This window comes from Dipteris shenzhenensis, chromosome 31, assembly GCF_047967505.1.
Source record: "Dipteris shenzhenensis isolate YYH24624 ecotype China chromosome 31, Dip_SZ_1.0, whole genome shotgun sequence".
In the NCBI taxonomy this organism is placed as follows: domain Eukaryota; kingdom Viridiplantae; phylum Streptophyta; class Polypodiopsida; order Gleicheniales; family Dipteridaceae; genus Dipteris; species Dipteris shenzhenensis.
The window spans coordinates 9,765,826-9,910,004 of NC_141626.1; the positions used below are offsets into that span (position 1 = coordinate 9,765,826).

Here is a 144,179-nt window from a genome sequence, read left to right on the forward strand (position 1 = left end):
CTTTCACATGGAAAGACACAAATAAAATGGACTTAGTAACCAAAAAGCATATCAAGTTTAGACAAATCTTGTTTAATTCTGATGTAAAACAAGTGCATAAATCCAACAAAAAAGTGTAGCTTGTAGCGGGTAGCAATTGTGTCCAAGTGATGAAGTTTCCTTCACTGAGGTCCACCATGATGATGTCAAGCAACCATGAATCTATGATGAAGTTTTCTTCAAAAGGTTTACCATGATGATGGTGATGAATGTTGGCCTACATACCAAAATTCAGCATTTCAAAGCTTGTGTCCATAGGAGGAACTTTTACTTTACAAAATCTTGTTTACTCATCAAAGATTAGGGATATTTTTGCAATGTTTTGGGACCATCGAACACATACGCCTATGGTTTAAGCATCGCGAGGTAGAATTTTTGGACCTTATGCAATGTGCATGCTCAAAAATGAGAAAAATATGCATGTCCCACCATAAAAACAGTTTCCAAATCTTATGAAATTTTGCATGTATGCATTCATGATCGGACACATAGAGGTATGGTACTTAAGCATACCCATGCATAGTTTTTGACAATAATGTGTCATCCATGGTCAAAAATAAGGAAATGTGCATGTACTATGATACAAATAACGCGCTATCCTTATGGAAATTTGGGGGGGATAAGGGAATTAATAATTTAAAGCAATTTTGAAAGTTTTGTGGCCATACCATATGTACATGTATGATATAAACATGTCGATTCACAATTTCTCAACAATTGTGTATAAAGTGTGCTCAAAAATGAAAAAATGTACATTTTCCATCATTAAAATATTCTCTATCATTACAAATATTTTTAAATATCAGGGAATAACTCATTCAAGGGGAATTGAAAATTTTTGTGACCATTAGCAACATACACCTATACACCATGCATGCTCAAAAATGAGAAAATGTGCATGTCTCACTATACAGACTTTGTAATCTTATGAAACTTTGTAAACATCAATTACATACTCATTGAAAGTTATTTTTAAATTTTCATGACCATTAGACACATAGAGGTATGGTACAAGCATATTGATGCGCAATGTTTTGAGAGCAATGCACCATCCATCATTTAAAATGAGGATATGAGCATGTCCCTCATACAAATGAAATACTACCCTTATCTAAGTTTGAAGGTGTAAGGAAATAATTCATTGAAAAGTATCTAATAAGTTTCATGATGATGATACCATACCTGTATTGCATAACCATGCCATTTCATGGTTTTTTACAATTGTGTAGAAGGCATGCTGAAAAAGGAGAAAATGTGCATGTGCTACCATATAAATAATGTTTGATTATTATTAATCTTTGTGAGTATAAGGGAATCGGTTATTCAAGTTATCTTTTTAGAGTTTCATGACCATCATATACATAGAGGTATGGTATAAGGATACCAATGCACTCTTTCTTGACATTAATTCATCTCCATGGTAAACATTAAAAAATGTGCATGTGCCACCATGTAAATGATGTACAATTGTTATGAATCTTTTACATGTATAAAGGAATTACTCATGAAGAGGTCTTTGAAAAGTTTCATGATCATTTTTGGCAACATACACCTATGGCAGAAGCATAACATGCAAAAAAAATTAGCTCTTTTTTAGCAAGCATTGTGCATGCTAAAAAATGAGACAATGTACATGTCCCACCATAAAATGATGTCTAAATCTTCAGAAATTTTGAAGTTATAAGTTTTTACATCATTGGACACTTAGAGGTATGGTATAAACACAATGAAACATAGCTTTTGATAGTATTGCATCACGCATCAAAAAAGATTGAGAAAACGTGTGTCCTACCACATAAATGATGTAATATCCTTATAAAACTTTTTAAGTATAAGTTACTTACTCATTAAAAGGTATTTTCAAATTTTTATGATGGTACCATACATATATGTATGGTACAAGCATGCTAACTCACAATTTTCTAACAATTACTCTAAATGCATCTTCAAATATGAGAAAATGTGGATATCCTACTATACAAATGATTTAAAACATTATGAACGGTTGTGATTCTAAGGACTTACTCATTCAAATGTCTTTGAAAAGTTTAATGGCCATCAAATACCTAAAGGTATAGTATCAAACTAACAATGCACACCTTTTTTATAATAATGCACCATCCATCAATGAAAATGAGGGAATGTGTGCATGTCTCCCATAAAAGTGATGTACAATCCTTATCAAATTTGTAAAAATAATATTCTTATTCCTCAAAATCACTCTACAAAGTTTCATACATATAAGTATGATATGGGCATGCAAGATTCATAGATTCTTGACAATCATGTATAATGATACCATACATGTATGGCATAACCTGTATGGGCATGCAAGATTCATAGATTGTTGACAATCATGTATGGCTGAAAATGAGAACATCTGTGTCCTAGCATAGAAATGAGATGTGAACATATTAATATTTGCAAACATAAGGGCATTAATCATTTGAAAGTATTTGCAGATCCTGCCACATAAATGATGTTTGAATCTTATCAAACCATTCATTAAAATGTCCCTAAAAAGTTTTGTGACCATTCGATACATACAAGTATGGTATAAGCATATCAAAGCACAATTTTTTGATAGTAATGCATCATCCATTGTTGAAAATGGGGAAATTTGAATGTCCCAACATAAAAATGATGTACAATTACAAAGAAACTTTGTGAATACAAGGGACTTACTCATTGAAATTTATCTAAAAACTTTCATGACCATACCATTAAAAAATACATGTTGAATGAGGAAAAGAGAGAGACACAAGGGAGGAGTTAGAGCAGTAAGTAGTATTGATAGTTCATAGGTATATATATATATATATAGTGATGAGAGCTACTATGAGTTAAGAAGAGCTATATATATATATATAGGGAAAGAGAGAGACACAAGGGATGAGTTAGAGTGGTGAGTAGTATTGATAGAAAATAGGTGTTTCTGTGTGTGTGTGTGTGAGAGAGAGAGAGAGAGAGTTAAGATGAGCTATAAATATCATTTGATCCTTCTTGGTAGAGCAATAAAACCACCCCTCTTTACTTATGAATTGATGGAATTTGTTCTAAAGTTGAATTTTAAAATCATTCCTATTATTGTAATCCGGTTAAATTTGGTACATAAAATTATGTGAATTGAGTGCCCCCCAAAGACATAGTGATGATGGAATTATCATAACCATCATACTCCAAATCCATATATAGAGGTCAACTTCAGAAATATGGTAGGATTTGTGGTAAGCTTTGTGCTCAAATCCACAAATAAATATTAGATTCATATATATTTGTACATATGTGAGTAGTGCCCAATGTTGTTGAAGTAGTCAGATACACAACTATCTTCCTTCAGTGTGGTACAATCCAAACCACTACAAGTTGTGCTTATATGTTACTCAGTGTTATTGAGGCATCCCAATTTTGCATCATCCATGATAGAATATATTTCATACTAAAATATAAATAAATACTAAGCTCAAGCATATCATAGATGCCTCACCTCATCCATGGCATAATAACAACGGGAAAGCATACTATAGATGCCTCACCTCATCTAGTATAGAATAACATATCATTGTTTTTAGGCATGGATTCCTTGTCCCAACCATGGCAAAATATCAAATATAGAGCATACCATAGATATGCCTCACCCCAATCAAGACAAAATAAAAAAGATCAAGCATACCATTGTCATTACTGATGGATGCCTCACCCCAATCATGGTGGAATAACATAGATAAATCATACCATAGATGCCTCACCTCATCCATGATGGAATAACAAAGATAAATCATAGCATAAATTCCTCGCCCCATCTAGTGCTTCATAACAAAGATCAAGCATATCATTGCTATGAAGCATGGGTGCATCACATCGATCACTCGTGGAATAACAAATGTAAGTATACCATTGTTGGGCATGGATGCCTCATCCCTATTATGGTAGAATATCAAAAATCAAGCATACTATTACCATTAAACATTAATTCCTTTCCCCAATCATGGTGGAATAACAAAGAACAAGCATACCATTGCTATTGGGAATCAATGCCTTGTAGCAATAACCATGGCATGCCTTCCTTTGATGCCCCCTTTCCCTCTCTCTCCCTCACTTCACATTTCATTGGCCAAGCCACTGGAACCTGTGTGTCTAAGATTCACCCCAATCATCATCAAGCTCTATGTCTTCTCCCAAAGTTTGACTTGAGGAGGCTAGTTCCACACTGCGCATGAAATTCATGCAAAGATTGGCAGAGGGGGTCACAAGGAAGCACATAGAGAAGGCAAACAAGGATATAAGGGGCTACATGTTGTGCCGACGTTAAAGGATGAGATGGGCACTATAGTTCAACATGTTCTATCCAGCACTAGCAAGGCAGGCAGTATGTTCAAGGTTGTGGTTCAAGATTTTCTCTAGAGATCTTACGCTATTTTGGCAATTTTTGTTGGAGCTCTTAAGCTGTTTTGGTGAAGGGGTGAGCATGATTGAAGACAAGCATATTCATATGGCAATGGAGAGGAGAGTGGGAGTGGAGCCAGGTTGTAAATGTCCAAGATACTAAGGAGGCCTGATCAACATCGATGGTCTAGATCAGCCCCTAACTCTTGGCTATGTATATACATGGACACCAAAACCCATACAAGCAGCTACACATAGAGACATACATACATGCAGATAAATAAACCTGCCACAGCCAACATGTACCCTCACTTGTATATAAGGACACCACAGCCAACATGTACCCTCATAGTGATATAAAAATGGAGATGAATGAAGCCATCATAGCCATATCTATGTCACTTTCAATCTATGATATTTAAGTAGATATGGTATCCAAGCATGGTAAGCCAATCTGTGGTATCCAAGCATGGTAAGCCATATCTATGTCATTTTCAATCTATGATATCTAAGTAGCTATGGTATCCAAGCATGGCAAGCCAATCTATGGATCTTCAATCCATTCTATGTTACTCAACTGTCAATCTATGATATTTAAGTAGCTGTGGTATCCAAGCATGGTAAGCCAATCTGTGGATCTTCAATCCATTCTATGTTACTCAACTATCAATCTATTCTGTGTTACTCACTTGAATAGAAACAACTAAGGCTACCCTCATTTCTCACATGCTCTTTGAGGTCATGGTAGGCCAATCTATGGATCTTATATATTACCCAACTGAATAGAAATGATTGTTAAGGATGCCATAGCTCGATTCTCACATGTTCTTTGAAGAAATACCTTGAATGGATGGTACTTGCAAGTAGTAGTAGTTGTTGTTGTTAGTGTGTGATTGATGGTGATATGTGCTCTGTCTTTTCATCCCTACAAACATGAAGAAAATTCAGCTTTGGACTATCTTTGCAAAATGTAATACCAAGTTGGGTTGTGCATTTCTCCTTGTGAAGGTGCATCATTAGCCCCTTCTTCCCCATCCTCCCCCCTCCCCGCTCTCTCTCTCTCTCTCTCTCTCTCTCTCTCTCTCTCTCTCTCTTTTCTCCCCCTCCCCTCCCCTCCTCTCCCCTGGCCCATGGCCATAGCTGTCCCCCCCCTTCCCTCCTCTCCCCTCTTCCTCCACCTCCTCACCTCCCCCTTCCCCTCTCCTTCCCCCCTCCCCTCTCCTTCCTCCCCTCCCCCTCTTGTCCCCTTCCTCCTTCCTCACCCTCCCCTTCCCTTCTCTTCCCCCTTCCTTCACTTCTCCCTTCCCCTCCCCTTCTTTTCCCCCTTCCTTCTCTTCCTAGTTTCTTCTCTTCTGCCTCCCCTCCCCTTCTTTTCCCCCTTCCTTCCCCCCCCTCTCTCTCTCTCCATTCCCTTCCCTTCCCCCTTCCTTCCCTTCCCCTTCCCTTCCCTTGCCCCTTCCTTTTGCTCTCTCTCTTGCCCCCTTCCTTTCTCTCTCTTTCCCCCTCCCTTCTCTCTGTTAATAGCCACTGTAGCATGAATCCCACACCAACCCAGATGACCTAAAATCCCTACCGGCATGTCCATACCACATGGGCAATATAGTGCACCCCATCCTATCATATGTACCAATGGCCTCCCATCAATGAACCAAGAGCACGTTTGTGCTGTACGTGCATGTGTAGCATCGTGTGATGCCATATTTATCAAATTTTAGAGTTTTGAAACTCTCAAAAGGTGTTTATTAATACAGTATGATATCTTGGAGATTTTAGAGGACTCTTATGGTAAATTAATGTCATGCATGGGCCATACATATGCAACATATACTTATACATACACGTTCACATACACATACACATACACATACATATACATATACATATACATATACATATGCATATACTTATATTTATATTTATATTTATACTTATCTTTATTATATATTTATATTTATACTTATATATACACTTGATTCCACTAGACAAAGAGCTCAAATCGAAAATGGAGATGCAAAATTTGGGGGTGATGAATATGAAATTACACCTCCCAATAATCCATTTGGTTCATAGTGAGATACTAGCTTTCATTAGGATCATAACTTTGGAATACTTCACGGATTGATTTTTTTATTGATAATGTTTTATTGTTTTTACATGTATTTTGAGTTTTCTATGGTACTTTCATACTTATAACATTTTTAGTCATTATGTATTTTGAATGTATGTTTCAATATAGCTCTTTGCCATGCCATTACTACATGGATGCTACATGACAAAAATGGTAATATTTATCCAATAGGAGACATGATGGGAGAACGTTAGAGAGTCCACATGGTCATAGGTTTTTTGTCAATGATTAATGTCAAGAGAAGCAAAACGATTGAAAACATGAATGGCTTGTAGGAGGAAGACGTGTATTTTTTTCAATTGAATTCAAAACAATTATTTATTGCAAACATGGCATGTGCCATTATTTTGGTTGCACATATTGTTATGGACATTCCAACTTCTTCATAAATGTGACTTTTGAATCACAAGTTTAGTAGTTAGTTTTTGAATTATTTGGAATGTACTTTCATGTCTAGTTTTTTCTAGGAAAACGAATGCATATAATTTACTTTAGAAAATATTTTATAACTTTTTACTCCTCACTTTTATACTTTTCTACTTCAAGTGTTTCTTTGTTACTTGATATATTCTATTTTCACTCAATAGAGGCCTAAGATTTGATTGATTGTTCACTGAGAGGGGTAGTTCCATCCATTTGACAAATTTTCAACTATAAATGGGATTACCTATGGTAACCAAGATCATTCTTTGCTCACTTTTTGCTACTCGCTTTTTGGTCATCCTCTAGGAGCTAAATGTGGCTTTCATGTGATCATATGGCATAAGGCTACAAGTTATAAGAGGTTTTCACATAAGACTCTCTAGAAGAAGTTTTCTCGGTTTCCCTAAATATGAAAAATGAGCTAGAAGTCAATATCTTGCATTTTGACAAGCACTCCCAATAGCAATGGCCAAAACCTTTGCATTGCATACAAGTCCTAACTTTGAAAAATGATATCTCTTCTTTCTTTCTTTCTTTTACTTTCATTCCTTTTATTCACTCAAATTCCTCTTTAAGGCCTTACCTCTTTTACCATTTCACCCATTTGTCATGTCTAGGGTCTATGAAGTGGAGGTGGTTCAAAATCTAGCTACTGGGACCATTTCATCTATGCCCATTTCTTTCAATACATGTAAGATTCATCCAAAAATACATGTGGGCTAATGTTTAGAGTCTTAAATTTAATAATAGGATTTTGGGGCCTAGGGATTTATATCTAAGTGGGAACTATTGGAAGACACGTAAAAAGTAAGTGGAAGCCTAACACATGATTGCCCACTTGGGTGGTGGGACCGATGGCCATCGGTGTAATAGATTAGGTGGTTGCAGTGTGATTACCAGTAGCCCTAGGTAATGCTAGCCAGCCATATAGTTAGTCATTCACCATTATTTAGTGTGGAGAGGAGCCATTGTTTGTAGGTTGTTTGCATAGTGGAGCTTTTTTTTATATAGAGGAGCCTTTATTGAGTAGCTACAGTGTGGCCAAGGAGTTGTGAATGAATAACTCCTTTCTTGTGTGTGTTCTTGTGGAATTGGAGATTCAAGCTCCATCCTTTTCTGCTATATTACTATTGCTTTCATGGTATCAGAGCCTACACGGCCAGAGATGTAGTAGAAGTGAATGTTGCACATTTTCTTAATCAAGAGCTTGACATTTGATCCACACTTATTGTGGATATTGCTATTATATCCATTGTTAGTCCATTGTCAATATGAAGGATGACATCTCATCCACAATCAGTGTGTGGAGTGTTAAAAGCTCGGATCTATAGACACTACAAAATTGTAGAAAGCCCAAATCCGCAGAGAGTGCAGTGTTGAAATGTTGCAAGCAATTGTATTCCCTCTCATTAGAAATTTGGGTTGCATTTTCGAGGCTAGAAATTTGGGTTGCAAGAAATTGTATTCCCTCTTTAAAAATTTGGGTTGCATTTTTAGAAAAGGCTCTCTACTGCATTTTGAAGTTTGAAGACCACTATATCAAAAGGTGAAAGAAAGATACATCCTCCAGAGACCTGCAAGGAGCATGGTAAAATATCTAAAGGTACATGATAGACCTTGGAATAGTTATTGAAGTAAAGTTGTAGAGGAGATTGGAAGCTACATTTTTGTTTTAAATCACCTCAATTTGTAGTCAGGAGCAAAATTTAGAGTCTCTGAAAGAGGTGCTAGAAAAATAACTATAACATGATTTGAGGTAAAGGCCCATATTCATGTGTTGATTCTAGCTCCTTATTCATTTTTACTACCTCATATACACTATTATTTCTAGATATGCACTTTGTATTCTCAAAAGGGTAACATTTGAGAAGAACACAAGGAAATCACTACATTGCAAAGAGGGCTATCAGAACCTGTCCAAATGCCCCAGATTGCATTGTATTAATCTCAACTTAGTTTTGTTGGATTTTCATTATTATGCCTTTTTAGAGAAATTTCATACAGATACAAAGGCATTTGCTATGAACAATGAGATTGTGCTCCTTTTTTTTAAATGCTTGCTGCCCAAAGTTTTTGGTTAAGCAAATGGGTGAGACAATTGAGTCCACTAAGAAGTTGACTAAGACCAAATATTACCCATGGATGTTCAGAATGTGCAACTACTTGATCGGCAAAGTCTTTAGGGTTATGTAAGTGAAGATATAGAGCAACCCATGCTCCCCAAAGGGGATCTTTCTACAAATCATCTCAAGGCCTGAGAAGAATGACAAAATATGAAGAGGGGAGAGGAGAAGAGTGGAGATGACGAGAGAGGGCACAGCTAGAGAGCACACCACAAATGACTAACTGTATACTAGATTTAGTTGAAAATGTAGAATATATACAAACCCATTTAGGGTTAGGGTTATGGCATCTAACCCTTTCCAACACCTTTCCTCAAGATCAACATCATGAAGTAGGCCTTCCCTCAAGATGATGATTCTATGGAATCGAAGAAGGATTGAGCATTACATTCCATCACACCCCTTTAATGGGAATGTCCTTCCTCGAAGTCAAACCAAGAGCTTGTTAGTGTTTCTCAAAAAGCTCTTTACCGAGTGGTTTGGTAAAGATGTCAGCAACATTCTCTTTGCTCTCACAATGATGAAGTGTGATGCGACCAAGTAACACTCTTTCTCTGATGAAGTGCTCTCTGACATCAATGTGCTTTGTCCTGGAGTGATATAGTGGATTCTATGCTTGAGCCGATTGATTATCATAGTATATTGTTGTTGGCTTTGATTCATCAAAGTAATTTATTTCTAACAATAGTCTTATGAGCCATATAGCCTCACATGCACTTGTGAGTGCTCTATATTCTGCTTTAGTCGAAGATAAAGAAACAGTTGGCTGTTTGTTTGACAACCATGATATAGTATCTTGACCAAGGAAAAATGCATATCCGTGTGTCGATCGCTTGGTCTCATGATCTTTGGCATAGTCATTGTCATAGTATCCATGCAACCTTGGATGACTTCCTTTGTATTATATCCCAAACTATCTTATACCTCTAATGTATCTCAAGACTCTTTTTGCTGCATTCCAATGAGACTGTTTTGTATTTGCCATAAACTGTGCAAGTGAGCTTACTGCATAACAAATATATGGCCGTGTGATAGTCAAATATATAAGAGATCGAATGAGTTTCCTATAGTACCTGCCATTGATTGTAGGCTTTTCTAAATCTTTAGTAAGTTTCAAACTCTATTCCATGGGAGTAGCTACAATCTTGCAATCTACCATATGAAACTTTTTCAGGAGACTGTCAACATATTTGAGCTAACTCATAAAGGTGCTATTTGAATCTATCCAGAACTAAATTCCAAGACAATAGTGCATAAGTCCAAGATCTTTCATGTTGAACTCTGTAGAGATAAGTCTTGTTTTAGCTTTTTGATGAAGCTATCCTTGCTTTCGGTCACAATCAGATAATCTACGTACAAAAGTGCAATAGTAATGTCTTCCCCTTGAAATTTGTAGTAGAGAGTATGATCTACATTGGATTTCATGTATCCAAGATCAGCAAAATACTTGTTGATTTTGCTGTACCAACTTTTGGGTGCTTGCTTTAAACCGTAGAGACTTTTCTTGAGATGGAAAATTTGATTCTCCTTTCCTAGTTCAACATAACTTGATAGTTGTTGCATTTAGACTTCCTCGTCTATGTAACCATTGAGAAATGCATTCTTGACATCGAGCTAGTACACATTTCATCTGCTGAGTGTTGGTAGTGATATTAAGAACTATATATGGAATTCATCTTTGCTATTGGAGCATAAGTCTCATCATAATCATGACCATATTACTGTGCACATTCTTTTGCAACTAGTTTGGCTTTGTATCTTTGAATGCTTCCATATAGATTGTGTACTTCACTTTGTATACCCATTTGTTTGCTATGGCCTTCTTTCCTGGTGGAAGGTCACATAATTCCCAAGTATTATTCTTGTACAAAGTATCCATTTCTTCATTCATAGTAGTTTGCCATTCTAGCTTGTCTATTGCATCTTCAAAGTATGCTGGCTCTTTTGTAGCCATGATGGTAGTCATAAGAGCATACTTGGTGGATTCAACCTGAATTGCTTTGCCTTTTTTAGGATATGTCAATCTAGCTAGAGGTCTGCTTTCCCTAGTAGATCGTCTAAGTTGCTGTGGGTCTACTTGGGGTGCTTATGGAAATTCTTGCTCTTCTTCATCAACCATTTCTGTAGATGATTGTGAAATCGGTGCGTCTATCTCCTGTATATTTGAGGTTTTCCATTCTGGTTCCTCATCGAAGATTACATATCTGGAGATAATGACCTTCCAGTTGATGGGATCATACAACTTGTATGCTTTGCTTTCTTCATTGTAGCCAACCATGATGCACTTGCGTGACTTCACATCCATTTTTTTGCCATGGTCCTCATGTATGTGGGCATATGCTATGCAACCAAATATGTGGAGATGCCCAATGTGTGGCTTGTGTCCAGTCAATGATTCATAAGGTGTCATACCCTGAATCGGTTTAGTCAAAAGCCAATTAAGCAAATAGTTTGCAATGGCTATTGCTTCTGGCCAATACTGATTCGGAAGATTCTTCTCACTAAGCATTGCTCTAGCACTACTTGTTAAAGTACCATTCTTCCATTCAGCTCTTGCATTCTACTAAGGAGTATTTGCACAAGTGAATTGTCTTCGAATGCCATGACTTCTGCAGAAGTTAATGAATGCTAAAAACATGTATTCACCTCCTCTATCTGATCTCATGACTTTGATCTTTCTCCCTGTCTAGTTTTCTACCACGGCTTTGGATTCTTGAAATCTGGAAAACACTTCAGATTTCTCTTTCAAAAAATAGACCCAACAATATCTACTGTAGTCATCGATGAAAGTCAAGTAGTAAAGTGAACCATTGATGATGCGGGTCTAGGCATGGGTCTGGGCATAACCCCATACATTTGTATGTATCAAATCAAGAATACCTCGTACTCGAGAGGTGCTTCTGCCAAAGTTGGTTCGTTTTTGTTTGCCAAAGTAGCATGCTTCGCAAACTTTTCCAATAAACTGTAGCTTAGGAATCCCAATTGCCATATTCTGATTCTTGAGATCTATGAAGCTCTTGAAATTGACATGACCATATCTCTTATGTCATTTTGCGGACAGTGGCATCTATTGCGGTTGAGCTGACATGGCATGCAAATCTGGTACTGTAGCTATCATTCTGAACAAGCGTCCTTCCTTGACTCCTTTTCCCACTAGCTAAAATCCTTTGATGGTGTGGAACATAAGTAAGAAGGTACATGCTTTTTATGTGAATAGAGGGCTAACATGTTTTTGATTGCAAGCATGAAAATAAGAAATATGCCTTTGAAAAGATTACTGCTCAACTATACAAAATACAAGATTTCCAAGGCTCACAGAACTAGCTAGATGAACCACATAGGTCTATTTCCCAAAGTGGTGCCTCTTTTTCTCATACAAACAATATCACATCTTCATTCTATACTTTTGTGGCAAATAAAGAAATCCACCGACCAACATGTTCATCCATAAACAAAAACTTAGCCAGAAGATTCCAACCTCTCCTTAATACAAAAGCATAAATAAGATTATCTTGTAACCTCCTCGGGAATGAGCTTTAGAGCTATTAACTATTAACACTCGCATCCATCTAAAGCATCCACAATACACTTGACAAACTATTGCTAGCTTGTTTTACAAAAATCTGGAACCTGTTCAAGTCACTTGGTCTATATATTGCAACATGGCATTTCAAGGGTGCAATCTACTCCCCTAGCAGGCCACACACTCAATCCATCCCATCCAACATGCTCTCGCTATATTCTCAAAGTGCAGGTGAAGGGAAAGTCTCACTTGTATACTAGTCATGTATGGCTATGGACCGCTCCTTTAGCCTCTATTCCAACCATGTTTCCAACCTGCTGCTGACGTAGCTTTGTATGTACTCCCCTCAACCCATATCATCCTTCTCTATTGACCCTTATCTTTCATGTGACCTCCGCTTCCAAGTTCTTTGATACACAGCCAAATTCACATACTATGCTCACCTAGAACTTATTTTTTCTCTTGTAGTGTGTGCTCTTTATTGCTATCAATGCCCCTACTACTGTCGATAATCCTCCAAGGTCTCACCTTGATCTATTTTTGCCCTCTCAAAATACATGCCCTATCTACTTCTACTAGTGTGTAAATCAGTGGCAAAGCCACAGGACTAAATTCTCAGGCATCTACAAATTGTTGTATGATGAATCCACGTTGGTAACCGCCCTCTTCATTGCATCCTAATCCCACTCCCCACTTAAGCTTGATTCACCAAGATGTCCTTTACACTTAGGAAAAAGAAGACCTACACTCTTTGTTCTATAGGTGTGCTCTCTATGTCTCCTAAGTTCTAACCCTCTCCCAAAACAATCGCTTGCTGCAACTCCAAAAAACATGAATCGTTGAAATACATACCATCATTGAAAGCGAAGTAAGCTATTTTGTTGACAGAACCATGTTAAAAGATTTTATTGGAAACATCTTGAATAGGCATGGCTTCAATCCTGATTTGCTTATATCTTTCCTTCTTTAATAGAGACCCTTTCACCTCTTTATTTGAATATCCTCCCTATGCGATGCTTTCCTGAGCTATCTTCCACTTCAACTTTCCAGCCAGTTTTTCCTTAGCAAGTTTAAAGAGATTTAATGTAGGATGCGATGGGCCTTCGAGAGCAATCAAGTCTTCAGACGTTAATGTAGATGGGGATCAAAAAAATGTGGACATCTGCTGTTAAGATAGCCTTCGAAAGATCTCATGAAAATCCACAATTGCGAGAGATTGGATTTGATGAGCACCTCGATGGAAGGGTCTCATACATTGATGATAGCTTTTACACCATATTAGTTATCCCCTTCAATGTAGGAAATGGCATGCTGCAGATCATAGAGACGCTGAAGCTAGAAGCACCGGTCCCATTCCACATCATATTGTTGAGAATGGCACGTTTTGCTGTTGCGATGACAAAATGTAGTGATTGAACTGCTACCATGGCGGGGATTGGGAGAAAGATCAAGCTCAAAATAAGGAGGAATTGGGGAGGGGTGTCAAACTTGGGAGCATCGCCCAACCTCTCCTCCATTGCATAACACGTGACGCTTCTACCTTCTTTTTGCATGCCACATGACACACTCTTCCATAGGATGCATGGCACACTCTTGCATCCCACTCTCCTTAATATATTGTAAGACATGTGGCCTGCCCGAGATGGTGCACGAAAAAGGCAGCGAATTGCAAGCGGAGAGAGAGAGAGAGAGAGGGGGGGGTGGGGGGTGGGCGGGGGAGGGAGGGAGGGAGGGAGAGAGCAGAAGAAGAAGAAGAAGAAGAGGAGGAGGAGGAGAGAGAGAGAGAGAGAGAGAGAGAGAGAGAGAGAGAGAGAGAGAGAGAAAGATGGAGAATTTCATGGGATAGAAATAGAGTACTAACATGCTACTCCAATCAGTTCCACTTTTCCTTGTGCCACTACTGCCCATTTGAGAGCACATTCCCCTTAGCGGTCTTCGTTCATCTATCATCCACCCCATATGCCAGAACCAAGGTCCCTAGATCGACATCGGAGCTCCGATGGTCATCCAATCATCAATCTCCTATTCTCTCATTTGAATTGCGATACCCTTGGCCATCTCTAGCTCCTTTTTCTATCTTAGAAAAGTAGACCAACGTAAAGATCAAATGCACATGTGGAACTCCTCGTGACTTTGAGATGCTTTCTCCCTCTAGATTAAATTTGTAGTCCCAAGTCATTTGCTAGCCCAATGTGACCTCATCTTCATGGCTTTTGCAACCTCCAAATTTTGATAAAAGTAGTACCATAGAGAAGTATGAGAGAGTGTGTGAGAACACGATGTATGAGTCAACTCAACTCGAACTCGATATCAAACTTAGGCTGGATTCACACCACCTCGCCCGCCATCCTCCAAAAAGTGATGTGAAGGGTTGCTATCCTGGGTGGCCCAATAGGAGGGAGAGGCTTGGAGACTGACACGAAGCCTATGAAATCCGGCCACTCCATATTCCGTCTCCTCCAACTGCTACACCAATCACAACATAAAATGAGCAGCCTATGACTGCCTTACCACCACACTCAATGGGTGGACGGGCCAAAACCCAATGTGAAGGTGCCTTATTGGTACGGAGTCCTAAAATGTCATGGGATTGGGATGCTGTTTGGGTTGTTGACATGGGTTCACGCCACCCCAACTGTCGCGCGCATGTTGGCTGGCTTCTGCCGATGCCTCGGAATCTCCCACCCCCTATCACACTTTTGATCTAGATCTTTCCAATGGACGAATCAGCAGCACGGTGTGAAGGAGGAGACCAACGTCGCTGTATTTCATATCTAAGCGTTCAAGTAGTCGAGTGACTGAGGGGAGTATTTAGAGGTGGAGAAGAGATCTGTAGGGTGGGGTTGACGACAGAGAAAGAAAGAGAGGGGGAAGGTAGCTACAGACCAAAGTCACAGTACTTACTACTTGGTATCTAGGTGTTCGAGCAATTGGGGATGGCTGTGTGTGTGTGTGTGTGTGTGTGTGTGTGAGAGAGAGAGAGAGAGAGAGAGAGAGAGAGCAGAATCGGTTATCTAGTTGTGTATGTATGCACAACAGCAGCTGAGTTTGCGAGAGAGAGAAAGACAAGGAGAGAAAGAGAGAGAGAGAGAGAGAGAGAGAGAGAGAGTCGTGTGCCGGCCCTTGACGCCTCATTTTCTGGAGCAGCAGCTAGTTCTCTTTCGGTATATCGCAAATGGACGAGAACAGTCCTTGCTTAACCTTTCTTCATCATGAAGCTGCTTATAACTCTCGCCTGTCAAAGAACAGAAAGAAGCATCTATCTGCGAGAGATCTTTTGAATGCCTGTGTTAGGCTTGTGGATGATTACAACTGCGAAGCTCTTCCAGACATTGCGCCTGATGATCATGCTAAGGTACTCATGCCGAGCTTAAACGTCACGCATCTCCAAGATCAGATCTTCTTGACCCAGGCAAGTGTTACATCATCAAATCGGTTAGTAGCCGGACCACTCTAGTAGTTGGAACTCTCTTGATTAGTGAACCAACATCTCCTTCGACGTGGTGAACCTAATCTGCATCATGCTGCAGGTTTTGTATGGATGCTGCAGGTACAAGAAACTCCTAGAGATCCTTACTGCGAAACTTTTTTCACGCAAATTACCCAACGTTCAATGCGTGGACGAAACTCTGTATACTGTTCTTGGATATCTCGCTCTCATCCGCCTAGAAGAGCTCACTTTTAATAATTTCAGGTTTGAGATTGAACTTGCAGCCCTTGAAGTGAGATACATTTCTGTTTCGGGTAACAGAATCTTAAACTCTTTTTCCTCACCAGCCAATGCTTAGTCCTCTCTCTCTCTCTCTCTCTCTTTCACACACACGCACACACACACATTTTTGGGTGAAATCCCACACACATTTTTGGGTGAAATCCAGTTGTCATTATATTACAAAACATAAACACAAGGCACATGTGCGTGTGCATGCACACCCCCTATGTGCTTATATTGTTGGATGTTCCTACTTCTTGTGGTTTGCATCTAAGGCGATGTGTGACAACACTTTCACTTTCAAGGTGCAAATACAAAAACTCATGGAAAATCAGAATCTATGGTCGCAGGAAATTTGTCCTAAGCCAGCATCCTCAAAGGCTACTGCCTTTCATGCAATTTGTTTTCAATCATGAGGAACTTTTCAGATTCTGTAAACCTGAGTGGATCAAATTTTATGATCCAGATGTGAGTAATTTTGCTCTTCTATACAGCTACAATCAGGTTAAATATGAATTGAGCTTAAGCTGGTCTGGAATACAAGTTTGTGGTTGATATTCCTTTATAAATGGTCTGCTGCAGTACCTTGACACTATTATCAGCAAGCTAGTTTCTTGGAGAACAGAGGCAGACGAATTGTCAAAAAGGTAATGGTTTTAAATCACTGAAAGCTAGACTAAAAATCATACAGAGCTTTGATGAACCAATTTCTGTGATCAGATTGGAAGAAAAGATTCTAGTAATAAAACAACGGGATAAACGGTCTACTGCTTTCAAACCCTTCAACCTATCCACAACCAAAGGAAAGCCCACAATAATAGAAGCAGAGAAGGTATTCAATGCAAAGTGGTCTTCTGAACTGTATCTGATTATTTTATAGACGGTTATCGATGAATCTCACCTCACCTTTTTATTGATGAATCTCACCTTATTTTCTGGGTGTTGTAGACAATGCCATTTAGGGCAAAACCCCCTCCTAAGTGGAGCGAAGGGCCCACCTCCACTCAAAAGGCCCTGGAAGCTGTGTGTACAGAGTCTCGGAAGAAACTTGCCAACTTTTATTCAAACCCTAAGAACCAACCTTTTCACTTGCATATTCTGGAGCGTCCTTCAAGATTTGAAGCAGTGAAAGAACAGGTATTTCAAAACGTTTCCAGCAAAGATATTATTATGTATTATTGATTTGCTCAATGTTCTATTAACTCCATACTTTCTGAATAAATCACTGCCATTAAGTTAAGTAATCTTTATTTTTTTGTCCTATCATGACCTTTAATAAATATAAAGGGTGATTCTGAAGTCTAATGATTGGTACCAGAGGTTGGGTAAAACCTTGCATAACGGGAGACTATTTATACAGAGTTTGTTGAGTTACTATCAACCGAACCTAATGTTTGATGATTATTGGTTATTTACTTGGGAGTCAATGACCTGCAATGGGGCATACGGCCAAGATCAAAATGACACCAATAATTGTGCCAACTCATTTTGTGGGTTACGATTACGTAGGGGCAACCACTCACTAAATGTAGGCCAAATAACACAGTTGAAGATAGATATATACATTGCTCATAGATGAGAAATTTTTGGTTGGCTTTACTGAGTTTAGTGCTAGAGGACCTCATTTACTACCAAAGATCACTTGTATTGTGTACTATAGAACTGTTAAAGCCCTAATATTTAAAGTGTCTTCATATAACTCTAGAAACTGAGCTCTCATATGTCCACTTGAACATCCAGCCCTGGCCATCTATCTTGATTTCTATGTTATGTCCTTTGAGGAATCCTGGGCTTGCCTAGGCACCTGTAGAAGGCGTGTAGGTCAGTCAACTTAGGTAAATTGAGCGACAAGTCCCAAACTTTGTAGCTGTCTTGTGACAGTCTTATCACTTTACTGCAATCCCTCCATGAATAGAAAGCCAAGAGAATAGAGTTATTTTTCTATTCCTGAGAGACTTTTAGAGCCCTCTCAAAAAAATTCTGGAAACCTGCAAAAATCAGAAACTCCTCCCACTGAGAGGCTTTGGAGGGATTCCAGCTCCTAGCACTAAGCTGGCACATCCTGGCATTGCTAACATTGTAGTAGAAGTATGGGAGAATCTTCTGCATCAATCCACTCCCACTCCCCGGGGTCCCAATGCAAATATTTTATGGGGACACCTACATAAATAAGGCCTAACACTCTAGGAGCCTAGAGGGATGTTCTCTGGACCAGGGGTCTAAATACTAGCCAAAAGCCAAAAAACTTTGCTCCATGTGAATCACAATCCTAAACAGCTCAATATGTTTTATCCACAAGGATATCCTTATCTATAGCCTAACCCTAGAGTGCACATCAAAGACCAAGACATCCCCACCTGCAACTCACCAGAGACCTATGACCTGAAGCGGGATGCCTCGGCTTGAAGAAGCCCCCATCCAAGTGAGCGTGCCGTCACTAATCTTTAAGGACCCTGTTCAAGGTCAACGTTGCATCAATTTGCTCAATCCTCCTCTTTCTTTCTCTAACATGACTAAGCATCTGAAATTTGCATCCATCCAGATGGTTTTTGAAAGCCTTCCATGAACCCATAGAGCAAGCAGGGCCTCTCTACCATATGGACAGTGCATGTTGCCTAGGGGTCTGCCATGATCATCCAGAATTAAATCATTCCACATGGTAGGATGCCTATCAATCTCTCCCAGTGAGGAGGGGGCGATCCTCCAAAGAGAACTCCTAAAGCTACCCCAAGCATTCAGGATGGTAGTCATAAGGGGAGAGGAAGGCATCTTGAGGTGTGCAAACGCAAATATCTACCTAGTGTTGTCCATCAATCAGTCATAAGGAGCCATCCTCCAAAGAGAACTCCTAAAGCTACCCCAAGCATTCAGGATGGTAGTCATAAGGGGAGATGAAGGGCATCCTGAGGTGTGCATAGATCACCAACTGAGGAGGGGGTACAATACCCAATGTATTGAGTGAAGAAATGTTTCCAAGGCTCCTACATTGGCATAAGTCCCCTGACCCCAAACTTGCAAAGCAAAGCTTTGCATTGCACATCTAGATCAATGATATTAAGGTCCCCTTCCTGCATTGGGAGAAGCAAGGTCTCCCAAGCCACCTTGGCTGCGGCATCCTCAACCTACTCCATAAAAAATTTGTAATTGGCCTTTAAGTTGAGTACCTACAAGACCAAACAAACCAGGTTGTGGCCAAAAGTACCGAGCTGACAATTACCGCTCTACAAGCAAGGTCAAGTCTAGAAAAACGCAAAAGAGGAGTTTCTTGTTGATCCCCCAACACAAAGAGCTGCTGTGAGGAAGGGATGCCCACACTGACCTGACAGCCCAAATATTTAGTGGAGGTAGTCCTTTGAATCCATGTAAAACCAAATTAGCCAATTGGATTTATTCCAATTAATATATGTGCACCTTTTGCAATACAAAATAAATCCAAGGAGGTGAGAGTCTCAAGAGTGGCCTCCAAAAAAACAGCAGTGACATCTGCAATCTCACCATCCAGAAGCTCCTCATCCTGCCTCAGGGGAAGTCTCAGCTCAAAAATGTCTACTTGATATCTCAAAAGATGCTCATGGCTTCAGCCATGAATACGTTAAAAAAGGGCAAAAGGGCATCCCTTGTGGACTGATCTGAAAATCTAAAATCTCACTCGTCTAACCCCCTTGACAAGAATCTAGCTGTGGGCTAATCATTACAAGGAGGAATCCCTCTGATACAAACATCAAAAAAACCAAAACATAGCATTGGTACCCTTTAAGAAACCTTTGTCTACTTTGTCATAACCTTCCTCAAAATCTAACAGTAGAAAGGCTAAACTCTAGCCGCTATGCATAGCCCAATCCAAAGTCTCCCAATTGGAAAATATACAATAAAAAATGCTCCGGCCATGCACAAAACCAGCTTGTGTATTGTGATAAGAGCTCGGAGAAGGAGATGTAGCTGCAAGATGATAGCCTTTGCAAAGATCTTATATGCAATGCCCAAGAGGGAGATGGGCCTCCATTTGGTAACCAAAATTTTGCATCTCCCCTTTGGGATAAGATGCATAAGACCCTGTGTGAGTGAATCGGGTATAGCACCAGAGTCCCAAATGCTCTATAATCATGTCCCAAAAACAATGAAGAAAGTGGCGATGAGCCAATATGGACTGGGACATTTGCTCTTGTGAAGGGCAAAAAGAGCAATCCTGAATCCCAGATTGGTGAACTATGCATCAAGTAGAGCCCTCATGTCTAGTTTCACCAATCTTGGAATAACCGCTCTACCTATCATCATCTCTGGCAGAAGTGTTAGGGATTGTAGTAAGAAGGGGGAAATAGAGAAATCTGAAGCAATATACATGACGGCATCAAGATCTAACTATAAAACCCCATCAAAGTCAACCAATTGAAAAATACTTTCTCTTCACTATCTAGGGCCAAGAGTAGAGAAAAAATGTTTATTGACTCTCCCTACCATTTGAATGCAAAATGACTCCATTGCATGAAAGGAAACGCAGCTCTCTGATCCAAAAATGCATGTTGTTCAGCCATGCTGCAGCAAGGCGCTCCGGAGTTCAAGCATCTACAGGCCACTTTTTCTCTTTCCTCTGTAGGGCTGCTAACTACTACTATCGTATACAAATCTCCTATCTCCAAATCTCACGTCTCCTAGTACGAGAATTGAAGTGAGAAATGGGAAAGGATTCCCAAACAGTAGAGGTCGATGCTCTATCAACATGAACTACATGCAAAGAAATATCTGAGCAGGCCACAAACAAGGCTTGCACAAATAATAGCTAAATACTCACTATTGTTGCTCTTTGCCCCTCGTTTGCCTTTTGTCATATGCCTCACCTCCTTGCCTCTCTTCTTCCTTTGCAGTATGCTTCTACCCTTGTCATGTCTACGTTGTATGTCGTTGCTCTATACAGAACCATATGGTGCATACGGCGCCTGTACATTTGCCTCGCCTCCACCTTCCCCTTCATCTCACCTTTTGCTACGTTGCCCCTCTATTTGTATTGCCCTATTATATGCATTTGTACATTACGTATGGGACCCATACATGCATGCTTTGCCCTGCCATACACCTTGATCATACTTCCATTCCATTCCTAGCTAGCTACTAAATCTATTCATGTGGCCCTGCTCTCTCTTTCCCTTTCCCTTCAAGAGGTTGAGGTGAGGGAGGCCAATGAAGCCACTCTACCTCATCCTCCTTGGAAGGCTGCCCTCTTCTCTCCTTCCTTGAGCTCTCTTCTCCATGCCATGATCTGCCACCTCTCTTCTCCTTCCTTCAGCTACAACTTTCTGTGACTAGCGGACGATGTGATACTTTTATCTGGATCTATAAGCAGAATCACGGCTTTGTGTCTTCAGTAAAGTTGTAGAGGATCTTGAGTACTACAAATTTCGTTTTTACATCATTGCAATCCGAGTTTTCTGTGAAAAGTTACAGCCCTTGCAAGAAGTGACGAAATTTGTTTCTGCGCGCGAATTTTGTTCTGGAGCTCAATGATTTGACAGCCCAAGCATGACACGGCCAGCTCAACGTGCAGCTATCCATCCTCTTCACCTTATGTCTGACATTCTCTTGGAGTTGTTGCCTGCAAGTTGGTGCCCGTATTCTGCCCGCCATTCTGCTCCACGTAGCTCTGCTGCCCACACAGCTGTGAGCTCTTGACATTACATTGCGGTGACTCCTTCACGTGACTACTCCGATACACTCTACTACAATGATCTCTCTGATTAGTGCATTACATCGAGCTTGACTTAGGCCACTCTAAAAGCGGATGAACTAGAAGAGGAGAATGCTGATGCACAGTTCAAAGCACAATAACAAGGAACTACACGGAATTTTGCACAGTTGATGCAAGATCTATGTTTTTCAGAGTTCATGAATGCTGCTCTGAAGCCCTAAAAAGAAAAAGAAAAGGTAGCAACCTAGTGTGATACCTCTTATATCTGGTACTGGAAGGAATGGCCAACGAAACAATTTTCCATTTTTCAATCTGAGACAGTAGACTTTCCCTTGGTCTTCAATGCATTCAAGCTATTTTTGGAGGAGGTTCAGTATTCCAGGCAGTGGTCAGACAGCTTGGACAAGGCATGGGAATGCCTGGAAATTTCCCTTTTGGATTTCAGCCTAGATTGAAAGGTTATCAGGGTCAGATGTTTGGAGGAATGCCTACTACGATGCCTAATATGATGTATGGTAACATTGGGACACAGCTAAGGATGTAGATTGCTATGCGTGGCATGATGGGAAATTTTACTGGTATGCCTGGAAGGACAAGGAATGGTTAATCCTGTTATGAGAAATGGAAAGAGATGCTTGCTATAGTTCATGCCTTATCACAGTGGAAGCACTACTTATGGGTGCTGATTTCTATGTTCAGACAAATCATTTATCGATGCAGTATTTTCTCACACGTAGAGAAAACTATCTGAGAAGCAAATACGATGGGCAATTTTTATGTCTATGTTTCACTTCCAGATTGTGCATGTGCCTGGCAATGAGAACATAGTTGCTGATGCACTATCGAGGAGGCCAGTACCTGAGGTTGTATCAAAGAAACCACATGTTTCAGCAGTCACTATTGCCTATCATGTTGAAGTGGATGCCATGCAAGAGCAATATGCAGTGGATGATGACTTTGCAAGGATCTATGATCAGTTGTCTGAGGGGCAAAGGCATGATCACTATAATCTCTGAGATGGTTTTTTGTTGATGCATGGCCATTTATGTGTCACAAAGCAATTGAGGGCCAAGGTTATGGCTGAAAGTCATGTTCCGCCTTATGCAAGGCATAGAGGAATAGATGCAACTATGAAAGCCGTTGAACACTTCTTTTACTGGCCAGCTTTGCGACGTGATGTTAAATTGTATGTCAGGACATGCATCATATGTCAGATTGTCAATAGTTAATCCCTCTCCTTTGTTGCTCCTCCCAAAACTCCATTGGATGATTTCTTTTAACAGAAAATATTATACTAATAAAGAAGATATATATAGCAAGGGCAGAAAAATATGTCAAAGCAAGCTAAGAGCTATAAACAAATATATTCCATAATTGCACAGGTTGGAACCTATAATGGGCAAGGAAGCTTAAGAAAGTAAAAATACCAGCTCACAAATAACCTATTAGGAGGTCGATACGTCATTGGCTACAATCCATGTCCATAAGAAATCTCTGACGAGCATGAGTTTCGCTCTGACAAAAATCCCAAATCCTTAACAAGCGTGTACCGGTCTGATCAACTGAGTATTTAGAGGTTATATTGGCATGTGGCAACCAATCATACGAGAATTAGACTTCCAAATATGCCGTGTAGTTAAAATTTCAATCATCTCCCAACCAAAAATTGCAAAGCAGCTAATTGATTTATTTGAAGACCAAAAAATGCACCTCTTTGTTCTTGCATGGCTATCTCTGGGGAACCTCTTGCAATGAATAGCAACCTCGATTACATGTACCATCATGGAAAACCTCTCTTTGTTCTTGCATGGCTATCTCTTGGGGAACCCCTTGCAATGAATAGCAACCTTGATATACATGTACGATCATGGAAAACCTATGTAGACAATCCTAAGACTTTGTTTGTTTGTTTTTGTCTGGACAAGACATTGGAATTTCTGGTTCTTTGAAAGAAGAGTACAACTCAGCTATCCTTGAGGGCAATGTATGAACCAGCCTCTTGCTGGTAAGTGGGCTAACAGGAACCCACTTTGGTCTTCTCTTCTACAAGGGCCTTGAACTGGATCAATCTGACATTGTGAGATTGGCTTCCATCCAAGCAAAATATTCTCCCTGCTTTCAACCGGATATGCCAATAAACAATGGTGTTAGGAATGCTTCACCATCCCTGCTTATCTGATAGTCTCTGGGACACCCTGCTTGGTCCCTTAAAAACTTTTTACTTTGCCTTGGACTCAGCCAAACAAACTTCACACATGATATCTTCGAAAAGAAAAGTACACTTCAGTACATGAGCACCACAATCCATACAATGTTTAGAACTTTTGTGCAAAAATCTCAAATTTCAAAGTAAATGTGACCCACATGCACACATATGTTTTATATTAATGCTAATCACACTAGCAGTGGCCAAAGTCTTATTTGGTGCATTTTTGCTATTATTTGATACTACAAATGTGAAAGAAATCTCTTTTGTTTGAGCTGCATATCTCAGGTCCAGTCAATAAGGAAGCTGGAAACAGAATACATTGCACCAAAGGCTCGCCCATGTCCAGATCCCCCATGCATTGAAGTGAGTGTGAAACAACAGCCTCATTGGTCCATTTTTTTAGCTGAAAAATTTTGTACATGTGCTCACACCTAATGTTGAAAATTTTCATAGGTCAAGCTCACCACATCAGCTGTGTTACGAGAGCATGCTCTGTACCAAAAACAACTAGAGGAGGAAAGAAATAGAGTTAAATCCTTCGAGATGGAGCTCCGGGATGATTCTGATTACAAATACTGGCAGGTTTTTTCTCTTGCTTTTTTTATTCTGAGTCTTTTCAATCCAATCATGAATATAAGTTCTATTAGAGAGAATTGAATATTCCACCTTGTGTCCCAAGTTTTGGCGTTTGATTGTAAGGAGAGCGGCACGTGGACCGCCTAGCTAATCTAAGCACATAGCGTTTTTGAAATGCAGGATTTCTGCTGAATCGAGATTTTGTATGCACTATACCTTGGGTTATGTGATTTGACAACGATGCTATATCCTTCCTGACAAAGTAATAAAATGCAATAATGGAACAATTTGAATATCCTATTCTCTTTTTCTATATATAAATCAGAGAGCCAAATAAGATTTATGGGGCCATATGTACTAGGGACTTTCTTAGAGCAGCATGCCGCTAGGGATCTTTTCAGATAGCCTGTCAAAGAACGTAAAACTTCACATAACAGTGCACCTTAACCTTATTTAATCACATAGACAATGTTGTATAGTCTCCCTAATAGAATAGAAGGTGTTATGTGGAACTGAAGGCTATTCCCTAATCATTAGAACAATAAAATAAATCTTTCATAGGGCCATTACTGAAGAATTTGTCTTAGTGATTGCTGCTCCTCATCATTACGTGCTGCCCTAGCCTCGACTACCTCTTGCACTCATTTGTTCGGCCTCAGCATGTAGTGCCCTACGTGTCCACTTCACTCGTATTGATGTATGGCTCACTCTTTGCCCGTGGCCGTATGCCTCACCCTCTATGCTTAGCACAGGGTGTGGGATGGACAAGCCAAAGAATAGGTAGGTATGATCAGCTCATGGTATTTGTGTTGTATGTGGAGTCTGATTTTTTTTTCAGAGGTGGTTTTTTGGCCGTGCTTTGGACCCAGGCGTGCTCAGACAAGGGGGTATAGGGGGTGTGACGCCTCCCCTAGGACTATTGCGGGGGGTTCCAAGGGGGGTGGCAACAGTCTTAGGGGGGACCCCTTGGCGGGGTTCGGAGGCAGTGCCCCCAAAGCCAAAAATATATGAAATTTGGTACATGTATTTTGTGGTCAAAATTGTAAGATAAGGGTGTAGCTCACATAGCAGGAGAGTAGTGGATATACTGTAGAGATATACAATGATATGGCGGTGTAGGATAGACTAAGACTTGGTCTATTTTGTGTGTATCATATCATTCGTTAGTATTTTCAAACCTAAAAATAGACATGGAAATAAATTCCACAAACGACTACTCACAAAATTAAAAAATCTTATACACAAAAATATGAAGCGTCTGAGGAGCCATGAAGTTATGGCAAGTTCAAGCAGCAATAGAGCAACTGAAAGGACGTGATGTATCTTTTCCAAAGGCGATCTCCAAGAGTGTGGTAACCAACCTGAAGAATTGCATGGATGGCAAATCCCAATTGTCATCTCAGTCCGCTAGAGTTGCAAATGCACCTGATGACATCTACCCTCAAAGGGATTTTTGAGAAATACGATAAGAAGATGTCTCAGAAGGTGACTTTTCTGCAAGAGAAAGCCACTGATGCCGCAAAGGTAGCACAACTTGAGAAAATTCTCAGGAAGGGTGCAGAAGCCAAGGTAGAGGATGTAGGAGTGAGGGCCTTTCAGGCATAAGAGCAAGCTGAGGCCGCTATTGCAAAAATGGTCAACATGAAAAGGCATAAAAGAGAAGAATCAGAGAAGCGCATCAAGGAGCTCCGAGATAGACTTGAAGAAGTTAGAACTGATGGGGACATTGCGGACAAGGAGCTTGAAGATTAGAGAGCCAAAAAGGAGGGTCTTTACAAATGGCTCTGCAACATGCAGAACGCATTGAACATTCAAAAAGACCAGATGATGGAGGAGTTGAAAAGGGAGAATGTAAAAACTAGAGCAGTGATGCAAGATCTACGAGAGACAAGAGGGAATACAAAAAAGAAGAAAAGAGGGAGCGAGAAGAGAGAGAGGGAGGGAGAAGTGAGGGACAGAAGGAGAAGAGAATTAAAAAAAGGGGAGGGAGATGGATGACAAGAAAACAAGAGGGGAAGGGAGGGGGAGGGAGGGAGAAGAAAAGACAAGGAAAAGAATATGAAAATAGAAGCAAAGAGAGGAGAGGGAGATGAAAGAGAAGAAAATAAGAGGAAGGGAGATGGAACAGAAGGAGGAGAAGAGAAGAAAAGGGAACAAGAAGTATGAATCTATTATGATGATATGATTGTCATCAATAAGGGAGATTTCAGTTGGAAATGGAAATATGAGCGGGGGGAGATGGAAGAGAAGGAGAAAGAAAAGAGAAGGAGAAGGAGAAAGAGAAGGAGAAGAGAAGAAAAGAGGAGGAGAAAGAGCAGGAGAAGAGAAGAAAAGAGAAAGGGAGATGTAAGAGAAGAAAAAAAGAGGAAGGGATATGGAAGAGAAGGAGAAGTAGAAGGAGAAGAGAAAAGAGAAGGAGAAGATAGATAGATAGATAGATATATATTAACGTCTCTAAAAGGCCAAACGGCCTATGAGACTAAAACAGTTGATACATCTGCTAGTGTTGTCTCATCAAAGAGAATAACAAAATAAATAAGCTGAAGGCTGAGAGCTACTAAAGGTACTTACAGTCAGAGGCACTGCAAGTGACCCAAAACTAATGAAATACCAAGCAAGTATTTACTAAAAGTACCAATTGATCAGCATAGGCAAAAAGCTAATCAATAAAAGGGTTGCACTCTTCTTATGTCAAAAATCCCAATCATGGGCAGCTCTAGGATCTCATAACTCGGTGCCACACGTTTCTTGTGTTTGGCAATGATGGCACGGATCCGATGAAGATATGGGTGCCGGGCACGGGGTCTTGGGAGCCTGGGCCTCCGTGACCTGGATATGGCGATGGCTCAGTCCAAAATCACACCACTAGAGTGTGGCAATCTGCCTGTGTGTGATAAGGTAGTGGTGGCGCCAGGGGTTTCTGATGGCGGGGAGGGCATAAAACTAGCTGAGGTGCTGGCAGTGAAGAAGTCTATGAGTGTACTTTGCCTGGGTGGGGTTGGTCTCGGTTGTCTGTCTCCCAACAAAGTCTCTCTATGTCGCTTGAGCTATGTCGCTTGAGCTCTGATAAAAACAAACCCAAGCATTTTTTATCTTCGTACTCCATCACCCTACGGAGTGGGCCAAATCCTTTTCTAAATAGACAGTGGTATCTTCCTCGGATTTCATAATATACCGTGCATCTACATACGTAATGCTCCTCTATCTCCTCCTCCTGCTGGCATAACTGACATATCCGATCCTGAGGGGCTGTGTGGGTGTATCTCCCTGTCTCTATTCTCAACTGATGTGATGAGGTTCGAATTTGGCCAATAATACTACGTAGCCCGTGAGATAGGTGTGTGTCCATGTATGCTGGCCTGGCTATAAGTTCATCTGGAGATAAATGAAGAAAATGGCTTTGGTAGTATGCCATCTTCTTCCCTAAGGGCTCATGTGGTCTAGTCCAGGTTCTCTCAGTGTCCAACTTGACAATATCAGCCCTAATGATCTTGTTTTGGTCATGGCGAGACAGGTCTAACTTGGGACAATCCAAACTGTATTGAAAGGGTGGGAGTGCATCCACTGTCAACTCATGCTCTACAAACCATCTCTGTAGCTGAGCATACCAGCACCATGTTCGACCCTCCTCTGCTAGCTGCCTGGATGATATCATAGCCAACCGTGCATATCTGGAGCCAGGTAGATCCCACAATCTATGTATGCAAGTTACTGCCTGGAACAGAGCCTCAATCACTAGTGGAGCAGCTCTAATTCAGCTCGTATTATCGGATGTGGTACAAATGGCTTGCTCCGGATCATGCGGGCAATCAATGTCACTAATGACCTTTCCAATCTCCTCCACTCAGTTGCACCCCCTACACTGGGGCCCCATATAGCTGCACCGTAAAATAATGTGGGCACCACCAATGTCTCAAACAACCATAATTTTGTGCGTGGCTCTTGAAATTGTACATGTGCACACCGTCTCTCTAGTGCCCCCAAAGCTGCATAGCCTCTATCCAATCTGGCATCAATCGCGGCTCTCAATGAAAATTGTGGACCAGAAAAGATCACCCCGAGGTACACATAAGATTGTACCCGCTCTACAGTCTCACCTTTGAAAGTGAACTGTTGTGCTGAGCGTGTCACCCAAGCCTGTGTAGTATTAAATACCATCACCTTGGTTTTCCCAAGGTTTACTGTTAGATCCCTGTCCTCACAAAAGGCCTGTAGCACATCTAAATGTCTTTGTAATCCTTCCGGACTATGCCAACCTGCATCCTAAGTGAAAGACCTCTTTGAATCCAAGTGAATCCAAAATCCAATCCCCACGCTACTCTGAGAGCTCATCAATGTATATGCCAAATAGTGTGGGAGAGAGAGGGCACCCCTGCTTCACGCCAATAGTACTCATAACTGCATCTGACAGCCCTCTAGGTGCTCTAACTCGGCCCATCATTATCTCGTACAAGGCATATATCCCCCACTGCATCTCATGTGGTACTCCAATATCCTGTAGTCTTTTTATCAGCCTGGTCCGTGGGATTGTGTCAAATGCTTTGCGGAAGTCTACAAAGCAACAATATATCCTTTTATGATGATGTTTGCCTTCCTCTATGAGTGCCCGGAGAGTCAGGATGTGATCCAAAGTGGTATAACCTCGCCTGAAACCTGCCTGTCCTACTGCTCTATGTCCATGCATTGCTGCCCATCTGCTCAACTCCTTTTCCAAGATGGATCTATATATCTTGGCCAAGCAGTGGCCAATCATGATAGTCCTGTAATTGTTGGGCATCATCGGACTCTTAAAGAGGGGTACAATGATATGCTCTGTCCAACTAGGGGGGAATCCTTCACAAACTGCTCTATTAAACACATGCACAAGAAGCGGTGCCACAATGTCCCGTGTGTACATGAAGTGCTCTCTCGCTAATCCATCATGATCCAAAGCCTTTCCATGTCCCAATCTGTCAATGGCATCATTGACCATATGCAATTTGAAGAAGGAGCAATATGTAGGCCTCCTATCCTGTGGGTACGGAATCGGTGGCTGTCCTAGTATATCATATAATGACTGCGCATAGTCGGCCCAAGTTTCTGGTGCTACAATTGGTGTACCAGGCTGTCTCTCCTGAAACATCCTCCATGCCTTCTTACTGTTTTGTCCCAAGAATAATTGGTAGATCTCTGCCTCCAATCTAGCTAAGTAGGCCCGTTTCTTCTTCCCTATTAGGCGTGAGAAGATGGCCTTGGCTTGCTTGTGTGTCTGAGTGTTTGTAGCAACCTCCTGCTGTAATTGTCTGCGCATCATACGACACTCATCGTCATACCAACTATTTTGTGTGGCAGTGCTGCAAGGAGGGGTGGATGATATTGTTGTGTGTGGGAATGCATACTGTGCTGACACATGTAATACCTTTGTCAAACCACGGGTGATCTCCTCCAGGGGACCATGAGGGTCTAGCACCATAATTTTGTCCCACACTGCATCTCCATACACTGTAGCAGTCTCCTTCATGAATTGGTATCTAGGTTGTCTCTGAAACGAAGGCCTGACTGCCCCCCTCCAGCATCCTCCTGACAAACTAAACCTCAATATAACATGGTCCGCAGCCACTCCAATGGGTCTGCTAGATACAGTGAAATCACGGATCTGTGGAATTAGAGACGGCAACCCCATCAAATAATCAACTGTACTAGCACCTCCTTTCGGGTTCTCATAATGTCCTCATACAATGGCAAGTACGGTGACTCGCCCTCAGGTGCATACCTCGAGTAGGTAGGTGGAAAGTAGCATGCAGCTACATATAAATCCCTGGGGTCCCCTCTTTCCACTCGGATCCACATGTATCTGGCTTCTGCATCTCTATGAACGACATGTACTATGTCTCGCAAATCCTCTCTGTACAATACTGCTACTCCCCCAGAGCCTCTAGTCCCTCCTGCCATCCGTGGCTGTGGTCGGCATACTGATTCCCATCTAAAACCTCTGACATCTGGAAGTTTCCTCCCCTTGCACTGGTGTGTCTCTGTGTAAATAGCGATATCCGCATGCCTAAAGTACTCCTCTGTTTTTCTCGACCACTTCAATCCATGGTGCGTTTTCTTTCATCTCATTGCCCACTTCTTGTGCTTGTTTTTTTGCATCTTTAGCCATCTCGGCCCAATTATGCACCTCTTTTTCAACCTTTGCTTTCACTTTAACAACACTTGCCTCCACGGCTGCAATTGCCTCCCTGCTTTTCTGAGACTCTTTGTCCATGGCCGCAGATACATCATTTTTACACGCCTCAAGTTGCAATTTCAATTCTGCCATTTCCTTATCTTTTACCGATTCCATGGCCCTTGTCTCAGCATTTACATAATCTTTCATAATCTTATGCATATCCTTTTGTAGCAATACTTGGTGTACTTCCACATCAGCCCGCAATCTGGATTGCATTTCACACAGTAATCGTGCTTGCATGTTCGCTTTCAGTTCTTGCATTTCAACCTTGAGCTGCTTTTCCATTTCCTTCTTGGCTTTGCATACTTTGGTTTCCATCTGCTTCTTTATTTGCTCATACCTTACTTTTGCTTGTGTCTAGACTTCTTGCATAATTTCCTCCCGCATGGTGCTCATCTCTACTCTTACCAATTTGTACATCTCATTATATACTACTTCATCATTCATCTTCGGGGTTTTTCCCAATCTCTTTGAGCTTGGAGAGAGCGTCCATTCTCTGCCTTTCCGGATACGAAACTTGGGGATTTTTTGTGTCTTTCCCGGTGTGTGAAATTCAGCCTCATTTGCGATCTCTGGTGTGGCATCCCCTTCATTAAGAGCAGCCATGTATGTTTCCACAACCAGAGAGAAAGAGAGAGCATAAACTCTAGCAGGTGCAAAGCAAAGGCAAACACTGACCTCAACCAGAGAGAAAGAGACGTCGCTGAGGGATTACTCTTACAGCAGAGAAGACTGTGTACACCAGAACAGAAGTCTCGACGATCTCCGCTCCCAAACCGTCGCCTTTGGTATAACCGCCTTTGCGCAAGGGCAGGAATGAAGAGAAACCTCCGCTTAACAAGATTGAAATGAGCTACCAAAGACCCAAGGAGAAGCGCTAGGAGAACAAGAGCGATCCCAACCAGCTTCCAAGTCGGCCAGCCAACAACCGTAAGTCACTTTGCTTCATAGGTGCCACTAATCTGAGAAGTCTCGTGACGGTGTGTGAAGATTTTTGAAAACCTCAAACTTGTCTTGTACATATGAACATGTGTGATGTTCAACCTGTGTGTGTGTTTGCTGGCGTTCAATCAGATTTTGTGCAAGCAGCTTTTGAACACTTCATGGTATCCAGGGTCGGGATTGTGTTCATCATATGTGAATGGACGGTGGGCAATTAAAGGCTAAATGACTGGTGGCATGCATTTGTGTGCACATAGTCAATGAATATGTGCTTAAGTGCCTTGGTGTATGAAATTGTGGAAATCCTTGGAGAGTGGTAAAAAGCATGGGATGACGTGGCTATAATAAAAAGGCATGCATGAGGTGTCTACGTAAAAAAGGAGCTGGAGGCTTCTGGAGGATTGAGGGGGAGGTGATCGTGAGCTCGAGGGAGAATCGGGAGGACCGAAGAAGGAAAGAGGAGGTGGCGGAGGGGATTCTGGAAGAGGGATGCTATGGCGAGCTGAGAGGCGAGGATACTAGGAGGGAGAGAGAAAGGCCGTCTCGAATGATGCTTGAGAGGAGTGGCTGCCGATATGGAAGGAGGGACCTCGTAGTAGAAGGGAGCAAGAACCAGAACCAGAGCAGCTTGCAGGAGAGCCTGGAGTGAGTTTTTCGAGCAGAGAGTGCTGGACTTGCAGTGTGGAGGCTGTGGACAGCAAGTACTTGGCAGGGAGAGCAATTCCATCGTGGGAAGTTGCTGAAATTTGCTGCTCTTGGGTGTCAGGTAAGGTGAACAGTGATATTTTGCTGAAAACAGGTGCCAGAAGTGAGAAAAGAGCAGGAGGGAGGCAGAGGAATCAGGAAGCAGAGTTGAAACAGAGCCAGGAAGTGTAAAACAGCAGGGCGACCTGAATTTTTGCCAGGTAGGTGGCTGAATTTTGCATGCTGGTGCAGCAGGAAGCAGGGCGACTTCATGAAGAGAGTCCCTGGTCAGTAGCAGGCGTAGGAACTGCAGGAAAAAGTGAAATCGATTTCAGATTTGCTGTTTTTTGCTGCCTGTTGTTTGGATTTGCTGGAATATGATGTCTGGAAGGGGGGAAAATGCAAAAAACAGGAGTTTTTGTCTGAATTTTATCAGCAAAAGTATGTTGCTACTGTGTCCTGAGAAGATAGGAGTTGCAGAAGTGAGTTTGCCTCAGGAGGATTGCTAAAATCTGTAAAAACAGACCTGATTTGTTGTGTGATAGTTGTGGGCATCAGGGAGAGATGTTTTATAGGGTTTTTTTGCAGAGCAGTAGCAGAAAAGGAAGCAGTTTGGTGGGCTGTCCAAATCTGCAGCAAAGAGATGTTTCTAGTCTTTGAGATGAGCATGGATATGGAAGCAATAATAGTACCAAGAGACTCTCAATAGGTGATGGTTAGAAACTCCGTCACTGAAGACAGGTGGATACTAATCTTGCAGATCACAGACGAGGTAGCAGCAGAACTATTCATCCTCGCAGCAAATGGCCCAGAGAGTTATTTTATGCCATAGATGTGATACCAGAGCACGAGTTCTACTGAGGGAGTGGTGACTGTGTTCACGTGATGGGAGTGGGATATCGAGTGCAGAGGCTTGGAGAACTTGAACGGCAGAAGATGTGTGTGTTCAGAGAGCAAGCTTGGAGAAGCTGCTAGCAGTTCGTGTACCGATTGAAGGAGTGGGCTGAGAGAATGGGGTGGACAATCACGTATAGAAGCTGGAGTACCTTGGTCTGAGAAAGCATGAGCTGCAACAAGAATGTGGTTGGGCTTGCATGAGATTAAAGAGGCTGAAGTCTTTGCTTGAGGTGTCTTTTGTGTGGGCTTGTACGTGGTTGACTATGAGCTATTGCTTAGTAAAATGGACTATGAGCTATTGCTTAGTAAAATGGCGGGCTGCATTATTTTTGGTACTTGATGTTGATCTCGGGAAGACATGATAAGATTTCTGACCGTGGTCATTTGTGGGTGGTTGTCCGGTGAGTTGTGGGATTGGATGCAGTATGAATCTGAATGCTTTGTGAGCTTGAGCTCAGTCAGTAGGAGCATTATGTTGGGCTATGTAGTCCACTAGTTTTCTTTCTGAGGTTGTCTGGCTTTCAGTGGAAATGTGGTCAGAGTATGAGTTGTATCTAGAGGTGTGTAGAGACAAGGAGTTTCAATGAATGCCGTTTGCCTTGTGATTGTGTTGTTCGGGTGTTTTAAACGTGGATGAGGGTGGCTGTGAAGGCGGATTAGGCTCTACTGCTTTTGTCCATCCACGTTTTGGTGCCTCCACGGAGGACTGTGCACTTCAGTTTACAAGTGTGAAGTTGTGCAGTCAATTGAAGTATTGAAGAGCTGAGAGAGATGGCACAGGACTTTCCAGAGTTTTGGGGGATGCCATATGAGAATGCAGTGAGATTCTTAGAAAAGATGGAATTTACAGCACTTATAAAAGATAGGGCAACCCCTGAGATTTTGTTTCAGATCTTGAATTATTGTTTGCAGGGAGATGCAAAAGCATGGTTGCAGACTCAAGTTGTTGCCTTCAGAACTATTCATCCTCAGCAGCAAAATCCGGAGTATACAGTGGTGAGAGCAGCTTTTCTTGCACGGTTTGCACAATGCAGGAGCCCTAATGAAATATGGAGGGAGTTGTGCGAAATTCAGCAAAAGGATAGTCAGGATGTGGATTAGTATATGACAGAGTTTGGTAGACTGTGGAGTCTATGGTGTGAGGCTTTGATTCCTGAAGTACCCCCGCAAATGATAAAGAGAGACCGGTTTGTGGCTGGTCTAAAGCCTTCACTTCATCTGAAGGTGGAGTTGAGGAATATTGATAGTTTTGAGGATGTCAGAGTGGCCAGAGAGAAGGAGTGGAAAGTCAAGAGACTGAGGCAGCTTGGTATGCAAGAGGAGCCTAAAACCCTGGTTAGAAGCCCAGAAATGATCAAGGCATATGTAGAGAGAGAGCCGGTGTCTGTTCCTATGTAGGATGATTCCCTAAAAAAGGATTTGCATGAAGCTGTGGAGCTGATGAAAACACTCAACCGGATGGAGACTGCAGGAAGAAGCAGAGGTCAAAATAACATGAGAGAGGCTATGGATGGAGAAGAAGGAAGTTCAGTTGGTGCAAGGAGAATACTAGATTATGTGATGAGCTGTAGGCTGGAATTGGAAGAGGAACCTGAGGAGACAGTGACAGATGAAGAGATAGATTTTTTGAGTGAGACAGAGCAAGAGAGCATCTCATCAGAGGAAGAGAGTCAGTTGTCTTCACTGTTGAAGGAACTGGATGCATATAGAGTTGATGATGTAGGGGAGCTAGAAATCGTTACACTTATGAATGGAGGCTTGTCAGTTGCTATGGAGGAGGGTGTAGCTCAACTAGTTCTATGTGAGATGGCAGAGGAGAGCCCGAAAGAAGGGGTTGTTGCCACAGATGGCAGAAATGTTGAGAGCCCATTAAAGGCAGCTAAGGATAAGTCTGTGTGTGTAGATGATGATCATGCTCCAGTGTTGTGTGGTGATGATGTGCATATGATGGCTGAATGCAATCGGTTAGTGGTTGACACTGTGATTGTGCATACCGAATAGGCTGAGATTTCAGGTTCAGCAGGTGAGGAAGAAAGAGGTGAAACTAGCAATGAGGATGAGAGCTCAATCATGTCTGACAGAGATGAAGCTGATGTGGCTATTACTGATAAAGTGAAAGACCTACAGTTAAAACACTTAGTTTGGGTGGGACTAGCAAGTGTTGATTGTGAGCATGCAAACTGTGATGAGTATGATGAGGTTAAGATTCAGTGTTTACAGGATGATGGTGATTCAAAGGATGAGCTGGATTGTGTTCTTGATGATGCACTGGATGATATGTTAGCATTGATCTCTTCGAAAGAGAATGAAAACACCAGTATGCATGTTGAGCAGGATGGAAGTGATAGTGTGGTTGATGATCAGCTAGATGCTTTACTTGATGATACCCTTGTGGATTTTGCATGTGTGGTTGGCAATGACAAGAAAGAGCGTGCTGATATGTTTGAGCATTCTTCAAGTGGGAAGGATGTTTGTTTGCTTCTGGGTGATCTTGATAATTCATGTGATGGGTTAAGTTTTGCAGCTTACAATGTTGAGACAATAGGGTATGCTGAGAAGTCCCTAATCACAGATTATGAGCTGGTTGTGCCCGTGAGATCTGTGTGAGAGATAGTGACCTCAAAAGATGTAGCTCATGTGAAGCTAAGCAAGACTCATGATGCAAGTGTGATAGCTAATAGCCGGTGGAGTTGTGTAATGTCTTGGCAGGATAAGATATGGGATTCTGGAGGCTTAGTGAAGATGTGGGTATATGGAAGGAGTTGGTGGCTACATCAATTTGGTGTATTGCTGATTCCATTTGATCCAGGGGGATGGTGGATTATGCATATCTGGCAGTGGAGGGTTCAAAGTTATCCTTTTGATCCGGGAGGAGGAAAGCAGAGGCATAGAGTACAAGCTTGCTTTAGTTTTCATCCAGGTGGTTTGCTAATGTTTTTCTTTAGCTGCTGGACATGAATGTCACAGCAGAAGAGAAGGGGTTGCTAAAGGTGTGTGAAGATTTTTGAAAACCAAAAACTTGTCTTGTACATATGAACATGTGTGATGTTCAACCTGTGTGTGTGTTTGCTGGCGTTCAATCAGATTTTGTGTAAGCAGCTTTTGAGCACTTCATGGTATCTAGGGTCGGGATTGTGTTCATCATATGTGAATGGACGGTGGGCAATTAAAGGCTAAATGACTGGTGGCATGCATTTGTGTGTACATAGTCAATGAATATGTGCTTAAGTGCCTTGGTGTACGAAATTGTGGAAATCCTTGGAGTGGTAAAAAGCATGGGATGACGTGGCTATAATAAAAAGGCATGCATGAGGTGTCTACGTAAAAAAGGAGCTGGAGGCTTCTGGAGGATTGAGGGGGAGGTGATCGTGAGCTCGAGGGAGAATCGGGAGGACCGAAGAAGGAAAGAGGAAGTGGCGGAGGGGATTCTGGAAGAGGGATGCTATGGCGAGCTGAGAGGCGAGGATACTAGGAGGGAGAGAGAAAGGCCGTCTCGAATGATGCTTGAGAGGGGTGGCTGCCGATATGGAAGGAGGGACCTCGTAGTAGAAGGGAGCAAGAACCAGAACCAGAGCAGCTTGCAGGAGAGCCTGGAGTGAGGTTTTCGAGCAGAGAGTGCTGGACTTGCAGTGTGGAGGCTGTGGACAGCAAGTACTTGGCAGGGAGAGCAATTCCATCGTGGGAAGTTGCTGAAATTTGCTGCTCTTGGGTGTTAGGTAAGGTGAACAGTGAGATTTTGCTGAAAACAGGTGCCGGAAGTGAGAAAAGAGCAGGAGGGAGGCAGAGGAATCAGGAAGCAGAGTTGAAACAGAGCCAGGAAGTGTAAAACAGCAGGGCGACCTGAATTTTTGCCAGGTAGGTGGCTGAATTTTGCATGCTGGTGCAGCAGGAAGCAGGGCGACTTCATGAAGAGAGTCCCTGGTCAGTAGCAGGCATAGGAACTGCAGGAAAAAGTGAAATCGATTTCAGATTTGCTGTTTTTTGCTGCCTGTTGTTTGGATTTGCTGGAATATGATGTCTGGAAGGGGAAAAAATGCAAAAAACAGGAGTTTTTGTCTGAATTTTATCAGCAAAAGTATGTGGCTACTGTGTCCTGAGAAGATAGGAGTTGCAGAAGTGAGTTTGCCTCAGGAGGATTGCTAAAATCTGTAAAAACAGACCTGATTTGTTGTGTGATAGTTGTGGGCATCAGGGAGAGATGTTTTATAGGGTTTTTTTGCAGAGTAGTAGCAGAAAAGGAAGCAGTTTGGTGGGCTGTCCAAATCTGCAGCAAAGAGATGTTTCTAGTCTTTGAGATGAGCATGGATATGGAAGAAATAATAGTACCAAGAGACTCTCAATAGGTGATGGTTAGAAACTCCTTCACTGAAGACAGGTGGATACTAATCTTGCAGATCACAGACGAGGTAGCAGCAGAACTATTCATCCTCGCAGCAAATGGCCCAGAGAGTTATTTTATGCCATAGATGTGATACCAGAGCACGAGTTCTATTGAGGCAGTGGTGACTGTGTTCACGTGATGGGACTGGGATATCGAGTGCAGAGGCTTGGGGAACTTGAACGACAGAAGATGTGTGTGTTCAGAGAGCAAGCTTGGAGAAGCTGCTAGTAGTTTGTGTACCGATTGAAGGAGTGGGCTGAGAGAATGGGGTGGACAATCACGTATAGAAGCTGGAGTACCTTGGTCTGAGAAAGCGTGAGCTGCAACAAGAATGTGGTTGGGCTTGCATGAGATTAAAGAGGCCGAAGTCTTTGCTTGAGGTGTCTTTTGTGTGGGCTTGTACGTGGTTGACTATGAGCTATTGCTTAGTAAAATGGTGGGCTGCATCATTTCTGGTACTTGATGTTGATCTTGGGAAGACATGATAAGATTTCTGACCGTGGTCATTTGTGGGTGGTTGTCCGGTGAGTTGTGGGATTGGATGCAGTAAGAATCTGAATGCTTTGTGAGCTTGAGCTCAGTCAGTAGGAGCATTATGTTGGGCTATGTAGTCCACTAGTTTTCTTTCTGAGGTTGTCTGGCTTTTAGTGGAAATGTGGTCAGAGTATGAGTTGTATCTAGAGGTGTGTAGAGACAAGGAGTTTCAATGAATGCCGTTTGCCTTGTGATTGTGTTGTTCGGGTGTTTTAAACGTGGATGAGGGTGGCTGTGAAGGCGGATTAGGCTCTACTGCTTTTGTCCATCCAACGGCAATTTGAGAGAGAGAGAGAGCCACAGTCTGCCGAAGGAAGATACATTGAGAAGGAAGGAGCTTCGACATTCAGTCAGATGTGTCAGGAAGATACGGTGAGAAGGAAGGAGCTTCGACATTCAGGAGAGCGTCATTCAAGAAGGAGCTTCGACATTCAGGAAGGAGCGTCATTCAGGAGTGGCCAAGCCCCGTCGCTTGATCCACAGTCGAGGGGAAGGGATCTCTTAGAGACAGAGAAGAGAAGAAAAGAAGAGAAGAATAGAAGAGAAAGGGAGATGGAATAGAAGGAGAAGGAGGTTAGTACTTGGACTATCTATACCAAGTACTTGTACTTATTTGATTCAACATTTCAGTTGGAATTCGCTTGTGTTCACTTCTTGTGCTCTTGTGTTCACAATCCATCTCCATTCTTGTTCCTACATGTGGTATCAGAGCTAGTTGATCCAACCTACTTGCTTCCCGCCTCCCACATGCTCCCGTCACACTTCTGTCGTAGGGAGTAATGCTTTCAAAAACCACCCCTTCCTGATAGCATCATTAGGTGGCACAGACATCTTCGCCACCACCAAGACCCTCATCCTTCTGTACATCTCAGAGATGCTTTCCCCAGGCTTCATGGTGCCAGTGGACAACTCCTAGAAAATCATATGTTCAAACTTTTCCAATTTGAAAGTCCAGAAAAACTCCTCCCTTAGAGATGTCCTAGTTTGAAAATGGTCAGCCGGAAATTGGCTATACCATTCATCGGCTAAATCCTCCAATGACGAAGGAAGATGTGTAGAAAGGCATGCTCATTCTCCACACCTTTGGATTTGCATGCGGTGAGAAATTTCATCACATGAGCTTCCGCATCCTCATGTAGGTGACCTTTGAACTTCTGAGTCTTCACATGGACTTTGTTGAGTAACTCAAGAAGTCTGGCTTTTTCTCCAGGACTTGGGGCCACGCACTCACCTCGGAAGCTGAAGTGGGAGGAAGAGTTGAAGGGCCTCCCAACCGAGCAGCATTCAATGTGGGTACCATGGCGACATATAGTGGAGTGGTTGATGAGAAAACACCTCGTGTAGGAGACCACACTAGTGCAGTTACTACTGATGTAGCCATAGTGGAGATAGATGGTACTGCATATGTTGCAGGTACTACCGTTGCAAAAGTAAATAGTGAAGACATACAGGAGCAGTCTCAGGCTATCCGAGTCCAGGCTGATCTTATTCAGGGGCTTAGATAGGAGATCTCACAGCTCCACCGACAGGAGGTCACTACTGTACGTACAGTCCCAGGGAGCACCCCAGTTGTGGAGGCACAGATTGCGAGCATGCAATCTGCCATTGAGGAGACGTCCAGATGGGTCGACGTAGCCAAATGGGAACTTGCAAGGGTAATCATTTCAGCTACCCTCCTAGAGCAGCAGCAGAGAGCGAGCAAGGCTCTCAACATCAGAGTACGTGGGATTCCCCGCACTGAGGCTACCCCGATGACAAATGCGCAGGTCTTCATGACCACTACCCTAGGGGTGACTGAGCACAGGATTGAGAGAGCATGGCGGGTTGGGAGGGACCCCAACTGAGAGCAGCCCCTTATCATCCGGTTCCATGACGCCCAGGCATGACTTTCGGCTTTACGTCGTAGGTCAGCCTTACGAGACCAGTTAGCGATCTCCATGGACGAGGACCTCACTCCACTACAGGTTGAGGAGAGGTGTTTCTTGTTGTAGCAACGGGATTAGGCTTGCAAATAGAGGAAGTGGGGAGTACTACGAGATGGACGACTCCTTATAGGCCCCCGTCGGGCACCCACCTCTCCTCTCGCATAGGGAGGCGGGGCCTATGAGACTCAGACATCCGAGACCCTATCCTGTACTATTTGGAACTGTAATGGTACCTTATGGTCAGAACCAGGGAAATTCTCGGAATCCTATACAGGTCACAACATAGTCTTTTATATAGAGACACATCAGAGTCCAAAGCACCCACTACTAGCAGTCAGCGGGTATACATGGGAGTCTTCCTACAAAGATGAGACGAGGGATACAGGAGGGGTTTGAGGATCAGGAGGAGTCACAGTCTCAGTGAAGCAGAGAGATCCACACTTCAGGTTTCTCTAGATTCGGATCCGACACATGGATAGCCGGGATTTGTTTATTGTAGTTTGCTACTTCCCCCCCTGAGACCTCTCGCTTTGCCAGAGATATTCGAGGGGAGGATGAGACATCCCCATTTGCTACTCTTTATCAGTCCATCATTGACTTCTCTAGCCGTGGGGAAGTCCTCCTAGTTGGGGACTTCAATGCGAGAACAGGCGCTCGTCAGGCACCACTCCTCAACTTCAGGGATGATTCCACTCTACTACCAGACATCGACCTTGAGGAGGCAGGTATGCTATGAGTTTCGGCTGACAGACTAGGACCGCTCACATCTTATGGGCAGGCCCTATTAGACCTCGGCAGGATGCATGATCTCATTATCTATAATGGTCTTGACAGATGGCGCGCATCAGGTGGCTTTAATTGCTTTCCACATGGGGGAGGCTTCAATGTTGTGGACTACATCATGGGATCCCCTGCCTTCACATCTCACATCACTGACTTTACCATAGCACCTCTCCCTCGAGGGGCTGACCATACCTATCTTTTCTTTAGCATTTCTACTCCCCGCCGCACACACTTTCTACCCTGTTGTGCTCTTACTCCACTTACCATGATATACGCTTTGATCACGATCACTCACCTACTTACTCTGGTCGTCTGTACATTCTTCTCGCATACATTGACTTTATACCCTTACTAGAAGACCGTGCTACCCTAGTCACTCGCTCACTACACGAGGCTACTCTTCACGCCTTTCCCCACACCACCCGATCCACCCGTCCACCACCTCCTGGGATCGTACCTTGTAATAGCTGGTACGATGATGATTATAAGCCTTTACACCATCAGCTCAGATTCGAAACAAAAAACAGCCTTTCGAGCGAATCAGCGACGCTATGCGAGTACCACCGTCTAGTACGTAGGATCAAACTTGACTTCGTGCGTCGGAATGAGGAGGAGCTACTGAACATTTTGTTCAGTAACAACTCTAAGGACTTCTAGCTGAGATTTCTAGAGGGACGTTCCACCCCACCACTCACTGACACTCAGGTGTGGTCCGATTATGCATGCACACTCTATAATATCCCAAATCAGCCAGCCCCTAACCTATCACATATGCCACGCCCCACATCCTGCACCCTTTTCACTAGGGGGAGGGGTAAAGGATGCTGTAATGAAACTTCATAATGGCCGAGCGAAGGATCATGAGGGACTATGCACTGAGTTCATTGCATATGGAATTAACCTCCCTCTAATGAAGCCGTTTGCTTGGGGTTTCCATGCACCTAGACCATCAACACTGTCTCACCCATCCACAAGGCAAGGGATCCCCTGAACCCGGAGAACTACAGGATCATTATGATTGGACATGTCATGTCCAAGATTTATGGATCGGTACTTGATTCTGAGGTCAGCAGATTTACGGAGTATTGAGGACTCAGAGTAGTGGGACAGGTTGGTTTCAGGCGGGATCATGGGACCATGGACCACATTCTTGCACTCAAATGTATCATCGAGGAGGTGAGGGCACGGAAGCAGAGGGTTTACTGTTGCTTTGTGAACTTCTGCAAAGCATTTGACACCGTTCCGGGAGCCCATCTCATACGACGCCTACAGGGTCTGGGTTACGACCAGGAGATCATTTGGGCTGTCATGGCACTTTACGAGCGAGTTTTAGGCAGAGTCTGGACAGGATCTGGATGGATAGACGAGATCATGAGCACTATCGGGGTCAAACAAGGGTGCCCATTATCAGTAGGAGAGGACAAAAGCCAACATCCCATAACTATCTTTGAAGAGGCAGTAGAAACGCCCTCGGACCTCATAGTAAACAGGACACCTGAAGATGAAATGCCCCTCTGTCTCAACCTCCTGCATGTCACATAGTGTGCATATGCACCTCTCCCTAGGTAACCGCTCTGCTCGGCCGCTCTCGATACGAAGTCTGTGTGAAGAGACCTGGAACTGCCAGACCATCGATGTTTGGCTGGTTTCATTCATGAGATGCTCAGACATTGAGATAGGATACTCCGAGCATGGAGACAGGAGCAGACTTCTCCCTTGACTGATACCTCTCAGAGCTCTATCACGGAGTTCTTTCAACCAGATCACATGGACCCCCATGAGGCGAGACCTCGACATGATCGTGACCTGGAGCCTGTGACCCGGCAGCTCATACACAGGGTTGACTCACAAATCACACTTGGGGACATCCCCTCCTTGTTTAGGGTTAGAGCCCGACCAATGGGGGTCACAATGGCCTTGGTTAGATGCAGAGCTACGACTAGGAGACGTACCAGGACTGCACCCTTGAGGGGGCGACAGCGTTCTATTAGTGACCTCATGCCTCCGCTTCCACAACCTCATCCATCCTGATGTCCTGTTGCTGACGATGATGATGATGATGGTTATGATGATGATGCCGACGATGATGCTGAGATTGATATACATATATAGTCAGGATATGACTATGTTGTTGTACTTAGGACTTAGTACTTTTATTGCATTCTGCATTGGTGTGGATGCTCGTTCAGTAGCTCCACTACCACAGCTCATTGTATTCAGGTTTTTTCGCAGTCTCATAGACTCATCGGTCTTCCGAAGACTTTAATAAACTTTCTTTCTTTCTTTCTCCAATGCAGAACGCCGAATGCTCAATGATCCTTCTATCTTCTTAGTTGTTGAGGATAGCCGTTGCGCCACGGGCTCTCTTGATGGCTCCAACGACTTCCAGACTCGCCAGCGTCTTCAAGCCAAGGTGGTGTAAATAGTCCATGTGCATGTGAGCTGGATCACTGCACCACTAAACCACTGTACATGTCTTCACCATGTGCAACTGTAAATACTCCTGACTGCTCCATGTGCGGAGCTCACCCTCCATGTGCGTAGCTTTCGATGAGATCACCTTGGACATGGTACTCCTGGTTGACCTGTGGTTGACGTATGTCAATGCATGGTCACCTTGGGTATGATACTCCTAGATGAACCTGTGGTTGACATGTGTCATGCATGATTGACATGTGATCAACGCTTGATGTCATGTGGTTGACATGTGTTGACACATGGTCAATATGTGGTCAACACCTGTCAATATGTGGTCAATGTCTGACTTCTTGCTTGGGTGTCTCTATTGTAACACTAGCTTTGACAATGGACTTGTAGCAAGCACTATTGCCTCTAGTAATAGGAACCCTTGCTGTCAAGTCATCATCGCTATTGCTGAGGAACTCCAAGGAAGATCCAGACTAGGGAAGTCCAAGGGCGATCAAGGAATTCAAGGAAAAAACAAGCTCAAAAAGTTACATGAAGTGGCAAAGAGTCATAAAAAATCAGCCAAAGTCATGCAGTTGCTTGAAGCTAGCACAAAGTTCAAGGAACATTGCGAATGATGCCCACAACCATCTTGAAAGAAAGAGAAACTTGGAGGCCTGAAACTTAGAAGACTTGGGATGCTTAAAAGACAATAAGAGAAGACTTGGGAGGATCAAAAGACAATAAAAATTTGGACACAAAAATAATGGAAGATAGCTTTGGAAGTTCAAAAGACAAGGCTATGGGAAGCAGCTTCTACAGGGTTGCGGTGGCATTTTCAGCCTCAGCCTTCGATTTTTTGCACCTCCTTTTGAGGAGTTTTCTGGCCATCTCAACGCCTTCTTTCATATACTGCATGTTGTATTTCCGCTTTCAGCTTTCTCTCACGAGCTTTGTTTCATACTTGGGAGTATGGATGACAAATTCGGAGGCCAAGGATCCTCTCAGTTGGTAATAGTATATTAGCTAGCCTTTGATTCAACCTTTTGCTTGTTGAATTTTAAAATGCTTACCCTACCTCCTTCAATGTTGCTTCGACCATCATGGTTGAGATTGGTGCAACCATGGAAGTTTTCTTGGCTATATTTGAGTTTTCCTGTTTTAACATTAGATTACACTGGCTAAAGGCATGATTTGTGTTTAATCAAGGGATTTTCTAAAGTCATAAGATGATCTCTGTCTCTACAAACAATATATAAATAGATAGACAACTCCTGCTATGCGCATCAATGTGAGTTGGTTGAGGCTTGAGAAACTACAACCATGAAGACTCATCGATATGCTAGATATTGAAATGCAACTTTGTAAAGTTTTAACTTCTGGTTTGTTTTATACTAATCTCAACCTCTTTTGATAAATTTTGCTAAATTTATTTTCCCTAACATGTGAGATGAAATGTTTCACTTTCTAAATGAGATGTCTAATCTAGGAAAGCAAATAAAAAATTTCACTTTCTTGAGGGCTGCACACACTCACTCATCTCTGAAATCTCTAGTGTTTTTTCTTTATAGGAAGGGATGAGATCAAAGGACCAAATAAAAGAGAGCCTAGAAAGAAGATTTCGGAAAGCATCCATTGATGCTTGTGATCAAGCTGCTGCTCATGCCAGGTATGCTAAGGTATGCTAAATAAATAACATGTCATTATCACCTCCATCATAGAATGCAGTTGTCAAAGGACTCCCATTTGCAAATATATGCTAGATGTGGTAATCACAAATCTTTAGACCATAGTCTCCCTCTTCATTCCCTCCCCGCTTAGTCCCTTTTCCCCACCCATGTTAATGCTTCTCCCCTCACTTTCCCTTTTCCTCCATGGCCCACAAGCATCGCCATGCCTATCCTCTAGCGTGGGCACGTGCACACGCCTGCACATATGCTTTCAAGGTGTGTATGTGTGAGTGTGTGCTTGTAGCATGTTTGTATGTACATCATTCTACACCCCCGTTCGCAGACAAACACATAGATTACATAGAAAATCTTCTCTCAGAATTGAGAACTTGTCATGTGACACATGCTCCTGAAAATTCTAAGTGATGGCCTTACAGACCATCGTCGTCTTACTTTTCTCACATCTTACCAAAAGACTAAAATCTGATCTTGGAAAATTATACTCTAAAAAGACTTTAGTGAGGAACAGTTCATTTAATGAATATTTACATATCTCTAGATTAGCACAATGAGACCATCACTCTTTGGGTGTTTCAGCTCTGCCTCCACCCTCAGACTTCACCCTCAAATAAATTGATTGTAGTAATTCCCTATCTGGCTGTAGAATAATGGATGATAAATCAATCCACCCAAAGAGGGGTACAGAAAATTCTTTAATTGAATGGAAAATCCCTCTTAATTCTTTTTGGATCCATGTTTTTATATGATCTGGAAGGTACTGTTATTAAGTGATGACACCTCCATAATAAAGTATCCCAACTTACAGATGTACGAGGCTTGATGTTTTCATGCTTTTTGTCTGCATCTACCGTAATGGTAACATAGAATACAAAGATGTAAGAATGTTTGAAAAAAGAGAAAAAATTGCACCACCTTGTGGGCCGAATCTTACCTAACAAAAACATAGAAAAGAAGAAACCAAAATTTTCATAATGTATAGGTTTAATTTGATGATCAAATCAACCTAAGAAGGAATAATTATAAAAGGGGAAAGGCATAAAGGCATACCTTTGTTAGGCTGGGAAGGGAGTGACTCCTTTCTCAAGAATATCCTCTCATGGGCATGCTATAGAGTATACATCAAATCTATCTGATGGCTCTTAGTGAAGAGACATGGTAGCTAGCTAGGAACGGAATGGAAATATGGAAAGCATAATGAAAGGCAAAATGGAAAGGAAGGAAAGTACAAGTGCACGGCAATAACCAAAATACTCACAATGTATTGATAGCTGATGTTGACTGATATCTTGGATGATAGACAAGTACAACAATATATAGTATGCCACTAGACTCTAGAAAGTAACAATGTCTATGGGATATCTCCCAATATGACATGTGGCATGTCTAGGACTCACTAGTCTATAAAACCACTAGTACACTCATTTTTGACTCATTTTGGCTTCATATTCCAACACTTAGCACCTTTATCGCAATGCATATAGATGACAATGCAAGCATCAAGCCTTATGTGCCAAGCTGCTAAGCTTATATAGCTCCCAAAGAGTGCCCCAGGCCTGGACATGGGAAAGTGCAAGTTGTACAGTCACTGTGTACAGATACCTTTTTCAATGCGCTAGGCAATAGATTAAGGTATGTAGTCAAATAAAATTACCTTTGTCAATCTTCAAGGCAAAAGACGATATCCCTTTCTTGTACTTATTTATGGCTGAAGACATGAACATCTTCTAGACATCTCAGGCATATTATTGTTAGAATGTGAAGTCAAAGTGAGTGTATTTGTGTGTCCTAGGTCCCTAGGACTTATTTTATAGTCTAGTGAGTCCTAGACAGTGCCACGTGTCATATGGAAGATTATTCCATATGCATTGTGACTTCCTAGAGTCTAAAGGCTCACACTATATAGTGTTGTACTTGTCTTGAGTCTTTTCATATCAGTCAACATCAAGCTATCTACATGTGAGTATTTTGGTTCATTGCTATTGCCTACTTCCATTTGAGTCCATTTCCATTATGCTTGCAATCTTTCCTTTCCATTCCTAGAGATAGCTTGCTACATGTTCCTTCATGTGGTATCAAAGCCATGTTCCTAGCCCTGCTCTCTCTTTCCCTTTCCCTTCCAAGAGGTTGAGGTGAGGGAGGCCAACGAAGCTACTCTACCTCCTCCTCCTTGAAAGGCTGCCCTCTTCTCTCCTTCCTTGAGCTCTCTTCTCCTCCTACCCAAGCAGGAGATGACTTGGAGCTGATTTACCTTGCCAACAACTACCCCTTCTTCAACCCAAAATGCATCGTCATAGTAGCCTCGCCTCCAACTGCTCCATCCCGCTGCAAACAAGCCTAACAGGCCGTACAGACTGTACGGACTGCTCCGTACTACACCAAGGCCGTACAACAGGCTGTACAGCCTGCCATACAGTTCGTACATGCTGTACGGACTTTTCTAGTACAGTAAGGACAGTTCCAGCCAGCCCGTACTGATGTGACATGCCCGCCATTTGCTCCTTCTGTCCGACATTCTCTTGGAGCTGCTGCCCACAAGTTGGTGCCGTATTCTGCCCATCATTCTCTTGGAGCTGCTTTGCTGATTTTACAGTTTCTGTCCTTCTACTTGTGTCTGCCATGAAGAAGTTCCAGACCTGCTCCAGCTCATGAAGAACTTATCAAGGTGATCTTTCCGTAGTTACACTTGCATTTCTACTCTTTTCCAGCCATGGAGTCTTCCAAATCAACTACCATTTCGTTCGAGAAGTTTTCTGGTAAGAACTTCCCTACATGGCAAACAAAGATGCGTCTTGTACTTATGAAAGATGGAGTGTGGCATGTTGTTAGTGGCAAGGAGAAAAAGCCACAATCAGATGAAAAGAAAATTGCACGCTTGGAGAATCTAAATAACAAAGCTCTTTCTCTCATTGGTTTGGGGTTGGGTGATGAAGTTATTCATCATTTTGATTTTGGCTCCACTGCTCACGATTTATGGGCTAAGTTTGAAGAATTGTTCGGCAACAAAATCATCAATTCAAAGGTATTCCTCAGACAAGAATGCTTCAAGCTGTTGCAAATAAAGCATGAAGACTCTCTTCTTGTTCACTTGAATTATATGGAATCCCTTGTCACTCAGCTTGCTAGTCTGAAGGCCCCTGTAGGGGAAGATGATCAAGTTGCTGTGCTCCTCTCGAGCATTGAGGAAATTTCTAAGTACCGGGAGATCATAACATCATTGCGTGTGACAAAAATGGGTTATCATGATATGGTTGCTATGCTCATTGATCATGAAAGACGATATGTAGACACTCTGGACTCCACTGTACACTGTACTCCAAGGGCAAAGGCAAATTCAAGCCTTTCAAATGCAATCACTGTGGGAAGCTTGGTCACACCGAGAATCGCTACTTCCAGAAGCTTGCCAAGCAATAACACAAGGATCATGCCGACTTGGTTGGGGCTGCAACAAGTGAAGACGAAGAAGAAGATGATGCTTCGACACCAACTCATGCTCTTACTGCCAACATCAGAGATCTCTCTCTCCATTCAGAGGTCTATGTACTTGATAATCGGGACTTTTGTTTCTGATCTATTCTATGTGTTATTGGGTACTCTGCCCTGGGTAGTCCCCTAAAAATGCTTGTAATAATGAGTCTTGTGTCCTTGAGTCAATAAAGGTTCTCAGCCTTGGAAAGTTCTCCTCAAATGATGTTTTATTTCCTTTATGAGTAGTGTGTGGCTTCCTAGCAAGTCCTGCTATGAAGCTAGGAGGGGATGTATTGTGGAAGCCTTTCTATTAGCTTTGATGGGTCTCTCCATCAGGCCTGGCCGAGTTCCAGAATGTTGGTGCATTTCCCAAGACCGATTTATTGGGTCAAGTAGCCATGCTTTATTTGAGCCTCTGAGCTACTTGGGGTGCACAGAGAAGTAGACTCCATCATTGTCATATTCTGTTCTTAGCTTCATTCCACTAGTCCCTCACCTTTCCTTCATGGGGGGATGTTAGAATATGAAGTCAAAGTGAGTGTATATGTGTGTCCTAGGTCCCTAGGACTTATTTTATAGTCTAGTGAGTCTTAGACAGTGCCACGTGTCATATTGAAGATTATCCCATATGCATTGTGACTTTCTAGAGGCTAAAGGCTCACACTATATAGTGTTGTACTTGTCTTGAGTCTTTTCATGTCAGTCAACATCAAGCTATCTACATGTGAGTATTTTGGTTCATTGTTATTGCCTACTTCCATTTGAGTTCATTTCCATCATGCTTGCAATCTTTCCTTTCCGTTCCTAGAGATAGCTTGCTACATGTTCCTTCAATTATTTTGGGCTGAGGCTTCCACTTAGGCATGATGCTTTAGATAGTGAGCTTGCAATTGACATTACTGTTTTGCTGGATGCCACCCACAAATTCTCAGTTCCCTCAGGTCACGCTTGGATGTATTTTGCATTGCAGTATGTGCATGTGTTAATGGAAAAAGTCAAAATGGCTTTTGGATTAGTGTTGAGGACACCTCAGATTGGGGGGCTGATTTTGGTTTCACATGGATTTAGAGGTTAAGGCGCAAATATTTGATGAGTCTTGTGTCCTTGAGTCAATCAAAGTTCTCAGCCTTGGAAAGTCCTCCTCAAATGATGTTTTATTTCCTTTATGAGTAGTGTGTGGCTTCCTAGCAAGTCCTGCTATGAAGCTAGGAGGGGATGTATTGTGGAAGCCTTTCTATTAGCTTTGATGGGTCTCTCCATCAAGCCTGGCCGAGTTCCAGGATGTTGGTGCATTTCCCAAGACCGATTTGTTGGTTCCAGTAGCCATGCTTCATTTGAGCCTCTGAGCTACTTGGGGTGCACAGAGCAGTAGACTCCATCATTGTCATATTCTGTTCTTAGCTTCCTTCCACTAGTCCCTCACCTTTCCTTCATGGGGGGATGTTAGAATATGAAGTCAAAGTGAGTGTATTTGTGTGTCCTAGGTCCCTAGGACTTATTTTATAGTCTAGTGAGTCTTAGACAGTGCCACCTGTCATATTGAAGATTATCCCATATGCATTGTGACTTTCTAGAGTCTAAAGGCTCACACTATATAGTGTTGTACTTGTCTTGAGTCTTTTCATGTCAGTCAACATCAAGCTATCTACATGTGAGTATTTTGGTTCATTGTTATTGCCTACTTCCATTTGAGTTCATTTCCATTATGCTTGCAATCTTTCCTTTCCATTCCTAGAGATAGCTTGCTACATGTTCCTTCAATTATTTTGGGCTGAGGCTTCCACTTAGGCATGATGCTTTAGACAGTGAGCTTGCAATGGACATTACTTTTTTGCTGGATGCCACTCCACAAATTCTCAGCTCCCTCAGGTCACGCTTGGATGTATTTTGCATTACAGTATGTGCACGTATTAATGGAAAAAGTCAAAATGGCTTTTGGATTAGTGTTGAGGACACCTCAGATTGGGGGGCTGATTTTGGTTTCACATGGATTCAAGGTGCACTGTTATCAATCAGCCTTGGTTTCTTTCTACCTCATTCCTCTGAGGTGTTTTTTATTACATGCTTAGCATGGTGTATTTCCGCACACAGCTTGCTCTAGCGGGTTTCTTTCTTACTTAATAGAAGTCTCTTTTTTGAAAAAAAAACAAACAAACATTTGCGCTGTCAAGTCGATGTGGGCAGATTTCCCTTGGAGCAACTCCCTCCTATGTTGGAGAGCATCAGGAGGAAACTTCTTTATAGGTGTCCGGCTAGACTTGACCTTGCATCTTGAGTGGTAGTTGTTAACTAGAAACTGCTAGCTACAACCTAGTTTGTTTGTTCTTGTTGGTGCCACTCAAGGGACTGCATCACACTTAGCACAAAAGGCTGATCAAGAATTTTATATAGAGTGGATTTGAGGGTTTGGCAGATAGTGTCAAAGTGGCTTGGGAGACTTTGATTCTCCCAACGCAATAAGGGTGTTTTAATATTATTGATCTAGATTTGCAGTATAGGGCTTTGCTTTGCAAGTTTGTGGTCAAGGTACTTATGCCACGACATGATCCTTGGAAAGGGTTTTTAATTCAATGCATTGATCTTGTATCCCCTCCCCAGATGGATATTGGATGGGTAGAACTAGGTGGATCTTTACATCTACACACTTTAGGGTGCCTTCATCCCCCCTTATGGCTACCATTCTAAAGCTTGGAGCAACTTCAAGAATTCTTTTTGGATGGTCCCTCCTTCCTCATGGGAAGAGATCGATAGATAGCATGTCATGTCTAATAATTTCATGGTAGATTCCTAGATGTTTATGGTTACATGCATGGTCCATATGAGAGAGAGGTTACTGCATGACTTTGAGTTTGCAAATGACATGGCCTTGTATGTTGAGGACACCACAACGAGTTTGGAGAGAGTCAGGGGAGCCCTAGCTATCTACTGCGAGGCCTCGGGTGCGCGGATCAATTGGACAAAGTCCATAGGTTTCTTCACGGGCTATGAGGAGACACAGATGAGTAGGGGAGTGGCTTTGGCTTCAGATGGATATCGCGGGGCCAGACTGCGAGATACATCGGATGCTAGGTTGGTATTGACATTACAACAGAGCAGCAGATCGCCCCGGTCCTTGAGAGTGTTTGGTGCAAGCTTCTCTACTACAGCTCGGCCAAGCTCTCCCTAGCAGGTCGTGCCTTAGTGGCAAACCAAGTCCTTCTTGCCACAGCTTGGTATATCGCCTCCTACTGATGCTTTCATAGAGGATGCATTGGGAAGCTCCAACGGTTGGTTCGGAACTTCCTTTGAGCAGGTTCAGACGGCACACGGAATACTAGAGTCTGGGTTGCTTAGCAGATGTGGTGATCATGCTGCAGGCACTGGTGGGGGGGCTTGGTTATCATAGATACGGAGATGCAGAGTAGAGCCCTCCTAGGCAAGTTGGTTGGTTGTGGCCTCACCCCAGGTGCAGAGCATTGGAATCTCCTCTTACAGCGAGGGCTTCTCAGGAACACCCCACACACTAGAGGACAGTGGCAACTTTCACACAGACGGATCTTCTCAAAGGCCCCCCTTACAAGGAAGGGCTCCCCCTTGATGAGGAGCCTTCACAGGGTCTGGCAAAGACTAGCAGGGGGTATGATTCGTACTCCGCTCAGATGTAGAGAGGAGTTTGAGCGTCAGCCCCTTTTGTGGCACCCAGAGATCTGAGATCAGGAGGGGCGTACGCTCGCTTTGAGGTGGCACTTTCAGCCCTAGCCATGGATCTTTATTGAGCTCTTTTGATGAGTAGGGCTTGAACCTCTCAGGTTTTTCTCATACTATGCATCTTGCCACCCATGACTTGGGGCTTTTCTCATACTTAATAGAAGCATTTTCCATGGGGAAAAGAAGGAATACCATTATTTCCACTCATCTAGAATGGATGTTCAAATAATTCAAATGAAACTAGTCATGCTTTAATTGAGGATGCACACACTCTCCTCCCCCTCTTCCAGAAAGATCTATTGTCACATTTTGAATCATGGAGTGTACTCTGAAGAGTATCTTGAAATGACTTTGAGGTCCCATAAAGCCTTCCTATGGGGGGATGATGTCAAATTTTCCAAGAAACCAAGGTTCATCATTATGAATTTTTCAAACAAGCAACGTTCATTCCCATTGTGATGAAGATGCATTAGATTGATTTACGATTCTAGAGTGGTTTGAGATAGTGCTATGACTGAAAAGGTCCATAAGACAAGGCTTCCCAAAAGCAAGAGATTCTTTGGGTTGGCTTCTACTTGACAAGGCACAACAGGGGTAGATATTGAACTCCCCTCAAGGAAGCAACTTGTAACTCAATAATTTGCAGATGATACTAATATTACCCCTAGGATACTAAGAAAGATTTCAAGGGGTTTTTGGAGTGTCTTGATATTTTCTATAAAGCCTCGGCATCACAGATCAATCACTTGAAAACTGGGTATGCTACTCTGAAAGGTGAAATACAATAAGAGCTAGAGCATGGGATGCCAAAGGATTCCTAAGGGTACTATTTTTAGACTCCTGGGTATACCTATGGGGTTTGACATCACCATGAAGGACAGGTGGGACTGTGTAATGGAGAGATTCAGCAAAAGCTTGATAGATGGAGAGGTTTCCAAGCCAATTTGGCAGGCTGGAAGATGGTGCTATATCTACCCTGTGGTTATCTTTTACTTGTCTTGTTGGCATCCTTGCAAAACTTGATTGGACAAATTCATTTCCAAATGTAGATCTTTCTTGCTGGGGGGGCAGCAAGAGAAAATCTAAGGTTTTTGCACAAGACCCAGCCAAGAAGGTGGGCTAGGGGTAGTGGACGTGACACAGGTTGTTGCTAAGCTAGGTGCCTCTTGGATAATCAAATCTCTTCTTAACCCAGAATTGGGCTGGGATTAGCTTCTTTCTAGAAATTTGAAGCAGATCAGACCCCTCAAGGCTGACAAGTGGAAAGGCTATCTTTTACTCTCAGCTGTTTTCTGCAATGAGCCTTGCTGCACCAAAGACAATCAGCTTTGGAAATCCCTTTGGAATGCTTTTAAGTGTATTAAAAGTGATCTCATTGTTTTGGGGGCAGGTGATGTATGCACAAGAGGAGGGGATAGATTATGAGGAGACTTTTGCTCCAGTGGCCAAGATGACCACCATTCGTTCTGTCATCTCTCTTGCTGCGTTTTATGGTTGGTTAGTGTACCAGATGGATGTCAAGACCGCTTTCCTCAATGGAGATCTTAAAGAGGAGGTCTATGTACATCAGCCCCAAAGTTTTAAGGTGAAGGGACAAGAGCACAAGGTATGCAAGCTCAGGAAGGCTCTATATGGGCGGGTTACATGCACTCATTCTCAGCAAAGAGAACATCTTTGCTGATTATTACCTTCATGATAGCGGGATTATAAAGCCTAAATCCTCTAGTTTCAGTGCTATATCCCACGAAAATGCATTTGACGCTCTTGTCATCAAGCTTTGTCTAATGTGCATCTAGAACCAAAGCATTTGCCACTGAGCCAAAAACTCTGAAATGACTAATCTTTGGCTTAAAGCCATACAAAGCCTCAAATGGAGTCACATTAACCAAAGCTTGGAGTCACATTAACCAAAGCTTTGGTAGGGCATCTGTTTTGAATGTAAGTGGCTATCACAACTGCTTCTCCCCAAAAAGCCTTTGAGACTCTCTTGAATTTCAGCATGCATCTCGTCATCTCGATGAGAGTACGATTCTTCCTCTCAGAGAGTAGATTGGGAATGAGATTGAAACTGCACTATGTGGTGTTTTTAGAGGATGAGTTTGGGAATGTTCCTGGATTCATCTAGGTATATGTTGTGGTGTGTAAGGGCATGTCAAGTGATGTTTAATCCCATGCTGCTTCAAAAATCCCTGGAATGCATGTGACATGTACTTACCCCCTCTATCTAAGTTGAGTGTTCCAATTCTAGAATTGGTTTGGTTCTCAACCATAGCTTTGAACTCCTGAAACCAATAGAACACCTCAGATTTTTCCTTCATGAGGAAAAGCCATGTGAACCTGGAGAAGTCATCTATAAAGGTCACAAAGTATCTTGCTTCTCTATCCATGGGAATAGTCATGGGGCCACATACATCACTGTGCACTATCTGCAACACTCTAGTTGCCTTGACCCCATTCTTGCCTTGTTTACTGAATGGCAAGCGATGCAATTTGCCAAGTGCACACTCCTCACACACTTCATTTGCTGGTTGCTGCAATTTTGGCATTCCCTGAGTCATATTATTGTTGTACAAGTAGGACAATGCCCTGTGATGGACATGTCCAAACTTGGCATGCCATAAATCAGCCTAGGAAGTGTTTGCTACAGCCAATACCTTCTGATCATAAGGTTGAGCATCAAGCTTGTATAAGCCTCTGTCATATGTGCCTGTTGCTACAACCTCATATCCTTTCTTTGGATCCTTGATCCTGCATTGGTTATCTTGAAATTCGACCAACATATGTTGATCATGGGCAATGTTTGAAACTGAAATCAGATTTTGCCTCAAATCTAGAACATACCAAACATCTTGGATATGCTTAACTTTCCCATTATTAAACTGAATGGGAATGTGCCCAACTCTGATGATGTCTTGAGAAGCATCATTGGCACATGTAACCTGTCTGTCATGAACAGGTGTAATGCTCTCAAACCACTCCTAGCGAGGAGTCATGTGCTTAGTAGCACCACTATCGATATACCATGTATCACTTGCAACAAGGGAAGAATCCCTTGATTGATTTTCAGCATTCAAATCCCCCCTGGCATCCATCTTCTCATTAAATACAGCAAACACAAAATCTCTATTACCTTGGGCAAGATGAGCTTCACCTTGTGCATCTGAAGCACGAGTTTCCGTGGGGGACTCGGTTGCATGGTTATCCCTTACTGGGCCCTAGGTGTTTTATGAGGGTGAGCCTTCTTCTTGGGCACTCTCGGTCCACCGGCAGGTGATAGAGCCCTGCTCTCTTTAGGATGTACCACTTACTCCCTTCAGAGCTTCTCATGCTTCAGTGGACACCTCTTGGGAGATTTTGGCTAGCATTTTGTCTTGGCACATTTGGAGAGCCAGATGTACAGAGGCCTTGGATGGCACCCAGATACACCCATCACAAGTGTTCACGGGTATTTGGACCGACACGGTTCACACTTTGATAGCCATATGGGCTAGCATGCAAGGCCCTTCACGGGCAGCTTCTTCTAGAAGGACTATATTTCTTCGAGTTTGGAGGGGTTCTTCCTTTTTCTCAGAGGTTTCTACCGGATTGAGATGGCACTATCAGCCTCAATCCTTTCTTTTTGGATCTTGAGCTTTTCATGCATTGCATGATGTATCCCGTATGGAGCTTGCTCTAACGGTTTTCTTTAATACTTAATAGAAGTCTCTTTTTGCAAAAAAAAACAAAGAAAATTGTCAAATGCAATCAAATCTTGTGGTAGATGGAAATCTCCAGAATGGGATGATCTTACAGTTGAGTTTTTTAAAGAATATTGGCCTCTTTTGAAGCATACTTTGCTACATATGGTGAATTCTGCTTGGCAAAATCAGAAAATGCCATACACATGGAAGAGAGGTCTTCTTAAACTCCTTCCAAAAAAGCAAATCTATGAATCTTTGGCTGATTGGAGACCTATCACGCTTATGCGAGTTATTTACAAATTTACCACCAAAATGATTGTTGATCGGATAAAAGGCTATTTGCATGATGGGTTGCATCCTGTGCAATATGGTTTTGTTTCTTGCAGGCATATCATAGACAACATTGCTAATGCCTATGTTGGAATAGAATATGCCAAATATATGCAACAGGATGTTTTGCTATTACAAGTTGATATTGCCAAAGCTTTTGATACTGTTCAGTGGGACTTCATTTCACAAACAATGTAGGCCTTGGGATTTGGCACAAAAATGCAGCAAGTTATCAATTGGCTATATCAAGATAGTAAAGCTGCCTGCATACTTTCAAGGGATATGTCTACAACCTGGACTCTTGGTTGTTCTGTTCGGCAAGGCTATCCCCTTAGTGCTTTACTATTTGCCATAGCCACTCATCCAATGCTTCAATATATGGACCACCTTTTGGACACTGGCATGTTGCATGGATTGGAAATTCGTGGCAACCGTACTATGATCGCTCAAGCATATGCTGATGATTCTTTCTTTACCTCGAAAAATACTCAAAGCGATCTCTCATTGATTATGCAGGCTCTTTCCACATATGGCTTAGTTGCTGGTTTTCATGTGAATTTTCAGAAATCCAAGCTATTGCCGATGCATGCTAAAGACTGGCATAGTCTTTTGTGGCCTGGGGAAATTGTTCCACCTTCTCGATTGATTCAACATCTTGGCTATTCTCTAGGTTGGGGGCTCACTCGCTCTCAACAAACTGATTGGGTGCTCACAAAGCTGAGGAAAAAACTTGAATATTGGAAGCTTGCAACTTAGCCATTACATGTTCGTTTGCGAATAACACAATCCATTTTGATAGCATACATACAATTCTATCTGCCCCTCATCATGTTTACTAAGGCAGATCTGGTTTCCTTTATGTCTGCTATCATGGAGATTTTCTGGCGTTAAAAAATGGCAAGAAAAGTCTTCGATTACTCTCTATGCATCGTCTGTGTTCTCCAAAGATGCACGGGGGTTTGAACATACTCAATATTCAAGTGCATATACTTGCTCACAAGGGGAAAATGATGTTGCAGTTTATGCAAGGGGATCAGCTTTGGGCTTTCATGATCTGCTCTCTTTTGTTGCATATTGATACTTCCACTTTTGGGCATTGGTAGCCTACACAGTGGGATTTTCTATTTGGCATTATTCAAGGCAAGAGCAGAGGCTGCCCTTTTGTCTCTCATTTGCTTCATGATTGGAAGCATATTTTATCCCACTTGGAATGGAATGGCAGGGATTCTTTGTTGGGAAATTCCTTGAGGGCTGAGAATATTTATTGGTCCAAAGTATTCCACCCTCCTTTGGCTATACAAGAATCCAGGCGTTCTTATTTTATATCTTTCAAAGGTATTTGCTTCTGTGGCGGATGTACTTTAGGATGATGGCACTCTTTTATCTTTTTTTGCGGCTGCTAGCAAGTATGGTTTGGGAGCTCATTATCGTCCTTTATGGCACAAAATTTCAGAAATGCTTCAACCTTTCTTGCCGGTACCTCATTTGGAACTTCAGGATAGGCTTGAGGATTGGACTCTCCACTTCTTCAGCCCGGTCCTTTGAAGCTGTCACATATCATAGTGCCTTCTCTGTATAAAGTGTTGTTACCTCCGTCTTGGGTTTCTGACTTGGGTTTCTGACAGAGCCAATTCTGTTTGGCATATGGATCGCCCATCAAAGTGGCGTCTCCTTTGGCATTATGAAGTCCCTCTTCAGCAACAGCTTTTCCTCTGGCGAGTCCTACTTGGCATTTTTCCATCTGGGCAGTTACTCGCGCATAGACATATTGCCCTGGCTGTTTGCCACAGATGTCTACATTCTGCTGAATCTGTGCCTCACATTTTCTGGCACTGTCCACATACTTGTGATTTCCTCGCTCTCATTCGTCAGAGGCTTCGAGCGAGATTTCCTACTATTACTTTTGGCAGGTTCTTTTGGTTATTTGGTTTTCATCCCGCTAGACAGGGTTTTGATTTTTTTTTTTTTTGGGTGCGCTACTGGGCACTTTGGACTCTATGGATGGACAGAAATCATAGAGTATTTGGTGATCCTACTTTTCCATCTTTCGTTTTTTTCAGAAGATCTCTGCGGCAATCGTTTTATGATTGCTTTCAGACTCATTTGATTGATCATGATGTATATATGGCTTATACTGAGATTTTCGGTTGAGTAGTAGTTACTTCGCTTTTGGAGTACCTATGAATGTAATTATTTCACAGCAATAAAATATTTCTTCTCACAAAAAAAAAAAGTGTGTGTGTATGTTGTATGTATGTATACATACATACATACATATATATGTATATACATATGTACATACATACATATGTACATACATATATATGTACATATATATATGTGTGTGTGTGTGTGTGTGTGTGTGTGTGTACATTCTATGCAAGAAGCATCTATATCACCCTCCTGGCAGGCATCATATAAGGATTGCTGCAATGAGGCTCGAAAAGATTCATATGACTTGTGAATCTGCCGACCCAAGTATGCCAAATTACGCTCACTCCAGATTGTCCAAAGAACCCAATATCTCACCCAAGAGAGAAATAGTGAGTATTGAGACAAAGGCCTCATAAATCTGCCAAATAGCCAAAAATGTTTCCCAAATCTGTGACTCGGGAAACGGAGCCGAAGATGATCTGAAATTCTCCCGAGGAGGTTCCTAGAACACGGGCAGTGCCAAAGCAAATGAGGGACAGTCTCTGAAGGAGCCTGACATCTTAAACATGTGGATGGTGCAATGCGATGTTTGGCAAGTTTTACTCCCATTGACAATGTGCTTGTCATGCATCTCCAAAGAAAAAGTCTTTGTTTCAAAGGCATTTTACACTTCCATAATATCCGAAGATTCTTCCACCACCATGAGAGGGGTTTCCTGATATGCCACAGAGTATTAGCATATTGCTGAATCCATGGAGCACGCTAAAGAAGCCTGTAGGCTTTGATGGAGGTCAAGGCAGGCAGAGGAACAGGATGAGAGTATGTAGCAGAGGGTTGCATTTGCCAATCCAATAGCCTGTTTGTGTCAGCCACAGGCGGAACAGGTAGAAAAGGATGTAACAAATCAGCAAGTTTCTTCCATATCGACCTATGGTGCATTTCCAATGCATAGGAAGTAGTGGCCTGAGGAAAAGATAAGACATAGCCCTGATTATCCACCACATCATGTATGTATCTAGTTCCCAATTTCATGAGATTCTATGCCCGAACAGGTTTCTATAAAGCGAGTGGAATGTCAAAGATGGCACTCCAATGAATACTTTCTTTCCTCATTGAGTTTGTCCCCGAGCAATTATCAGGAGCCCATTTGACCTTAGAAAGTACTTGTTTCCAGTCAAGTATCAGAGCAGTAGAGAAAGGACATCCAAGTATCTTCCCTACAAATCTCCTAATGACAACCTCCCAATGATCAGTATTCCAATGACCATAAGCAGAAGTCCTCATGTTGACACACATGGATGCTATCATACAAGTCCATGGCTGTTGTTGGCAGAAAAAAGTATGGAGCATAGTCGCCTTTCTTGCAAGTACATGATATCTTATATTGAGGATATTAAGTCCACCATGCATCCTAGGAGAGCACACCATTTCCATCTTCATCAGTCTCAATGCTTTCACATCAGTTTTTGTCCTCCATAACATCTCCATATCTTGAGACATAAAGGCTGAAATATCTCTGGAGGACCAATGCAGCAAAGGCAAAAAGAATTGGACATAGGACTGTACTATTCTGAGCCTGACATGAAGTGGCCAAGTAGAAATTTTCCAGTATTCTAGTTTAAGTTGAAGTCTTTGGAAGATCCATTTTAACTACTGCTTCCTAGTGATATGCCATCCTATAGGATATCCCAAATGCCTGACTACTTCTTTGGAATGCACCACTTGACCTGGCCAGAGAATAGAATGCCAGTCACATTGTTTCAGGGGAGGCAATTTAGATTTGTCAAAATTAACATGCAATCCCGCTGCCAATCCATACAATGATAGAGTGGTCATAAGCATGTGAACTTCCCAGGGAGAATTCTGTGGCATAAAAAAGGAATCATCAGCATATGCTTGTGCCAAAAAAGATGCAGCCCCAGGGATTTTAAGACCAGTCATCTGTCTTGTGTTTGTAAGATGATTTAGATACATTAAGAGGGGATGGGTCGCAATGGCATAGAAGAGAGCACTAAGAGGGCAGCCCTGTCTAACTGATCTACCCAATGTCCATGGCCGAGATAGATGACTCCCAAGAATGCACTGAGAAGTAGAGCCAGAACTGTACAGTCTGTCCGTACTTCCGTACCATCCAGTCTTTCCCGTGCCCGTGTCCGGAGTCTTGCTCTGGTACTTTTCCATACAGTCCTGTGTCCCGCTTGTTTCCATTCTATACTTCTCCGTACAGTCCCTCTTGCCTTGTCATACTCAATCATGGCTTCAAGTTCGGATGTTTGTACATATGCTCGAAAAGAAAGACCCGCAGATGCTAAGCGACGTCCTTCACAGCCTGCAACACAAGATGATGAACTTACTATGGAAGCTCAATACGTGTTTGATACCCTTAAGGATGACTTTCAGCAGTCACACAGGAATGGGGCAAACCAGTTCCAGAGGTCATGTACAAATTGAAATTGCCATCCCTCGTGAATCCTCTCAGGAAGTTATCTCAAACCGCGGTTATAATCTTCTTTCCAGGAAGAATCCCAGCAGCCAGTGATGTCGCACAGTGGATTAAGTCCATCCTTGGAGGATGCTTTGTAGAGGGAGTATATTTTGCATCTAGAGGGTTTTATGAGGTGCATTTATCCGATGCTTTGTGCAAGCAGAGGCTACTTGAGCTTTCTCCCCTCTTTTACGAGAAGCAGATGGTACACGCTATGCCCTGGTACCGAAAAAAGGATTATCAAAGTCTTATAGAACATCATTGTCATGTATGGGTTGAGGTTGTTAACTTCCCGGACTATATGCATGAAGAATTGCCTGGCCTGGCTGCTTCTTTGGGATAGGTCATTTGTCCTCCACGCCCTATGGGAAACCGTAACAGGTTCTACATTCTCTGGGACGCCGATACACCTACCCCTCCTTCTATTGCAATGGAAGTTGAGGGAGTGCAATTGGGAAAAAAGTTTTTTGAATTGAAATAAGGTGTGTTTGCAGGAGCTTGTTTTGCATGTCACAAGTTTGGGCATCTAGCCTCTGAATGCCCAATGGTTCTGCATCAGCCCCCTCCCAATGCCTTGCTACCCCAGACACGGGAAAAGAATGAGCATTTGCAAGCTAAGACAGCAAATAGAAATGGAGCAAACCATCACTTGCTGAAAAAGCAAAAGATCAAGAAAAAGAGAAGATGAAGGAATCCCCGGGAACTGATCGGGATGGTTTTCAACAGCCTAAGAAGGTGGTTGTATTGAAGCAACGCCCCTACCAATCTCGTCAATGGGATGCTTCTTCTCCCTCACCAGGACATGCTTCTACTTCAGCTCCTGTCCTTCAAAACTGGGTGGGGGTTTTGAAGAAGGGCATCCCCATATGTGATTCTGAAGAAGGGGAGAATGCTATTTCTTTCATGGATCGTGAGGGAATGCAGCCCATGCAGGCAGAGGCTTTGCCTCTCTGACATCTTGTTCTATATTTATACTTTACTGTATATACCTCTTTCATGCATCAAACACTTAAGTGCTTTACATACAATGTACAGAGCCTCTGCAATGTCTCAAAGTGGAGGCTTTTATGGAATTATGTACATAAAATGCAACCAGATATTGTTTGTTTGCAAGAGCATAATCAACACTTTAAGATTGGTCATCATGATTATTTTGGCGGTTATGATATATACTATGCTGGTACCACTACCTACTCAGGTGTATGCATAATGGTTAGCCTTCAATGACAGCAGTGGCAGATGGATGGTCATACAATGTGATGTCAATGGTGATATTCTTGAGTTTGCATTAGTCTATGCCTCCCAGACCTGTGCCATGAGGGCTTCTTTATGGGATTCTTTAAGCAAATATCCATGGAGATCTAATGCATTCATCTGTGGAGATTTTAATAATTCCCCTCTGCCAAGAGATAACACCACTTCAAGATCTCATATGCTATCATTGGAAAGGCAAAAATGGGATAGCATGCTTCTTTCTGTGCAGGCTGAAGATTTATATGTGCTTCTCCAAGGGTCAATGCCTGGATATACTTTTCATCATAATGCACTTACTACATACTAGGCAAGGCTTGACAGATGGTATTTGTTTTACCCACAACAATATGCAGATTTTAGCCTTCATCTCCTCATAGATTTCTCATTGGGCTTGTCAGATCATGCCCCATTATGGATGAATCTGCACCTTGGTACGCCACTGGATGATCTGCCACCCCTTTCCAGTAGATTGTTGCATGTTAATCAGGCCTATTTCCGACATCGCTATTTCCAGCAAATGATCAGACTTGCAATTCATCGCTTGCCTTTGCATGCCCATGAGGACATGGATTATGCTTGGGACAGCTTTGTCTCTCATATACATAATGTCATTAGGGAGTATGGAAACTGGCATATGACTAAATGGAGGAATGAGGTTAAATGGGCAAAAAAGACAGCACAACAATTGACTGAATTTTCACATTTAAGGCCTCTCTCTGAATCAGAAAATGATTCCCTTTCACATGCTCGGATTAAATTGATTGCTAATGATCAGAGGAAATTGCACAAATGGCAGATTAGAGCAAGAATGAAGCCCCTCATGGATAAGGGCTGCTCATCAAAAGCCTTTTTCCAGGGCTTGCATGCTACTAGAAAGAAAAACTCATGTCTAAGGGTAAGGAAGCTAGATGGCTCTTGGACGCACTCTTTCTCTGATCTCCAAGATGAATGCCAAAATTATTTCCAGAAATTGTTCTCTGCTCCTGGCTCCCCATCAAATCAAATGACTGATGCGAGGACTGAATTCCTCCAATATGTTTCTGAAATAGTGGAAATGGATGATGCTCTTACCTTGGAGAGACCTTTTACTGATACAGAACTTGATAATGCTTTGTTCCACCTCAGCAAATACAAGTCCCTTGGCTGGGATGGCCTTACGGTGGAATTTTATATTTCTTTTTGGGATGATTTGAAAGATGTCCTCTTGCAAATGATCAATGTTGCCTGGCAAGAAAATCAGTTACCGCACTCTTGGAAGCATGGCATAGTCAAACTTGTGCCCAAAAAACATCTGTGTGACCATATGTCAGATTGGAGGCCTATTACTTTGATGCCTGTAGTTTACAAACTCATTGCCAAAATGATTGTGTATAGGCTTCACGGGATACTGAATGCGGGCCTTCATCTTCATCAGTATGGGTTTGTGCCGCGAAGACAAATCCATGACAATATCTCCAATGCACTGACTGCAATTGAATATGCTAAGTACTCGCGTCAAGATGTGCTCATATTGCAGGTAGATATTGCTAAGGCATTTGACACTGTTTAATGGGATTTTATCTCTCAAATCATGACAAAGTTGGGATTTGGTCCAAAGATAGCAAATGCAGTTTACTGGCTTTGTTGGGTTGTCACGGGGACATGAATTTCAAGTTCAAATAACCCCGTGGGCAAACCCGAAGCCATAGGGGAGTGGCCTAGAGGAAGTGCTCCTAGAAGTATCTAGAGTTCAATTCCAAGTGCAACCATTAGGCCCAAGTGTTAGGCTAAGCCTAGAAAGAGGTGTCTAAAAGTTGGACCCAAGGGGAGACCAATGTGGCATTGGTAAAGTGGGTTATAAATTTTAAGTGTGTCATTGGTTAAAGAGGTTAGGACTTTAATGAAAGGGGGGGCAAATGTGCCACGTGGCAATTCCCCATGCACCCTTCTCTCCAACGCCCCTACATCCAACATTTGAATGCATTCCTCAATTGTACAGATTTTGACGTCTTCTTTTCTCTCTGCCTTACTTATCTCTCTCTCTAAGGCTCACTTCCCAAGGCGCATTAATTGCTGCCGTACGGACTATATAGATAGCATTAATGATTGTACACATGCATTTATTGCTATACGGATGTTTTAGTTGCTGTATGGACCACATTTCATGCAATACGGGCTGCATAGGCTGCTGTATGGCCTTGCTACGTCCTTCTTGAGGATTTCTTCCTGCTGCATGCATCTTGGGGCACCTTTCGTTCGCTGTGAGGGCTGATTGGCACGCACTCCAAGGACTTCTGGCTGATGGATTAGCCCCTTTTTCTTGTTTCTAGCCTCTACACCCATGAGCCTTGCTCTTCTTCTCTATTATCAGTTTGCAAATTTTGTATCTCTCTCATTTTTTTCTCTCTCTTTTCCCCTAGCCACCCCTGGGAGCTTGGACAGAGGATAGGTGCAGCAAAGAGCTTGCCCCTCTTCCATGGACAGCGGGTATGGATATTCTAACTTCCTTTTGAATTGCATTTGTCATTTTTGAAGTTGTTATTGCTTCTCTTTTGCTTTGAGACTCTCGCTAGGCCATACAGGTTGTAAACAAATATCCAACCACATAGGGTGTTCTTGGAAAGGTGCAAGACGGTCAGTGTATTGCGATTCTTATGCCTTGGGGATTTCCATTTTCCGAGCAAAAACCCCCGAGCGACGAGCGGACAAAAGGTAGGAGGGTCCAAATATATAGGCTCAAGTCATTTTCGGGCCCCGAGCGACGAGCGGACAAAAGGTAGGAGGGTCCAAATATATAGGCTCAAGTCATTTTCGGGGAGCAAAAAAATCCAAATTATTTCAAGGAATATGTAAGTAAATATGAAATATTGATAAATAGATATAGATATAAATATACCTTTATATAATATACATATATAATGTCTAAGTGGTGACTTATTTACGACTTTCAAAAATCCTTTCTTTTCCTTTCACAATTGGTTGGATCATGAAATTTTGAGCAAATATCCTCTTTACAGTTCCTCAGGATGACCTAAGAAAAATATATAATACCTTTTTAATAGACCCTCTAAGTGTATTTTGTCAGAGGAATATGGTTTTAAGAGATTGCCCCAACCCTATTCCGCCGGCGGAATACCCTTGGAGAGCCTACGCAGAAGAGGTCATAACTTTTGCTCCTTAGCTCAGATTAAGGAGCTGTAAAAGGGAAAAATGTTCAAAATCTCATGATCTATGCAATGGTAGGCTTAAAATTACACTTTTTATAGTTATAAAAGAGAAAAATTAAAAATTTCAAGATGTATATGAGAGTTACAACTTCTCCCTAATTCATATTATGGTAAGAAGGAGTTCAATAGAGACCACATTTCCTTAAAAGTACTTAGGTTTGGAGAATTGGGAATATTTTGAAAATCCCTCCCTTGCCTTCCCATATTTGATAATGTATTAGAGATTAATTTATGATCAATTATAATGGCTTTAAGTATGAGGTTTCCAATATCTTTTTCCTACTCATCCAAGGAATATGGTATGCATTGTTATGTGAGAGCTTCAAATATGGGATTGCTAAAGATTAGGGAAACTCTTTTAAATTGATTGAATTACCATAATCCTCAAAAGAGAGTATGGTAGGGAGGTATTTATAGGAGTTTATAAAGTGTTCACTGTTTGTTCATATATAGATGATGTTCTCTAAAATGAGGGTTATAATGAAAAATAAGTAAGTATATGGTTCCATAAATGAGAAATTAAGAAAGACTTGTATATTCCTTTGAGAAATATACAAGCATGGTTGGTGTCAAAAATTATCGCTCGGACTTTTCTGCTTGTAGGTTTTTGCTCAGAAATTGTGCACATCCTTATGCCTTGAAGGTATTTGAGCTCTTTTGGGGACTTGCATTGATGCCTTGTCACACTCAGTTGGCACAGTCAGTGTGGAATGCTATAGCCTTTCCTGGTCACTGGGTACTAGTGTGTGCACTTGAGAATTGGATGTAGATTGAGGCCAAGCATTGGCGATGACAGAGAAATTGCAAGAAGCACATCACAAGGGTGAGTCCTTGTTGTAAAAGCAAATTCCTTTTTCCCAAGAATTAAATAAATACTAAAAGGGGTGCCAAAGCATTTGTTGCCAGTGGGTGTCCCGTATTCGATTTCATTGAGCAAGGGCATTCACAATGATATACTTATTCCCATCCTTGGAAGATGGAAATGGACCCATGATATCATAAGCTACCAACTCAAACGGTTGTGCAACTTGAATGGGCTGCATATCTCCAGAAGGTTTGGTAATCGGGCTCTTGGAAGATTGGCAAACAGGGCACGATTGCAAACACAAGTGCAATGTGTATCGCATTTTAGGCCAATAAAACCTCGTCTATAGTTTGGTGAGGACTTTGAGGAAACCTAAATGCCCTCCAAACATACCATCATGGAATGCGATTGTCCTGGATAGCCTGGCCAATTTGTTGCTCGAGGTGTTGTCCCATCTGGGCAAGAGCCATATCCTACACATAGCTTGCTATATCCTTTCATGATGAATTTGTGCAACCATCGTATTTTAGGTACCTTAAGTATTTCTGAGACATTTCTAGAGTATCATATCCACACCATCGAGAGGGGGTATGTGGGACATTTTATGTCACTGTCACTCGTAAGATTTATTTCATTTATTTAGAGTTGTTCTTGTTATGTGACATTGTGGGTCATATATAGACACAGTGGTCATTAGATGTATGGTTACTCATTGTGTTCAGTCCTTGTACATCAATGTGGAGAGGCTGTCCTTTCTTCTCGGCCAGTCTATTGCTTGCCTAGTGTGGCACTCTCAGCCAGTCTTGGTTTCTTTCAAGATTTTCTTATCCTAAGACTCTTTCAGTGGTACTTTACCAGTCAGTCCTCACGCTATGCATGATGTATATTGTACTTTCAGTGTTTTTCTCTTGGCCATTTCTTTCATACTTGATAGAAGTCCTTTTTTTTTTTGGGGGGGGGGGGGGAAAGGAAGTGCCTTCTGTAGGAACACGGCATGGAGAGAGAGCTGGACAGCAACATAAGCATACACAACAAGCGTGAGAGAACCCAGAAGGAAGAGATCTTTGTGACCCCTAGGCAGCACAGAACCATTGCATCAGGCCCAACGAGAAGACCTCCTCTTTTTCTGAAGAGAAAACATTATTGCATGGAAACAAATATGTTGATGATATACTTCTTATTCATATTTCTCTTTGTATGTGCACACAATCAAATAATAATAAGAGATATAATGATCAGTTTTAATATCCTGTAGTCAGAAGTATTCAACTTTGTTCTAGCCCAACCCACTTGTGATGAAATGTAGGCACAAGAGAATCGGGAACTAGTCAGAAAGCAGAAAGAAGAGTCACAGAAATTAGATGCCTTAAAGGAAGAGTTTTTTGTAAACTTGGATCTTTTTAATCAGCTCAGGCGACAAAATATTGTTGAAGGTCAACAAGCTGTGAAGGTATAATTACTGGCTGATAGTTCAATTATACATTGTTGATTTGTGAATAAAGATGCAATCAAAGAATTGAAGGAGCATTCGTAATCCTGATAACATACACACTGACCAAGTAAGATGTCAAATCTTGACAAGTAATGAACCAATCAAAGTAAAAAAGCATTAATTATGACAAATCATGCTTTGTTTTTACAGTCAGCTCTAATAAAGTTGGCTGAATCAAAGAGGGGAAGGGCACGAGAAATACAAGCAGAAACAACAAAATTGGCATCAATAAGTGCACATGAGCATGCCATTGAACTCGCAAAGAAAAGAGAGATTATTCAACAATTGCATGTAATCTTTGTGTTTTTGGGTCCATATTCCTCTGTCAACTGTTTTTTTGCAAAAACATAAAACAATACCAGCACCGGTTGTCTGTCATATTGTTTAGAGTGATGATTCTTCTCCTTGCTATCTGGATGCAATCTCGGCAGGAATTTTCAGTCACTCATGTTGTAAAAAGGAATACTTACAGAAGAGCTTAACACCCTCCCATACATATAAACCAATTTGAAGTGGACTGTAATATGGAAATGCATAACTAAGAGGCAGTTGTTTCTCTTCTGATTTGACAACATTGATTTTCAAATATCCAAAGGGAGATCTCTTGAAGAAATGCATGCTGATGTACAAATCTGATCCTGCAGGACCTCGAGGCAGAATCAGCAAATATAATGAAGAGGTTTGATCAAGCTAGCACTGCAGGCCATGGTCTTTTGGGGGAAATGTCCATTTCTGAGCTTCAAGAACGCTTAACACTTGTGAAAGAAGCCATAAAAAAAGAGGAAGAATATCGGAGAGTGCGAATAACAGCTTCTAGGGATGAGGTTTAGACCCCACACATATTGCACTCTCTTTGTTTCCATAGTAACCGATTTTTAAATTCCCTTCCACATCAATGTCGCCACTACCTTCCTACTACCATGCACATCCAGAAAACATTGAAGCTGAAGAAAGGAACAGTGCTAATCATTAATAGTTAGATTTGTTTTGTCATCGGCTTGATTTATTGGGCTCTACCTAATCATTCAAGGATTGATTTGGTGCACAGAATATTAACAAATTACTCCAGAAGTCAGAATTTGTTAAGAAGATGCGGCAGATGGCACGTATTCAAAGACTTGCAAGAAAGGAAGACGAACATGTCGCCCAAATCTGAGCAAGTGAGATATGCTGGTTAATGTTTGTTTTGATAGATTTACCTTGGACATATGAATGAATACACTTACTGTGGGTGGGCGGGCGTACACTTGCACATACATGTGCCCATGCTTCTGTCCATTTTTCTTGCATGCATTCATTTGTGACCTTTTTGTGTGTGCATCTAGGCCTTTCTATTTCTAGGTTCAGAGTAAAAGGATGTAGTAAAATAGAAGGAAAAGCCTTCTTTGTATCCATTAAATGTGTAATTGATTCAATTGAATGATAGCTGAAACCTGATGAGCAAAAATGTCTTTATTCAGGGAAAAAATAACAATATAGACTTCCATTAAGTATGAATAAAACCGCAAGAGCAAGCTCAAGGTGGTCATACATCATACCGTGCATGAAAAGACTCCTCAAGAAGAGGCACAAAATAACCAAGGTTGAGGCTGAAAATGCCACCTCAACCTTGTGGAAGACTTAGAGAAGAAGGTAGATCCCCTCTGTTCCCTGAGAGGATCCTTGTATGCTTGTCTAGATGGCCATCAGTGTATATATAGTGTCTGTCCATATACTGGCCATAGTATGGAGGGGTGAACATTGGGATCCATCCAAAGCCTCTGTGACCTGGCTCTCCAAATATGCCACACTAAAATGCTCGCTAATATCTCCCAACAAGAGTCCACCGAGGCATGCACAACCCTGAAGGGTGAGGTAGGAACATCATCCAGAGAACATGGCTCAACCAAGTGTCATTAGATAGCTATAGCCTACGATGAGTCATATCTCTCAAAGAAGAACTGAGGCCCCGAAAGGGAAAGCCATGCACCTGAGCCCCAAGTCATGAAGAAGGAGGAAGGAGCAAAAAAATTGAAAATCTTGGCAACCCTGCCTGTCTGCAATCCCATAGACAATGTTGAATAGTCTCCACAACATCACGGCAATGGAGACAAGTAGGCTCAGCCCCGAACGTGGATCTCCATAGGTTCACTGTCATCCTGCTATGAATAGAAAGCTAGAGAAAGAGAGTGATTTGTATATTTATGAGGGAGAGAGAGAGAGAGAGATCGGTCGGGCCAGAAGATTTCAGCTCAGTTGTATGGAGTGGAGGCCCTCCAGAGCTTTTCATTGGGATCCTTTCACATTTCTGCTGATCTGTAGAAAAAATTTTGGAGGAGTCTTTGGAAATTGCATAGGAATAGTTGGCCGTGTAACGAAAGAAGGGGAGGCTCTTCTCTCCACGCCCTTCGTCAATCCACTTCCAATCTCCTGGGTCCCATTGTAGGCACTTTATGGGGATAATATCCATGAACCTAGGGAAATGAAAAGAGGGTTAGGATCCAGATGCCACTAAAACTCAGAACCAATCTCTACATAGCCTACAATTTTGACAGACTAAAATGCTCTCTAGCAAGATGTCGTCTGAAGATTTGGACAGCTTGCCTCCCAAATGCCCATAAAAAACTATGGCATCCTCATGTACATCTCAAGCTGCAATAACCTGAAGTAGAATGCCCTTATTCGGGAATGCGGCCATCCAAGTGGAGTAAGTGATAGGCTTGTCATCTGTCTCAACCCAATCGACTAGCAAGGCTGCATTGATCTGCTGAATTCTGCCTGCACTCCCTCTCAAATGACAAACATCTGAGCTTTCTTATCCTCTGGATGCTTTTTGAAAGCTTTCCAGGAACCCACAGTGGAGGGAGGTCCCCTCTCCCAACTAGACCACTGCATGTAGTGAGACCTAATGGTCTACCATGCTTGTCCGATATGCTATTGTTCCACATGACTAGCTGGCTATCAATCTCTTTGCGAGAGGAAGGGGGAACCCTCCTAAGAGTACTACTGAATCTGGCCCATGCTTTCAAGATAGCAGCCATGAAAGGGGAGGAAGGAGCAAGTGTCAACCTAGTCCATCTAGGAACTGAATTTTCAGCTGTCCTACTGGGGATAGCATCTAGAAGTGCATCTGGAGTAACATTCTTTGCACGGTGCTGGTAATGCTTCCAATTATTGGGCTGTCCCTCCCCATGAGCTGGCTGCAAATCTGAAACATTCAAGGGAAAAGAACCCTCAACATGGGGCAACCCTGCTGGAGTCTGAGAGGTACAGAGAACATCAACTGGAGAACCCAAGTCAACTGACTGACCCAAATCAACATCATCCTCAAGCTGAATGATGTCCAGAGGTGTATCATCATATTGAGGCAATTTCTCACTAATGGGCTGCATGCTATAATGCTCTGCAAACATAACATCCCTGCTTATGATTACTTTCCTTGTGGTTGGATCATAAAGCCTAAAGCCTCAGCTTCCAGTGCTATATCCCACAAAGATGCATTTGATGCTCTTGTCATCAAGCTTGGATTTATTTTGAATATGGAATCAAAGCATATGCAACACTCCCAAATACCCTGAAATGATTCACCTTGGGCTTGTACCCATAAAATGTCTCAAAAGGCGTCCTGTCAACCAATGCTTTTGTCCCAAAATGCTTTTGACATTTTCTTGAATTTTAGCATACACTGCGTCATCTCCATGAGAGTCCTGTTCTTCCACTCTACAATTGGATATGCTGATGTGTGTGTGGCATTTTTTTGTGGTGCTTGATGCCATATTCCTTCAAGTAACCCTCAAATGCATGTGAAGAATACTCTCCCCCATTGTCTGAATTAAGTGTTCCAATTCTAGAATTGGTTTGGTTGTCAGCCATAGCTTGAACTCTTTAAACCAATTGAACACTTCATATTTGCTTTTCATGAGAAAGAGCCAAGTGAACATGGAGTAATCGCCAACGAATGTGACAAAATACCGATACCCTCTATGGGTTGTGAAGTTCATTGGTCCAAAAACATCACTATGCACAATTTGCAACACCCTTTGTGCTCTTATTGAACTTGGACCATCCTTTTGGAACGGTAGGCGATGCAACTTTTCGAGAGCACATCCTTCACACACATCATGGGTTGGTTGCTGTAATTTAGGCAAACCCTCAACCATATTATGATTATGTAGGAACAAGAATGGAGAAGAGTAGATCATGGGCACCGAGAGAGGGGGATTCCCTTCTTTCGTTTCACGGTTGGTAATGCCAGGAGATTTCAGCTGAACAGTAGGGGTTGGATTCCCTCCAGAGCCCCCCATTGGGAAAGCTTCTTCATCACCACAGATTTGCGTAGAAATTTTTGGAGGAGGCTCTGGAAATCCCTCAAAAATAGAAAGATCACTCTTTTCTTTTGGCTTTCTATTCATGGAGGGATTGCAGTGAACCTGTGGAGATCACGATTTGGGGCTGATCCCACTTGTCCTCGATGTCATTCTGCAAAGGAGTCAGTGCGACATTGCCTTTGGGACTGCAGTCAGGCGAGGACTATTTGGAAAGGGGTTGCTCGGATACTCAGCATCTTTCACACTTCCCCTTTCTTCATGACTTGGGGCTCGGTCGCATGGCTATCTCTTACCGGGCCCCAGGTGTTTTATGAGGGTGAGCCTTCTTCTTGGGCACTCTTGGTCCGCCGGCAGGTGATAGAGCCCTGCTCTCTGCAGGATGTACCACTTACTTCCTTCAGAGCTTCTCATGTTTCAGTGGACACCTCTTGGGAGATTTTGGCTAGCATTTCCTCTTAGCACATTTGGAGAGCCAGATGTACTGAGGCCTTGGATGGCACCCAGATACACCCATCACAGGTGTTCACGGGTATTTGGACTGACACGGTTCACACTTTGATAGCCATATGGGCTAGCATGCAGGGCCCTGCATGGGCAGCCTCTTCTAGAAGGACTATATTTCTTTGAGTTTGGAAGGGTTCTCCCTTTTTCTCGGAGGTTTTCTACCGGATTGAGATGGCACTATCAGCCTCAATCCTTTCTTTTTGGCTCTTGAGCTTTTCGTGCATTGCGTGATGTATCCCGTATGGAGCTTGCTCTAACGGTTTTTCTTTAATACTTAATAGAAGTCTCTTTTTGCAAAAAAAAAGAATGGAGAAGAGTTGTGAACACAAGAGAACAAGAAGTGAACACAACTGAAATGTTCAAATAAAACAATACAAGAACTTTGTATATATAGTACCGAAGTACTGGTCAACCATATAGTTGACTTATGGCCTATAACACCATATCACTGTAGATATCTCTACAAATCTCCCCTCAAGGATATGGAAGTACTTTGGAGTCTAGTCTCTTTAGTAGCACCTGAAGTACCTAAAGTACCATGGTTGCACAAATTCATCCACATGTGGATATAGCAACCTATGGGAGTACAAAAGAAAACAGTGTCATTTTACAGCCCGCCTTGACATTGTTTGTATGTCTTGTATCCCCAAGCCATGTCGATGTCGTGTTAAAAGAGGCATTGACAGGCTTTTAGTGAAGATATCGGCCACATTGTCCTCAATGGAACAATATGTGAGATCGATGAAGCCATCTATAATACAATCCCACACATAATGATAGTGATTCTCAATGTGTTTCATGCGAGCAGAGCAATGCAACTTTGGCTGTCACAGAAGATATGAGTTTTCACCATTCTGTGCATGATGCAAGTCATGTAGAAGCTTCCTCAACGATTTGTACTCTGCTTCACTCCTGGAGAGATACATGCTGAGCCCAATGAGAAGAAATAGCTGGAAGTGGACCTATGATCATCGATGTCCCCTAGCCAATCTAAGTCGATAAAGCCACTCAGAGAAATGTCACCATCTGAAGCATAATGCGGCCCATAGGAAAGTGTACCCTGTACATATCTGAGAACCCTCTTCGCTGCATTCCAATGCATGACTGTGGGACAATGCATGAACTAGCTAAGAAGCCCTGTGGCATAGGCAATGTCTGGCCGGGTGGAGCATAAGTAGATCAAATTGCCCACCAACTGCGTGTACAATGTGCCATCAAACTTTTTAGCTGTATCATGCTTACTCAGCTTGATTCCCTTTTCCAATGGAGTGGCCACATGCGTACAGTTCTCCATCTTAAATTTCTGCAACAATCCCTTTGAATATTTTGTCTATGACATAGAAATCCCCCCTTGGGTTTGCCAAAATTCAAGGCCAAGACAATAGTGTAAGAGGCCCAAATCTATCATGTCTAAGGTTTGACACAAGACGGACTGCACTGCTGTAATTTGCTGCAAATTACTACGAGTGAGTATGATCTCATCAACATAAAGCACAAGCATGAACAAATCTGATTTTTGTTGCAGAACATATAAATTTGGCTTTGTATGAGTGTTGACCAATCCCTGGGACAGCACGAACTTATGTATCTTATGATACCATGCATGAGGTGCTTGTTTCAGCCCATACAAGGCTTTCCTGAGCTTGCATACCTTGTGCTCTTGTCCCTGAACAACAAAACCCTGGGGCTGATGCACATAGACCTCCTCCTTGAGATCCCCATTGAGGAAGGCCGTCTTGACATCCATCTGGTACATAGACCAATCATAAAATGCAACAAGAGAGATGATAGAGTGAATGGTAGACATCTTGGCCAGCGGAGCAAAATTCTCCTTATAATCTCTTTTTGTGCATACCCCTTGGCAACTAAACGGGCTGCAAATCTAAAACATCTGACGGAAAAGAACCCTCAACATGTGGCAACCCTGCTGGGGTCTGAGAGGTAAAGGGAACATCAACCCGAGAACCCAAATCAGCATCATCCTCAAACTGAATGATGTCCAGAGGTGTATCATCATGTGGAGGTAACTCCTCACTGATGGGCTACATGCTATCATGCTCTGCAAACAAAACATCCCTGCTTATGATTACTTTCCTTGTGGCTGGATCATAAAGCCTAAAGCCTCAGTTTTCAGTGCTATACCCCACAAAGATACATTTAATGCTTTTATCATCAAGCTTGAATCGATTTTCAGCCGGTACCAAAGCATATGCAACAAACCCAAAGACTCTGAAATGATTCACCTTGTGCTTGTACCCATAAAACGCCTCAAAAGGCGTCCTTTCAACCAATGCTTGTGTAGGACAGCGATTCTGAATATATGTGGCTGTAACAATTGCTTCATCCCAAAATGCCTTTGACATTCTCTTAAATTTCAGCATACACCGTGTCATCTCCATGAGAAACCTGTTCTTCCTCTCTACAATCGGAATATGCTGAGGCGTGTATGGCACTAATTTGTGATGCCTTATCCCATGCTCTTTCAGGTATCCCTCATGTGAAGTATACTGTCCTCCATTGTCAGACTTAAATGTTCCAATTCTAGAATTGGTTTGGTTCTCAACCAATGCTTTGAACTCCTTAAACCAATAGAAGACTTTAGATTTTCTTTTCATGAGAAAAACCAGTGAACCTAGAATAATCATCAATGAATGTGACAAAGTACCGATACTCTCCATGGGTTGTGACATTCATTGGTCCACAAACATCACTATGCACAATCTGCAAGACCTGTTGTGCTTTTACTGAACCTAGACCATCCTTTTGGAACGGTAGGCGATGCAACTTTCCAAGAGCACAAGCTTCACACACCTCTTAAGCGGGCTGCTGTAATTTTGGCAATCCTTCAGCCATATTATGATTATGCAAATATGCCAAAGCTTTGTGATGTGCATGACCAAACTTGGCATGCCATAAATCACCTGGAGTAGAAGAAGAGACAACCATAGCATGCTAATTATAGGATTGAGCATCAAGCTTGTAAAGACCCATGCTGGCCTCATAATAACCTGTAGCCACAATCTCATACCCTTTCTTTGGATCCTTGCCTGCATTGATCATCCTGGAATTCCACAAGCATGTGCTGAGCATGAGCCATGGATGGAACAGAAACAAGGTTTTTCCTAAAGTCGAGAACATATGGATATACTTTTTCTTTCATGAATCCAGAAGGATGGGAAGATCTCCCATTCATGTGATGTCCTGAGTGACATCATTGGCACAAGTAACCTATCTGCCATGAACAGGTTTGATTTCTTCAAACCACTCTTTCCTATGAGTCATGCTTTGATGCACCACTGTCTAGATACCAAGTATCTATGGCAGCAAATGAAGAATCCTGAGATGAAGCAAGAGAAGCATCATGTGTAACTAAGTCCCCCCTGGCACCAAAGCTGTCCTGAAATGCAGTAAACACATAATCCTTTCCCTCTTGTCCAAAGTTTGCATGAGATGGTGAAGCATTGGCATTTTCAGCTGGTGCCACATAATTACTACTTGTGCCTTGCCTCTTTTTTTTATTGGCAATCCTTTTTTGGCACTCTGCAATGTAATGATCAGGCTTCTTGCAATAATTACATTTGCCTTGCTTCACCTTTGCACCTTTATCTGCATTCCCTGCATTTGTGTTTGCATTCCCCTCCTTCCTGGGCTGATAAGCATGGCTAGTCTTTTTCTGAAATTTATCCTTTCCATGAGTGGCAAGTGCTTGCTCACTCGAATGGGCTGAATTGGAAGTCCGCATTTCTTCCTGTAAGAGCAAGCCAACTAACTCCTCAAAACTAAGTGGAGCAGCCCTGAGCTGACAATAATAGTCAAGGAAGTAACAAATGTATCATATGAGGGTGCCAGACTATTGAGGGTGATAGAGACCAATTTCTTGTCTTTTATGTCCTCATCAATAGCTGCGAGTTCATCTCGAAATTCAGTAATCTTTGCAATATGAGCTGAAATAGTTTTTTTTTTTCCAAGAAAATTACTTGATTAAGTATGAATGAAAACCGCAAGAGCAAGCTCAAGTGCGGGAGTACATTATGCAATGCATGAGGAAAAAAACAGCTCAAAATGAGCTAATAAAAAACCAAGGCGGAGGCTGAAAATGCCACCTCAACCTTGAGGGAGACTCAGAGAAGAAAGAAGATCCTCTCCAAACTTTGAAAAAAGTAACTCTCTTGGCAGTAGCTGCTCTCTAGGATCCCTGCATGCTCGCTCATATGGCCATTAGAGTGTGTACTGTGTCAGTCCAAATACTGGCCATAACCTGGAAAGGGTGAACTTGAATACCCTCCATCGCCTTTGTACATCTGGCTCTCCAAATATGCCAAGTTGCAATGCTAGTGAGAATCTCCCACGACATGTCTACTGAGGTATGAGCAGCTCTGAAAGGAGTGAAAGGAACATCCTGGAGGGAACAACACTCACTGAGTGTCGCCGTACAATGAGAGTTGGATTTGGATCACGTCCCTCGAAAAACTCTTGAGGGCCAGTAATAGATAGCCAAGCCATTGAACCCCAGGTCATATAGAAAGGTGTTGTATGAAAGATATTGAAAATACTAGCAACACCTTTCGAGATCATCCTCGCCTGTCTGCACTCCCAAAGGCAATGCAGTACTGACTCAACTGCAATGTGACATCGAGGACAAGTAGGATCAGCCCCGAACCTGGATCTCCAAGGGTTTACTGCAATCCCTCCATGAATAGAAAGCCAAAAGAAAAGAGTGATCTTTCTATTCCTGAGGGATTTCCAGAGCCTACGCCAAAAGTTTTTCCGCACAACTACGGAAATCTGAAAACTATCCCAATGAGGCGCTCTGGAGGGCTTCCAACCTCTACTGCTGAGTTGAAACCTCTGGGCATTTCTAACTGTATAGCGAAAGAAGGGGAAGCTCTTCTCTCGATGCCCCTCATCAATCCATTCCCACTCCTCTGGGTCCCATTGCAAGAACCTAATAGGAGAACCACCATATAACCAGAGTCTCCAAGATCCCAGCGCAAGGAGAAGAGGATCGGGGTCAAGATACCACCGTGAGTCCTTGCCCCACTCCATGAAACCTGCATACCTGACAGGCTGAAAGGCAACCTCCAAAAGAATATCATCAGAAGATCTGGTAAGTCTGCCTCTCGACTGAACATCAAAGACTAGGGTATCCTCATGTGCATCTTGCAGGGCAATAATCTGTAACGGAATGCCCGCCTGAGAACGCTCCCCACCAAGTGGACTTTGTGATTGGCATGTCATCTGTGTCAATCCACTCTGGCAGAATGGTTGCCTCTATCTGTTGTATCCTAACTGCACTCCCTCTGAGATGTACAACTGCTAAAAGTCTCTGATCCTCTAGAAGTCTCCTAAAGGCCTACTAGGCGCCTACTGTAGAAGCAGGTCCCCTCTGCCATCTAGACCATTGCGTATAATGTGACACTCCAAGTGGCCTGCCATGGTCATGCAAAATGGAGTCATTCCACATGACTGCCTGCCTGTGAATTTCTTCATGAGAGGTGGGTGGAACACTCTACGAAGAGTGTTTCTAAAGCTGCTCCAAGCTTTTAGAATAGCAGCCATGAGAGGGGAAGGGTGAGATTTGAGATGGGCTGAAGTAAAGATCCATATGATGCTGTCCATCCAATCTCCCCCATGAGATGGAGTACAAGAATGAATGTTGCGTGAGAAAAAATATTTCCAGGCAGAAAGGCCATACACTGCAAGTTCGGGTCAAAAATATTGAAACCTCCTTCTATGGGGAGAATGAGGGTCTCCCAAGCCACCTTGGCTACAACATCTGAGGTGCCATCTAAACCGCTCCATAGGAAGTTCTTGATAGGTCTCATGAGCTAAGTGATACAACCTCTAGATCTGCACCAACATGAGCACATGAACCAGGCAGTGGTCAATAATACATGGTTCACAACCACAACCCTGGATGTAAGGTCAAGTCTGGTAGAACTCTAAAAGATGAGTTTCCTCCTGATACTCTCCAACACGAGAGCAAACTGTTGTGTCGGAGAGATGCCCACCCCAACCTGGCATCCCAAATATCTGACGGAAACTCCCCTTTGAATCCAAGTGAACCCTATGTCGTTGCCCCAGTTTGGAGTGTCTTCATCACTGATCCAAAAGCCATTGGATTTATTCCAGTTAATGTGCACACCTACCACAATGCAAAACAAATTCAACGCCGTCCTGAATGAAGTCAGTGTGTGTGAAGTGGTATCCAAAAAAATAGCCGTATCATCTGCTAACTCATTGTCTACATCCTCTTGCCTCAAAGGAAGCATGAGCCCTACAATACCAACTTGAGCTCTAATGTAATAGCTCATAGCTTCAACCACAAATAGGAACAGAAAGGGGGCTAAGGGGCATCCCTGGCGGATAGATCTGGTTATCTCAAACCTGTCCCCCTTGACTCCGCCAATAAGAACCTGGCTATGGGCTGATCTATAGAGCGCTGACACCCCTCTGATCCATGCATTGAGAAAGCCAAACGAGTAAGTGTGCCCTCCAGAAAGCCCTAGTCTACCTTGTCATAAGCTTTCTCAAAGTCTAAGAGTAGAATGGCTAGCCTGTGGCCATTATGCATGGCCCAATCCGAAGCCTCCCAAAATGAGAAAATGTTATCAAAGATGCTCCTGACTTACACAAATCCCATCTGCGTATCATGGATAAGATCTATAAGAGAGGACTGCAGACGAAGGTTGATAGCTTTAGCTAGGATTTTATAGAAGGTACCCAGTAAGGTAATCGATCTCCACTGAGACACTAAATTCCTTCAACCCCCTTTCGGAATCAAGTGAATGAGGCCCTCCTTAAGTGAGTCTGGCATCTCACCCGAGTCCCATACACCCTGCAGGATTGAAGTAATGTGATCCCCGATATGATCCCAGAAAGTAATGAAAAATAAGGGGGTAAGTCCATCTGAACCAGGACACTTGTCCTTGTGAAGGGTAGAGAGAGCAATCCTGAACTCTACGTTGGTGAAGGGTGCATCAAGTGAGACAGTCATATCCCCTGTCACCAACCCAGGTAATGTTGCCAAATAACCACTCTAGCATCATCTGTGGCCTGAGTGTCAGGATCTGTTGTAAGAAGAGAGGCATAGAAATCGGTGTGTGGCAACCTGCAAGACGGCGTCTAGATGTGTCTGAAGAAGTCCGCCTGAGTCAACAATGAGACGCTCTCCCTATTATCTCTAGGGCCAAGAGTAGAGAAGAATTGCTTGTTAACCCTACCTCCCGTTTGAGTCCAAAATGACTCTCTGGCATGAAAGGCATACTCTGCTCTCTGATCTAAAAGTGACAGTGGTGGGCCCTTTTGCTACAGCAAGGCGCTCTTGAATCCAAGCATCTGTAGGCCTCTTCAGCTCCTCTCTTTGGAGGGTAGGCAATTGCTGGCGCATACCTATCTCACGCATGAGGATCTGACCCCTCCTGATACGAGCAACTGAAAGATAAAAGTCACTAATATCAGATAGGGCTGCAGCTAAATTTAACGGAGAAAGCTACCCATCCTACATATGAGGTACCCGAGTCCTCAACACTGTCTCTGTAAGGCCCTCCTCTGCATAAAAGGCATCTGGAATCCTAGCACTGGCAGAGCGGCCCCTCACATGAGGATCTAAAACTATCAGAATCACTGGAAAATGATCCGAAGTGGATACCCAGCTGCAATGCTAACAGTACCACCTTTGTCAAGAGCCCAATCATCCACATAAAATTTGTCAATTTGTGCATGGATAGGCATCTACAATCTCTTGTTCGACCAAGAAAATAGGAGAGAAAGTGGTTGAGTGTGAAAAGCATCATCGTGCCAAGCATCCCTGCCACTGTACTAAAAAAGAAAGGCATCCCAAGCTGCTCTCTCTAGGGAGTGAATACCACCTTCCCTACCACCGCTTTTGTCTGAGGGCATTTCAACCATATTGAAATCGCCCCCTATAATCCAAGCATTTGCAATGTGTGACCAAGAGAGCAGTTACTTCCAAAGAAGGACACGATCCTCTCTAGATTTGGGAGCATAAAGGTTTAAAATACCAACCTTATGCCCACCAATCACAAGTATAATCCACTGAGCTCTGGAAGGGACTATGATCCCGTGTCCAATCACCAAGGGGAGTATAGAAGAAGAAACAGAGATGCAAGTACCTTCCCTGGTGCCCAAGGCGGGTGACCAAAAAGTATTGCCTGAAAGAAGCTTACGCGACTTGGCACAATCCCTGACATCCAATTTGTGTTCCTAAATCATCAGAATATACATGGGTCCCCGAGTAACACCTGGATGAAGTTGGTTACGAATCAGCTGCCTACCGCAGCGGTGAGGTATACCCCCGAGGCCCTGAGCGTTTCAACTGACAATCCTCATCTGCAAGAGGAGGAGGCCGGATGGAAGATCCTACCCGACCTGGTAACAGAGAAAGCCCTCTCTTGCGAAAAGTTTTTCCTATCAAGAGGAAAGAAATAAACTAGGGATAGCACACCCACACCTGCTGAGGGGGAAACTCTTTCCACTAATGTCTGAAAGATGTGCTCCCCAAGCGTAGAGGGTACAAACTCCTCTGCCTCAAACTCAGACAAGTCTGCTAGAACAGAAATTGAGTTCCTTCGAAGTACCTCTAGTGCAAAAGTGCGAAGGAGCGCTGCGGAAGGAGGAGTGGAGCCAATAACCCCCTTACCTCTGTCAGATGTAGATAGACGTGCAAGAGAGGGAGGGGGGTGCTACAAGAACTCAGCATGCTACATGGCCTCGACGTGAATCTTCATGGCCTTAGCCATGACTTTGGCATTGTTATCAAGTAAGGCATAGGTCTTTGACGAAAGCTCTCCGCACCTGTGACACCAAGCATTCTCTGAAATTTTGCTTCGTTTGCCCTTGTCGACACGATCTCTACTCGTCGATCTTTCATGCAATTCCACCTACAGGCGCGACGATTTGTCAATTCCTCTGAGCCACGGGTGGGCGACACTATGAGCTTGCTGCTGATGAAATTTGAGCTCAAATGCTTGTTGGAGTGAGGAGAAATAAGCAAAAGACCAGTCAGAGAAGGCGCTATTGTCATGAGCAATTTTGCACATTTTTCGGGCAATCCTCCTAGGTGGACAATCTCTGGTATAAGGTCTTAAAATGCACATTAAAATCCCTCTTAGTTATGCTTCATAGAGCTTGAATCAAGCCCTCCAAATTACTTTGTTTATTACTCTATAATTTTGGGCATTTTTTATTGTTGACTACTTGATGCAAGCTTGGAGATGACTTATTGATAGAAAATTCTTAGTTAATAATGCCTAGCTCTTGTTCATCTGCCAATGCTTCATATGTGAAAGCAAAGAAGAAGAAACAAGCACCTAGATATGTCAATAGGAAGGTAACAAAACTTGTGAAGGAAAAGTTACATAAACCATATTATTATTTTGATGCAATATGCACTTGTATGGTTGAGCACATAAGCCATTTGTAAGAGAGCAGACACTACCTAAACATAAAGGTAAGACCCTCTCACTTTGGGGAGTCTTATGACACAATTAGCCTCAATCAACTCTCCAGTTACTAAAGGTGATGCTATGGCTGTGCTCTTGAAGAGTATGCCTCAAGAATATGATTATGTTGTGACTAACTTGAAGAATCTTCCCCAACCCACACTGGAGGGCATCATCATCTCTACAAGAGGAAGAGAGAAAGAACACTTCAAGAATGGGTGACGTTCACACACAAGCACTTGCAGTAAAGTTTTCATCAAAGAGCAAGTACAAGGCATGCGAGCATTGTGGAAAGACCAATCATCTTAAAAAAGATTGCTACAAGATCAATCCTTGCACTTATTGTGGCAAGAACAATCATTCAGATTGCAATGAGAAGAAGAAAAACGTGGAAAATTTGGTTGAAGAGAGAACTCCATCAACAAATGAAGAATCAAACTTTGTGGTAGAAGATAAAGACTATGCCTTTTGAGCACTTTGTCTTTTGAACTTTATTTTATCATCACTTGGTCAAAATTTTTAGGTTCTTTGCCTGGAATAGTACTCCAAAAAGAATGTTATGTATTTTGTCTTTCGTAAATCACCTTTGGTCACCATATGATATGTGTTTGCTCCCATGGTACCTCTTGTAGACATGAGAAACTAGGTCCACACAAAGGCCTAAGATTCATCCTTGTACATGGCAAGGGAGATAACCTTTTGGAGGGGTCTATCCCGTTTTTGTAAACCTTGACCCTTGGGCAGTTTTGCTAGCATGTGATATGTGTTTGCTCCCATGGTACCTCTTGTAGACATGAGAAACTAGGTCCACACAAAGGCCTAAGATTCATCCTTGTACATGTAGGCCATGTGATATGTGTTTGCTCCCATGGTACCTCTTGCAGACATGAGAAACTAGGTCCACACAAAGGCCTAAGATTCATTCTTGTACATGCAAGGGAGATAAAAATTTGGAGGGGTCTATCCCATTTTTGTAAACCTTGACCCTTGGGTAGCTTTGCTAGCATGAGATCCTAGCCATAAATTTATCCTTGACCACCATGAGATGGCATGTGAAACTATGTGACTAGATGTATCCTTGACATAGCAAGAGGCAAATCCTTGAGGGGTGGTATGTTGGGATATGTGTGATCAAGGGCTTGCTAGGTGCATGTGTGCATCCACTAGCAGTCATATGGTTGTGTGTGTGTGTGTATGTGTGTGTGTGTAGGAGAGGCACACTTAGTGCCATAGGCCATGACACAGGTGATGATGTAATGCAAAGGCCCCCACATGGAGTGGTGCCTATGATTGTGGAGTTCCTATGATTTAGGAGTTACCTCCTTTGGTGTAGGAGAGGTGCCATCGATTAAGGCCACCGTGTCTCCCATTCTATAAAAGAGAGGACTTCCTCTCAACTCAATGGAACATTTTGCCATTTGGTTCCCACACTCTTCTCCATGATGTCCATCTTCTCTCCCACTTCCCAATAGGGATCTCGGTAACCACCCCAAAGGCAGCTCCAATGGAATGTAAAAGACGATGGTACACATGAGGAAGGCTGGGAAATTTAATAAACAGTGACGTCGTCCAACTGTCCACCTCTACAAGATCAAATTCCAATGAAAAAGGGGTCAAAAAATCCCTCTTGGAGCACAGTGTTAACGGGCTGGCTTGAAGCACTATACTTGCTACCTTCGAGGAGTAAAAAATGATTTGGAAGAAACCTTGCCCAAGCAGACGAACATCTATGAGATACCCTGCGAGGTCTTCAGGTAGAGTGGCGAGCATCCAGCTTGGCCTGTAACCTGGAAGGGTGGGACCCGTGGATGTGAGCAAAGAGCGATGTCGAGCTCTCCTGCTCTGTATCTTTTTTGAGCTGCTGCAACTCATCTTTTGAGAAAATGATGGTTTTCGCAATCGGTGGAAGCGGGCGAGGATTGGCTTAACCTGAGCCATCATCAATCGCGGTGGGAAGGCCGACTCGAACACTGTTGAGCTCCGTCTGACTAAAAATACTGCGTCTGAGGAGAGGGTGAAGGCTGAGGGGGGAGAAGGGGATAAAGAATGCTAAGGGAGGGGGAGAGGACTAGGGGTAGGAGAAGAGAGGTGGAAGGGGGGAGAGGCTAGGATAGAGGGTAGGAGTAGAGAGAGGATGAGTAGAGAGGCTAGGAGGGGTAGGAGTAGAGAGGAGGAGGGGGGAGGGGCTAGGCAAAGAGGTAGGAGTAGAGAGGATGAGGGGAGAAGGGGCTAGGCAAGGAGGGAGAGGAGGAGGAGCTCCACAAGGAGGGAGAGGAGGAGGAGCTCGGCAAGGAAGGAGAGGAGGAGGAGACAGCCCTCGGGGGGGGCAGAAGTGGCGTAGGGGAGGAGACTTGTAGGGGCAGCACAAGTTTCGTAGGGGGGGTGAAGAGGTGCCATAAGAGAGGAGAAGGCCTACGGGCGAGGGAGGAGTTGGCCAGAGGAAGAGAAGGCCAGCGGCGGGGGAGGTAGGAGGAAGTTGGGCGAGGGGAATCAAGCCGATGGGGAGAGGAGAGACATCAAGAGATGGAGGAGTAGGCCGGCGAGGACGAGGAGCTGGCTGGTGGAGAGAGAGGCTGACGAAGGGGGAAGGTAGTGGAGGGGAAGGCTGAGCGCGGAGGCTTGAGGTAGGGGAGAGCTAGGGAGTAGTCGGGGAGGAGTAGGAGCTCTTCTTGAATACACACCTTTTAGATGGCAAGCTGAAATAGTTTGACCTTCCTACATCGATAAGTTACCCCTGCGATCAAACCTTTGCTGATCCTCCGTGGGAGCGGTAGTAGAAGCGTGAGTGGTAGTGCCAGAAGTGGATGATGCACTCGTACTGGATCCAACAGGTCTAGCCTCATCACCATGCACAATGTCCCATAAGCCCTTTTCAACCTTGAGTATAAATGACCACAAAGCATAGTTGGTGCCATCCAACTTGTCGGCCTCAATCATGGTCCCAAAATTCTCTGGAAGAGACATGATGCTGGCTCAAGAATACCTGCAAATAAATATGCAAAGAAAGGCAACAAATGGGCACCTGAAATGTAATTGACCGCTATGTAATCATTGTTATGCAATCACTTCAGAGGTGGCTGCTCTAAAATAGCATTAAATCTGTCCCAAAAATTGCTCGCACTAAGCCCAATCCCTATTGGGATAATAAGTGCAAAAATCTGCCCCAAAAAATCTCCTCAATCACAATCCCCTTCTAATTGTGGATTTCCCCCACAAGTTTAGACTATTTCTACATTTTCCTTGAGTATGGATGCACACGCACACATGCATGCCCGCCCACCCGTGCACACACACACATATGTGTGTGTGTTTATATATATGTATGTATGTATGTATGTAAGTAGAGAGAGAGAGAGAGAGAGAGAGAGAGAGAGAGAGAGAGAGGGCTAGGTTGGATAATGATAGTCCAAGGTTAGTTCACGTAGATTAGGATGGACTTGTGCTGATTGAGTGTCATCACTCCAATATTTGAATTGATGAATATGAATATCAATATATTCTTTTAAGTAATGTAGTCACGGTTTGAGTGAATTATTTTTTCATATTCCAAGAGCAATGGCTATCATTATCAATAAATATTGTGATTAATTTATAGCATAATTAGAAAAATTTAAAGGGTGAAAAGGAAGCTTCCCATGCAAAGCCATTAAGATCTCATAAAACACATTACTTATTACACTCCCCAAAATGGATAGATAACACAATAAATATACCCTCCCCTAGATGGATAGATAAGGAACCAAGTGTATAACTCGCATTTAACACTATCTACATAATGTGAGATCCGTAGCATCTTCAAAATCTAGAAAATAAAAATAATATTTTTAATGTATGGTTGCGTTGTCCTTCATTTTTTAATGTATGGTTGTGTTGTCCTTCATTTTTTATCTCTAACAATAACAAGTGTGCATTCTAAAACTTCTTACCTCACTCAACTTGTATTGCTCTAAACATCCATGTTGTTTTGGATGTTTGTTGCAGGTTACTGGATTATCCTTTTTTTAAGAAAAATGGAAATACAATCAACCCAAGTGTGGCATTACAAATACTTGGAATCTTAAGTAGATAAACATAGATGGGTTCCATGGATGTAAGAGCATTTTTAGATGGTTAGTACAATGCTACAAGGGTTTTTGGTATATAATGAAAAGGGATTTTTTAAATTCCGCGTTGACGTTTGCATTGAATTAATTGTAATAGAAAGTGGATGTGCTAAAATAGACGAGCAATGCCATGTCATTGTGTTGAAGTGCCACACATTGTATAGAATTGCAATGCCATGTTATTGTGTTGTAGCGCCACACAATGTATGAAATTGGATTGTGTGAGAAAATGTCCTATGGGTAGTTTTAGGACACATGTCCATGCACACTTGCACGCCCACATAGCCATAAATGTGTGTGCAAGCGCGCGCGCACACCCCCCCCCCCAACCCACACCCACACATGCATACATGCATGCATGCATGCATGTGTGTGCATGCACGCGCACGCACACACACACACATGCATATACACACATAAACGTGCACACACGCATGGGCACATGCACACGTGCATGCACACACTCGTCTTTGTTTCTTCTTACCCTAAGGACCTCTACTTTGTCCTTGGTGTAATCGTGGTCATCCTCTACCATCCAAATAGCATTTTTCTAGGATGAAATCCCTTACATGATGTTGTAAGCTTGTTTTACTTGGTGGAACATGGCTTCATACATCTACACATCTTTGTACGTGGTGCTACTAAGGTCTAGTTTGCATAGTGGTGCCATTCAGACATCAAAAGGGATGAGCCAAGCAATGTATCTATGCCATGATAGGGAGTTGTGTCCTTCATTTTTACCTTTTTCCTATTGTAAGTTGGGCCCTTCATCTTGCTCTTTTCCCTCTATATCTTCCTTTTTGTCTTTGGAGACCTCTTCATCTTTTTCTTTTTGATGTGGTTATCATGCCAAGCCTTTCTCCTCCTCCTTTGGTTTATGCCTTGCATCTAGGCTTCCCTCAGCCTCTGATTTTGTTGATTCTTGTCGATTCGTGCAGCCTCTTCTTGTTGGCCTCTTCTTGGCCATTTGTATGTTGTACCACCACTCATAGGCTAGGTACTAAGAATTCCATCAACACCACTCCTTCAAGACCAAAAGCCAATTAGAACGTGGTGTGCATCATCGTAACCTTGAATGTGGTTAGGTAATCCCACAATGTTGAATTTAACTTTTGATCCCAATCGTTTCGGTTGTCGTTGACTGTCTTGTGTTGCCTATTAACCCAGGGAAAATGGGCAAACTAAAGCAACCAACAAAGTAGTCAGCAGACAAGAATGCCATCATGGAGATGCATAGGCACTATGGATCCTAGGAAAAAGTTTTGAAGTCAATCAAGGCTCCCTCTCTCCCCTCTTAGTAATCCAAAGATCTTACTCACCGTCTCCTACTTTCCCTATTCATCATGATATCTTTTCTTAACCTTTTAGTTGAGTTGGGTTCTTTCTATCACAAGGACCATCTTTCTAAATATGAAAATTTCCTTTAGTTCTCATAGGAAAGAAAAGAAAACAAAAGAATGATCACAATAATAGCATCTTAGAGTTGTTACATGCACTATGAAGCATGTAGGTAAAATCATAGAAAGTCACTCATGGGTTATCTTGGTCTAGGTTATCTCGCTAGTCCATATTTTGCATCTCTATATTTGTTTCCCAATTCATAAAACAACAACATGAAGAAGTAAGGGGAAGTTTTGTTCCTTATACATTAGAGAAGAGGGGAAAGTTTCCCCACAAAAAAAAAAGGTGCATATTGAAAGTATAATACTATAATGAGGAGGATAGGGGTTGAGCCACGATGATTAGAAGATGAAGCGGAAGGGGAAGAAAAGGATGGACGTGACGCACTAATGTAGGAGCATTATTAGATCCTCTCTTCAACTGCACATCTCTCCTAATCACTTGGGGGGGGACAGTCACTCATACATATGTAAGTGTAGCACACCTGGGTTCGATAGTGTAAGGTACGGGACGCTCCACTATCAAGGAGCCACGAATCATTCGTTGTTGAAACTTCTGTTGAGGAGCATAATTCTTCAATTGCAACCCATAGCTCCAACTCAGTTTCAACTGTGTTGGCAGATTCCTTGCCTTTCGAAGAAGACTGTGTAGTGCCATTCTTTTCGTCCTGCTGCTTCTTTCTGCAATCCTTGATCATGTGACCGCTTTTGTTGCAGTAGTGGCACTTACCTGAAAACTTCTTCTTCTTACCATTCTTCTTCTCTCCACCCTTCCCTTTGGATGTGGTTGAGAATGCTGCATCACTTCCGCCATCGCGGGTCTTCATTCGCATCTCCTCCTCTAGAAGCATCGCGCTGAACTCTTCAAAAGTGAGGGGTGGATTTCTTACCTGCGTGTTGAGTGTCGTAACCAACGCATCGTACTTTTGTGGAAGGATCCGAATGCACCTTCTGGCCAACTCTTCGCTGGTCTTTGTAATCCCAACCGCCGCCATCTGATCACGTAGATTCTTGATCCGTGTGATGAATGTCTCAGCTGATTCTCCATCAGAGCACCTCTCTGCAGCAAGCATATTCTCCAGATTTTGAATTCTGGTCTGATTCCGCGTTTCATACTGACCTTTCAGTATGTTCCAAGCCTCACTTGCCTTGTCTGTGTGTTGAATCAGAGTCAAAACAGAATCACTTGAACTGGTAACAAGAGCGCAGAGTGCATCTGCGTTCCTTTGTTTCCATGCCCGAAGAAGATCTGCATTCGGTGGCGTTATGACGTTGGGGTTGTTTGGATTCGGTGATCCAACCGGTTCTGGATCCAATCCCAGAACAGTATCCAGAAGCTCATATGAATCCAAGATCGCGCTGATCTTGAATTTCCACAAAGTATAATTCGTCCCATCGAGCTTGCCTTCATTGAAGGCAGGTGGACGAATTCGCAACGGGGTTGGTGCAGCCATCACTCCTAGTAGCCTTTGCTAACAAAGCTCGTTGAACTTGCAATAAAGTTGTTACTCAGATAGCCTGAGCTCTGATACCATGTAAGAAAATAGTACGCAGCGGAAGATAACAACAAAACGCAAGTACACGATGGAAAGCTGGAGAGAATACAAAAATTCTGATATACCAAACTGCTGATACAACTGATGGTTGGCTGTCCACCCGTGCGCTCTACAGACAGAGCTTCGATGGTGATCTAGACAGATGCTGGACGGAGGACTATGAGCGTGAAGAACTGGTGATCTGATGATAGGGGGTGGCCACTTATATAGTATAAGTGGTTGACGGTCGGCCTTGTAATAGGCAGTCGGCCTAATAGACAGTCGGCCTGAAAGACCAACCGACCCTTCAGAAAACATGTCGGCCTGCGCCCCCCGGACCCCCTGCTATCGGGGGGGCTATCGCCCCCCCGAACCCCCCCTTTGTGCAGACGGGTATCTACTCTTGGCTCCTAAGCCGTCTCATAACCATCTGGTCTACTCTAAGACCCCTTCCAGTGTCTAAACTGGGGATCCCTCCCAATATCCGATACCCATCATGGCTTCTCCTCATATGGGGGCCTTACAACATTGGGTACACAGAATATTGGTGGGTTACATGAGAGGTGGACATTTGAGCTAACTCTAACAGATAGAAGGATTTTTTTAAATCCCATTTTTACACATTTTTAACATTTAGAAGGGTATCGTATAAAGGGGGTATTTACAAATTAAATAGAAAAAAGGTGTGTCTTATTCATAATAAATTTATAGATAAGGGACTTTACAAATATGCCTTGAACGCATGTGCAGTATAGGGTTTATACATAGGGACACCCCCGAGCCTAACAGCCCCGAGCCTAATTATCTTCATAATTGAATTTCATCCATGTTTTGCAAAGGATTTTTCTAATGACATGAGAATAATGTCATGGTACTACCTTTGAGTTTTATAGAATTGCCCAAAAGGTTACTAGTTGAGCACAAAAAGTTGCAAGGAGAGAAAATATAGAATTGTATGATTATGTGCATGTGTGCCTATTGCACTTGCATGTGCATGCACATACCTAGAAACCAAGTGCAAGTGGTCCAAAAATGCAAAAAGAGTTTTTTGCTTTACATTGAGATGGACATTTCCAGTTATTTTTTGAAAATGAAATGAACCTTAGTAGAAATGGCTAAAGTTGTAGAGATTTGTATGAAAACATGTACCAAGTTTAGGTTTACTCTAATCCCACACTAGAGCCAACCAATTGATCCATGTCATCATTTCAGAGTTGTGTTTTGATGCCCATTGTATCTTGAAAAGTTAGAGCCAACTATATTGATAATAATTACTTTCATTAGTGTAGATGAATCTCACAAAAAGAATTGGCTATTGGTATCAACCTTAGTACTGCAATCAATCTAATCATCGATAAGGTTGGAACCTTAAATCCATCTTCATAGAAGTTATTAGATAGTGAGACATTCCACCTTCATCCATGTGGTCTAGGAAGTCATAGGGGGAAGTGGCATTAGGCTCCTTATCCTTTACCTCTTCTTCCTTTGCCTTGGGCTCCTTGCTAGTGGTGGTTTCCATTTAGGGTGAGCCATTCTTCCTAACTCTAATTTCAACTAGGTCCTAATGGCTAAAACTATTAGATATTGCTCTTTGAAGGGAGCATCAATTTTCTTCATCCATCAGTAGGTGTTGGGTGGGTTTCTACATTCAACCAATGGCCAAAATATTTTGTCAATTTTTGCCATTCATATCCTTTGCATCTTGCAATAGGTTTCCCATTGGACATCAAAGCTTTGAATTCTTTTGCTCTCCACATGAGTGAATTATCGTTGCTTCCTGTTGAACACTTCCAACAGTGTGAATTGATGGTTCCAAGTGGCCTCACAAATCTTTGTGGCCCTGTTAATTCACTATTTGATAGCATGCTGATCCATGATCATGGGGTATTATCACACGGAAAAAGCAATCATAGTTGGTCCTCCATTTCTTGATGGCATACCTCCACTATTGATCCATGGGCCATGGAGATATATATCATGATGAGCAAAGTGATCATAGTTGGAACTTGGGTTTGGTGTTGAGCTTGCAACCTCATTCTTATTGGTGTGATGAGGGTGTGTTCTCTTCATCATCGCTCACCCGCTGTTTATGAGGAGGTTGGTTCTCTTCCTTCCACCTTTTCTAATGACCGCTAGTGAAGGTAGAACCTGGGATGTCTCAAAACATGGGCGTCACTGCATAATCGAGCTCAACAACAAGACAATCTGCAAATATCTCTCTTCTGCCACAACTCCAAAATCTCATCCAAGGATGGAGTTAGAGCCAGTCAACCCTTGCATTTACTTACAAAGATGAACCGTAGGAAACTTAACCTTAGCCAAAATGCCACATGGCAATCAATGAGAAGGTCTTGGAAACTTTGAGAAATTTCCTTCAAAGAGAAGATGGAAAAATTTAGAGAATCACAACTCCCTCTATTCTTCATGGAATGGCAAGCAGCTTTGTAGACATATGTTTCAGGCAATCCGAGATCCAACGGGACAGACAGCTCTGCAAATGGAGGCCCGGATGTTGAGATCCCACTCACACAAGAAATGGCAAAATGAAGACGTCAGAGTAGACAGAGATTCACCACAGCTTCAAAAGTTCATGGACCCAGAAGCAGCTTCTCAAGTAGAAGTTTTGGACCCCACTCCTGATCCACTAGAAGTGTCAAAACTGCAAATGGTGGCTTGGATATGGGAATCCAACACACGAAATCCTCGCAAGAAATAAATTTTGTCACTTTTTGTAGGAGTTGTAACTTTTCAGTTAAAACTCGGATGACAGAGATGTTAAAGGTGAAAATGTAGCTCTCAATCTGATCTATAATTTCCTTGAAGACTTCAAGTCGAAATTCTGTCTCTAACTCTGGATATTTGCGCTACTACATATGTGTGTCTGAGAAGATTTTCTTATATCCTACGCCTTCAACTTTGCAACCCAACAAAACAAATGCCCAAGAGGATTTTGCCCCTTTCTCTCCAACTGCAATAGTAGCTCCAAAATCTGCAACTCTCTTGCTGAACAAGGATCTTTTGGTATGCACCACTCTCTCTCTGGGCTAGAGGCTGCACCAGGCTGCTCACGCTACCGCCAGGCTCTACTGCCAAGCTCTGATACCAATTGTGAGCACACAATGGAAGCTAAGAGGGAGAGAGGGAGCTTGAGAGACACAAGTTTTTGGTAAGTGCAGAACACCCTAATATTCTATTTCATCCATATATATATGTGTTTGAGTATTACATAACCGGGGTTAAGGTACAGTGGCCTTTAACCCCCACAAGGATATGCTGGAGAAAGGCTCTATGAAGGCGCTTGAGGCTCGATGGAGGCGCTTGAGCCTGAGCATGAGAATCGCTCACTACAGAGTTTCTCATGGAGAGGCGACCACCTTAGTTGTAGGTCATTGCTGTAAGGGCTTGATTTTGGAGTTAGTCAAGTCTATCGCTATGAGATTGTTGAGCAACTTGAAGATCCATGGTTGGAGAAGAGCTTCATGTGCATGGAGTAGATCGTTTGGAGGGCCATCTCATGTTTGTCAAAGCTGTAGGTTGGATGGAGCCTTGGTGAAGTCACCCTTGGGTAGCTGCCTCTTCGAAGCTCAAGCAAGAAGATGATTCTCTCTACCTATGGGCTTCTTCTCTATAGGAAGATCTGTCAGGTCCAAGTCTGGTTCTTGAGAAGAGCGTTGTACTCTTCATCCATTGCACATTGTTGTCACTCAAGGACTTGCACTGCATCTTTGAAAGAGGTTGGCTTATCAAATTCCATCGCTTGGCCATGAATTTATAGTTCCTCTTGTAGGTCCACCTCTCAGGTGCCTTTTGATCACAAGCAGATCTTTTGAGATTGCAAGTGGAACTCTTAGGAATCACAGTGATGACTGTGGTAGTTGCTATATCCACTATGTTAAGGACCTTTTCTTTGCCTCTACTCTGAGTAGTCACTGTGGACTACATACTATCTAACTCTACAGGCAAAGAAATCTGATGTATCAATGGCACTGCTGGTGGAGGCAAAGTAGGTCAAAGTATGATGAAGCATCGTCAATGATAACATCCTTAGATATAATCAACTTCTGCTTGACTAGATCATAGAGTTGGTATGCCTTCGACTCTACAACATATCTAAGAAAAATACACTTGATTGACTTAACATCAAGTTTAGTCCTAAGTGTGTCGGCAACATGAGCATAAGAAAGAGAGTCAGATACCCTCAAGTGACCAATAGAGGGGTTAGTTCCTGTGAATTCCTTTGCAATGAAGATGTGGGACTCCTGTTCATCAAGTACACAATTGTGTCACATTCCTTCGCCCAATGTAGTCTTGGAACATTCTTCTCATCAAACATGCATCTAGCTGACTCTGCAATCACCCTGTTCTTTTGTTCACCAACCCCATTTTGCTGAGCGGTATATCTGCATGTGAACTGACATGTGATGCCATGATGTCTACAAAAGGCATTGAACTCTGTGGACTTGTATTCATCTCCATTGTCACAACATGAGACTTTTATTCTTTTCTACCAAGGCTTTGATGTCTTTGAAAGCGTTAAATGCATCAAACTTCTGTTTCAAAAAGTAGATCCAAGTCTCCTTGGAGTAATCATTGATGAAGGTCATAAAGTACAAAGCCTTGCCAAGAGATGGTATAGAAGTTGGACCCCATAGATCTGAATGCATGATCTGAAGGATGTTTGTATTTTGAGTCAAAGATGTTGGAAAGGGTTGTCTATGTTGCTTACCCATGCAACAAGCCTCACATAAACCTTTTTGAAAGTACAACTGTGCAAGACCCTACCTTGTCTTTGTCTTTTTGAGGGATACAAGGCTTCTGAAGTTGAGCTGACCATACCTATTGTGCCACAATGTACTCAAATAAGCATCTTGATTCTGATGTTGAACATTCTTCCAATCTTGACACCTTGAGCAATGATGGATTCGAGACTCCTGAGCTCTCTCACTGTGCATCCATACTTGTTGAAGATGACTTGCATATCACTCTCAGTCATTTGTCCAATAGAGAAAAGGTTTTGTGCCATTGTGGGGACATAGAATGTATCTCCAATACTCCCTATGGTGCTTGCATTACTGCGTAGGGGTATGCTACAGATCCCTTTGATTTTGTGGAGTGTGTCAAACCCCATTATGACATTCTCTATTGGGTTTCAGTTAGGATGAAGATCAGAGAACCATTCTTTCTCAAGTGTCATGTGGTTGCTCACACGAGGGAGTCAAACCACCATTCTTTCTCAAGTGTCATGCGGTTGCTCACACTAGAGAGTCAAACCACCATGTGTTCTCATCCTTCTGTGTCCGAGATATGGACTTCTGAGATTGCGCATACTACCACATGAGAACTTTGTGTTGATAGTCATGAGAGTTGTCTTCATCATAGGCATGGTGGGTGGATTGCTATTGATGATGGTTGCCTCAGCAAGGGTTGTGAGACATGTTTGATTGGCTTGCATTGGCTAAATCCCTTTATTTCTTTCTAAATTTTGGTTTCCAATGGCCTGGGAGGCCACAATAGTTGCAGTTTCCCTTGGGTCTAGGAGTACTACCCTATTTTCCTCCTCTTCCAAAGTTACCTCTACCTCTGGATTCCATGTCCCCCTCTATGCAGGAGGACCTTGACTCTGAGTCGATGAAGATAGTGTCTATTTTCCCTGGTACTACTAACCTTTGCCTTGATTGCTAGAGCATCCGAAATTCTTGCCTTTTCCTCTGAATGACCCTCTTGCACCTCCTCTTGCTGTGAAGGCATTGTCGTGATGATTCGAATATGTTTTGAGACCATGTCTCAATTGCTCCTACACGAGCATGTCTGACATGAGTTGAAATGTTGGTGGTGCATCTCGAGTGACTAATGCAGTCACAAACTACCCATAATCTAGTCCAAGTCCATTGATGGCAAGCTGGACTAGTCTTCTTTGACCTCTTGTCCAAGTGTTAATAAAGAGTTGATTGCCAAGATCCTTCAATCTGAGTAAGAAGTCAAGACTTGATTCATTTGGGAGCATTGGATTGTTGTTCAACTGATTCTTTAACAAGAGAATACGTGACATGTTGTTGGCATTGTACCTTCTTTCCAAAGTCTTCCAAGCAAGTACAGCTAAGGTCTGTGCCCATAAAAAAGAGGGATCATCATATCCTTCACATTGAAATTGATGCTATTCAAGGCAAGCCGTGCCTTGGTATCCCACTCTTTTTGTTGCTTTGTGAGCTCTACTTGCTGATATATAGTAAGAGGATTTGTCGAGGTAGGCTCGGGTCTCTTCTCATCTTTCGTGATAATGTCCCACAAGTTCTGCAGCTGAAAAATGTTCAACATTTTGAACTTCCGATTGCCATAGTTGTTATCATTGAGCTTGCTACTCTGATCAAGAAATATGACATCATCATACGATTTCACCATGGTGCACCAAGAATCAAAACCTGTATACAAATAGCAACCAAGTGTCGGTGATAGCCAAAGGCTTTACAAGGCTTGATGAAGTAGTGCAAGAACCAATGCCAAATAGTCAACTATTGAATTTACAAGGTGGCATGTGAGTGCAAAGGTGCAACTCTCTTGAATCAATAACCCAAAGTACCAAGTGACTCAACAAGAGTGAATCTTCCTTCTAATAAAGAATGGAACAGGGATTGATATATGTGATATGAATACCGATGATAGGTTCTGCAGGGATTGACACCGGTTGGGAACTAGTTAATCGGGGATTTTTGGGTAGGGCTTTAGTTCGCTTGTTTTGAATTTCTCTCCTCTAAGGTAGCTAGTCCTATAACTAGTCTACATGTCGATTGAGATGAAAAAGCAGCAAAATAAATTTTATCTTGATTTGACTTATGCTAGGTTTGGAGAGGATGTGATATGAGGAGGGGTTTCAATAAACATATTTTTGCAAACACTGAAAAGTAAAAATCCCAAATGTCAAATCTGATGTGACAATGCATAGAGCATGATCTAGTGAGGAATTTTTCTTTTTGGAGCACCTCCAAATTTGACCTAGATAAAAAGATACGGCCCGTGGAAGGATAGCCAAATTCTGACCTCAAGAGTGCCCAAAAATGCACTGATGATGTGGATAATGTGTGCATGTGTTGAAGCACATAGTGTGCCTGTCAAGCATTGATTCTAAGGTGGCACTGTGAGTTGGCACTGACACGTGTCAGGTGAGGTGGCTGATGAGTGGTTGACTAGACCTAATATCTAACCATGGTTAGTTAAATCGTGGTCATAGGTAACAAGGAACTGGTCATAGGTAACCGAGTTCCTTGCACCCAAGAAGATGACCTAACCAGGGGTTAGGCCAATTTGCCACATGGCAGAGAATTGAGCCAACCTTATCCTCACCCTTGTTGTGGTTAGGTGAATGCCACCTGGGTTTATCCACTACCATGTTGCCTTGAGCTAAGGTCTTTGAGCTAAGGTCTGAGACATTATTGAGCTAAGGTATGCAATGGCGACGAACTCCACTTGCGATGGTGAGGAAAGTGACGAGCTCCGGTGAGGAGGTGCAGACATTGACGGAGGTCATTTTCTCCATGATCTCCATGAGATCTAGCCCAGTTACAAGCTATCACTATTGCTGAATGCCATGGTTGGTGTCCAGGCTAGGTCACCTGGATGTGGAAGGTGATGGCTGAGTCGTGAGCATGGAGAAGCTACTGGCATCAATAGATAATCTTTGCATCAATAGAGAAGCTACTGGCATCAATAGATAATCTTTGCATCAATAGATAAGCTACTGGCATCAATAGATAATCTTTGCATAGGCACCTTTGTAGTGAAGGATACTGTTGATGCCAGATGTTGTTTGTGAAGTCCAGTTGCCTGGGTCGAGGTTGGGGCCATTTGCTAGAGATTAGCATTGCTGGACTCAGGTAGACATCTATGGTGGCATCAACCGTGAACTACTCACATTGTAGTAGTCTGAGATTTTCATATTTTTCCCTTGCATATTTGAAAATTTAAAAGGAAATCCATCCATATTCTATATGGACCTTGTCCCCGTATACCCTAGATTTTAGATGAGGGTGGTGACATAATACAGATTGAAAGGGAGCGTGGAAGGAGGCGAGGACGTGAAGAACATAGATTAGTCGTAGAAGTAGTGCTAGCTACTCTTTTTTGTACTTAAAGCCACTGGCTTGGCTTCGTGCCTCTTGTATATACACTCCTCTTATTTTTTGTACTTGAAGCCACATGACATGGCTTAGCTTCATGCTATATGTACATACAAGCAATTTTTGAGCTTTCAATTTTATTGCATTTTGGAGTTGTAACGTTTTATTTGGAATTGTAATTAAAATGCGGTTGGCTGTAAGAATTGAATTACACAATGTGGAAATGGATTTTTGTAACTATATAGCATACACAACATGCATAGCATTCTGTAAATTAAAAAAAATATATTATGTAACGCGTCTATCAGTGTGTCTATAAACACATTTATATACGCGTCTGTTTGTTCGGAGAGCATCTATTTGTGTGTCTATAAAAGCATCTATAACACCGTTTATAAATGCGTCTATACACGTGTTTAACGATGCGTCTGTCTATCTTTTAAATTTTTTAGCAGAGCATCTATTTAGGCATCTAGATGCGCGCCTATACATGCATCTGTCTGCTATATAGATGCGCTGTTAGATGCGGGTCTCTAGACGTGCAAATAGATATGCCCGTAAGTTTTTTGTTTAGTTCAGTAAATGCGTCTATGTGCACGTCTATGGGCGCTTTGTCTTGTTGTGCGAGAGTACATGGGTTTGGTCTTGAAGCATCGTAGATCAACCTTGCATACTTCCATCGCAAAGGGGATAGCTAAACCTAGCTGGGCAGACAAAGCTGATTGGAAGTTTCTTCAAGAAGCAGAATAGGGACCATCCCGAAATGTTCGAGGGTCAGAGGAGGGCTGCGAGGAGACAGTTGGACGCCGTAGGTACATTGCACTTTGGTACAGGTGGACGGTTGGCATTCGAGGCAACCGTGGTAAGTCTACTTCTTCTCATTTAATGTATTGTTCTATTTGTTTTACTACATATTATATGCACATTAGGAAAAAAGGGAGCTCATTTTGGGGCCTTTTAGAAGAGAGAGAAAATAGGCTCTCAACCAATCAGGAGTGGGCCAACATAACGTTGAAAATTCAACAAAAGAAGATGAAAATAAGAAAAAGAAATAGTACTATATGTTCGTAGAAGCATGTCACATTAATGAGGTGATCTAATTTGAATCTTTTAAAAATTTATTTTTTGTGCAAAATTTGGTGATTCTGACACCGTAGACGCGTCCGGAACAGCCCAAAACCCCAAAAACGGCACTGGAAACGCTGGAATCGGACATCCGGAGGCTCGAAAACGGCCAAAAAAGACCGAAAAGTGGGATTTGCAGCAAAACGCGATCTGGCACCTTTTGACAGATTGCGTTTCGGCCTTTTTTGGCCGTTTCCGGGGCCTCCGGATGTCCGATTCTAGCGTTTCCAGTGCCGTTTTTGGGGTTTTGGGCCGTTCCGGACGCGTCTGCGATGTCAGAATCACCAAATTCTGCACAGAAAAGTGTTGCTCTTATATGAACATTGAATGTAAAGCATGTGAAAGAATATATTTATTCCTTTTCACACTGACATTTCTCACGCAAGTATCCATATTTTCTTGCTTTTGTAGAAAGAGAAAAGAGAAAATAGTGAATTTCTTACAGGGCCCCAAAATGAGCTTCCTTTTTTCCTAATGCTTTATCTAACTCTTGTAAATTGGATCCATAGCAAGTTGTGATGGGTTGTCTTCCTACAGATGCAGAGATGCAACGCGCATTTCACATAGGAATAAAGTTGTGGTTTATTGAGCAGGAGGCAATGGGAGCGACGGTCGATTGGGTTGAGGTGTCTGCTCACATGGTATAAGTCTACTCCTATTTGTAATCTCACTTTTTAAATTGTTTTATTCTTTAAGTTTCAATCTAATTTTCAATTAATATGGTTTCACTCTTAGGGTTAAAGCTTGAGCGTACCATCACCAGAGGCGAGCGATCATGAGGGCTAGGGATTAGGCACACCTCACGAGGGTCAAGGAGCAGGCGTAGCTCACGAGGACCAAGGATCAGGTCAGCAAGACGAGGACGAGGAGGACAATGATGATGATTCGAATGAGTAGTAGTAGTAGTAGTAATAGTAGTAGCAGTTTGCATATACTTCGCCATGTATATCATTTTGTATATCGGCTCGTTTGAGCAATTTTGTATCACCCTTTTCAAAAGGGTAATTTTGTAACAAACAATGTTGTATATCTTCGACATGTATATGCTTTCATTGCTCGATCATTTCATTTGAGCGATTTTATATCACCCTTTTCGCAAGGGAAATTTTGTAATAAAAAACTTTTTTTTTGTAATTACAAAAAAAAAACATTAGTGGGGCAAAACAGGGCTTGCTATGGCCCTGTTTAGCCCCACTAATGCTTTTTTTAAAGTTCTATTAATCGTCGCTATATAGCGATGTTTACCAGTGTCACTATATAGTGACGCTTATATAGCGACCATTCTTTTTTTATGCTTATAATGACATTAATAACGATGTTTGCGCCTGAAAAAAAAAATTAGTGTAAAAAACGTCGGTATTTTCATCAGAAAAGGGCTTATGCCTTGTAGTGCCAAGAGAGGTCACATGTTGCCTTGCCATATCTCTTGAGGTCAGTAATTTATTCTCCCTTGGAAGCTTTTACACAATAGCCTGCACGCAAAGACCATAAATGAGAAAAAGCATTCGAGTAATTGACCCACTAGCATAATTCACCATGTTTGCAAAATAGACTTTAAAGCTTACTTGAGTAAGGCATTCAAACTTGCATCGCTCGGTCTACAAGTTTAGTAACTCAAGGAAGGCACGTAGAATAGAGAATGTGCACCCCTCAAACAGTGGAGTCAATGCTGTGGTAAAAAGATAATCCTGCTCCATGCTATTATCCCTACTTGAGGATTGATGGACATATAAATCCTGTACCATATCATCAAACACCTCCTACTCCACGGTCTCATGAGGTAATGGTGGAGGGCTACTATCACCATCACTCCATGCATCCGTAACAGTCCCTTCTGAAGATCCCACCTCATATCGCCGACACTTCGCCTCCTCACGACGAGCATAGGGTAACATATGCAGGTGTGGCACTGCATCATGTATCAAATGAAAACGGGATCATAACTCAAACACATGAACACCCATAGGTATCTCAATCAACCTTAACTCCTTAACACTTACCATGTTTATGGTTGCATCCCCTTCTCCATACTTTGAGACGTGTTTGCATGCACGATACATGTTTCCTCGACATCGATCACACATACATTTGATTTTTTGCTCCAACCACATTTTGCAATGGTGGATACGAAGGGATTCATCCTCACTGGAGCTACTTGTTGAAGATGAAGACATCCTACAGATAAACAATCTAAAAAATATGTTCTTGCATGAGTTGTAAATGTCAAAACTCTGTGGAGCATCTAAAAGCACGTCTAACACCGCATCTGTACTGTGAAACACGTCTATAGGTGTGTCTAAAACGTAGTGTAGACATGCTTTTAAACGTGCTATTAGATGCGCTGATAGACACACTTTTAGTTGCATAGACTGCAAGCTGATTTTTGAACCTACTTTCAGCGTGCTTGCTTTCCTTCACATACTTTTACCGTCTTGTGGCTTGCTTTCCTATTAACAGACATAGCTCCGGGCAAGCACACTTATCTCTAAGCACACACACTCATGTCCAAGCTTACATAATCAACCCAAACACATAAGACAAGAGGGTGAACAAGGAAGAGAAGAAAGAGAAGAAGCTTTGAAGAAGGATAAGAAGCTTCCATACCTCGGTGGTTGATCTTCTTTGGAAGTTGCTCTCTTTGGATTTGTCCTTTGTCGTATGCAGGGAAGGGACGTTTTTGGTACTAGTGTTGTTCTTTTTGGGGTCGGGCGCATGTCCTTTTCGATTTCTTTGAAAAGGCATTTGTTGGAGGCATCTATAAACGCGTCTAATAGTGCGTCTGTCTTTTGAAAAAACAATGTGGGCGAAAGAAATGTTTGTTGCCGTGCTGCGAGCTGTGAAGCTCCATACTATCCCTTTAGAACGTGTTGGGTTTTAAATCGATCCACTTCCGCTTTGAGTCAGAGATACAATACTATCTACGGATGATGGATTCGCAAAATGGGATATCTGCAGCGTAACCGTAGGGTCATTTGTTTTGCAACTATATGATCCTGTGCATGAGAAGGAACGACAGCTTGTAACGGGAGTTAGGGCGGGTGGAGATGAATTGAGTGATCATTACTTTCCCTTCCATCCCGTGCACACCTATCACAAGGCTGTTTAATCCAACCACCAGAGGCCCACGAGAGAGTGCTACTGTCTACCAGTACTACAGTGCGCTGTGCAACGGACCAGTCACAAAGATACGGCTCCCCTTGATGTACTGTGAGAGTATTAATCTTTTCATGCGAGTTTGCCCGCGTGAGTAGCCCAGTATCGCCAAAATCGCCGTTGCAGATACGATTGTAGCGGTCGCCAGGACATGGCGCACTCCTAGGAACCGTCGAGGAAAGGGTTGTTCCATTGGGAACTGGGATGAATGTGAACATATCGCTATTATCTTCAGAGTTCATTTCGGGCTCGAGGAGGAGTCCTCTAGCAGTCCAAGGACTATTAACTGGTGCTCCGGCCTGGACGTACAAAGCGCCACCTGTGGGCGACAATTTGCCACTCTTGATCTTCCTACCTTCAACAACCATTCTTGATTTGAGCCTCCAGCGCAATCGTTGAGTCTAAAGCCAAACTGCGAAGCACACTACTGGCCATCAACATATTCCAGACATAATGTTCGATGAGCGTATGGCCACCATAGCTGAATAGCTTTGGCCGAGGCGTCGTATGTCCACAGAGTGTTGAAGTCAGAGGTCAGAAAACCGGCCGTGTAGAACGCTACGCAAGGCTTATCTCGTGGAACGAAGATATTGTAAGGCCAACCCAGAGCATTGAGCATCAATTGATTACAGAGCTTAGTAGGGTCGCCTAATACAATCCAACTTAACTGCCCATCCACCTCTTCTGCTTGCCCAATCAACTCTCGTCCATATGCTTGGATCGTGAATACAAAAACGCAGAACAGGATTGCAAATCTTCGACCTACCCGTACTTGACACGCATACTCCAGCATCTATTGCTGGCCTACGCAGGCGGCAGATCATTGATGTGTATTCGGAAACAGCGGTCTGTTTCAAATTCAGAAGAAAGGAGAAAAGCCTCTATTTGTGGACACGTCTGACTCCTCATTACCGCCACACGTTTTTAAGATACAACGAGTAGCCTGACCCGTCTACGACGGGTTGGAGACCCGCTCTGCTGGGTCTCAAGGTGGGATCTTTAATTTCAAAAGAGAAATTCTGAAGTTCCAACACTGGAACCGCTTGGCTTGGCTCACTCAGTGTAATTTTGTCCAACAGCTTTCCTAAAACCCCCTCTCTGCTTTCATACATAAAAATTTGCAAGATTAAGTGCATAAAATCATGAATTTGTTTGAATTAAACATGTTTGTATGCATATCCCCTCTCTGCTTTCATACATGGAATTTTGCAAGATTACGTGCGTAATGCATTGTATGCCAATGTAGTGCTAGATTGCAACACAATCAATTTTGGTTTATGGGATACATTAGTTTCAGTGTAAATAAATAAAATTCATGAATTTATTTGAATTAAACACGTTTGTATGCATATCCTCTCTCTGCTTTCATACATGGAACTTTGCAAGATTACGTGCGTAATGCATTGTATGCCAATGTAGTGCTAGATTGCAACACAATGAATGTTGGTTTATGGGATACATTAGTTTAAGTATAAATAAATAAAATTCATGAATTTGTTTGTATTAAACATGTTTGTATGCATATCCCCTCTTTGCTTTCATATATGGAATTTTGCAAGATTATGTGCGTAATGCATTGTATGCCAATGTAGTGCTAGATTGTAACACAATCAATCTTGGTCTATGGGGATACATTAGTTTGAGTATAAATAAATAGAATTCATGATTTTTTTTGAAATAAACGTGTTTGAGTATAAATAAATAGAATTTATGAATTTGTTTGAGTATAAACGTATATGTGCATGCTTCAATAAACACAACAAAATAAGATTTACTTAAAATTAGCATACCTAACAAAATATACGCTCTATAAAAGAGTACTACAAAATCTTACAAATTCATATATCTACATACAGAGTGTCTATATCAGCTCCCCTAAGAAAATAGACTACGTCTATGTCCCACCCCACGCACCACCACACGTGCGCGGCATCGACCTATGCAAGGCAAAAAGGTCATTTAAGAATTATAATCATTAAATCAAGGAAAATTTAGAATTGTGTCTTAATAATACTCCACATTAATTAGAATACTTACGCTGGCACACAGGAGTGTGTATGTGGTACATAAATGCATATACAAAGTCTCCGTTCGCCCCTCGATAAAATACATCTGTTCCCATCGGCTCCAGGTACCCAATGAAGCGCACATAGATGGTCTGGGGACTATTATTCCCAGCAAGACGCTGAGAACTCACGGCAAAATATCCAAGATTGAGACGTTCCACCCCATCATACGCTAGACCGAGGAGATTCATTGCAAAACTTGAGTCGGGAACCGCCCTAAAGGAAAATAATATCATGTTTATTCACTTATATATGTAACCTAAGTAGCTTTCACCTATATGAAAAAAAAAAAATAAAAAAAAAAATAAATAAATATAGGTTATCTACCCAATAAAGCTCTCCAACTCCAAGATGTCAACCAATAGCTGGGCGCGCACCCCAGCTCTCCAACCATCGGGATCTGTATATTCCTAAAGGTAAATGACTATACTATTAAATAAGTCAACTTAGCAACTGACTACTACACAATTATGTACCTGCTACCTGTACAGTTGTCTCGGTGGTGAATGTAAATGACGCTGCCATCCTATCATATCATATTACAATAACAATACATATCATATTACAGTAACAATAGATGTGTCAACATAAATATAGAGAAGAAATTAAAAGGCTTCACCAAGCCACAAATTAAAAAGAAAATTAGTTATAGTACATTTGATAATCCATAATTTGAAGAAAAAATAACAATGCGTGAACCCATAAAACTCACAAAAATCATACATTGTCAAAATTCTAGAGACGACATTGTTTGAATGGAATATGAAATGAGCTCATGAAAATTATACAAAAATAGTCATCACCAATTTTTAATCCACACTTCAAAGGCTTACAATTGATAGACCTTTGATTGCCTAAAAGAACACAACGATACAAAAAAGACTGTGAAAATTTGTCACCCACCAAAGTCTGAAGAGGCTTTCAAAGAGCATTGGCATACTCCTAGGTTCTTCTTGATGCCAATTGTAAAACCTCTTTGTATACAACATTTATGGTACAACTCATTTCAGCATCCTCATCACTAACTTGATCCACACTCTCTGGAAGGAATACTTTGACTGCATTTGATGATCGGACACGCGAGAAAGCCACGTATAATTGCCCGTGACTAAACACCTGTGTCGCCAAGTATAAGCCTAGGATAGACATTGTTTGGCCCTGTGCCTTGTTTATCGTCATGCCAAATGCTAGCCGAACAGGAAATTGCCTTCTTCTCATATCGAATGGAAGTTTCAAGTTACTGGGAATGAAAGTTACTCTTGGAATGAACATCCTATCTCCAGCATTGGTACCAGTGATAATCTCAACTTCCAATACCTTCGTGTGGAACTCTTTGCATATCAGCCGAGTCCCATTGCATAATCCTTGTCGAGGATTTAGATTGCGCAACAAAATGAGGGGAGCATTTTGTTTCAAAACCAGCCGATGAGGTGGGTATCCACCACCAAGATCGAGCGTGTTAAGATACTCTACTGCATACAAAAAAGAATCTCCACATGAGCTCTCTACTGAGTCTGCACTTAGATACTCCTTTTCCTCGCCGGGCATTGCCTTTAGTGCAGTAGCATTGACTGCATCAACTTCAAGGTTTCGAGGTGCGAGAATAGCGCGGTCTCGAAAATACGATGCATAATCCACAACCCTTGTAAGTCCTGTATACACCCACTCAATCAGACCTTCCATAGAGTTTGTCCTTAAAAGCATCTTTGATGGGATTGCAACAGTGTCTTCTCTTATATGCCTGCTAGTTCCATTTCCAATATCTAACACCCATTGTATGAATTCCTGCTCTATTGAATTATCACCTTCCTGAATAACCCGCATATTCTGTACCAGCTTCAATACCTTGATGCATCTCCAAATCCTTGAGTGGCACAATGTAGAATTGACAATATCTTCTCGTCTTGCCTTGGGAATAACTGGCAAGACCTGCCTAAAATCCCCCCCTAACAACACCACCTTTCCACCAAACAGTTGGTCATTTGACATGATATCTTGCAGCGTCCTATCCAGTGCCTCAAATGCGAATCGATGAGTCATAGGTGCCTCATCCCATATTATCAACTTTGCTATCTTCAGAACATCTGCAAGATGACTGTTAACCTTTATATTGCAACTGCTGGGGTGGCATCCAAATCCAGTGGTATCTTGAACCGCGAGTGTGCTGTGCGTCCATTACTTAGTAACAACGCTGCAATCCCAGAAGAAGCGCATGCTAAAGCGACATGCCCCTCCCCACGCAACCTAGAAAGCAAACAATTGTATAGGAAAGTCTTTCCAGATCCTCCTGGACCATCAAGAAAAAACATCGCACCAACATTTGCATAGACCGCTGTCAGAATCTGATCGAAGGCAGTCCGCTGGCAATGATTTAAGGTACTTTCCATCTGTTGACCAAGTCGTGCCTCACTCTCAAAATCAAACATTCTTTCTTCTTGCAATAGAACATTTGTAGCTGCCAATACACATGATCTATCCAAGGTAGGCAATCCATCAAACTCTACCAACCTTCTCCCATGTTGTTGGAGAATATGCTCCAAGTGCCATAGAGCCTCCTTCCGTGCCAATCCACGACGGTCAACCATACTTGATTCGAATGCATGGAAGAAATCATCCGATAGATCGTCTGAGAATCTTTCCCACAAAATTCCTGGAGATGTTGGCTCACAAAAAATCAAAATTGCAACAAAAAGGTGCCTCAACTGTGTGCTATTTTGATGTAAAACGGCCTCTTGCATGCAGATAAACCATTCCTCATCACTTTCCAATAACCCTCTAGCTATACATGCTGCCTTGAAAGTAGGGTAAACTTGCCCATCAAAAGTGCGCAAGTCATCAAAACACTTACAACCCTTGCAAACGTTAAGTAGCATACGCATGAAATATAATTCACCAGTAGATGGAGAAATGTTATACATCCGACCAATGCTATTGCCCTGCCTTCTTCTAGACCACTTTTTATTGGATTTGTTCCAAACCATCTCGCATGGAAAGTCACTGTAAAGCAAATTATCTGCATCATGTTGCAATCGGTTGTAAGTGAACCATTCTGTGAGGCTAGTCTTTCTGTTCTGTTCCCTATCAACCACATTGTGCAAATCATCATCATCTCTGAATATCACATTATTCAACATCGGAAGATGGACTTGCAACCTTTGTACATCTGGCTTTTCATCATGCATATCATACTCATAAATGCGCCAGCATGCTTCTGATGCTGATACATAACGTGAATCTAGGTAATAGTTTATCTCATCAATTCCACAATCAACTGGGTTGTGTAGTTGTCCTTGTCCTTCCACACGATTTATCTGCATCCTGACGGTTGCTCTGTCATGTCCCTTATACACGTATTTATATAAATACTTGACTGCAGTAATTGTGGAACAAATTTCAACGTTGATATGTGCCTTGTACTTCATAGAGAGGAAAGGATTGAATGGCACAATCCAACGATTATCCACTATACCCTCTTTCACCCGTATCTTTCTACCATCATCTCGACGCATGTAGATAGGGTAACCATCGTTACCCACCACAGTAGACTGAGAGAAGGGACGTGGATAGTGACGACTACATTTGCCATCAAACATGCAAGGAGCAGAGACATTAAGTACACCACATGGGCCATGAACATTGCATTGTGCAATAATCTCATGCAACTCAGGGAAAAGGGTTTTATCTGGAACTTCTGCACATACCAATTGATCATAGTGACCAACCTGAGTAGGTTTGAATGCACCTTCCAAAATCAATAGTATGTGTGAGTGTGGAAGACCTCTCTTTTGAAACTCAATCACACATACGTACCCAGCAACTTTTCCAAACAAATCATGCTTTATAATCGACTGCATCAGATCCTTGTGTTTTTGATAAAATACACGGGTTGTCAAATCCGGGCGATCTTGTGCTCTTTGACCTGGCAACAATCCTTCAGATATTTCTGACCATTTTGGGTTGCAGGTGAAGGTAATAAACAAATCTGGTTTACCCTTTTTTCTCACAATTGCCATTGCATCCTGGTATAACTGGCACATATACCGCGGTCCTCCTGTAAAAGAGGATGGCAACACAACTCTACGTCCGACAGCATTGCCCAATACATTATGGACCGCATCAGCTGCGTTTAGCATGTCCATCAATCCTTGATAAACTTCTGCACGTAAAGAAGATTGATTGTTACGTATCCACACCAATCTGGACTCTTCCATACTACTATATGCATCAACAATATATTGTTGCAATAATCTCCCCCCTTGTAGAAGGCACGCACTTGTATCAGGCCTTACCTGCAGACGGTACGCATAATACTGTCTCTGTGTCACAAAATTTTTCCTTTGTACATCATGTAATGATACGTGAGTAGGAACATCTCTATAAGGAATATATAAATGCCATCCATCCTCCCCTCGGGGAAATAGAAGAACATACATGAGAGACATGTATGATCGATGCAAATTTGATATTCTGGTTATCAATCCATTGCGTCTTAAAAACTGGATGTCTCGATTCCCAACATCAGAATCATCCCCTTGCCCTGGCATGATAGCGGCAACCTCGCTAGCTATTGGGACCAAGTACTGTCTTGAGGTTGACCGGCTCTCACAAATTACCATCTTCAAGTTTGCATGTGGATTTCTTCTCAATACTTCCCCCACAGCAACCAGTGCATTGGCATACGGATTGCATTCATGCATCATCCTTTGCAACAATTCCAAAATGCCAAGATTCAAACCAGGCATCCCATCCAAACGGTTTTGCAACTCATGATCTGTATCATGGACATATAATTGTGCAAACCGTGGAAGCTCCTGTCTAGACTCATCAGGTAGCAAACTCCCAACACGATGATACACTGTGCCGTGAATCCGAAAATTATGTATACCACTATTCCTAGAAAACATTTGATCAACTTGGGCTCCCAATGAGGCAAACGCCATGACACTATTATAGGCTCTTATATTATCCTTAAATGATCTGCTTCTAGCGTCACTTCCATGAAGTAGAACTTTTAAAATCTCTGGTGGATCTTCCAATGGCAACAATGACACACGGCCAACTTTACAACAATACTTTCCCACAACCCGATGCATACTTCTGGTCTCTTGCTTCCACAATTGAGCATGACAAAAACTGCATATGCAATCCATACCTCCAAGTGAATGAACAACAGGACTATTGAAAACCAATGGATACAAAGATGGGTGCCCTATGTCATCCCTTAATGGAAATCGATGCAGGATAGATAGGATCCCCCTAGACCCTAAACATGCATTCCTATTGCTGCCAACAACATGCTCTCGTGCCCTTGATTGCCCATAATCTCTAACTGCATCCAATTGAATTGTTGTACCTATTACTGGAGCATCTATTGTATTTCTTCCCCCAACAACACAATGCTGCACATTCGGTGCACCATTGGGGCAAAAAGTAGATTCTGCTGGCTCTAGAAAGTGAGAATCCATGCTTGCATGTGGCTGCACTCTCACACTTCTAATTGCAGTACAAAAAACATTCCCTTCTCTAAGACTATCAGCAAACTCCGTACTTATACATTCCATAGTTGTACTTGTACCTTGCTTTTTGAGCATTGTTCTCTGCCTAGCAACATTGCGACGTGCCTTACGTGTTGAACGCAATAAACTTCTCTTATCAAGAGAAGTTAAATTATCTACATTCCATTGTATATCATTATGTCCCTGCATTTGATTATGTTGTCTGCAATGAACAACCTCTACAATTGGCTCCATGTGTCTAAAACCTTGTTTTTTCAACATTGTTCTCTGTCTGGCAATACTGCGACGTGCCGTGCGTGTTGAATCCCATAATTTTCTCCTATGACAACTTGTTTCTTTTGCCATTGTCTGTTTATGAACAGAACTATATATATCTTATTCTCTCTCTCTCTCTCTCTCTCTATATATATATATATATATATAAGGTTTGGGATTTATGGCATATAAGGCAAAGGATTAAATTGTCAATCAAATAAATGGAGTGTACATGGACTCATTTGGTAGAAGTAATGATGCATGCCAAATGGAGTAAACTAATAGAAATATTCATGCATGCTAAATGGAATGCTTGACAATGCAAAATGCAAAAATAGCCTATAACTTCCTATTGTAATTTCGTAGCATGAAGCTTTCACCTTTTCGCTTAAGATATGCATCCATGAAACATATGTAGGTGTAAATGCTTTGTGGGTATGAGTGCATGCACATGAGTGCATAATTGCATGCATATATGTGTAAATTCATGCAAACATATGTATGGAAAGACTCAATGCCATGTATGTAGATGCAACCTAAAGAATATGATGATCAGACATTCTTGTAACATGTATTCTAGTAAATACAAAGATTGGGAACTAAGATGAACAACATAAGGGTGTGAGTACATGAACATGAGCAATATATGTAGGTAAGTTGTGTGTATGTATGTATCTACATGCATGACATACGCTAATATCATAATTAAATATGTACTAAAAAAGAGAGCACATTAAATAAATGTATCTGAAGGACTTAGGATCATTCAAGGTTACTCACATATATTTCACTCATCAATCTTTCTTCCTTACCTTCCATGACATATAACGATACTCCATCAATTGTAGCTCATAGATATCCATGTATTTCTATTTACATTAATTTGACTTACATTGCCACATATATCAAATAAAGATAAGAAAGCTCAAAAAAATTTATTATTGCAATTGAAAACCAAATACAGAAGTTTTGTGTGGTAGGCACAAAAGGCTATCCTACTAAATAACTTAAGATTGACCCCAATATGCAAATAACATAGAAGAACTTTGCGATGCTTTACAAAAAGCAATATAGAAGTCCCAAAACCATCTCAATTTTCATGAGCTGTAATGCGCTCCAACTTACGGCTCATCCTTGTCATCAAGGCTGTTAGCCTCTTCAAACCAATTTTGAATGTTGACACCTCGGTGCACAACAGATCAACTTGCTCTTTTAGCTTGTCAACTTGCAACCTACATCCTCTATCACATACTACTGAGCCTTCTTCACCCCCCCCTAAAAGTTGTCGTACATATTGGTTCGTGTCATTTACATTATTCTCAATATGAGCAATCCTCTCAATGAGAGTTTCAGAGGATGCACCCCTACCCTCTGTTACCACTCCATCATTTTCAGGATGGACTTCTCTCCATAAGGATGTTAGATATCTTGTATTCATAGCATTCACATCACCATTATGCTCGCATACATTTTGAATGGACTTCAAAGGACGCATAATAGAGAGACCATATTGCCTTGAAGATGACAGACACTTCCTTGCATACTTTTTTGCACGGGTGGAAGGTCCCTCCCCTCTAAGACGTTTCATTATAGCAAAAGTGCGATGTTCATGGATGGACTTAACAGTAACACCATTTTGTTTGGCGAAGCACTTAGCTGTCTGATTTGTCCCACCAATGGAAGCCCTCGCTCTTGCCACTCGTTTCATTGCATGAAGGCTTCGTCGTTCATGAAAAGATGACACGACAATGTCAGAAATCGTAGAACTCTCTGCCCTTGCAACTTGTTGCATTTCACACACACTTCGTCGTTCACAAAAGGACGGCACCACAATGCCAGAAATTTCCTCTTCAATGTGGGGAACAATGGCAGAAGTCATCCTTGCAAACTGCGGCCGAAACAAAATAGAAACACATTTTTAGGGATGTATATTGACTCATTTGTCAAACTGCATTAGACTCAAGGCTTTAAAGATTGAGACAAATCCTATACATCTATCAAAGCCTCCTACATTGGATCCTTAATTGATGCTGAACTCCCTATTGAAGAAGGGCATCTCCTTTAAGCTATAATGCAAGCTACACCATTTTGCGAACGCTTCTTCTACCTCCCATCCTCATCTACAGGGACATTCCCAAGGTCTACATGCCCCCAACAACGTCCTTCTCCCTCTCACCCCTCCTGACAGATTTGGCAACCCAAACCTGCTCTTTGAGCAACATCATGGCTTTCTCATCAACAGCCACAAACAAACTTTTCAACCCTACTACCTTCCCCACGAATCATCCATGCACCAAGTCTAATTACCAACACTGCTTAAAATTTATGGAACGCCCACCACCATTGGCTTTGGACACATTTCTATCTATTCCTAGACATCTATCAAAGTCTCCTATATTGGATGCTTAATTAATGTTGAACTCCCTATTGAAGAATCTTCATCTCCTTTAAGCTATGATGCAAGCTATATTGATTTACAAACGCTTCTTTTACCTCCCATACTCATCTACAGGGACATTCCCAAGGTCTATATGCCCCGAACAATGTCCTTCTCCCTCTCAATCCTACAACCCAAACCTGCTCTCTAAGCTACATCATGCCTTTCTCATCAACGGCCACAAACAAACTTTTCAACCCTACTACCTTCCCCACGAATCATCCCTCCCCCCCCTCCTCTCCCCCCGAAATAAATGCTTCTCTTTCTGCTTTCTCCTTGTGGTGCAACTACTCTTGAACTCTCCATCACCTCTACTCACCATCACCTTCTTGCCCATATGGGATTTACTGCCTCAAGGAATATACCTTATTATTTCTCACCATTAGCCCCTAACCTATTGCCCTACATTATCACATTCTCAATGAAGGTTTGTCCTTATAAAGTATAAGAAATGTCGATCATTATTGCCCATTTCATGCATTTTTTTAAAGATATGGCAATATGTCAAACATACATCCCTCCCCCCCCTCTCCCCTCGAAAATCTAGAGACCATGCTAAAAAAAAGCCGTTGAAAATATTATTATCTAAAAATGCCATAAATGTTTTTGTTTTAAAAACATATTAAAATCTAAATCTCTCCCTCTCTCTCTCTCCACATTCAAGAACATGTCCACATATTAATGTTTTCATAAGATGTTTTCAAAACAATAAAAACATGTTCTTGAATGTGGAGAGAGAGAGAGAGAGAGAGAGAGAGAGAGAGAGAGAGAGAGCATGCTAAAAAAAAGACTATGCCTTGTTCCCAAGGAGAGCTCGATCGATTCCGTCCGCTCGAGGCAAGATTCCGTCTGCTGGAGGGAGAGCTGGCACTTCAATTGGGCAGCTGTCAATAAAACATGTTTGCATAACATTAAAAAAATAACAATTATTATTGAAGCAAATTAAAAACATGGGGTCTATGGTTTTTAATGTCTTAGCAGAGCATGCTAAGGCATGCTCTACTAAATATTAGTATCTAAAAATGCCTTACCATGCTCTCTCTCTCTCTCCACATTCAAGACATGTTTATGGTATGTTTATAGTACGTTAAAAATATTAGTATCAAAAAATGCCATAAATGTTTTTGTTTTAAAAACGTATTAAAATCTAAATCTCTCTCTCCCTCTCTCCACATTCAAGAACATGTTCACATATTAATGTTTTCAAAAGATGTTTGCAAAACAATAAAAATATGTTCTTGAATGTGGGAACATGTGAATGTGGGGACATGTTCTTGAATGTGGAGAGAGAGAGAGAAACATGTTGAAACATTATTAGTATTAATTATTATTATCAAATTGATTCATTAAAAGCATCTTTAAAAATAGTATCTTAAAAACATAATAAATTTCTCTTTTAGATTAAAAATAGTATCTTAAAACCATACTATAATTATATTTAAAATAATTATAAAAATATATTATTAAAACGTTGAAAATAGTATCTAAAAATGCCATAAATGTTTCTAACATGGTAAAATCTTATAAAAATATATGATTAAAATCATCTTGAAACATGTTTTCAAAACATTAGAAATATTAATTGCTTCATTAAAAACATCTTAAAAATTAGTATCTTAAAAATTAGAAATTTCTATTTTAGATTAAATTTATTATCTTAAAAACATACTATAATATTATTATGTTATATGATTATGGAACTAATATGATCATAAAATTTCTAAAAATTTCTCTTTTAGATTAAAAATAGTATCTTAAAACCATACTATAATTATATTTAAAATAATTATAAAAATATATTATTAAAACGTTGAAAATAGTATCTAAAAATGCCATAAATGTTTCTAACATGGTAAAATCTTATAAAAATATATGATTAAAATCATCTTGAAACATGTTTTCAAAACATTAGAAATATTAATTGCTTCATTAAAAACATCTTAAAAATTAGAAATTTCTATTTTAGATTAAATTTATTATCTTAAAAACATACTATAATATTATTATTGTTATATGATCATAAAATGTCTAAAAATATATTATTAAAGCATTAAAAATATTAGTATCTAAAAAGTGCCATAAATGTTTTAACATGCTAAAAAATGCTATTGAAACGTTAAACATATTAAAATCTCTCTCTCTCTCTCTCTGTTTCACTCTCTCTCTCTTTCTCTCTCTCTCTCTCTCTCCACATTCAAGACATGTTTATATTATGCTAAAAATATTAGTATCTAAAAGTGCCATAAATTTTTTCATTTTAAAATCAAAATCTCTCTCTCTCTCTCTCTCTCTCTCTCTCTTTGTTTTTATCCTCTCTCTCTCTCTCTCTCTCTACATTTTTATCCCTATCTCTCTCTCTCTCTACGTTTTTATCCCTATCCCTATCTCTCTCTCTCTCTACATTTTTCTCTAGGGATAAAAACGGAGAGAGAGAGAGCAAAACGTAGAGATCTCTCTCTCTCTCTACGTTTTTATCCCTATATCTCTCTCTCTCTACGTTTTGCTCTAGGTATAAAAACGTAGAGAGAGAGAGTAAAACGTAGAGAGAGAGAGATAAGGATAAAAACGTAGAGAGTGAGAGAGAGAGAGTTTTTAAAAAATTATCCTAAAAACGTAGAGAGAGAGAGAGGGATAATTTTTTAGGATAAAAACGTAGAGAGTAAGAGAGAGAGAGAGAGAGAGAGCATGCACTGATGTAAAAAGAAAGACTATGCCTTTTTTCCAATGGAACATAGGAGAGCTTGATTGATTCCGTCCGCTCCAACCAAGATTCCGTCTGTCAAGATGTCAAGAGACTCCAGAAATCTGTCAAGATGTGGAAGGGGACGATCACTGTCAGGTGGGTGTCGGAAGAACAGAGGGCACGTAGGTGTCGGAAGAACAGAGGTGGCGCGCGTGTTGTCAGGCGCGAGGTGAAACGAAGGGGAGGCGAATCGGAGTTAGAACGGAGGGGAGGCGGGAGTCGGAACGGCCATGGACGGAGTGAGATGGGGAATTTGGAGGAGGTTGGAGCAGGGGCGGCGAAAGTGGAGGAGGTTGGAGTGAGAGGCGACTCTGGAGAGCTGGAGAGTGCCCAGGTGGGTTGGCGCGCCGCGCAGTCGTTCAAAACCCCGCCGCCATGCATTTACAGCACAGTGCACCTGCAACAGCCGCCAACCTCGGGTCCTCATGAATGATACCAATTCGTGCACCCTCTGTGCACTGCCTCCACGATGTCTCTCTGCTCCCACGCTGGGCGATGCCATGTGGCAACTCGAAGCCTCCCTATCCTCCACGCCGCCATGCCACCTGGTGTTGCTCTCGAAGTTCACGTCATGCCCCATCTAGTCTACCTGCACTCTGGTCCGCACAGTGTCTGGCAGTCTGCCTCTGCCATGCATCGATTTTCGCGCGCGGTGCACACTGCACTGCAAGCTCTACAAGCTGACGCGATGGCTCTGGAAGACTGCGTGTCCCTCGCTGACGGCCCCTCGCATGGTGCCACGTGTGCAGCCAGAGTTACTCCAGCCGTCGCCCCATTTACTCCAGCCTTTGCCACTGACTAATCTGCCCCCACTCTGGTCCGCGCAGTGTCTGGCAGTCTGCTGCCTCTGCCAGACACTGCCTCTGCCAACCCTCGCTGCATGGTTGCCATATCCCCGAGCCTCTCTCCACTCCTTCCGGACCTCCCGCGAGCGACCATATCCCCGAGCCTTCTCTGCGTGGTCGCCATCTTTTATATATATCTCTTATATATCTCTTATATATCCCCGAGCCTTTCTCCACCCCTTCCGGACCTCCCGCGAGCCTCCCTCCTCTCACCGGACCTCCCGCGAGCCTCCCTCCTCTCACGTACGGGATACTTCGCCGTAAGAGATATAAGAGATGAACGTCCGTTCTAGGAATGTATTGTACCAGCTGACTATAAGTTTCGTTGAGCAGGGGCTGATCACCTTCCGATTTCCATGTGGATGAAACTCTACGACAAAATTTCTGGAGCGGATTGCTAAAACCGCAAGGAGCGAAGAAGAATCTTATATGCAGTTCGTGGGCACATAGCGAAAACGCCTACGAGCGAGTATTTCAATGCAATGGATGTGTCGGTGATGCGATTTGCGATCTTGTGGCCATTGGGTACAGCTCCTCCTTGTCGGTACGCGTTGATATCCAACAGACACTTGCAAGCGTACCGTGGGTATCAGGAAAACAACAAGTGCTCAAGACATTAAAGTTTTCTCGGTCTGACTTGGGAGAGGGGGTTTAAGTTGAGGTGAGAGGGAGAGGGGGTCAAAAGAATTGCCACTTGGGAATTGTACACTTCACATAGGCAAACAATAGCCATTCTCAAAGATTTCGGAGAAGAAGCTAGACATGAAAATAGTGACAAGTTGAGGGAGTAAATTTTTGGTGAACATTGTTCATTGCATGAGAAAATGCTTTGAGAAGAGTGAATGCTATGTAACTGAATGCCATGTCTACTAACCACTTGAACATGTGGTGTAGCCATCTGCTTCATCTCCTTGGATTTCAAGCAATGGATCAAGCAGATTTCACATGTTGTACCTTGAATTTCAAGCAAGGGATCAAGGAGATTTAACATATTGCATTTCAATCTACTTGCTGTCATGTGCATGGCATTCAAGCTACTTTCTAAAGTCATTAGCCATACTTGTTTGTTTAAGTGGATTCTTCATAAATCAAAATCATTAACAACTTTGAACTTTTGCTAGTGCATCGATCGCCAGACTCTTTGTGAAAAAAGAGGACTTAAAGTTGAAAGCTTGATGGCTAGGTGCTAGTGGTAGTGGGCATCAGTCCTAGTGCTTGTGGAGTGCACATTTGAGCTCGTTAAGAGACTATGTGAACACCTAGGTGCTATATGAGGCAAAAACATCAATTGGCACACTCTCAAAACATGAGTAGTGCCTTTCTCTTTACAACCCAAGGTCACACCACTAGATGTTGGATGATGGTTAGCCATTGTGAGTTGAAAGATAAATGGAAATTTTTATTAAAGCATTCTCTCTTTTACCTTCACTTTCTATCACACATAATACATTTAGTATGCATACATGTAGATTAAGACATAAAAGAGCTTATTCCATTACAAATCTATATTCTTTTCCCTTTAATTATATGTCGTTAACATAAATGTTTAAATCATATGTGATATAGTGGAAGAAGGATGACTCCAGTGGGATGCTCAGCACTACTCCAGCCTTCAATCCTCTATATACTTATGAGACTAGTTCAAGCTATTTTAGATTTTTGAAATAACAAAAGACTTTGGGGGTTAAAGGCCACTGTACCTTAACCCGAGTTATGTACAATGAGTGTACAATACTCAAACACATATATATATGGATGACATAGAAGATTAGGGTATTCTGCACCAACCAAAACTTGTGTGGCTCTCTCTTTTGGCTCTCCCTCACTCTCACCTTCTTCTGTTCCACTTTCGTTGTTGAGATCTCTCAACTGGTATCAGAGCTGGAAGATAAGGCCATCGCCAACTCACAAGAGGAAGCTATAAAAGGCAGTCTATTTTAGACCTAGGAGACTTGTGACAAAGCTATCTTTCTCTAGAAGCTAAATATCACCCTAAGATCAAAAGAAAAGTTGTAGAAGACTTTGAGTACTTCATTTTTTGTTTTTACGTCTTTGTCATCCGAGTTCTCAGTGAATAGTTACATCTCCTGCAAAAAGTTACAAAATTCAAGTTCTTGCGTAGGTTTCGTGTGTTGGATCTCCATATCCAGGCCACCATATTTTGCAATTCCAATACTTGCAGTGGATTCAGAGTGGTGCAAAACTTCTATATGTGAAGCTGCTTCCGATTCTGTGAAGTTCTAAAGCTATGGTGAAGCTCTGTCTACTCAACATCTTCATTTCATCATTTCCTGTGTGGTTGGGATCTCAACTTCCGGGCCTGCATCTGCAGAGCTGTCTATCCTGTTGGATCCTTTTCTATCTCCTCTTTGCAAGAAATTTCTCAAAGTTTCCAAGACCTTCTCATTGATTGCCACGTGGCGTTTTGGCTAAGGTTAAGTTTCCTAAGGTTCATTTTTGCAAGTAAATGCAAGGGTTGACTGGCTCTTACTCGATCCTTGGATGAGATTTTGGAGTTGTGGCAGAAGAGCGAGATAAGCAGTTTTTTTGGCCGAGTCCGATTATGGAGTGACACCCATGTTTTAAGGCATCCTAGGTTCTATTTTCACTAGTGGTCATTGTCGTGGGGCCGTGATTTTTTGGATATACTTTATGCAGATCACTTTGGTTGCAGTCTGAGTCTTGTGCACTCATTTGTGGTTTGTATTAGGTTGTAGTGGATGATTTACAGGCCATTTAGATGCATTGCGATTCTTGTTGGATGTGCTGATAGGCCCAGATTGCCTTGTGGGATGCTTTATTGATAGATGTTTAGCACGACCCATGAGATCTCTTGTGAGTCCTCCCGTAAATATCATGAGAGCTCCACCAACTCCCATGATGGTCATCCTAACTCCCTTGATCCCTTTCCCAGAATCATATGAGTAGGAGTAGTAAGAATACCATGAGCCCTCCCTTGATCGTCATGACAAAACTAGTCAACTCTCTCCTCCTCATGAGCAACAGCCCATGGTAAAGAGACCTCCCCTCCCGACAAGAGATAGACCACCCCTACCCATGAGAAGTCCCCTAGGTCTCCCCTAGTTGAGCAAAACACTTTTGAGAATGTCACCGAGCAAGAACCTTGCTGAAAGGCTTCTTCTTGAAAAGAAGGAAACAAGGAAATCAATAATTCCCCCCCTTCCTATTCTACAACAAATCCTCAACAAATCATACATATAGTACCTATGCCACTAGAAGGGGTCCCCTTGCCACCACCTAAGCAGCCTAGGGACAAAACAAAGAAGACACCACAAAAGCCCCATCAAAGGACAAACTTCAAGGCATAAGTTTGAATTGGGCATGCAAGGAGAATTCAGAGGAAGAGCAAATTAGAGAAGAGTGCCGTAGGAAGTTCAAAGCTGACAAGAGGCCATGTAGCTAGGTCTGGGTACCTATATGGACTCCACCAAGAGTGAGGAAGCCATACAAAGTGAGACGAGAAGGAAGAGCCCTCAGAGAAATTAGACAGTTATAGAAGAGCACTAAGAACCCGATCTCGCATGATCCTTTCCAACACATTAGACAGTTATAGATGAGCACTAAGAACTTGATCTCACATGATCCTTTCCAACGAGAGATCACATAGGGATAAAAGGACAATGTGTACTTCAGTACAGGTGCTATGGGGGTGCTCCAAGAGGCTATGGAGCAAGTCACAATAGGGCTCTTCTAAGACACGAACTTGTTTTCCATCCACGCGAAACACGTCATCGGATGGACAAGACATGGCTCTAGCAAAGCGACTATGGATGGGAGCTCAGCCTTATGTCATGGAATATCCCATTTACATCATGGAGCCTAGCCTTAGGACTTAAAACATCCCCTTGCCCTTTGAGGCACAAGTTTGTATTTGATGCCACAAGGAAAACTTTTTTAATAAAAGTACTTTAATTTTCTACAATATCGCATTGTTGAGTTCATTTTCTATGTTTATGATGCATTTGGCTTTTCATTTTCAAGGTTGAAACGGTAAATAATGCAATTTCAAATTGGCTCTTTCATTTCTATCAAATCTAGGTGGAATTTCATTGTACCGCAAAATGAAAAATTGCCCAAGATGATGAAAGAAGCCTAGAAACCTTAAAACCTACCATGGTGCAAATTTGGGCATTTGGACAACCTTTAAATGCCAAAATATGTGCCTTGGTGGGTTTTAGGATTTTTGGACGCCTTGCGATGTCTTGACAAAATGTTCCTTCTACGGCGTGGTGAAGTCCCTCATGGATTTGACAAAATTGATGGAATAAATATGTTAAACCGTAGAGGAATATATCAAGAACATTGATGAATTAAAACAAATATGACAATAAAGAAGGAAACAAGTGCAATGTCTACACAATTAATTGGATGGAATAAAGATGTTAAGCCATGGAGGAATATATCAAGAACAACGATGACTTAAAACAAATAAGAAAGGCATGTATCCCCATTAAAGACATGTATCCATTAAAATAGATGTTTGTATTCCAAAATGTATTACAAGAGCCCTCATAGGCTATCTTTCTTCTTAGCTACTTCGAATGAATCAACATTAGTAGTCTTTGAATCCCCAAGTGTACTCGCTGTTTAAACCTAGTTGTAGCAACACTAAGATCATCCTCTCCCACTGCCAATGGCATAGCTATTGCCATCAATGCCTTGCCATGAATATTTGATCCAAATGTATTGACTAAAGTGGACCAAAATGACCTTGTTGGTGTTCTGAGTGATGTTGGAATACCCAATAGCATGCAATAATGCCTTGCATTTCAACAGCTCCATAGGCCCTCTAGGAGAAAATTTGTTGTGGAAGACCATGATGTGTTGTGCCCCATTTCACTTAGGTTATGGGCCAAAGAATGATCTTGCCCAAACCTAGTGCAAAAATGGCCCTGTCGAGATGAAAACTCATTGACCTCAAATGCCTCCTGCAACATTTCAACAAACATTAGAAGACAAACAAAATAACTTATACCAGAAGACCATCAAAACACTGTCTTCAGCTTCTATTCCTTCCTCTCTTGTAATGTTGATCCAGATCTCTTTGATATATCCTATTCCATTTGAGAGGTGGAAGCTTTCATTTGTTTTGTCTTGGAAGTAGAAGCTTCTGCATTGGAGGGTTGTGCATCATATATTGATATGTTTGCATCTCTCAACATAACCAGCATCGTCACAGTTAAAATTCTTCCATTATCTAGTATTTTGAACCCAAAATTTTGGATCTTTTTGATACGTGTCAACATGGAGCCTAGATAGGACTTTGAGTGCCTCATACTCTTGTAATCCAAAAAGCACCTAGATGTCATGAAGGAACACGTACTCTTCTCCATCAATGAGGAGGGTGGATAGTGACCATATGTTTGATGTTGGGTCAGTAGTCTCCGATGTAGATTATTGCTCTATGCTTGTAAGGAGATCTTGGAGTAGGTCCAATGCTTCACCTGCTTCCATCTCCTCCCTTGCATGGTCAAGAATCTCTTCCACATATAGGTCAGATTTTGGTCTAGGTATGAGGATATCAACAGCAACAGCTTTAGTAGAGGGTGTGCTTGATGATGAGGCTTCTTCCTCTAAAGTTCCTTCTTAGAGAAGAAAGATGAATACCATCTCCCATGAAAGAAACCTAGTGCCTATATTTCCATGCTTCCTACTTCTAGGAGGTCATTTACTTCTAGCTTTCTAAACCCATCCTCTGTAAGATTATCACAAAAGCAGGCCAAGCAATTTACAAACTTGGGTTCATCCAAGAATACTAGAATACTAGATACTTGATGTGATCTATCGGAATCTATTAGGGATGTTTTTATTGAAGCAATGCTTATATATTAATATTAAATCATGGCGAAAGTTTTTAAGATCATTTTTAAAGTTTCACACTATTAATAGAATGTAGTACTTTTCAATATATTTCCTTTTGAATTTTGAAGGAAAAAATGTAAATCTCGGTGAAACTTTAATTTTTTTTGCATTAAAGTTTCAAATCCTAGGGCGAATGTTTCAAACATTTATTTTTATTAGGGCATACAAAATTTTGATGGCAATATAAAAGTTTAGCTTCTTAACAAAGCTAACTTGAAAAAATCATCCATGGAACCCATATTTTTGAAGATACATCAAGTTGATATGCAAAATTAGTGAAATTCTCTTGCATCTAATTGATTTAGATCTTTGAAGTCATCCTGGGCTTGCATATGTGTGCCTAGGACATATAAGGTCCTGCAAAACTCCAAAAAAGGCTCTTCTTCGTGATCTACAAATGTAGTCCATGAGATGAAATCATAGAGCACAGTCCTTGCTAAATCCATGGAATATATGCTCAAACACTAACTGAGGGAGTGAGATAGTTTTGAGGGTGGGAGTTTATAGGGATCTCTAAAATTGAAAGTGAGATTTGAATGTAAAAATGGTCAATACCTCTATATATATCAAATCCCTAAAAATTAAAGCATTAAATCATATCCGCATTTTTTTGGAAAAAAATTAACATGAAAGCACAAGACAAAAGAAATTGCACCTCATTTTCTATTTCTTGAGACAAGAACTAGGAAATGGCAAAAAATTTAATGTTGCAGTAGTCAAACAGATTGTAAACCATCTTTAAAGTTACAAAAAGAATGAAATTGGCACTATGCATGCATGTCTCTACACATTGGCCTATCTTTTCACCATTTAAGATAAAGTTGAAGGAGTTGGACATACCATCCTCCATGACCAATATGTGTTATCGCACACCCCATAGAGTCCATTACGATGTGATAGTCACATTCTTGACATCTCCCTAATCAAGACGAATAGACAAACTTACCCGTGCATTGTCTACATCGTTAAAGTCAAGGGGAAGCCACTGGTGATTTGTTTTCTTCCATTACCTATACTAAAATATAAATACATTATTTGGCATGATATATGATATCTAATAACCACATTGTCCTTATGTGTGTGATGTTGAAACACATGACCCTTTTGTTCACCTAACCTGATTCCTGAATTCATCCCAAGTAAGAGAATTTTCATTTACATGGTTGTAAGACGACATAGTTTTTGTTCTATGCATATGTATATGCTAAAAACAAGAAGCAAAAACTTTGCAAAGGCATAAACCAAGATAACCTTACCCATTTGGATCCAAATGTGAACTTCATGGTCATGCCCACATCCTTTGCATTCTTGTCCTTGTACGATTGCAATGTCCTTGAGTCCACCATGCTGCAATCCATGTCTTGAATTTGTAGTGGTGCAATGCTTTACAGATGGCCATAGCCTTGATGATGTCCTTGGAGTTATGTATGTTGCATTATACCAACACACATTCTTCTTTCGCAAGGAGGCCTACTTCTCCCCAGCATGCATTTGCTTATACAAATCTCATGAATTATAGTGAACTTGCCTATGAATGACTCGATTGGTTCCCAGTCCTTGAAGTCTAGAGGGAAAACATCTGCAGAGGAGGAGGACTAGAGTTGCAAGAGGTGGCAGAGAAACAAGGAGAAGAGGCCTACTGCAAGAGAGGGAAATCCCATATTGAGGGAGAAATATGTTGAACTAGAATAGTGGACTAGAGGGCAGACCACCTAGAGAGAGGGGGGGGGAATCAAAACTCGCCCAAGAGGGCACATCTCCTCTTGAATGTCATTTGGGGCTGATTTGGGGAAGATGGGAGGAGGGTGGGAGGATGGTTTGGGTGGTCCCTAATGTAAGGGAACCAACCAGTAGGAGCTCTTTGCAAGGTTGCACAACCTCAACCTCAACATACCATTGTCCCACACATAGGAGCACTCTCATTGGTATACCTCAAATCCCTCCCTAATTCCTTGAAATTAGGAAACACTAATTGGACGCCTTTTTGGCACCCCATTTCTCCTCTAATGGCTTGCAATCTGCACTATGAATCTTGTATTGTAGCCTTTGTAATAATAGCCACTTTGCTCAAGGCTGCCAAAGAGCACACAAAGCTTGCAACCATTTCCAAAGATGATTAAAGTTGTAGCTGCTGCCGGAGGTATGGCTTGGCTGCTAGGCTCAAGAGCCATTGCAGGCTCAAAACCTTCTCAAAACTAACAGCAGGGAAACTAGAGTCTCCACTTCTACTAGCCACCTTCACTTGAAACTTTTGGCCCTACTTGCAATGAAATAGTTGGAACCTCACTTGGGGAGCACAAACATGTTCTTTTAATCATCATAAGAGCTGTTAAGCATTTGGTAGCATACATTCAATGTGGCCATTAACTTATAAGCATTTGGGAGCATACATGAGAGTAGAAGTTTCTTATCTTATATCTCTTATTATAGAGTTTGAGGTGGCGAGCAAAGGCTCTTCCACGTGTCCATCAAGGGGCTCCTCTACGTATCGATGATTCTTCAACCGCCTTGCCTTGCATTCACTAAAAACTGCAATCATCCATCGTTTCATGCCATGAGTAGATTTCCATTAGTTGGGCTGTCCAAGAGATGTAGGTAGTTGTTTGCTCTCAATTTCAAACTGCTACTCCACCAATTCTTAATATATTTCTGTGACAGACTTAGGCCAGCCATCGGCGTAGAGCAAGTTGATGACGAGAGGATGGTGATGGAAAGAAATTGATGCGGACAAAGGAACTATAGTGCCATTGATGACATTGGCTCTCATGCTGCACCACCTGAGTAAGTCCTCCACCCCTCTCTTCTCTTTTGATTTAAGCCTCCCTCATCGTTGCATAGCTGGAGGCTCCTCTTTCTATTGTGTCTCCTACAATATGTATACTTTGGGACATGAGAAACAACAACATATGCAAACCCATGTTTGTCTGCTTATTTGCCTTCTGTTTCTTCTTCTTCTTGGCTACTGCTCTGTTCTTCTTTTCCTTTATGGCATTGATTCTTCAGCTTCCTCTTGCTCCTTCCTCTTGCTCTTTGGGTCCAGTTGTTCATTTCTTGAAGTTGTTTCTAGGTCTTGCATTGATGCTCCTTTTCCATTGCATCTACAAGGTATTTGATTGGCCTTTAGTCCTTGAGTTTTGCTCCTTTTGCTACCCAATCACCTTCCTTTATCTTCTGTTTCTTCTTGCTACGAGCCTTTGGGACTTTCGTGCACTACAAGGCATAGGTCCTTTTTTGATGGAAATACTAAACTTTTTTACACTAAAATGTTTTTTTTGATGGGCATAAAGGTCAATATTTATGTCACTATAAGCGTTGGAAAAGAACGGTCGCTATATAAGCGTCGCTATATAGCGACGCTAATAAATGTCGCTATATAGCGACACTGGTAAACGTTGCTATATAGCAACATTGATAAAGATCACTATATTGCAATGATTAATAGAAGCTTAAAAAAACATTAGTGGGGCTAAATAGGGCCACAGCAAGCCCTGTTTTGCCCCACTAATGTTTTTTATTAGTAATTACAAAAGAATGTTTTTTGTTACAAAATTTCCCTTCTGGAGAGGGTGATACAAAATCGCTCAAATGAATTGAGCGAGAGAAGCATATACATGTCGAAATCGTTCGTACTCCCATTTAACTAGGAAAACAATGTCCATTCCATTTACAATTAGTTGATCAAACAAAGGGTCTCCTTTATGAAGTCAATGCCTCATGTGATACTTCTCCTTCTAGGATTGACTTTCCTTTCAATTGCCTCACCCAATCTAATGGCGTCCTTTAACTTAACCGGTCTTAGGAGTTCCAACTCATGTCGGATATTTGGTATAAGACCTGATAGATACTTATATAATTTCTACTCTTCTGTCTTCATTCTGAACTCAAGAGATAAATGCCAAAATTTTGTTTTGTTTTTGCTCACTGTCTCTCTATCAAATTGCCATAGTTTCTCCCATTTAAACATTTTATCATCCTTATAATTAAGTGGAAGAAATGTCATCTTTAATCCTTACAAGAAGTTAGACCACTCCTTGATTGAACTACTTTCCAATTGGCGTATGGACCACCAAAGTAGCGCATCCTTCTCTAAATGTAGAGTAGCTAGTGCTAACTTCTCATCTTACATACGATCAAATTGTACGAAGTACAATTGGAAATGTCTAATAAAATCGAGGAGTTTCTCTGGTTGCCTAGCCGCGTCATACTTCAGAAACTGAAGCTGCTCCTTAGGATCAAGCCTTCTTTTCTTAGCCTTTTCTAAAGGGTTTGCCTGGTTCTCAACTAACTTCCTCTTTAAGGGCTTTCTCTTTGAATTGTGTTACTTATTTATTAACGACAATCCTTGAAGAAATTCTTGGATTGCATTGTCTACGTAGTGTGGATGTGATGGTGTTTTTGGTGGAGGTTTGGTAAGTTGTTGAGGGTTATCAAACAATGAATTAGATATGTTTGTTAGATAGGGGTGTAGGGTTTTGTTTCCATGAGGTCTAATGTGAGTTATGGAGCATTTTTAGGTGTGAATTTTTGCTTATTTTCATTGTTTAGAAATGGAAATAGAACTAATCAAGTTTTCAATTAAGCTTCATGATGAGCTACAAGTGTGTGAAATGAATTTAATTGTGATTATAAAAAAACAAAAGGGAGTTCAAAAGTGGTACTTCCCCATGCCCATTCGATGAAGTGCCCAGTTTAGGCTACTTGCTATGTTAACACTGCTCCTTCTTCAACTATTGTGATGTATAAAATGGCCTCTTTTTTTTTCTTTTTCCTTTCCTTTGCAATGTAAGGAGGGGGAGAGAAAGGGAGCTTAGAGGGAAATAAGTTTTTTTTTTGGAAATATCAATATAGGGGGGGATTTGAATCGTAATAAAAGAGGGCAGGGGGATTTAATGGCGATAGCGCCTAGCGGAGGCGGCAAGCACCATCGATGGCATCGACACCTAGTGAGGTGGGATGGTGTGCATACGTGCGACTACACTAGCTACTATAGGCAGTGGTTGCTCTCGAGGGAAGGGGTGATTAATAGGCATTGGGGTGCCCTTGAATAGGTGGTGGCTATTTGCTACGCTACTATGCATGGTAGCACATGCTACCGAGGCTTCTTGCTACAGTCAATGGCATGGGATACAAGGAGAAATAGGTAGCATGGGCACCGTGGGGGGGAAAGAAGCAAAGGAGCATGCCATGTGCCATTGAGCAGGGGTGAGGGAACGACCGCTAGGCGCTGTAGAGAGAGCAAAAATGCAACTAAGAAGAGCAAAGAAGATAGAAGGAGGGCCCCCCTTGTTATTCTCTTTGATGGTCACACTAGTTTTGACCCCTGCAATCACCACAGCTTCCACATGGTGGTTTCATATAGACAGAGGATCAAGGCTCTGATACCACTTGTCACAAACTTGATGCAGGATGCTCATGTGTGAGAGAATTATGTAGAAATTAATAAGGATTAATGTTGGCCCTCCAAATGGGGTGGAAGGAGTGCCCACGTGAGTGTATGCAAATTCCTACATGTTCATCTCAAGCCACAATCCATATGCATGCAAATTCCCATACTCACAAACCATGAATGATGCAAGAGGGTACAACCCCTCATGCCTTTTGGGGTCACCATTATTCTACCTCTATTCTACCCTTAGCTTATGGCTCTTTTATGCCTACCATTGATTAATGCAATACCCATGAGAAATACTACCCTTTTGTAACCATCCTAGGACCTAATGCATATGTACATATTTTATTATATCCAATTGACCAATTTACAATGTTACAACCATAGGGTAATCACCAAATTCCCTAGAATGATCCACTAGGATCTAATACAAATAATCATGTCATGACAAAAGAAGCATCATGTGAAGACTTCATTGCCGCAGCACCATGACACCGCCTTCGCATGAGTCCAATGATGATGGAGACAATGTGGGGAAGGCCATCTTGAAAGCACTCAAGCTTCATGATAAAAAGAATTCAGGTAAGATCAATTGCAAAACTTTTACATTTCCAAAGTATGATGGTAAAAGAGATGGATGGGCTCTACTTGCTTGGATTAGTTCCTTCAACCAATACTTTTTGGGGGAACAATACCAAGAGATAGAGAAGGTAAAACTTGCTATGAGTCACATGATGAGTAGTGCACAATTATGGTGGATTGTACTTGCAAAATGCACATGCATTCGAAAGACATGGAAAAAATTAAGAAGCGCTTCCTACCTAGTACACAATTTGAAGAGGATACTCGTAGGCAATGGCGAAGAATGAGGCAATTGGAAAATGAAAGTGTGGATGCAACTAAGAAATATCTTTCGGCCCCAGTTCAATTATAGACCATTGAAAAGTACCATGGAAGGAAAGGCACAACTGCAAGTGAGGGAAAGACACAATTGCAAGTGAGGGAGAGAAGCTCGAGAGAAGTAACTTGCAAGCAAGGAGAGGGAGGGAGACAAGATTGTAGGTCATGGAGGCAGAGATTTTACAAGCAAGGGAGAGACACACTAGCCAAAGAGAGTGATAGATGGAGACAATGCAATTATAAGATCGTTATGGCTTGAAGCTGGTTGTGGAGATTGGATGTAGGACATAATATTTTTTTTTAAATTTTAGTTGACCACTTGCAAATTTATGTTTGAAAGGCGCTGAACTACAAGCACTCAAAAGCATAGTCCATGGACAATGCTTCTTAGTCTAGCTAATCATATTGTTTCCATTCTTATGAAAGTGACCTTTTTGGATTGGACATAATACTAGTTGTTTATATCCACTATTCTATTTGTAGAGCAAGGTATATTTTATAAGTACTTCATAAAAATTATCAAGAACTTTTAACATTAGTTTTATTTGTACATGCCAAGGTTGTAAACTTTTTAAACCCTTCCTAAATCTTGTAAAACATGCTCTTGTGAAGTTATGATATCCTTCGGCATCTTTGAAAATTTGGCATTCTATTTGCCCTTTGAGATACATATTCAAAAACTTTAAGTGATCATTTTTAGCCAAACTAGTATGAAAAATCTTAACAAGTCATTAAACTATATATTCACCATTACTTTACCAATATGTTAAATTACACGGTGCAGCAGAACAAAAACTGAACAAAGAATAGAGAGTACACAGCAAACTAGAGACGAACAAACTTTTCCTTCAATACTGATGTAGTACAGATGATGGCTCCATCCACCCATGTGCTCCCACAGTGGAGCTTAAATGGCGATCTAGACAGATACTAGGTGAAGAGCTACTAGCTAAAAGATCTAATATGATCTGAACTAATCTGATGCAATGGACTGGGAAAGTCGCCTCTTTATAGCTATGAGGGAGGTAGTCGGATCAATGTAGTTGGTGGAGTCAACCAGTCAACCTATTCGGTGGAGCCGATCAGTCAACCTAGTCTATGGAACTGACTAGTCATCCATGGAATATTCTCTATACTGTCGCCTCAAGGGCTCTCGCCCCTAAACCCCCACCAGGAGGGGCATTGGCCCCCAAACCCCAGCAACACAACAACACAAAGCAACTATAGACATGCTTGGTAGATGCGCAAAATAGTGGGCACGTCTATAGGCGTTGCTTTAGTAGAGGAATTACGGGTGCGTCTAAATGCACGTCTAAAAGCTCGTCTATTTGCGCATAAATTACCGCATCTACGTGTGCATCTAACCTGAGAAAATACGGGCCCGTCTAACATCACATTTATTAGCGTGTCTATTTGCATGTGTATTAGCGCGTTTATTTGCACGTTTACACTGAGAGTCAGACGCGCATTTAAACGCGTAGATAGACACAAACCAGAGAATACAGAAAGTGAGATTTTGGTGTACATCATTGCTTTCCAAACATTGCCCATGATTACCAAAGCACATAATTTTTTGCAAGCCCATATATACAAGAATTAAGTGAGATGAGGAGAATGAGACAATATGTAAAATAGTTTTGCCAATATCAATTATGGGGCTACGGTTCAATCTCATCCTCAATGAGATCAACCCTTGCCAAACTATCTACTTCAAAATCCAAACAAGTGTTTAGATCTACAAATACATTCAACCCACTACTACGTGTGCCACTCATGTGCTCATCAAAATCAGCATCTCGAATGGTAGGCTCGTCCTCACGGGTAATGGCCTCAATATCTGTATCTCCTATCTCATGATCATCCTCCTCTCTCGTATCACGGTCATCATCACATCCATGGCCATGATCATCCTCCATAAGCTCCATATTAGTAAATGTACTATACATCACTTTGGAACGTGGCATAATAGGTATGACATGCCACCATCTATTATTATCCACCATTGGTTGATAGACAACCTAATTCAAACACAAATACAATCATGTTACTTTTCTAGCATCAAATATTTAAAAGCGAGTATTTTTATATGTGTGCACAGTACCTGTTCACATTGTTGCGGTAGTACTAGTGTGTCCTTCCTACTTTGCCAAAACTTTGTGGAGTCAATAGTTACAAAGCCACTTGCATGGCGTTTGATTGTTGCATTAGAGCCTCTTTCCACCACGTCCTTAAACCACTTTACATCCAAAACATACACAAAGAAGCGTCGAAAGTCAAGCATAATAATATCTTGGATTATGCCACAATAATCATCCATGGCTCCATTGGCTCCCTCAAAGCTAGCAATGATGCCGCAATCTTGTGTGTTTCTCTTATCATCAATCCGTTGTGTTCGAAAATGCTTGCCCTCACACCATATAGCATTGAACATAGTGCACTACACCAAGAAAAAATCAATTAAATAAGCAATCTAAATTATTGAAAGCTCCTAACTTATGCATAACGTTCTATATACCAACCTTGCTCATGCATCCCCTAGCATACTCCCATTCTTCCATTGTGATATGCATCCCCTCATCTTTCTCTGCTTTCTCCATTTCATCAAGTAGCCAATCCACATGAATATCATTTGGAAGTGCTCTTAGATACTGAGGGTATGGCACAGAGATCCGTGGTGTGTACGAAAGAGGGCCCTTTCTTCTTGTCTTCTTGCCTTTGCATCCTCGTATCTTGTCACCCATCTTTTCATCACATCACTATTAAGCATGCAAAAGAGGTTGATACTATTATGCAACTCCGTGTTTATTACTTTGTTGTGTCCTTTCCCTTGAGGCTTAACAGAGGTCATCCTTAGGTCTTCATCATCTCTCCATAGTCGTGGGAGAGAGCTATCCACATCAACAAGAAATTCAGAAATATATACAAGTGACTCTTATACCAACCAACCCACGGCCATGCTACCTTCGGGTCTTGCATTTTGTCTCATGAAGCCCTTCAAGGTCTTCATGAAGCACTCCAAGAAGAACAACCATCGTGCATGTATAGTACCGCATATAGCAATCTCATCCACCAAATGCACTATGAGATGTAGTTGGCTTGTGAGAATAGAATGTGGAAATGTCTCCACTAAACAAACCGCCTCCACTGACATAACTCAAGCATTCTCAAGCGTGGTGGGATCTATTTCCTTTGAGCTCACATACTTCACAAGCTCGCCCATGTTGTAAATACAATCTTTCACATCCTTCGATGCACTACGTGAAATGCTAGTAGGTAGTATGAACTGAACCCGCGAGGAGGCGGTTGATTAGTTGCTTATAGCTATTCACTCACAAATTTGAAAGGAAAAAGATATTATGCACATAAAATACTTACTTGGAGCATCTTGTGCCAATCATGAGATTTCAAGCCATATAATTGCTCTATACCTCTTTTCTTGCTCTTTGTAAAGGCTCCCTTCAAACACCTCATGCATCCAGTGAGAGTACGAATTGTAGTAATACCACGTTTCACCGTCACCATCTCTAGCTTTGCTAACATCCACGGTGCACGAGGTAAAAAGACACGCCCATTTGGTCTCTCTTGAGACCAAGCTTCACGCATCCTCCCTGTGGTACGTAGATCCTCCCTTATGCCTGTCGAATCTCATGTCCCATTCTTGAAGATATGCATGGGATCAAGCAGGTGATTGATCTTGAGGTGGGACCAATATGGTAAACGATAAAAGATGGAGTATCTAAACAAAATAAAGTGTTAGCGTGCAATCTTTACTTTCAGCCAATATAGCCAATCTTTACTTCCAGCCAATAGTTACAAACCCTTACCGGCTCATGCCAAGTGGTGGAGGAGTCATGGAACCGTCCCAAATTCTCATTCAATCTCCCACGGTGAGTGATTTTGGGAGGACTTCATTCCAAGGGGACACATATCTAGGATGATCAGGTGGGAGAAATCGATGGTGATTCTCATAGATGACCTTATTCAATGCGTCTGCCCGTGAGGCAACTAGCAAAGGACCACAAACAGGACATGCATGGAAACCCGATGTAGTGAGACCTGAACAATAGATGCAATGGAGAGTGGAAGGTGGGTTGAGGGTGCCACATACTTTGCCTATTCATAATTAAAAATGCAATGCTTACCTGAACACTCGCCATAGCCTGGGAAGTCATGCATCTCGTCCACATCAAGACTGCTTTGCAGTTGAAGTCTCATGACGAGGGAGGCCTGCTCACATCATGCACCTCGATACCTCTCCAAAGTATCTCTAGCTCATCAATCAAAGGCTCCAAATAAACATCAGGGTTTTTGACTTTATGTTTCCCTGGAATTAGAAGGGACAGCATAACATGTCCTTTCTTAATAGCCATAGAGGGTGGAAGATTGTAATTCACCAATACCACTGGCCATACACTGTAAGACGTGCTTTTGAGACCAAATGGGTTCACACCGTCCATACCCAATCCAAGTCTCAAGCTCCTAGGTTCTTCCTTGAAGCTTGGCCATGTGTCTTCAATATGCTTCCATGCAGGAGAGCCTGCGGGAGTTCTCCACTTGCCATCGGTTGATCGATGGGAGGAATGCCATGACATGAGCTCTGCAATGGATTTGCACTTGAACATATGTTGGATGCGAGGGATTATGGGAAAATGTCACAATACCTTACGAGGCACGTCCAAGGTTTTGAGATCTGCTCTATATCTTGCCTCTCCACAAGTAGGACACTCTCTTGCATCCTTATGTAGTCCATGAAACAAAACGCAATCGTTGACACATGCATGGATGCGCTTGTAATCTAATCCTCCAAGAGAGGTCACATGTTACCTTGCCATATCTCTTGAGGTCGGTAGTTTATTCTCCCTTGGAAGCATTTTACATAATAGCCTGCACGTGAAGACCATAAATGAGGAAAAGCATTTGAGTAATTGACCCACTAGCATAATTCACCATGTTTGCAAAATCGACTTTAAAGCTTACTTGAGTAATGCATTCAAACTTGCATTGCTCCATCCATAGATGGTTTGCAAGTTTAGTAACTCAAGGGAGGCACGTAGAACAGAGAATGTGCACCCCTCAAACAGTGGAGTCGATGCTGCAGTAAAAAGATCATCCTACTCCATGCTATTATCCCTCCCTTGATGGACATATAAATCCTGCACCATATCATCAAACACCTCCTTCTCCACGGCTTCATGAGGTAATGGTGGAGGGCTACTATCACCATTACTCCATGCATCCGTAATGGTCCCTCCTGAAGATCCCACCTCATATCGCCGACGCTTCGCCTCTTCACGGCGAGCATAGGGTAACATATGCGGGTGTGGCACTGCATCCTGTATCAAATTAAAACGGGATCATAACTCAAACATATGAACACCCATAGGTATCTCAATCAACCTTAACTTACAAACCCTTACCCTATTTATGGTCACATCCCATTCTCCATACTTTGAGATATGATTGAGTGTAATCCTGCATGCACGATACATGTTTCCTCGACATCGATCACACATACATTTGATTTTTTGCTCCAACCACATTTCGCGATGGTGGATACGGAGGGATTCATCCTCATTGGAGCTACTTGTTGAAGATGAAGACATCCTACAAACAAACAACCCACCAAATTTGCTCTTCTTCAAATGTTTAATTTAAACTCTGTGGCGCGTCTAAAGGCGCGTCTAAAAGCACATCTACAGTCACATCTAAAGGCGCATCTAAACGCGCATCTACTCTGTGTATTTAGACGTGCCTATAGATGCACTATTAGACGCGATCATAGATGCGGCTTTTAAACCTGCTTTTTAGCGCGCTCGCTTTGCTTTTCTTCACATTACTTATACTTCGCGTGGCTTGCTTCCTTCCTTATTAGTAGATCCATAGTTTCGACGCTTAAGAGGAAGGCTCCCATACTTACTTCCAAGCTTACACTTAAGAGGAAGGCACCCACACTTACTTCTAAGCTTAAAGGAGAGAAGGACGAACAAGGAGGAGAAGCAACTTTGAAAAAGAAAGAAGAACCTTCCATACCTCTATCCAAGTAAGTCTTTTTGCAGTTGATCTTGTTTGGAAGTTTGCTCTCTTTAGATTTATACTTTCTCGTATCCAAGAAGCGCATGATCTGGGTATCAGTGTCACGTTTGTGTGTCGGGCGCAATGTCCTTTTCTACTTTTTAGAAATCCCGTCTGTCAGAGCACGTCTATAGGCACGTCTTAGAGTGCATCTAAAAGCGCGTGTACAGGCACGTCTAAACATGCATCTAGCTTGTTTACAGACACAGGCAGACACGTTGATAGACGCTCTATTAGACGCTTTGTTAGACGCTCTATTAAACGCTCTGTTAGATGCTCTGTTAGACGCACTGTTAGATGCTCTGTTAGACGCATCTATAGATGCACAAATCAGACGCGTCTATAGATGCGCTCCGATAGTAAGCCTCTCTTCCCTTCCCCTTTCTTCTCAGCTCATCAGTAATAGATTTTTTTTCTTTTTTCCAGTTCAACATGTGGCCAGGAAGCGCTTCCAGCTCACCTGATCCCCGGGAATCTATTTGGAAGGACTTAGAGGCACCCTCCTAGTCCTGCGGAGTTATACGGGTATATGATGGGTACTCTAAACACTCCCCAGGAGTCGGCACTACAGACTCCAAACCACCCCACACTGCCTGAGATCACCCCAGCGGAGTCAACATAGCCGTCTTATGCCCCTTCCCCCATACTGTCTTATGCCCCTTCCCCCATGCCATCTTATAATGTCCCTTTTGCCATCCCGTCTTATGCCCCTTCCCCCATGCCGTCAGGAGGTCCTTCTGTCTCGTAGAGCCATCGATGTACTCCTGTGCCGTCGAGACTCGGTTCTCCAGCTCGAGTGGTCAGCATAGTCCCGTGCAGTCTCCAGCTACGAGTGGCCAGCGTACGAGCTCGACACAACAGGGTAGCAGGCGTAGTAGTAGGGAGAGCGGTGGGGGATGCATGGCACAGTGCTTTGGGCCATGTGGCAGTGGGGAGGATGATGATTCAGATGATTTAGACGTGCCTCCGGGTGATGGTACGATTTATTATGACATCACTCAGACAGGAGGCATCTTGATGGATGCGCGGGGGAAGGACATCATGGCCTTCATGTGCTCTGTAATTGCTAACAATTACAGAGATTGCTTTATCCACCACTACAAAGACCACCCAAAGAGGTTGGCTGATGAGACCCTCGCTGCTGTTCGCTCTAGGTATCCTAACCCCCCCAATCGCTAGTTCACAGATAAATGGACCAAGTCAAAGATTGTTACGATACTTGGCAATAAAAGATCTTCGCTTAAGAGGCAGGCACTAGCGGAACTTGCCAGGCTTGAGGCAGGTCAACCACCAAGGGGCCCGCCCCACACCGCTCACAAGCGTGAGTGGAAGAAGGCAATGAAGTCAGCGAGGGAGGACCCCAGTCTGCAGCACGTGGAGGCACGGAGGATCCAGATGGAGGAATATGGAAGCGTGCATTTTGGAGCAGGGGGTGTTGAATCATGGGAGGCCCAATTTATAAGTATCGATCTCAAATTATATTGCTTATGTAGTTTATTAGGAGGTTGTTTCTTTGTACTAATCCCTTTGCAAAGTGTGTCGTCATGCAGCTTGAGATCGTGGGCAAATACCCTACTCCTGTGGAGGAGTAGGAGACATCCTACCACCGCCACCATCGCAAAGGAGATACATGGAGGCACTTCTATGATGACGGGTTGATTATTGAGGAGCAGTATACCCGGGCTACTGGAGCAGCCCCCGAGGTATTTGAAAGTAATTAAATAATGCCAAAATTATAAGTAAAGATTTGATTTTTCATACATTGATATATGTTGTCTCTTGTTTACAGGCCCGTGCACAAGACGATGAGGAAGAGGAGGAAGGAGGCGCAGAAGGGAGCACAGAAGGGAGCGTGGAAGGGATGAGGACCTGGAGAACATAGATTAGTCATACAAGTAGTGCTAGCTACTCTTTTTTGTACTTAAAGCCATTGGCTTGGCTTTGTGCCTCTTGTATATACACTCCTCTTATTTTTTGTACTTGAAGCCACATGACGTGGCTTAGCTTCGTGCTATATGTATATACAAGCACTTTTTGAGCTTTCAATTTTATTGCGTTTTGGAGTTGTAATGTTTTATTTAGAATTGTAATTAAAATGCGGTTGGCTGTAAGAATTGAATTACACAATGTGGATATGGGATTCTTGTAACTATATAGCATACACAACATACACAGCATTCTGTAAAATTTTTTAAAAAAAAAAGCGTGTCTATCAGTGCGTTTAAAAATGCGTCTATATACGTGTCTATCTATTCGACTTGCATCTATATTTGCATCTATAAATGCATTTATAAGCGCGTCTATTTATGCGTTTAAGTGCACGTCTATACGTGCTTGTGTCTGATATATAGACGCGCAATTAGGCGCGGGTCTCCAGATGTGAAAATAGACGCGCAAATAGACGCACCCATAAGTTTTTTATTTAGTTCAGTAAATGCGTCTGTGCGCACGTCTATGGGTGCTTTGTCTTGTTGTGCAAGAGCAAGGGGCTCCGACACAATCACCTTTCTACCATCAACGGTCTCATTGATAGACCTCATCTGGCATGCAAGTCAGGATCCATCCAGTGTCCTGGGCTCACACATGGCTTCTCCTCATATGAGGGCCTTACAACTTGAGCACCTTGGACCACTGGTGGTTACTAGGAGGGTGGGGCATTGATTATATCTAACACAATATCATGGCTTTGTTTATATTGCTTTCATGTAAAACGTTATTGAAAGTTAGTAGGGACAACTTGAATTTGCAAAGTAATATTTATCTCATCTTTATACTCGAAAGCTCATTGGCTTTAGGAAATCTTAAGGGACCCAACTCTTTCTTACATGGAAAGGCCTTGATGGGTTCACTATTTAGCCATCCATGTTTCAAACACTAAGTAGACCTTCTATGCTCATAATTGTCTAAAGAAAGTGAAAATATTCAACTTAAAAATGTCTTTTAATGGTCCATCTATGTGCACTCTTACAATGGATTCCTTAGGACTTATGAGGTGCTTACATGGGTCCCCATTTTAAAAAAACCCATACCTTCTGTGGTCGAGGTTAATTAAAAAAAACCCCTAGATTTACATGCTAAAGTTTTAGCTCTTATATTGTTTGAATGAATTTAAAAGGAAAATATTGGAGGAATCTTGTTGCAGGCACTTTCTAGGTCCCATAATTTTGTGACCCTACTATCCTTATTGGGCCAAGTTTTGTGAATTATAACAAGAAGAAAGTTTATAATTTGTAAAATTTGCAATCTATTTTGTATGTTGCATGCACATCAACTTGTTGGATTAATGCATCTTTTATAACCAAAAACCTTACCTAAATTCAAGGCCCAAACAACCCAATTCTCTCCTATATAAAAAGACAAGTAGAAGAAATATTTTAATCGGTATAAGTTAAACCTAAAGCAGTTTCTTTCTTACTTTCATCTACTAGGTAGAATTTAAGAAACAGATTCTTGGGAGGATTTCTAGTTTACAATATCAACCATCATTTCATGTACATTGACATAACATGAAGGTTGAAATAGAGGAAAAACTAAGGATAGAGGAGTTTTGCTTGTCGTTAAATGAACTTGCTAGATCCAAAAGTCACTCTACAAGGCATACAGATATGGGTGGTGCATCATAGTCACCTGACCATGTTCCCATGGTGTCATTGTGTGATGAACTGCAACCAAGGAGCCCTAAAATTTGTCGCATACAGGGGCGAGCATGTGGTTTCTCTTGCAAGCAGAGAGTGCATAGGTTTACAACTATGTGGGCCTCGTCGATGTTGAAGTCATGACCAAGGAGGGGGTCCACCACTTGCTCAATGGTGGGATGAGGGGTTTGGCTCCACCAATCAGCGAGGGTGAGAGAATCCTGGAAAGCTTTACGACCGGTGAGCAACTCAAGGAGGACGACACCATAGCTATAAATGTCAATAGTATGGGAGAGAATTCCAGTGGCAGAGTAGTGGGGATCAGTGTAACCTAGTGAGCCCTTAATTGGGGTAGAGGTGAGGTGAGGTTGACTATGGCCAAGCTTGGATAAGCCAAAATCCGCAAGTCGCCCAACATTGTCATGAGTGAGGAGGATGTTGGCCGACTTTACATCCCTATGGATAATGGGTGGTTTGGCTATCTCATGCAAATATTCGAGTGCACATGCAATGTTCTTTACTATTCCCATCCTTTCCCTCCATCCCAATGGCTTTTCCTTACTACTTGCTCCTTTATGCAATCGATCATAAAGGCTCCCATTCTCAATAAACTCGAACACCAAAATTTGCTCACCTGTACCAAAAGAAACCATGTTAAAATGAAGCAAAATCAATGTGGTGGTGACATGTGACATGCTACAAAAGGCACCATGAGATAAATGCTTGACGTGTAGTAAGAAAAATTTCAATGTAAAAAGCGTCAATCTATTTTAAAGAGGTAAAGGCTCTCAATTGTTTTTTTAGGGAAAATGCTAAGCTCTTAGCCTTAGGAGACTAAATATCTCTTATAAACTAGTGGACCAGGCTAAATATGCATATTGTGTGTGTGTGTGTGTGTGTGAGAGAGAGAGAGAGAGAGAGAGAGAGAGAGAGAGAGAGAGAGAGAGAGAGAGAGAGAGGTTTTAAGGGACTCACTGTCCTAGTATAAAGAAGATACCAAGCCCACTATATTCCCCATTTGGATGAATGCACGGACCTGCAGAAACACTTGATTAAGGAGGGAAAGGCTCAAGAGAGAGTGGAGCACTTTGTTATATATTTAATAGACCCATGCACTTCTTAAAGCACTTCAAATGCATACTTGAGGCCCAAACATGGTGCCCACCTATAATCTCCCTCCAAATATCGGGTGGGCTAGGGCAAGAGGCCTTTTCAAGAGAACAAAGAAGTGATGGGTGGCTTCACGAGAGGTCTTTTAAAGAGAAGTGAAGGCTTAGGGGTGAAGGTATTGAAGTGAACAAATATATAAGTCTAAAAGTCCGCAATGTTTCTTGAAGTCCTAAGGCAATGAGGTGGGTTCTTTGAAAAACAGACGTCGAGGTTTTCTTCTTTTTGATGGTTGAGAGCCAAGAAAGCTAGTTTTTCTTCTTTTTGATTGTTGAGAGGATTTGTATGGTTCTTTTGAGAAACGAATTCTGTAGATTGACGAGATTAGTCTTACCATTTTCGCAGCAGAAACCCTGTAGATTCACTAGATTGGGATGTCGCAGACGTAGAAGCACCGATAGCTCCTGTCTAAAAATTTGAGAGTCCGATCGCCCCTTCATAGCCCTCTTCACAGCTCCCACACTTCCATCCCGTAGCACCCCCCTGTACACCACCCCATATCCCCCTTCCCCCACTTTGGTCTTGAAGTTGTCCGTCGCAGTCCTCAATTCCTCCAGCGAGTACGTTTGCACTGCTGACCCGCTCTCCAGAGAATCCGTCCAACTGCTGCCATTGCTCTTGCCTTTCCTCTTTCTCGTGGCTGCTCGCAGCTTCCTCACTGCGCAAATCGCAAAACCACCCACTATTGAGGCTAAGGCGGCCGTGCCCACGGTCGCAAGAGCTATCCGAACGGCCAGCCACCTCGAGTTTGCAGCCGCCTCCACCACCTGTATGTTCACTATGGCAGGAATGCAGCTGGATGTAGTCACAATGTGGGCGAAAGAAATGTTTGTTGCCGTGCTGCGAGCTGTGAAGCTCCATACTATACCTTTGGAACCTGTTGGGTTTTGAATCGATCCACTTCCGCTTTGAGTCAGTGTGACAATACTATCTACGGATGATGTATTCGCAAAATGGGATATCTGCAGCGTAACTGTAGGGTCATTTGTTTTGCAACCATATGATCCTGTGAGAAGGAACGACAGCGTGTAACGGGAGTTAGGGCGGGTGGAGATGAATTGAGTGATCATTACTTTCCCTTCCATCCCGTGCACACCCATCACAAGGCTGTTTAATCCAACCCCAGAGGCCCACGGGAGAGTGCTACTGTCTACCAGTACTACAGTGCCCTGTGCAACGGACCAATCACAAATATACGGCTCCCCTTCGTGTACTGTGAGAGTATTATTCTTTTCATCCGAGTTTGCCCGCGTGAGTAGCCCAGTATCGCCAAAAGCGCCGTTGCAGATAAGATTGTAGCCGTCGCCAGGACATGGCGAACTCCTAACAACCGTCGAGGAAAGGGTTGCTCCATTGGGAACTTGGATGAATGTGAACATATCGCTATTATCTTCAGACTTCATTTCGGGCTCGAGGAGGAGTCCTCTAGCAATCCAAGGACTATTAACTGGTGCTCCGGCCTGGAGGTACAAAGCGCCACCTGTGGGCGACAATTTGCCACTCTTGATCTTCCTACCTTCAACAAACCATTCTTGATTTGAGCCTCCAGCGCAATCGTTGAGTCTAAAGCCAAACTGCGAATAACACGACTGGTCATCAACATATTCCAGACATAATGTTCGATGAGCGTATGGCCACCATAGCTGAATAGCTTTGGCCGAGGCGTTGTATGTCCACAGAGTGTTGAAGTCAGAGGTCAGAAAACCGGCCTTGTAGAACGCTACGCAAGGCTTATCTCGTGGAACAGAGATATTGTAAGGCCAACCCAGAGCATTGAGACTCAGTTGATTACAGAGCCTAGTAGCGTCGCCTAATACAATCCAACTTAACTGCCCATCCACCTCTTCTGCTAGGCCAATTAACTCTCGTCCATATGCTTTAATCGTGAATACAAAAACGCAGAACAGGATTGCAAATCGTCGACCTACCCTTACTTGACACACATACTCATGCATCATTTCCTGGCCTACGCAGATCATTGATTTGTATTCGGAAACAACGGTTTGTTTCAAATTCAGAAGAAAGGAAAAATGCCTCTGTTTGTGGAGACGTCTGACTCCTCATTACCGCCACACGTTTTTAAGATACAATGAACGTGGAATGTATTGTACCAGCTGACTATAATTTTCCTTGAGCAGGGGCTGATCACCTTCCGATTTGAAGGTGGATGAAACTCTACGACAAAAGCGGATTGCTAAAACCACGAGGAGCGAAGAAGAATCTTCTATGCAGTTCGTGGGCACATAGCGAAAACGCCTACGAGCGAGTATTCCAATGCAACGGATGTTTCGGCGATACGATTTGGGATCTTGTGGCCATTGGGTACAGCTCCTGCTTGTCGGTACAAGACGGCGTTGATATCCAACCGACACTTGGAAGCGTACCGTAGAAATCGATGGGTATCACGATTGCCGACTAAAAGTTAGTTAGAAAAACAACAAGAGCTCAAGACATTAACGTTCCATCGGTCTGAGTTGAGGAGGGTCTAAAGAATTGCCACTTGGGAGAGGGGGTTTAAGTTGAGGTGAGAGGGAGAGGGGGTCAAAATAATTGCCACTTGGGAATTGTACACTTCACATAGGCAAACAATAGCCATTCTTGAAGATTTCCTAGAAGCTAGACATGAAAATATTGACCAGTGAGGGAGTAAATTTTCGGTGAATATTGTTCGTTGCACGAGGAAATGCTTTGAGAAGAGTGAATGTTATGTAATTGAATGTCATGTCTACTAACCACTTCAACATATGGTGTAGCCATTTGCTTCATCTCCTTGGATTTCAAGCAATGGATCAAGTAGATTTCACATGTTGCGAAGTTGATGCCTCATGTGATACTTCTCTCCTTCTAGGATTGACTTTCCTTTTTACTGCCTCACCCAATCTAATGGCATCCTTTAAGTTAGTCGGCCTTAGGAGTTCCAACTGATGTTAGATATTTGGTCTAAGACCCGATAGATACTTATATAATTTCTCCTCTTCTGTCTTTGTTCTGAACTCAAGAGATAAACACCAAAATTTTGTTGTGTATTTGCTCATTGTCTCTCTATCAAATTGCCGTAGTTTCTCCCATTTAAACATGTGATCCTCCTTATAATTAAGTGGAAGAAATGTCATCTTTAATTCTTCTAAGAATTTAGAGTACAGACCATTGAAGTATTGCATCCTTCTCTAAATGTAGAGTAGCTAGTGCTAACTTCTCATTTTCTGTACGATCAAATTGTACAAAGTACAATCATAAATGTCTAATCCAATCAAGGAGTTTCTCCGTTTGCCTAACCCTGTTGTACTTCGGAAACTCAAGCCACTCCTTAGGATCAAGCCTTGTTTTCTTAGCCTTTTCGAAAGGGTCTGCTTGGTTCTCAAATAACTTTCTTTTTAAGGGCTTTCTCTTTGAATTGTGTCACTTATTATTACTGACAACAATTCTTGAAGAAATTCTTGGATTGCATTGTCTGCGTAGTGTGGAGGTGATGGTGGAGGTTCATTAGGTGGTTGAGGGTTATCGGATAATGGATCAGATATGTTTTGGAAGATAGGGGTGTAGGGTGTTGTTTCCATGAGGTTTAATGTGAGTTGTGGAGCATTTTCAGGTGTGAATTCTTGATTATTTTCATGTTTTGAAAATGCAAATAGAACTAATCAAGCTTTCAATTAAGCTTCATGATGAGCTACAAGTGTGTGAAATGAATTTAAGTGTAATTATACAAAAACAAAAGGGACTTGAAAAATAGTGGTACTTCCCCACGCCTGTTCGATGAAGCGCCCACTTCACACTACTTCTACGTTAACACTGCTCCTTCAACTATGGCAATTTATGAAATGGCCCCTTTTTTTTCATTTTTCTTTCTTTTGCAACGTAAGGAGGGGGGAAAAAAGGGAACTTAGAGGGAAATAAGGCCTTTTTTTTGAAATACCAATATAGGGGGGGGGGGTGTCTTTGAATCACAATAAAAGAGGGGGGGGAGAGGTGATAGGAATCGCCTATGGGGTTGACACCTGGGGAGGCAGGACGATGGGAATGCGTGCGCTTGCACATTGTGCGACAATGGGTGGCTGCACTAGCTACTACAGGCAATGATTGCTCTCAAGGGGAGGGGTGATTCATAGGCATGGGGGTGGCCTTGAATAGGCGGTGGTTGTTCACTACATTGTTGCATGTGGTAGCACGTGCCATCAAGGCTGTTCGGTGCTATAGCTAGTGGCGTGGGCTACAAGGAGAAATAGATAGCACGGGTGTTGTAGGGGGGGAAAGAATCAAAGGAGCATGCCACATGCCATTGAGCGGGTGAGGGCATGACTACAGGGTGCTATAGAGAGAGAAAACAATGCAATGAAGAAGAGGGAAGGAGGGACCCCCTTGTTTTTCTCTTTGATGGTCACATTGTCGACCCCTGCAACCACCACAACTTCCACATGGCGATTTCATAAAGACAAAGGATCAAGGTTCTGATACCACTTGTCATAGACTTGATGTAGGATGCTCATGTGTGAGAGAATGATGTAGAAATTAATAAGGATTGGCCCTACAAGTGGGCTGGAAGGAGTGCCCACGTGAGTGTATTTTTGCTAGACCCTTCCTACATGCTCATCTCAAGCCACAATCCATATGCATGCATATGCCGATACTCACACACCATGAATGATGCGAGAGGGTAAAACCCCTCAAGCCTTTTGGGAAACCAGAGCAGTGATGCAAGAGTTGCGAGAGAGCTTCAAGGCCAGGAAGGATGGGGCAGAGAGCAGCCAGGGTGGAGAAGACAATGAGGTAGCTCTCTAGGCTAGGAAGGATGTAGCGAGTAGCCATGGTGGAGCAAGTTGTAGCAGCCAGACAGTGGGGCTTGTTTTCTAGAGACTCAGGTGGAAGTTCAAAGACTAAGCTACAAGACCCTGCAATAAGATTATGATAGGGTTGTGCACAAGATTGTAGTGGCTTTTGAAAGTTTTGAAAAACACTCTGTCATCATGAGAGATTTCCAAACTAGAGTGGAAGTCTTGGAAATCCCTTGGGTATACCCCATTATTCTACCCTTAGCCTATGAATCTTTTATGCCTACCATTGATTAATGTAATGCCCATGCAAAATACTACCTTTTCCTAACCATCCTAGGACCTAATCCATATGTACATATTCTATTATATCCAATTGACCAATTTACAATGTTTTAACTATAGGGTGATTAAAAGATTCCCTAAAATGATCCACTAGGATCTATTACAAATAATCATGTCATGACAGAAGAAGCATCATGTGAAGACTTCATTGTGGTGACAACACCACGACACTACCCCTTTGCATGAGTCCAATGATGATGGAGACAACATGGGGAAGGCCATCCTGAAAGTAATTAAAGCTTTGCGATTAAAAAAAATTAAGGTAAGATCAATCGCAAAACTTTTACATTTCCAAAGTATGATGGTAAAAGAGATGGCTTAGTACCAATACTTTTGGGGGAACAATACCAAGAGATAGAGAAGGTGAAACTTGATGCGAGTCACATGACGAGTGGTGCACAGTTATGGTAGAGTGTACTTGCAAAAAGCACACACATTTGAAAGACATGGGACGCATTTAAAGACAAAATTAAGAAGTGCTTCCTACCTAGTACACAGTTTGAAGACGATACTCATAGGCAATTGTGCGAAGAATGAGGTAGCTGGGCAATGAAAGAGTGGATGCATACACTGAGAAATATCTTTTGGCCCTAAAAGTACCATGGAAGTAGCAATGTTGTACCTTTATTGAGGGTTTGTGCCCCACTATT

General features: G+C 42.2%; 1 protein-coding gene and 1 pseudogene across 2 annotated transcripts; one reads left to right on the top strand and one right to left on the bottom strand.

Annotated features, from left to right (window-relative positions):
• The first annotated feature begins 15,265 nt into the window (after window positions 1-15,265).
• Window positions 15,266-86,179, top strand: LOC147881005 (cilia- and flagella-associated protein 99-like). 2 transcript variants are annotated; one of them, XM_087370239.1, is made up of 12 exons: window positions 15,266-16,034; window positions 16,153-16,316; window positions 16,685-16,802; window positions 16,917-16,981; window positions 17,055-17,166; window positions 17,283-17,471; window positions 24,509-24,586; window positions 24,677-24,805; window positions 45,131-45,238; window positions 68,453-68,632; window positions 68,857-68,968; window positions 86,065-86,179. In XM_087370239.1, exons 1-11 carry the CDS (start codon window positions 15,798-15,800, stop codon window positions 68,962-68,964), a joined length of 1,488 nt encoding a protein of 495 aa, XP_087226365.1. In that variant the 5' UTR covers window positions 15,266-15,797; the 3' UTR covers window positions 68,965-68,968; window positions 86,065-86,179. The 2 variants fall into 2 exon arrangements, with proteins under 2 accessions (XP_087226365.1, XP_087226366.1); XM_087370240.1 differs by lacking the exons at window positions 68,857-68,968; window positions 86,065-86,179 and having other exon boundaries at window positions 45,131-45,228; window positions 68,453-68,599.
• Window positions 25,169-30,461, bottom strand: LOC147881006 (uncharacterized; annotated as a pseudogene).
• Window positions 86,180-144,179: the final 58,000 nt, after the last annotated feature.

Excerpts from the sequence above, each read along its gene's own strand:
- LOC147881005 (XM_087370239.1), top strand. The coding sequence starts at position 15,798 with ATGGACGAGAACAGTCCTTGCTTAACCTTTCTTCATCATGAAGCTGCT. Across the intron at positions 16,317-16,684 it reads CTCACTTTTAATAATTTCAG|GAAATTTGTCCTAAGCCAGC; the intron begins GTTTGAGATTGA and ends CTATGGTCGCAG. Across the intron at positions 24,806-45,130 it reads CTGATTACAAATACTGGCAG|GAAGGGATGAGATCAAAGGA; the intron begins GTTTTTTCTCTT and ends TTTTCTTTATAG.